At 32.1% G+C, this 144179-nt stretch overlaps 12 protein-coding genes across 14 annotated transcripts in view; 8 read left to right on the top strand and 4 right to left on the bottom strand.

Moving 5' to 3' along the window:
* LOC25487436 (uncharacterized) overlaps window positions 1-2892 on the bottom strand; it is a 5271-nt gene extending 2379 nt beyond the window's left edge. Inside the window, exons 1-4 of one of the 2 annotated variants that reach the window (XM_024777460.2) lie at window positions 2495-2892; window positions 1264-1670; window positions 236-312; window positions 61-97 (exon numbers count right to left, since the gene is read on the bottom strand). In XM_024777460.2, the coding sequence (XP_024633228.1) occupies window positions 61-97; window positions 236-312; window positions 1264-1627 (478 nt within the window). In that variant the 5' untranslated portion in view covers window positions 1628-1670; window positions 2495-2892. The remainder of the gene's footprint in view (window positions 1-60; window positions 98-235; window positions 313-1263; window positions 1671-2494) is intronic. The other variant, XM_013609378.3, reaches the window with a different exon arrangement.
* A 7304-nt stretch (window positions 2893-10196) lies between these two features.
* On the bottom strand, window positions 10197-18176 carry LOC25487435 (plant cysteine oxidase 4). Of its 2 annotated transcripts, none has more exons than XM_039830729.1 (6): window positions 18033-18172; window positions 17086-17284; window positions 16286-16428; window positions 15913-16060; window positions 10889-11092; window positions 10197-10576 (listed from the first exon to the last, which is right to left on the bottom strand). In XM_039830729.1, exons 2-6 carry the CDS (start codon window positions 17186-17188, stop codon window positions 10455-10457), a joined length of 720 nt encoding a protein of 239 aa, XP_039686663.1. In that variant the 5' UTR covers window positions 17189-17284; window positions 18033-18172; the 3' UTR covers window positions 10197-10454. The 2 variants fall into 2 exon arrangements, with proteins under 2 accessions (XP_039686663.1, XP_013464831.1); XM_013609377.3 differs by having other exon boundaries at window positions 10208-10576; window positions 17086-17391; window positions 18033-18176.
* Window positions 18177-21950: 3774 nt separating this feature from the next.
* LOC25487434 (multiprotein-bridging factor 1b) lies at window positions 21951-25859 on the top strand. The gene is made up of 4 exons (XM_013609376.3): window positions 21951-22218; window positions 23668-23751; window positions 25287-25369; window positions 25462-25859. Exons 1-4 carry the CDS (start codon window positions 22083-22085, stop codon window positions 25579-25581), a joined length of 423 nt encoding a protein of 140 aa, XP_013464830.1. The 5' UTR covers window positions 21951-22082; the 3' UTR covers window positions 25582-25859.
* A 43402-nt stretch (window positions 25860-69261) lies between these two features.
* LOC11410710 (probable serine/threonine-protein kinase PBL23) lies at window positions 69262-72728 on the top strand. Its single transcript, XM_003596674.4, has 6 exons — window positions 69262-69572; window positions 70666-70916; window positions 71086-71227; window positions 71346-71604; window positions 71727-71859; window positions 72288-72728. Exons 1-6 carry the CDS (start codon window positions 69416-69418, stop codon window positions 72567-72569), a joined length of 1224 nt encoding a protein of 407 aa, XP_003596722.2. The 5' UTR covers window positions 69262-69415; the 3' UTR covers window positions 72570-72728.
* Window positions 72729-78575: 5847 nt separating this feature from the next.
* LOC25487428 (peroxidase P7) lies at window positions 78576-79971 on the top strand. The gene is made up of 3 exons (XM_013609370.3): window positions 78576-78840; window positions 78947-79138; window positions 79274-79971. Exons 1-3 carry the CDS (start codon window positions 78631-78633, stop codon window positions 79823-79825), a joined length of 954 nt encoding a protein of 317 aa, XP_013464824.1. The 5' UTR covers window positions 78576-78630; the 3' UTR covers window positions 79826-79971.
* Window positions 79972-88320: 8349 nt separating this feature from the next.
* Window positions 88321-90481, top strand: LOC11416629 (peroxidase P7). The gene is made up of 3 exons (XM_003596672.2): window positions 88321-88530; window positions 89158-89349; window positions 89927-90481. Exons 1-3 carry the CDS (start codon window positions 88321-88323, stop codon window positions 90479-90481), a joined length of 957 nt encoding a protein of 318 aa, XP_003596720.1.
* Window positions 90482-93576: 3095 nt separating this feature from the next.
* LOC11415635 (peroxidase P7) lies at window positions 93577-95064 on the top strand. Its single transcript, XM_003596671.4, has 3 exons — window positions 93577-93847; window positions 93946-94137; window positions 94273-95064. Exons 1-3 carry the CDS (start codon window positions 93638-93640, stop codon window positions 94822-94824), a joined length of 954 nt encoding a protein of 317 aa, XP_003596719.1. The 5' UTR covers window positions 93577-93637; the 3' UTR covers window positions 94825-95064.
* Window positions 95065-104629: 9565 nt separating this feature from the next.
* LOC112419445 (uncharacterized) lies at window positions 104630-105235 on the bottom strand. The gene has a single exon (XM_024777136.1). The coding sequence runs from the start codon at window positions 105233-105235 to the stop codon at window positions 104630-104632; it is 606 nt and encodes a 201-aa protein (XP_024632904.1).
* A 762-nt stretch (window positions 105236-105997) lies between these two features.
* LOC112419444 (uncharacterized) lies at window positions 105998-107239 on the bottom strand. The gene has a single exon (XM_024777135.1). It carries the CDS (start codon window positions 107237-107239, stop codon window positions 105998-106000), a length of 1242 nt encoding a protein of 413 aa, XP_024632903.1.
* Window positions 107240-110590: 3351 nt separating this feature from the next.
* LOC11407145 (peroxidase P7) lies at window positions 110591-112691 on the top strand. The gene is made up of 3 exons (XM_003596669.4): window positions 110591-110866; window positions 110953-111144; window positions 111956-112691. Exons 1-3 carry the CDS (start codon window positions 110657-110659, stop codon window positions 112508-112510), a joined length of 957 nt encoding a protein of 318 aa, XP_003596717.1. The 5' UTR covers window positions 110591-110656; the 3' UTR covers window positions 112511-112691.
* A 6717-nt stretch (window positions 112692-119408) lies between these two features.
* On the top strand, window positions 119409-122019 carry LOC11411032 (peroxidase P7). Its single transcript, XM_003596668.4, has 3 exons — window positions 119409-119701; window positions 119794-119985; window positions 121297-122019. The coding sequence occupies exons 1-3, from the start codon at window positions 119492-119494 to the stop codon at window positions 121849-121851; spliced, it is 957 nt and encodes a 318-aa protein (XP_003596716.1). The 5' UTR covers window positions 119409-119491; the 3' UTR covers window positions 121852-122019.
* Window positions 122020-124617: 2598 nt separating this feature from the next.
* Window positions 124618-126875, top strand: LOC11409509 (peroxidase P7). Its single transcript, XM_003596667.3, has 3 exons — window positions 124618-124890; window positions 125704-125895; window positions 126064-126875. The coding sequence occupies exons 1-3, from the start codon at window positions 124678-124680 to the stop codon at window positions 126616-126618; spliced, it is 960 nt and encodes a 319-aa protein (XP_003596715.1). The 5' UTR covers window positions 124618-124677; the 3' UTR covers window positions 126619-126875.
* The last annotated feature ends 17304 nt before the right edge of the window (window positions 126876-144179 follow it).

Genomic DNA, 144179 nt, shown 5'->3' with positions numbered 1-144179 from the left:
AATAGGCAAGCTTCGTGTAAAACATGATTTTGTTAATAATATTAAGGTTCTGAAATATACCTTGGCCAGACTCATCAAGCTTTTTACTCCGGTACATCTGAACCTCCAAAAAAAACCATAATTAAAACGTTACAAGAAAGTGAATTAAAAATAAAAAGAATGAAAGATTTACTCTAAATTAAGTAACACTAGTGTTGTCCATAAATCAACTTCTATACATGCATAGCTATATTACCTGCAAATGACTCTTCACATGTGCAATTCTAAGTCCTCTCACATTCATCAACTGGAGAACCAACTTGGGTGTTGCTCCTATAAGTATCCAATATTATTAAATAAAAACTCTCAATCAAGATAGGTATAAAGAGTACTTCAACTCATATCAAATGAAAACACAAAAAGGAAAAACAGTTGAGGTAGCTAGGGATCCAAAAATGGTCTGAAGATGTAGTTCATATTATTATAGGTATGATTTGGGATGTTGAAGGAGTATCAAGAATAGGTCAGGGGATCAATTATGTTGCTAACAAATTTTCTCTCCTATTAAGAAATTATCCACCAACATTTTTTGATAAAAAATACATGCATACAAACTACGACATCAAAAAGAACTACTTCCTAATTACGATAGAATACAGAGATCAATATTGTTGGGGAGTATAGTATAGCATCGTGAACACCAAATGATCAATGTCTCTAATACACTCTACTTATCTTAGAGTGAAGAAAAGGGCACACTCTTCGAGTGAGTGTCAACTCCTACTGAGACAAGAGATGAAGAAAATGGCACTCTTCGAGTGAGTGTAATCTCCTAGAGAGAAAATAGATGAGAAATTATGGAAGAAAGTGAAACCTTGATATTATTCAACATATTTGAATTGATCCCCTATTACATCATAAATTTAGGAAAGGAAATAAATTGAACCATAAAATTAGAAAAAGGAAGTAACCGAATGTAATCAAGTATAACTCTACTGCTCACAAATTCTTCATCTAACGAGGTCGTATTAGTCTCAGGATTACAAGACAAAGAGATACGCACCATCTCCACTCAAAATCTAAAGATATTAGGTATATGAGTTCTCTCTATATCCAACATTTAGCATATTCATGATTGATGTTTGACTAGTCACTCACACTTGAGCCCAACAAGTACACAACTCATGACTTGTTTCATTGGTTGCCAAAGGTAATGAAATTAGATAAAATCCACATTACATTATGCAAATTTATATTCATAAGATTGAAATGAGTCACACTTACTTTCTTGCCCTCCAAGCCTCTCAACAGCATGCACAAAAGATAAATGAAGATCAGGAGTCCAACGAAGCCTAGGCATTTTCGACCTCACATATTGTCTAACCGTACTTCCACGCCCTTTTCCTTCTTCACTAGAATTATTATTGCTACTCAAATTCCCTTCTTGTGATGATATCTCATTGTTACTTATTTCACCACAAGGACCTTCACTTATCACTATCACATGATCATCTCCATCATCCACGGCATCTTCGTTTAAATCGAAGAACGAACGTTTTCTTCGAATCGGCAAAGAGGCATGTTTAGCTCTGATTCCGCTACTACTTTCACTCTTGACATCTTTGCTAGGTATGTGAATCTCCGCCATTAATTTATGTTCAAATTTCTTCTTCTAATTACTCCGTTGTTTCCTAGTAGACAAAAAAATTGAGCCAATATAAGTTTGTAATTCTTCAATATAATTATCGTAATAGATGGAACCAAGATATGTTAGTTAAATATTTGGGCAAAGATTATAAATGCATTTTTTTATAGAGACACGATGTTGTGTTTTAGAAGGATTCATGTTTTGTTACATTTGTACCAAAATTTATTAAACCTTGTGCTTGTTCCTAGGTCTTGGAATTCCACACCTATGTAAACCTACAATTTGAAAATTGTTACGTTGAAGAGTGCATCAAACCTAGAAGATACTTGTTTATAAAAGTAAGGGAAATAGTACTTGAGATATACAAATGTTAAATTATGTGTGCTTAAAGACCATTTTTGTTATATTTAAAAAAAAAATATATGATCATTATTCTTTAAAAATAAAAATTTCAAAATTAAGGGATAGTTTAACTCTCACATCACATATGAGCTTCAATTATTAATTAGATAAAATTTTCATTGTTTGATTTGTGTGATTTGTATACGGGTTGAAGTATTGGTTTTATTCTCTTAATTAATTTTTCTTATCTAAAAAGAAAATTCTATAAAGCAAATTATATCCTCAATTTATTTCTAATTGATGGGAGTGTAAGAAGAATAAATCCAAAACTAGTAGAAGTAGAAATCAAGAAATGAAACAAGATGCAAAAAAGGTTTTTCCTAAAAAGTCAATATATATGGTGTGTGTGTGTGTGTGTGTGAGAGAGAGAGAGAGAGAGAGAGAGAGAGAGAGAGAGAGAGAGAGAGAGAGAGAGAGAGAGAGAGAGAGAGATTGAGAGAGAGAGATATGTAGATATGTGCAAACCATTGATGAGGGAGGGTGAAGCTTAACAACTCACTTCCAAGATAACTTCTACAGATGATTGGAAGAAGGTGCTATATAGCCAAATTTTGTTTCCAAGATCCAATAAAGCGATTATATCTTTGAAGAATCCTGGATCAACTTTGCAACTGACTCATATTTGTTGATCCAAATGTATCTGTTAATGATGAGGGGGAAAACCCTACGTGGTAAGGTTTCTTTTAATTTGTGTTTTGAGCAATGGAAGTAGCTAGCTGGTTGGAATGTAAGGAAAATAAATAAAGCATATAATACCATAGGCACATCAAATATTCTTACAAATATTCAAATATCATAAAATAGTATATATATGTAGAAGACAATGGTCGGACAATAACCACTTGTATATATACGTGTATTTCTGATTTAATTAATTTTCATTATTTTTTAGATCTTACTCCCTCTCTCCCTAAATAGAATAGAGAGAATAATACTATTGCTAAATTATTTATGAATTTTTTATCAATTATTAATAGGATGGATAATTAAAAAACTAATGAATATAATTACATTGAAAATTAAAAGTGTAACTTATTTTAGAACAATTTCTTTAAGAATTAGGTTGTTGAAGCAATGGAGCAATTTTTGAAACATTTTAGGAGTTAACAAGTAGCTACATAGGTAGCTAAGAATTAACAATAAAAGAGATCAAGGCACACGTATGACCCTTATCTTGGACTATTAAGAATCATGTGATTTTCTTACCTTTTTATTATCTTTCCAACTTTTCTTTGACTACTTTTCTATTTTCTCTTTCTCCGTGATAATCTTTATTATTCACTAGTAGTATTAGTTGACCTCTGTTGCTGATAGCTCCCATTTGTTTTTATTTAAAAAATAAAAAATAAATTTTTTTTTTAAATTGTACCATATATAGGCATATATTGACCAAGACTTATATAAATTTGAGCTCTAACTAGTGGTTCACAAATACACATCACTCTCATAAGTTTTACTTTTACCTATTTGAATCTTAAATAATGCATGCGGGGAAGTTCTTTTCATGCGGGGAATATGAAGTTGCATAAGTTTGTTTGGACATATGAGAATAATCAATGTAACTTCCTTCACACTAGTTCATTCACAGTACTATAGAACAAGCTTGTAGTGATTGACATCTTTGGGGGAGGATGTTAATTAATTGTAAGAGTGGAAAAGAAAAGGTACATGCTGCTAAGGCCAAAGTCAGTTAGATTCCAAACTTCTATCTGGCCACACACAATTAGGAACTGTGTAACAACCATTCTAGCTGGATTTGTTGATAGCATAAATATTTGTGTTGAAAATTGACTAAAAATTTTGATGATTGAAGTATTGGAAAAATCGTGGCAAGATTTTGGATGCTTCTGGGAGGTTGTAACTGGAAAAATCGTGGCATGATGCAGAGGCAACATAGCACGATGCAGGAGATAAGTTCAAGTATTGTATTCTTACGTACCAACTCCTTAGTGGCACGATAGGTGGCAACGTGGCATGATGCCTCGCTGCCAGGTCACTATATAAGGTTTTATTCTTCATGTTTTGTGTGTGGTTTAGAGAGAGAAACTTGAAAAATACAAAGGAGGTCACTTTAGGGTTGATTGTCTTTGTAGTGAGGTTCTTCTGGGTTGGAAAACATTGTAATTACCTTGGGTAGTGAGATTTCACCATTGGAAGGATCAATAACTTCAAATTGTATTTTCTCTTAGGATTCATTGAGATTGTGGGTGACTTGAAAAATGGATAGAAATTAGGTTTGTTCTTTATGACCTTTTAAGCTAATTTTCGTAACCTCTTTATATCACTTTCATCTTAGTGGATTGAAGAGCTGCTATCTCCTCCAGATGTAGGTTAGATTGAACCGAACTGGGTAAACAATATTGGTGTGTTTGTTTCCTTCTTTCATTGCTTATATTGATTGCTTTGATTATGCTTGTGGTTTTGCTCTGCACATAGATTTAGGTATATTTTGTTGTTGTTGCTTGAGGTCATTTCACTCATTGATTACTACTTCCTCTGCTCCGCACATCTTTGTTTCATTGGTGTGTTTTTGTCCGAATTCACAACAATTTGAGTTCTTGTATTGTAGACTTCGTAAGAATTAATCAACAATAATTTTGTGGATTTGGACAAACTAGCACAAATACAATGATGTTGGAAGATATTAAAATCAAGTGATTGAGAATCTAAACTATCATGTACTTATACCAAAGTTAGATAGGAATTTCTTTGTACATTCGTTTTAGAACTAACTTCTTTGTTTATTGTATTTAGAAAGTAAACTATCATATACTTGGTCAAAATTAGCAATAAAATTGAAATTTAGTTGTTTATTCGTTTTTTTCCTTTTTCTTTCAACAATGCGTAAAAATTAGTAATCAGTTATTTCGGTTAGTTTTATCCAATTGTCTTTAAAGGTGCATCGACATTTTCAAGTTTTAAACCCTAATTAAGATGATACAATCCATGCATGCATGGTAAATACGACAGAGTTATATCAAATTTGATATTCCCTCAAAATGTCTCATTTAGTGGATGGTTTTCCCTATTGTCCAAGAATTTACTTTCTCGAGCATCTTAGAGAGAATTCAAGCCATTTGTCATGACTATGAGATCGATAATGAATATTATTATAATTATAAAATAAAATATTACTATTCAACAATCCTTGCAGCTAGAGTGTAGGTCCCAATAAGGAATCATTTTCAAGATTAGGTTTTAGCTACAAGACACCTAAATTTGACTAGAAATGTATGCAAGCTTGCATTGGGAGAGAGAAACTAAGTAAAGACAAATATTCGAAGATTAAACAAATCAATTTGGATTAGAAAGATTACACAAGGAAGAAGAAATCGATTCTCGTGTGGATTTACAAGAAAAAAGAGAATTCTCTTTTTCAATAGAAAGGAAATAAGAGAATTCTATTGCTCTACGTACCGACTTATACATAAATATTTCTTATTTGTCATTTTCTTTGCATGGGAGTTGACATGTTATTTAATTTAGGAACACTTGCAGAGTACCAAAGAATCTTTTTCAGAATTATGGGTTTAATTTATTATTATATCATGATTAATAATATTAATATCTTTTGCCCGTTGGCAAAGGACCACTACGTAACACCATATATTTTTTTAATTGAATTTTGTTTACATAATTTACATTCAATTTGCATGGTGGTCTTCCATACATTTTATGCATAGGGACACTATTTTATTTTATTTTTAATTTAGTAGTGAAGTCATTTTCTTCCCCTTTTCAACTAATTTTAATATTTTTTTAATTTGCTAATTTCTTAAAATATAGTCACAAAAATATAACTACATGGCATAGCAGGGTTCAAAGCTTTGTAGATGAAAAATAAAATAGTTCAAAAGAGAGACTTCATTAAAGGTGATCACTTCGGCCAAGTTTTTAGAGCAGAAATTAATCATCATAAAATTTGGTGGATATTTCGCAAAGAATAACATAATTATCAAACAATTCTACATAATATAGTATCTAATGTAAGAATGTCATCTCTATATTGTATCATAATGTTATTTGTTCATTGTATTTTCAGCCTTCTAAGTATCACAATTTTACAATTTTGACCTTCCAATTTTTTGTAGCGATTTTGGCAACTTACATTTTTCTTTTAGTGATTTGATAGCCACCCTCTCAATTTTTCCTCAAAGTTATGCTAAGGTGCCATTATTTATTGATGTGGCATTCGATTCTCATCGTGTGACTTTTCTATAAAAATAATATTTAAAAACACCAAAAAATGTCAACAAAAAAAAATTTAAACCCTAATTAGAGATTTGATTTGCATTCAATTGTACGGGTTGCTTTTTGGCTTTTTTTTTTAATTAATTTTAAACAAAAGCCACCCGAGCTAAGAAAGTTGGGTGTCACATCAATAAATAATCTTATGAGAGAACAAAATTCGGAGGGAACTACTAAATCACAAAGGTAGAAAATATAAGGGTCAAAATTGCTTTAAAAAATAGTGTTAAAATGGCACAAGCACAATATTTAGCAAGATCAAATGTGCAATAAACCTAATAAAATATTCCATATAAAATTAGATGATTAAATATACTTTTTTTTTTTTTTTTTTATGAAATGATTGTATAAAATAGAATTATATGAACAATGTTGCTCTTATTCAGTCAAACTATTTATAATTTAAGGCCTTTACCGTACTATATATAGGCTATTGGTTCCCATTTTTCTGTCAAGCAAAAAAAAAAATGGTTTTCATTCTAAAATTCCGTTTGTTTACTCACATTTTAATATTCCTTAACAATAGACTTCTGGAAAATTAATCAAGGTCCTTTTCTCTATCAATATAAAATACAATAAGGTGCTTTCATACTATTCAATATCAAATCATAAAAACCATTACAAGAATTTTGTAAAATTTCAACGGAAAGGAAATTTCATCATATTAATTTATTCAATCGATAGATTATATATGTAAGCAAATATATAACTTAAGACTTAAGAATATATTAAAAACAATAACCAAATGGGAGTTGAGTATAGTGAAAGACACTATTCTCTTGCAACGTGGTGATTCAAAGTTCAAATAGACTGTGTTTGAATATGATTATTTTTAGTGGAGAGAACTTGTTAGAAATAATGAAAAATGAAACAGATATTATATTTGAACGAGTTCTCTCTAGCGTAAATAATGAATGGGTTTGAGCTAAGAGATTTAAGAGTTGAGAAGTTAAAAATCTAGGGTTTATGTCTTGACAAGGAGAAAACTAACATCATAATTAACCTACTAGCATTTATCATTAAGAAAAAAAATCACTTGCGCAAATAATTAAAAACCTCAAATATTCCTCTATACAACATGAAGAGACTTAATCAAAGATGTATACACCAAGTAAGAATAATCAAGAAAATATTCCAATTAATAGACCTTGTGGAGACTTGATCCCTTCCCTCTATCTAGATAATTAATTTTTTTTGCAATCTTTCCCACGTTCTCGATCAAGTATATCAGATTACACAGTCTCAAGAATTTTGGCTGTTACTAATCTTTGAGATTGGAATTTTTATTAAATAATTATGCAAAAGATTCTATAGGTCGTATCAAGGTCCAAATGCTATATATCTATCTCGCGTGGGTGAGTTTGCATATATAATGCCTACCTTTGCGGCGATTCTTTCGCCAATGCAAATAGAAAAAAACCTTCAATGAAATGGAGAATAATGCCATGCTGTGTAGTTGTACTATAGCCTTCATAATTTTCATCACATGCCCATGTTTTGCGGAGAGTTTTTTTTGTTAAACTTTGCAAAGCATTTTGGCTACTAGTTGATTTGGCAAGGGAAACAAACTCGTGGTAGATTGTGTTTTTTTTAATCGGGTATTTCTGTGTGTATCGGTAGAGATTAATCTCTCGAGTCAGATAGGACTGCAATGAGTGATATAGTTCTAACATTGTTGGATTTTCAAAACTGGATTCAAACTTGCTCGGAACAATCTGGTTAAGCTGCAATCACTTTCAAGTGCTATTAGGATTCTAGATGGTAGGTTGTGTTATTTGTTGAAGTTTAAAGTGTAATTTCTGTCAAAATTACAATAATACTATAATTTTTTACTCATGGATATGCCAACCGAGTTGGAAAACGAATTTCTTATAGTGACCTAAACAAGACACTGTCACGTCGACATTGACAACTATTTAAGGAAATTATATCATTAAATGTAGTTGCGTGTGTTGGTGTCTGATATTGCCATATGTCAAACACGTTTTCGATTAAAAATGTAGTCGTAATATTATAGATATAGACCGTTCGATTAGAATCGTGAGGTTTGCCCTTTTGCATGTATCTTGCTACATTTTTTATTAGTAGTTAGAATCTCAAGAAATTCTGTCATCTTGAGAAAATAATTATATAATAACTGATGTATAGTAATTTTGATTATGTTAATCAAGAGGACAAAATTTACTTGGAACAGTCCAAGTACTATTTTTACAGTTTCGGTTGGATATAAAACTTCAGATCTACACAGATTGCATGTTACTTTATCCGACATTGGTGATTTTGATACATTTCTTGGAAGTTTACTTTTAGTCAATGCTATTTACATTTTGTTTTCATTGTTCACACCATATTAACTTTTTGTTTTATCTGTTCATAGCTTCTTAACTTTTACTTGCATCATCAATTCTTTTTTAATTCTACTTTGGATCATTTGGGTGTGGGCTACATATATGTTTCCTTGCAATGAAAACAAAAAATTTCCAATATGAAATTCCTAACGTTAATGCAATCAACAACATGTATGACGGTTTAGCTCACTAAATTGAATTTTAAACAAGATATAAAAAGCTTGTTTGAATTTTAAGCCTATACTACTAATATGTGAACATAGAGGATCCCTTACTGCAAAAAAAAAAATATAGATTCTCTAACAATGATATGATAGCATACCAATAAGAAAATGTACACAATAGATTAGATAAACAAAAATCGGAAACTACAAAAAAATAATTTATTTTATTTAAAAAATGTACATAGATATTCAGATGAACTTGACATGTATACTCCTACTAGAAGTAATCATGTTTGAGGCTAATGCGGAAAATGGAGAGTAAAACCTCTTTCTAAGAGATTTATTTTTCATGTGAGATCAAATCAAATATCTACGCACGCGTTCTATCCACTTGGGAACAGAAAATGCTATCACTTACCACTATAGTGTAGCATAAGTGATAAATACTTAGTTTTTTTTTAACCATTTGATTCAGGTTTGATCTCTGATCAGTACGTATGAAAAACATTTGTTGAGAAAGGACAACCCCATAAATGGATCACATTTACATCAATGGATTTGTGCCTGCAATTGTTCGCGAAAAAATACATTTGTTTTAAAACAAAAATGCTATCACTTGACAACCTCATTTAGTTTCATTATATTTACTTGGTTGGATAAAAAAAAAAAGTAAGATCGTGTTTAATGGACTATACCAAGTGGATGTTTGAATAAGCAAATCACTTCATAATCAATTTGATCTGCATGTTTTTCAGCTTTAATAGATTCTCTCCCTCTACGCTACCTCCATGAATATGGCCTTTGCTCTCTCAAATTGTGGCAACTTTGGTTGGTGTAAACAACCATTCTTTAAGGAGTGATATCGTCTTCAATAACTTCCAATATTTATTTATATATAGTAATACTTGTCCATGGAGCTTTAAAGCAGATGAACCTCTTTTTCCACCCCAAAAATTCACTTTGGTAGTATACTTACAAAAAAAAAAGTTTTTTGTCATCCGAAAATATACTCAAACAAAACGTAGTTTTTTTTTTAGAAATACAAAGGATTCTATGATGTGACATCGAAGATGATTGCTCTTTAGGCCTCCATGTAGCTCAAAACTGACAAAATAGCATATCGGAAGAAAGCTTCCGATCGGCTACTTTCAGAAGAAGAAAAAAAGGAGTAAAAAAATACAGTATCAAAAGGTATCTTCCAATAAAAACTTCAAAGCAAATGGGGGGCATATAAAGCAATTATCGCCATCGAAATCCATGTCTCAATCTTATGGATTTTATGGATTGTTTGCTTCACGGCATGAACACACATGCAAATAAAGAAAAGAAACAAAAATGATATTATGTGATATAGTTTCTTATTCTCAACAATAAGCAAACAAAATTTAATAACCCAACTCATCATGATTGAAGTCTACTTTAAAGAAAAATCCCAGAAACTACTCTAAATGGATTAATCTGAGATCAATGACTTAAAGAGAGAGATTGCAATAGGCATTGTTATGTACAACCCAAATGCTAATAATAGCTAACATGACCAAAAGAATAAAAATTATTGCATTGGCTTTTTGATGACTTCTTCCACAATTCTCTTTTTTGTTGTAACCTAATTATAAGAAGCCAAATTCTTATCAAAATGTAATATATAGAAAAACTAGAAAATTCTTAATATTTTTTAATAACTGGACCCTTGTATAGCCCTCTCCTTATTGCAAACTCATCAGAAGGTTGAAATTCTTCCAACCAGGTCACATCAGAAAAAGTAACTCCATCCAGTTCAAGATTGCCTGCAATTTTAATGTTTGCAATTATAATATTAGGTCCTATTTGGTTCAAGATTACCTATAAAAAAAATATCCTAATTATTGAGTATCAATTTCTTTTTTATATCTGTAACAAACGGACTCAAATAAAGTCAAACTGTTATCATAAGCTATCTTGGAGAGCTTAGAAATAAGCTGTATCCATAAGCTCTCTCAAACAATCTCGCAAGTGCATGCATCAGTGTACAGGCCCTTAATATAGTTAGGGTAAAGTAGAAGACAACATTCACAAGTGAAACAATCAAACACTTGTGCAAAAGATAAAAATCAGATTACCTGGAAGATCGTCCCTTTGGGATTGCTGGAAGTAACTGCAATGTCTATCATGTTCTGAAGAATAAGGTGGAGATAATATGTCAAAGATTGCACAAGGAGTTACGGCCTTAAAACAATGTATGTTTCCTCCAACGGTAGGATAAAGAACAGTTGTTGAAGTCGGTGCTGTCATATCTTTATCTTTGACAAGCTTTGCAGCTCTAGCTGTTATTGTCAATAACAAAACCAATAATTATTAATCATAATCAACTCCCAAATGAGGAAGAAAAAAGAGATAAGGAGTTGAACGTGGACAAAAATAAGACAGCGTATAGATGTAACACCAAAACTTCAGATTGAAGGTGTGTCTGGTGTCCAACACGTGTTGGTGTCAAACACCAAACATGACACCGACACAAGTCACTTCTATTTTTTTTCAAATATTATTGGTGTTTACATGACAGTGTAGTGTCAGTGGTTCATGTAGCATTTACAAAAGGAGAACTGTCATAAAAGAAAAAGATGACAAACAAGTATTCTATTCTGTGAGGTAATAAAAATTATCCTCAGATATAAACAACTAAATAAATTTTAAAACAATTAAATACAAAAGGTTGAAAAATAACAAACCCGTTTTAGCCTCATTATATAGGTTTTTATGCACAATGATGCCTAGCAAGGAACAAAAGTAATGGTATATTAGGTTGAATAAGAATAGCTGTTAGATGATCCGTTGGTTGGGTTAGTTTGTTTGTAGAATTTGTAGTGATGAATAGAGGTAGCCTTAGAGGGAAAAGGCACTGTCAGAATTCTGATGTAAATTGAACTCTCGGTTGTAAGGGATTTGACCTTAAAAGTTTTTTTTTATTTTTTTTTTTAACCAAAGCGCTTGAAAGTTTACGACTCAGAATAATGACAGTTCATATTTCTTTCTGATTTCTTCCTGCACTATTTCCCTGTTTTTCTTTCTCCTATATAAATATTTCCCGAGGATCCCATCTCAAGAGTCTAAACAATTGGTCCAACCTATCTGTGTATCGCCAATTCCATTTTTTCATCAGAGATATGGAGGCTAGGGCAGAGTTTATGGCGGCTTCTGTTGAGTTCTTGAAGATAGTAGCTAGCAACCACGTCGCCTAACTCGCTCAACTTTGTGAGAACATTGCAATATCCGATAGCAGCATCAAGCAGTTGTTATCCAGATCAAAGCATAAGCGAGGGTTAGATTGGGATGATGATAGCAACAAGTATCCAGCAAAGATGTAAGATGAAAAAATTTCAACTGAGCGGCAACAACTGGCTCTGGACTCTGTCGAAGGTCGAGGGTAGAATGGAGATTCAGGATATTCTTGGTGGTGGACAAAAAGGGTAGAAATTCCTGTGTTTGAGGGTGTTGACAGATTGGGGGTGGATAGCAAGAGCTTGGAAGTTATTTGAGGTGCAACAAGTTCAGGATGCAAAGGTCCAGATGAAGTTTTGGAGGATGAAGACTATGAATCGATATTGGTCAATTTCAAGATGTTCGGATTCAGTTTTATCAACTTCAGGGCGATGTCAATTAGGAGGGTTGTCGACCATGTGGAGGGAAGTGCGTATAAGCTGTTTGCAACTCTCCGGAAGCATCGATGGTGGAGGAGTGCAGACTTGAAATCTTGGTGGCTCAAGCCACTGGAATCAAATAAGAGCAACTTAGATATTTCATAGGGGTAAGAAAAAAGAGGTTAAATGCAGTTATTTGTATCCATGACCCAAAGGACTTTAACAAGGCCATTGGCATGGCTAAAGATATTGAAGTAGAGAATTGTAGTTTTGCCGGGGGGAGGCTTGGTGGCAAAAACAGAAAGTTGGTAAGCACTGGCACCCTCCTCCTTAACCAAAAGTCAGTCACAAGGGGCAGGTTGAAGAGTCGATAGGAAGTAGCAATACTACTGCCACAAGGATTCTCTAACTTTCAAATTTCTACTTATCTCTCTATCTCTCTATTTGTTATCTCCCTCATCATTCTCCACTATAAACATCATTCTATCTCCTATTTTATTATCTAGGTAGAATAAGGATGGCTGTTGGTCGACAAGTTGATTATTTAGTTGACATTGGTGAACTCAATAGAGGTAGCCATAGGGAAAAGACACTCTTGAGATTCTTGGTGTAAAATTGATCTCTCTGTTGTCATGGATTTGCCCTCATAAGGTTGCAATAAACCTTGAGGCTCAAACTAATAATTCGGATTTATTCTTCTTGCTTTCTCGCTGTACCAATTCTCTGATTTCTTTCTTCCTCATACATTTTCCTAAGCTCCTATCTCAGAATCTAGCACTGCAAATGAGTAAGCCGGACAGCTGTGTTTGGGGGTAAAGTAGGGGAGAATTAGTTTCTCCTAAGCATGTCTACTGACAAACTATTTAAACCAAAATTCTTTTTAATGGTTTGGCAAATAATTTTTCTTGATCTCTCCTTGGCAACAAAAATGATGCTAGCAAAAGGGAACATCCAAACAAAAATCAAAGATACTCAAAATAATACAATAAGAAAGCTCTAACACCTATATAATAACTATATCAAGTGCTAGTAATACTTTGCTAGTACAAGCCCAGCACCGTAAAACTGCAGTCTGCAAACCTTACAAGAGAAAAATTCCTAATATAATATAATAATGCTAATAATATAATAAATATTTTAGGGTTTTATGAGTTTATAAGGAACGTAAATGTAATAGTCATAGAATTGAATTCCTATAAGATACAATGTGAAATACAAAAGTTCTAGTCAAATTCTAATATCCCATTTGGCCTGCTATATCTGAAACAAAATATAACTCATTTAATATTCTCACTTTTGGATATTATACAAAGGAGTATCCTAGCGTATTGGTAATCTACTACGTCAATAGCTAGCTTCCTTTCTTATTCCTGATCACTCTATCATATGTCAATTGGTAAGGTTGATGAATGTAATCGAAATAGCTAGGATAAAGAGTGAAGAATTGGATTAACCATGATGTATTTTTTAGTATTTGTAATACATGCTTTGAATTTCAAAGAGATTTGGATTTAAATTATTTATCCTTAAACATGATTCATTATAAGATATTATGGTATCATTTAATCCTGATAGGAACCCCAAATTAAAGAAAATAAGAAATTGTATTATTGATTGAAAAGGATATGTATTATAAAAATGAAAAATCCCTGTAACCCTAAATCACAGCTCCTGAGAGAAGAGATAATTCTCTCTCTGCCCAAAGCTCCTAGGTTCTAACTGAAAATGATTATCAACACCCTTCACTTATCATCCCCTCTCCCTATATATATGGTTCCTCCCCTGATAAACTGACCAGATCAACAAATCTATCCAGCTCATTTGTTGGGCTTAGGCCCAAACAGGGTATCTAAGAGATCCATGTTGCTGACACCACCTAGCAGAAAAATCTTTTGTCGCTGTACGCTTTTAAGCAGCAACAAGAACTTAGTGCGTGTGTTGGTAGAATATGGAAAGCAATCATAATTCCGCAAGCATTTCTGGAAAATATAGTCTAGCAGATAAAACCTTTGTATGGTGAAATTTCTCCAATCCATGATATCTATCTTAAATCTTAATGATAACAGTATGGACAATCAAGTTCAGATAGTGGAGAATCAAGGAATCATTATTAACAAGGTATTGACTTTATTGGGATAGGAGACAAGGTGAGCCATACAGTTGGTCGAACTTATTCCATTGAGCCTATAGTGGCCCATTTTTAGATCTGTTCTACTCAAGCCCGTTTAATAATCGATTAGTCCAATTCAAGATAATCAAAACATCCTTTCAAGATCTATTCAAAACCTACAGGATAAGTTTTGTTTCCGAGTGGATAAGAACTAATCAGGAGAAAGGGGGTGCTGAGTTGTATTTTACTTTTTATTTTTTATGATTAAAATGGAATTTCCTTAGAGAGTATTTTTTGGGATTTTAGCAGGTTATGATGCTTTGTAGGTAATTTAATGCGATTAAAATAGAATTAGGAAATTTCTACAAATGTTTACTTTTTTTTTATCAATTTCTTATATACCTCAAAAAGGACCCGGATATAAGTAGAACGAGAAACCAATTAAATTTCCTCGATTAGCATATGAAGGATTTTTTTTCCTAACTTTATTGTAGAAAAGACCCTGACACATAGCAATGTAGTTCTAGCATATACATATTGAGACCAATCCCAACCCAAAAATGCACAATTACCCCAATCTAAAGTTGGATATCATGTTATTCGGCTCCTTATTACAGGTGTAAGGTTCCACCTAACCCATTTATATAGCGATAACTAACTAAAGTTGGGTGCATGAGTAAATAAGACAAAGACAGTCCAAAACTATTGCAAAGTTTATATGTAAATGACCTAAAGTGGGTGTTACACTAGCATATCGAGAAAACCTAGAGGCCACGCTTCTTGATCGCAAAAATTTAGGCGAAGTTTGACGACAAAAGAACTAAATCGTATAATTAAAACCTAAAAATCATGCCTGTGACGTGGACGTTCTAGTCTTTCATGTTTAACTAATTAGCTTTAACATTTAAAAGGAGAAAAGCCATTCTTTAAGGCTTTTACCAAAGAGGACTAGAGCAAGAATCCAACAATTAACTAAGAATTATTCATTTTAACTCCCCTGAGATCTAAGGTTATCAATGGCGGATTATGGTCAGTCAGCCAAAAATCCATCACATAAACATGGTGCTGCAGCCTATGGCAGCTGGCACAAAATCCGCTGTGTTATAATGCCAAGGCGGAAATTTGACAACACTGACGAGATCATGCACTAACATCCATAAAAAGCCAAATACCATCCATTGACTTTTAAATATGGCTCCTAGATTTTTGTTTTTAGTTGGATGTTAGCACAAACTGTTTTGGAGAGTGATTATACTAAAACGGTCCTTTTCTCTGACAAAACAAAGATAAGCATGAGACACCACATTCAACACTTGATGTAGTCTGATTCAGATATAGAGGATCAAAAATTGGATAAAGCGTCATAAAAGTATGAAAAATCTATGAAGATACAAACCTTCAGTTGGATCAGCTGGGCCAGGGAAATCGATCCAGTCATAGGATTTAACATGCACTGTTCCATATATGAGCTTGCTTAGAACTGTCATTCCAGGATGATTGTGGAGAGGAATGACAGATGAGGGAGGCATGCAAAAAATTCCAATCTGATAAAGTTAAAAATAAATACTAAATATCAGCAGTTGTTCCCAGCATGGATTTAATATGCGGTCCACAGCCGTAATATAAAGAGTTTTAAGGTTTGTGCAACAGCAACACAATCACAATTTAAAAGTAAAACCATGGTTCCCGGTATTAAAAAAATAACAGAATTTATGAAAACTGCTGACACTGAATAAAAATTATGAGGAGTTTTGAAAATTGATACTTACAGAGAAGCTGTCACATTCATGTAAATGTAAGTATTTGATCGGTGGTGGTTGATGGTTCCCATTGGATTCAGGCATTTGACCGTTCCAAGTGCGAACCACTTGTGCCTCCTGTTCAAGACCTACATCTGATGGCTTCATTTTCTCTGGAACATTATGTTAAAGGTTATTACAGAAATCTCGGTTGGACATAAAACGAGCAATTAATATGTATCAAAATGTTGTAGATAGCAAACAATTTGATTTGTGACAGAACTTGCAATTCATATTAAATTTTAAACAGAAAATGGTGACCCTTATTTCACTTTAGAAAAGAATAGAATTAGATTGTACAGAATTTTGGAGAGAAAATTGTGATTTGCTCAATTCTTAAGAAGTGTAGAACCAAGCTTAATGACAAAAATTTCATTACTGAGCCTTGAAATTTAACCTTTAGCCTTTAATTTATTCAACAAGACAAAACCCTAAAAAATGAGAAAAACCAACGGCTTTAAGTTTTTCAGATATAGTACAGAACAATGAGACAGTTTTTCAGATTTGTACCACACCTCATGAAACAATTCTATCAGTTACAAAACAAACTAGATTGGACAAATATTAAGCAAACAATACTCGGTCAATGAGATCACAAGGAATAAGTCAATATGCACTTTAAACACGTGATTATCGAAATCAAATGTTTAAAACACTCAAAAAAACATAACTACAGCATTGAAGATAAAAATATGCACGTATAACTAAACGACAAAAATAATTTATCCAAAAAAACGACAAAAAATAATTAAGTAAAACAATTAATATACCTAACTTCTCGCAAACTTTTGATATGGCTTCTTCCGACACGGGTCCATTGGGTGAAAAAGATGACTTGCATAGCCTATACAGTCTCTGTACATAATATGGCATCTTGTAAAGGAGTGATAAACTTATCTACTCAGAACAATGCCGCAGATTCAGAACACCGATAACACCTCGTAAGCAGCTTATCAATTGCGATCGGGACTGGATATACAATTGGATAACAACAGTATTTTAGTCTCAGAATCAAACCAACGGTAATGAATCTGAATACTTGATGTTGTTCCCTCACAGCTAATTTATTTATGGGCCTATTAAACAAGAAAAAAGCGATAACAAAGCCAAAAAATAAATGAGTCTCACTTCACACATTGATATCACAATTCACAAGTCTATAATAACAAATCACTACATGATCAAATTTGTTTATGTAAATACATCAAGAAACCAAAACACTACAAAACACTGAGATTCAATTACATTTTGCCCTATAGTTTCTCTAAATACACATCACAAAAACCAAAACAAACAAAAAAAAACAAATTTTACATACAAATCAACAAACCCTGCAAGTTTTTCACAACCAAAAACCAAATCCCTTCATTATTTTCTCACATACACTAAACAAAACATACCCTACAAAATCTAACAAAAGTTACAAAACATCATTTGTTTTCACAAAAAACAAAACAACCATAGAATATAATCATTAACCAATACACTGTTAAAACATGAAAAGATTCACAAAAACAAGAATAACCTTACAAAAATCAAAAATTGAGATTGACCCACTTAAAGTTTTGAGCTGAAAAACCTTGCAAACACATAAAAATAAAAAATTTAACAAAAATAAATAATGGGCTATGAGATTCCAAAAAAATAAAAATATACATAAAAAAATGATCAAAAAGGTTTGAAAAAATGGATGTGAAGAGAGAAAAAAAAAAAGTACCTGTGAAACCCATTACTGAGAAGGAGAAGAAGGGTAGATGAAGATTGAAGAATTTGAAGTAAGTAAGGGATCGAAAGAAGGTAATAAAAACGAATGAATAGAAATGAGAAACAGTAGAAGAAGGTGAAAAACATTAAAGATTATGGGCCCATATAGTATACAAAATCTTTAACACGTCATCATAAAGTGTTTAATTTTTTTGATTTGGTTCTTAAATTATTTATTTACCTTCTTCTATAAAGTTTATGTGATTTGTAACCAAAAAAATGTTTATGTGATTTCATAAGATTTTTCATCTAAGAAGTTTTTTTTAACTACAGCTGTATCTTAGTTAGCTTAACTTCACTTTTGATCACTTTTTTGTTTTTCTTGTTAGCTGGATCTTACAAGTGCTTATTTTAGTTTAGTTGAAATAATGAAATTGAATACAATAAGAGAAAAATATATTATGTTTGATTCTACTTGCATGATTTTGAAATTGATATGAATACATTGATTAACGGATTGGATTCTCTGGTGCGACTTGCTTTAAACGGTCTTTTATATATGTTTTTCGCTTTCCATTATTCTTGTGTTTCTATTTATTTTAACGCGGTATCTTTTATTACCTTTAAAAAAATTGGTGTAGTTGTCTAAAGTCAGGTCTTCGTTGTGTGGTTCCCTATGCTATATATGTTATTCTCGTTCTATTTTTCTCAAGTTTCCATTTAGTTTAACGTGATATCTTTTATAATTCTTAACTTTTTTGGTGTAGTAGTCTAAAGTCATATCTTTGTTTTATGGTTCCATCTTCTACATATGTTGTTCTCTTTCTATTTTTCTCGTGTTTCCATTTTAACGTGGTATATTTCATTACACTGACTGTTTTGGTGTAGTTGTCCAAAGGCATATCTTTGTTGTATGGTTCCATCTTCTGTATATGTGATTCTTTTTCTATTTTTCTCATGTTATCTATTTTAACGCGGTATCTTTTATTGTCCTTGACTTTTTTTGGTATAGTTGTCTAAAGTCATAACTTTGTTGCATGGTTCAACAACAATAAATACATTTACCAAATGCAACACATAAGACCACAATCATCGATATATGTTATTCTCTTTCTTAGTTTATTTTTAGCTTAAACGCACTTTTAACCCCCTGACTTTTAAAGTGTAGCAATTTTGGTCCCTTATTAAAAAAAAATAGTAAAATTCACCCCTATATTTAGCCCCTGTTACAATCGAGCCACACAAACCCTGGCTCACTCACACTTTTTTCATTGGTCTTGAGCCACTTAATATCACATCACATCACATTTCTAAATAGTGACAAATTGATGCAAAACCATATGGCGTCATATGCACCATACTTTCAACTACTTCATTAAAAACAACTTTTGATGTCTGCATTTTGATAGTTAGATAACAATCATTCTTTTTTCAAACTTTGTAAAATAAGGGTCTAGATGTCGAGTTTGGAAAACTTTCTCATGTTTAATGGCCAAGGTTCTGATGATGCGTTAATCCACTTGAAAGGTTCTTGATTTTAAACTTTGTTTCGTTTCCGTATTCTTAAACTATTCTGCACATTTTTTTTTTGCTATTGTTGTTATACACTTTTTTTTTCCGCATCTATTTTGTAAAACTCTACTTACCTTGGTCATCTTATACTACCAGTTTAGAATAATTCAAATGGGGTTGTGTGCAAGCTAGACTGTTAGAGGTGATTTGTTGAAATTGAGGACATTCCATATGAAATTTGACATCAGCACTGTATGTATATTTCAAGCATTCAAATTTATATCTTCATATAATGGAACATTATTCGTTATTGTATGAATACTAGACTTTTGATACATTCTGTTTTGATATTTTGATATGATATAGAGTCAGGGACGGAGCCAGAAAAAAATATCGAGGGGGGCAAAAAATAACAATAAGCAATAAATACAATAACTAACTTTGATTACTAATAATTACAGAAAATTTAGTTTAATATAAATAAAATATACTATATATCCCACAGAAGAAAATACACATAGAAATACAGTCACAAAAATTATATAATTATTCGATTATTTATTTGCTAAAACTCTTTTCTATCTTTTTATGAAATGTCTTCACAATATCATTTTTGATATAAATAGTAAAAAATTTCAGCAGAAAAATCATATTTTTAGTTTTATGAAACCTTATTCTCACTTAACATTGTGCTCATTTTATTATGAAACGATAATAATGGTCGACATTGAGCTTGTGTTGTTTTGAATGTTGAAATTAGAATTTTTTTACTATTTTTTTATGGAACTTAATGCTTAATGAAGCTATTCTATATTAGTTATGTGCTTCAAATTTTAAATACAATCAACAAGTGACACCTTTTAAATTAGAAAAAAAAAAAGCGACACCTTTTAAAGAATAGCAGTTTGAGTAAAACAAAAACAAAAGATCGTATTTATTTAATTTGTGTGTGTTAAAATTTGGTGAAAAGTCATAATATTATTACTCCTATTATCCAATTCTAGTTTAGTTATTAAGGTTGGTTGCATTGATTACTCATATATTAGGGGGGCGAGTACTAGTATTTTTGTTTTGTTACATGGGAGTACTACATGTTAATATGGAGGATAACTAGTAGTACATGTATCTTGGGGTGGCGACATCCCATTTTGCTATATACTTCCCTCCATTACTGTATAGAGTTTCGAAAGTAGTACATGCCTTATTCTTTTGTTGTTTTTTACTTGCATATCTTGATTCTTTTGAAAAAAATAGCATATTTTATTCTTTAGCGAGCAAATCTATTTGTTTTTCATGCAACTATACTGTTAAGCATTTATAACTTATACACTGCACAGATAAAAGAGTATTGTAATAGGACTTTAGTGGCAATTTTTAAGACTATATACAGCAAAAGCAACTATTCATAGCAATGTTTTCTAATTATATTTCACCCTGTTAGTAACAATTTAGTAAAGTATATTGCACCCTAACTTGATAATATTTAGATTTATTTTCCATTGATGACTATGCTTTGCAATCATTTTTAAGCAAAAACTAAATGTGCATTTTAGTGTTCCGTCAAATCTTGGTTGTTATACAACACTAAATACGAATACTTATACGAATATTTATACCTTTAATGGATTTCCTATATATGTTATAATAAGAAATTGTTCTGTCTTCCAAACAATGACTACTAAAATTATTAAAAAAGTGTGATCTACAAAACTAAAAGACACTCTATGACTATTCGCTGTGCTGCATATATTTCTCCTTTACTTGAGCGGTCTTGAGATTAGTGAAAATTAAAATTCTTTGACCTATTTTTGTGCTCATTGGAGTTTTTGTTCATTTACATTATTTTATTTGAGCTATTGAGCCAAATCTAGTTGTTCACGAGTTTGAATTGAGTCGAGTTCGAGACAGAATAAAAGTTCGTTACGAACTTTAGCCGAGTTTCGAGCCGATCTAATTCTTATCGAGTCGAGCCGAGCTAAGTCAACTTCGACTCAACTCCACTCATTTCCAAACCTACCCACTTGTATATGTGATTTTTCACATGGTTAGTGTCATTTTGTCTATCTTCAAAAGAAAAGTTAACAAAAGACATGTTTACAAACACAACTATGAGATCTCAATTTCAAATCCATGTAAATATATCTGATATTATGATATAATAATATCACTATCGACAATCGAGTTAAACCATACATTTAGAGGCGATTAAAAACATTCATTACACGTCAATTTTTCTCCTAATCAAGTTGTAACTTCCAAGCAAATATTTTTGTGTGTAAAATTTGATCAGATCATAATTCATAACCGACTTTTTCCGGTCAAGCGAGCAAGTGGCTCGTGAAGAATGGGCCATTAACAAAGGCCCAAGAAAAAGCCCAAACAGAAAAAATCTAACAAAGCAAGAATCTCTCCACTTTATCATCATCATCATCTATTCACCTTCTTCTTCATTCATCATCATTTCATTTCTAACAAAAACCCTATACCGACTCAACGCAACGCCATTTCACAACAACGAACAACCCCATAACCAAATTCAAACCATTCAACCATGGCAGGACCCGTTTCACAAGATTGGGAACCCGTCGTCCTCCGCAAAAAAGCTCCTACCGCCGCTGCCAGAAAGGATGACAAAGCTGTCAACGCCGCTCGCCGTGCCGGAGCCGATATCGAAACCATGAAGAAACGTTGAGCTTCTTTCCTTCCCTTTCATTTCTTTAATCCTTCATTTTCTAAATATCGCTAACCCTAGGATTTTCTAATTCGTTCCTTCGTTTATTAAAATAAATTTCATGTTATCTTTGTGCTTTCGATTGAAGCGTTTAATTCGTTAAATCACCGTTTGGATTCTTCATATTTCTTCTTAGGGTTCCTGTTGTTATTTTTTTTTTCAATTCCATTTTTTTAATTTGTTGTATCTTTTTGTATGTTAAATGTGAATTAATGAATGTTTTTTCTTGGTGATAATCTTTCATGGTTTTTCATTTCTGTTGTTGATTTTGTTTATCTATCAATATGATGTGGTTAAGGCCTTGTTTGGATAAACGACTTAATTGTAGCTTATAGCACAAACACGTTTCATGATAAGTGCTTATGTATAAACAATGACAAGACAGACACCGATAATAATTTGAAAAAAAATGAGATAATTGAATGTAATCACATATGTCGGCATGTGATTCTACACGCCTTCAATCAGAGGTGTCGGTGCTATGTAGTGTATAGTATAGGCTATTGCTATTTCTATAACACGAGATAAAATAAAGTCATGTTGTTTTTCTATAAGCTTATGTTTTCATAAGCTATCTTGGAGAGCTTATGAAAATAAGCTGAAAACAACTTATGAACAAGTCATCAGCTGTTTTCATAAGCTCTCCTTAAGAGTCAGACAAATGCTTATGCTATTATATAAGCTCAAATAAGCCAATCCAATCATGCCCTAAATTTGGCGTTGGACTCTGGATTATTGAAATAAAAAAAGAGATAATTGAATGCAACCACATGTGTTGGCGCGTGTCAGTGCCAGAAAATGTCGGACCCCTGACATGCCTTTAATCATAAGTGTTGGTGCTACATATTGTATAAGCTAGTTCTATAACACGAGATAAAAGAAAGGCCCATTGTTTTAGTATAAGCTATAAGCTGTTTTTGTAACTATCTTGGAGAGTTTATGAAAATAAACGCCTTTGATCAAAAGTGTTGGAGCTACATAGTGTATGCTATTTCTATAATGAGATAAAGTAAATTCACATTGATTTCGTATAATCTATTAGCTGTTTTCGTAAGCAATCTTGGATAGCTTATGAAAATAAGCTGAAAATAACTTATGAACAAGTCATCAGCTGTTTTCATAAGTTCTCCTTCATAGCCATACAAGTGCTTATGCTATTATATAAGCTCAAATAAGCCAATCCAAACATGCCCTAAATTTGACGCAGGACTTTGGATTATTGGATTTTCAAGACTCTAAATAGTTTATGAGCAGCTTTTCTGAAAGTTGTTTTTGTAATTTATGAGCAGTTTTTACATTGATTGATCTTTTACTTGTATAATTGAATGTTTCTCATTTTTTTCATTGATTCTCTCCATTTTCTTGTCAGAGTGCTGATTGTGTTGGGTTGTTCTATACATTACAGATAATGCTGCGACAAACAAAGCTGCCTCTAGCAGCACTTCATTGAACACTAAGAGGCTTGATGAGGATACAGAGAATTTAGCTCGTGAGTCTCCGGTTACTCTATTATTTTTTTCCTTCCCATTTTATAATATTGAAATAACATTTTTGCATCTCTTTGGGGGGTTTAACTTTTATAAGGTATTGTATGTATTCCTAATTTCCTGGTGTTTCCCTGTGTATATATCTTGTTGGTTGAAGCATGCGAGGTTAGTGTTGTCAAATAAGGGTATAGTAGTGCCATGGCACTATAGTATAGCAGAATTTAACTTACTGTTGTCGTTTTGCGATACATGGTTTAGTTCTAAGTGCTGTCAAATCGTGGCTATAGCTGTGACATAGCATTGAAGCATAACATAATTCGAACAAACTACTATTTTCTGCAATCCTTGGTTGAAGTAAAACTTTATCACCGTAGAAGTTACCTATAGATGTATCACTAGGTGCTAACTTTTGGAATTTGGAATATCATAAGACTGTTTGGAAGTGTTGTATCGTATGTATATATCTTGCACAATTAATTGTGGAATTTCCATTCTTTTACTAGCTTGGACTTACTGTAGATATAACATGTGGTTTTTTACAATATTCTTTTATTAGCCTGGATTTACTTTGCTAAATTTTGGATAATCGTACGAAAGTTCATGGTATATGCAATTATTACATAATTACTGAGAAAACTCACATTCTTTTTTTGGCTTGGGATTACTGATGACATATGTACTTCTTTTTGTTTGATTTCATATCTCAGATTTCTGTCATATTAATATTATAGATATTTATGATAATTCATTTTATCACAATGCCGAAAATGTCTACATAGTTTGGACATGAGAATTTGTGACTGTACTGTGTTCTAGTGTAGTTTAATGTCCCCTTTGATCGGTGGACATGAGTCTAGACTCTAGACTGTGTTATAGTGTAGTTTAATGTCCCCTTTGATAATTGGTGGACATGAGTCTAGATTAAGAGCAGTGTTGGCAATGGTTGAGGGCCAAAACTCCTCCATATAAACACGCCATGGCGGCCTATTGTGCCGCCATGGCAGGCATTCCTTCTCAAATTGCCGGAGGCTGTAAAAAAATGTGCAACACCATTGCCCCATGCCTTCCCTTTAACAACACTGATTCAGAGCTCACGAGGCTGATTCATATCTGATTTAGAGCTCTATAATAGTAGTACCCATCCTAGCAAATTATTTTTCTACAAATTGATATCCCATCTTTTCGCCTGATAATTTTATTATAAATTATGAAGAGTAGCGTGGTCTTACCACAGCAATTATTAAAAAAATGGATCTCAGTTTACATTGTAGAATCTGTTGTGGTTTATTTCTGTTTGAGGAATGATGAGATAGAATTGTCTAGTGTTCAGCGATTCAAACTTTTTTTATTTACAGAGGGGCTTTTTTTAATGGAGCAGTGTAGCATTCTAGCATTGCTGTTATACCAGTTTTAGGTTTTGATTCATTTTCTCCATCTTGACTAGTATTTTCAGTGGAACATCAACTCCCTTTAATATATGAGCCATACCTCTTTCTACTTGAATGCTTATACTTAGTAACTGGACTTGTGTGCACAGATGATCGAGTCCCAACTGAACTCAAGAAAGCTATAATGCAAGCCAGGACGGAAAAGAAGCTTACTCAGGCACAACTTGCTCAAGTATGCTGACTTCACCCACTGCATATGTTTTATGTCTTAATTAATTTCCTTATTTGAAGTTTGATATTAAGAACGAGCATGTTTTCTTGCAGATTATCAATGAGAAGCCTCAAGTTATCCAGGAGTATGAGTCGGGGAAAGCCATTCCAAATCAGCAGATAATTGGCAAGTTGGAGAGAGCTCTTGGTGCCAAGCTGCGTGGGAAGAAATGAGAAAAGCTAATTTGATGGCTGTGTATGTAGTTGGATCTATTTTACACTGTTGAAGCTAATCTGACGGCTGTTATGTAGTTGAATTTATATATTTCACTGTCCTTGGTTGGTTGCTTTTGCATGCATGCCTGAAGCTTTCACCTGTTCTAACTTAATGCTGCAGTGACGTAAATAAAGTTGTATTTTCAGCATAAACTTAACTTTTAACCGTGACAAGGGATTGGACATCAAAATATAGTGTTCATAAATTAGTAATTTTCATCTGTGGATATGTTTTAGCTGATTGTTTCTGATATAATCTTGAAATCTGGTACAATTAAATCTTAACTGAAATTACATCCAAATATATATTTTGATTTATAAAGTATTCTGCAATTCTGCATCGCATATATAATTATAGAAGTATATAGGTTTTTGAAATTACCATATGATTTTTTCTTCTTTATGCTTTTACTACATTAGTAGCGTTATTTTTATGCTTTGAGCACATAATTAGCATAGTTTTCAAACTCAATTTATCTTTGAAAAGCCAGTGCTAACAGATGCACAAATGAGGCATGTAGCGTATGGTGGACAAGTTATTTTAACCTTTTATTTATTTACACACTCATTCATGGTAAACATTCTAACGCATTATTGTTCTCTTCAACTTTTGATGTCTTTTTTTAAATGATAAAAATGAACTACACCAGCATAGGTGGTCTACTGGAAGGGCTAGAATTCCAGTTTGAATCTTGGGAGAGGTTTCTTCATTTAACTTTTGAAATGCCTCAAATGGAATTATCTTCAATAGAGGAAGCCTATGGAGGAAACAAAAGCAAAATTTCCTTTATTTTTGTTAAAAAAAAAGAAAAAACAACTTTTCCTTTTTTTTTTTTTTTTGGGATTAAGTAGTTTAGTGACTAGAAAATGAATAGTGTCTAGGTTCGAACGCTGCATGTTACAAAGCTATGGATTCGTTAAGTTATTGGAGTTTCCTTTATCGGAGAGTGGGGATATGTGGTAATTAGATAACTTGTTTTTCTCAATTTTATCATTTGTATCGTCATGGGAAAAATAAAATATTAACTTCAAATATATTTTTATGTCATTTCCGTTTTCTTTCCTGCTAATTTAACCGTTAAATTTACTAAACAATACAAATTTAATCAGTTAGTTGCTATGCTATTATTTGAAGTTATATGCTTATATGTTATCACGTAGCTTAATGCTCTGTTTGAGAGTTTATGTCCCTTGGGAAATTCGAAAAGCTAGAACCCAAGTAGCAAGGGTCCCGTACCTTTAGAATGAAGGAATTAAATCAAAATACTAAAAAGTAAATACTAAACAAAAGCATCCCACGGATATCATGTTTGATCAAGTTGTACTATCCCAACGAAACACTTTGGCTTCAAAATTAAATATGATCAAGATTCAAGAGAATCATCAAATGACAACATTTCGAAAAAGGCCATTGACTAACAAGTCTTAGCTAAATGAATCGATCAACTTGTTCCACTATCTACATCCAACACTTTATATGTCCCAACCATTGTGCATCCACTCAAACATTCTATTTTGTCAATATTCTTGATTCTTAGCTGCTATTTCCAACGTGTATGCTGAATGTAAAGACAATTGCCAATGTGGCTGCACAAGATTCTATTACACATGCAGGCACTGAGGTATGCTCACACCTTAAGCAAACATACACACTTCTTGTGTGGTTTGCTTGTGTTAGAACAACTCCAACAACAACTCTTTTTGTTATATATAACACACAAACTCTCCAATCCTAACTCAAACACAGCTCAACTCACACAATTACATTAGCATCTCATATAACTAAAATGGCATCCATTTCCATGGTCATTGCTCTAAACTGCAAGCAACATGCATATGGTGAAGGTAATTGGTTTGATTATACAAGTGTATCTTGCATTGAAGAAGATTATCATAACGGAGACCGAGATTCTTACCAGGAAGGTGATGATGACGATGACGGTGGTTATGACTATGCTCCCGCTGCATAAAACTCTAATGTCACACTAGCTAGTTAGTTTTAATGGTTTTAAAGGTCTTGCAATGACATTGTAACTGTAATTGTAGCCGTATCAGCTGTATTTGTTTGCATTTTTTTACAATATCATTGTATCAAGATTTGAGTTATATCAATATCGTGATTAGTATTAAAAGAAATTAAACGGAGATGATATATAAATGAAAAAAGAGTGCGGGTCCTTTTGCTGTAAAGCAGAACAAGAGCGTGGTATATTTTTGTTTCATTCTTTGGCATACATATGGATTACTTATTTGTATTAAAGGGTATCCCACTATCAAATTACTCTATTATACATGTATGATGATTGTTATTTTAAAAATTCAACATATGATACGGGCCAAATACATTAAGAAAGTTTTTAAATAAAAATCATGTACTCCATATTACTTGTGAAGAAGATCCATCGATGATTCTTCAATAATATATAATTATAATGATCACAATTTAAAAATAAATAAATTTGCATGAGTTGATCACATGAAACAAAAGAGACAGTGATCACATGTTGAATGAAGGTAAAGAAGAAGTTTGACGTTCTTGAGATGAAAATAAATGGTAATTGATTGTAAAAAAAAACTTTATCGGTGACGCCTACATTACTCCTTAATGAATTGAGAGTAATTTACGACTTTCTTTAAAAAAAACCATCTGAGATACATATTAAAATATGTATCCACAACTTTCTTTGAAGTATCAGATATATGTATCTAGTAGAATATATTTTAAAAAATAATTATACTTTTTTCTGAATAAAAATAATTACGATACTTGTAGAGCATGTATCCGCGATTATCCACGATGTATTGACATTTGATACGTATATAAATTTAAATATAAATATTTTGTTAGTATCACAAACAATCAAACCAACTTATGAATAAACAAGTCGAACATTCATAGCTCACGTTTATTTCATTTAGTTAATTATAGACTTAGTTTTCAACTTGTGTTTAGGTTATTTAGTTCACGAACGTTCAACAAATTAATTACCGAACGCTTCTCAAATTATATTAGAGCCAATTACATTAGAGCCAACACACTGAAAAATGGTAAAAAAATATGTGTGGATTTCCACCACATGTCATTTGCAGATTTTTTTAATAATTAAAATAGACTAATAAAAGAAAATGAATTAAAAAGGGGGAAAACGCATAAATATTGCAAAGGATGCTTCACCTGGAAAATTATAATAAATTTAAGGGCCCAAAGTGCAAAGAAAAAAATATGAGTGAGAAGAGAAAGTAGTGAACGTTAATTAAGATGTCATCTTCGTTCTCGTGAGCATAGCTCAGTTGGTAAGGACAATATATAATATATGCAAGGTCTGGGGTTTAAATCCCGTCCACCACCGAAAAAAAAAAAAAGATGTCTCAGAATTGTTAGGTCGAATGTCATGAATGAGGCTTGAACACCAACTTCTTCACTTTTGTGTATATTGTGTGAAAGATTAAGATTATAGAAGAAAGGTCAAGATTGCAGTTGTAGCCATTGTTCTACTTGCTTCTCTTGCCATCTTTGTTTATCCGGCCACTATCAGCTCTAAACTCACATATTATCAATTAGTTTATCAAATATTTGTTGTTTAAAAGAGGTTTAATGTGTTGTTTGTATTGTGGCAAATGCGAGGTCAATTAAAAGTCTCACATGAGATAAAAAAGAAAGTGTTGACCAATATATAAACGAGAGGATCTATAATTTAATAACTTAAGATTTTAGGATAAGATATGAGTGTCTCATTTATTCAATTACTTTTGGTTCAATTGCCTAAACTCTTCTCATTGATCCAACACCAATTTCAATGTCTAGGGTTCGACAAACTCTGACAAACTCCTTCTATCGAAACTCTTCTTGATAATAACGATGAGAAGTGATGTCTCATTGATATAGTGGAAACGACCATGCAAGAGTACATGAATAAAAAAAGAAAATCGATAATAAAATGATTTGACTCGAAGTCATCCGAACTTACATTATGGTCCAATATTTTGATAAATATTGCGACTTGGATGAATTAATAAGCTAGGACACAAGGGTTGGCACCTTCAAAATGAAGGAACAAAAATACTACTGTATAAAACTGGGACCCACAATATAGTGTTTCAACAAGTTGTAATATCCCAAAAAGTTCAACATGATCCAAGCAAAATTATTACTCTCGCCGCCGCGTGATTGGCTTCCAAAGAATTCATCAAATGACAACATTTCCAAATAACAAAACAAAACATATGCAAACTAACCAATAAAAATTCATAGCAAAATGAATCAATCAACTTGTCCTTCCACTTTCTACATCCAACATTCTATTTAGTCATTCTTGATTCTTTGTTGCTTTTATCAACGTGTAAGCTGAATTGTAAAGAGAAATGCCAATGATGCTGCACAAGATCCCATTACACATGGAAGCAAGGAGCCATGCTCACACCTTAAGCAAACATACACACTTCTTGTGTGGTTTACTTGTGGCACAATAACTCAACACTTTTCTCATGTTATATATAACACACAAACTCTCCAATTCTAACTCAAACACAACTCAACTCACACAATTACGTTAGCATCTCATATAACTAAAATGGCATCCATTTTGATGGTCATTGCTCTAAAGTGCAAGCAACATGTATATGGTGAAGGTAATTGGTTTGATTATACAAGTGTATCTTGCATTGAAGAAGATTACCGCAATGGAGATCGAGACTCATGCAAGGAAGGCGACGACGATGACGACGACGACGACGGTGGTTATGACTATGCTCCCGCTGCCTAAAACTCTAATGTGTTAACTTACATTAGTCTTCTAGTTAGCTTTATAGCATATTAAAGATATAGTTGGTAGTCGATTAATATAGTTCGAAATTAGTACTTAACTATTAGTTTGTTATTGCTTATAAATAGGCTAGATGTCATTAACGGTACTACTTTTTTTTTTTTTTTTTTTTTTTCCTTTTCCCTTTCATTTGTAACATTTTACTTTTATCAAATATAAAAGAGTTTTAAGTTTTTATCTCTTCATCCATGAATTTCTATGCCATGTTTCTTAGCATAGCATGATATAGTTTTAAAGGTAAGATTCAATTATCAAACAAAGGAGATGGAAATCACATGTTAAATGAAGGTAACAAAGAAGTTTGATGTTCTTGATATGAAAATGGTAAATGATTGTAAAAAAAAATCTATTCGTGACACCAAAGATGGAGCTAGAAGGGGGACCAACAGAGGCCACGGTCCCCCTGAACTTTAAAAAAAATAAAATTATACTAGTATACAAATATTGTTGGTCTATATATATTTTTGTTGAGCTATATATGATATTGTATAATGGTACTTCCTTTTGCTCAATATATTGATTTTAAACACCTAAGTTTCTAGTCTTAATTGCCACTTAACTAGAATTTTTAGCGAAAAAGAAAGGGAGGTTCTGTCCGAAATTTACAGAAGAACCCTAATTAATCATTAACTAGAATCCCAATATATGATTCCTCATTGCAATTTTGGTTGCGCACTACCAACGATTCGTTGGTCGCGATTTCATTTCATTCTCAGACAAGCCTAAAGACACTCTCATCTTTCTTATATCCTTGAATTTCTTATAATTTTGAATATATCTAATAATTTCTTAAATATCTTGTAAATATTGTACATTTAAACATTCATTTTATTTTCTTCACTAAATCACAGTTTCAACTTAGTCCCCCCCAAGCTTAATTCTTGGCTCCGTCCCTGGGTGACGCCTACATTACCCGTTGATGAATTGAGGGTAATTTGCTCCTAATGACAAGTATGTTTCGATCTGGAATAAATGAGATGGGTATTACATGTTGAATGAAGGAGACGAAGAAGTTTGGTATTCTTGAGATTAAAATGGTAACTGATTGTAAGATCGTAAAGATGAAGAAAAGATTTTTCTTTGATAGTGGTCAATTACTACTAATTCATCAAGGGGTAATGTAGAAAAAAACTATCCTAGATACATATTCAAATATGTATCCGCAACTTTCTTTGAAGTATCATATATAAATATATGGCAGAATATATTTTAAAAAATAATTATGATACTTGTAGAGTATGTATTCACGGTGTATTGATATTTGATACGTATATAAATTTTACTTAAAATAAATATTTTTAAATATCACAAACAATCAAACCAACTTCTGAATAAACAAGTCGAACATTCATTGCTCATATTCATCTAGTTAATAGACTTAATTTTTAACTTGTGTTTAGGTCATTTAGTTCACGAACTAACTTCAACGAATCAATTACCGAACGAGTCTAAAACTATATTGGAGCCAACACACCGATAAATGGCAATAAAAATATGTGTGAAATTCCACCACATGCCATTTGCAGAATTTTTTACAATTAAAATAGACTAATATAATTTTGGGAAGGGTGCTTCACCTGGAAAATTATAATAAAGTTAAGGGCCAAGGTGAAAGGAAAAATGTCACTACCATCATTGTTTTTGAAGAAAAAATATGAGTGAGAAAAGAAAGCAGTGAGTGTCAGTTAAAGTGCCGTCTTCCAACTTCAAAGCTACAAAAAGCAACTTCTCCTACGTTCTCTCATTACCGTTTAGCCATTTTCTAGTCTTTAGTTTTGGTTTGTCAAAAATGATGAAAGTCCACAAATTATAGTTCAATTGGTAAAAAAAGTCAAAATTGTTAGGTCGAACGTCGTAACCGAGGTTCAAATTCCAACTTCTTTATTTTTATGTGTATTGAGTTTCCAATGGCTATTTCAATTTGTTTGTCTACCCAAGAAAATGGTGAAAGATTAGGCTAAGATTGCAGTTGTAGGCTGTAGCCATTGTTCTACTTGCTTCTCTCCGTCTTTGTTTATCCACTGTCAACTATAAACTCACATGTTATAAATTATTTGTTGTTTAAAAGAGGTTAATGTGTTGTTTGGATTGTGGCAAGTGCGTGATCAGTTTAAAGTCTCACATGAGATGAAAAATAATTGTTGATCAATATATAAATGAGAAGATCTATAATTCAATAACTTAAGATTTTGAAATAAGATGTGAGTGTCTCATTTGTGCGGTTGCTTTTGGTCCAATCTTCTAGACTCTTCTCATTAATCCAACCATAATATCAGAGTCGATGGTTTGACAAAGAGTTCGACCAACTCTTTGTATCAAAACTCTTCTTGATAAGAATGATCAGATGGTATGTCCTACTGATACGGTGGAAACAGACTAACGGCCATGCAAGAGTACATGAATAAAAAAAGAAAACCGATTAAGGTAGAATATAATCAGATGAATAAAATAATTTGACTAAAAATGAATAATCATCCGAATTTCTATTATGGTCCAATATTTTTTGATAAAAGTCATAATAAGGGTCCCGTACCTTTAAAATGAAGGAACAAAAATACTACTGTATAAAACTTGGACCCACAATATAGTGTTTCAACAAGTTGTAATATGCCCAAAAAATTAAATATGATCCAGAAAAAATTATTACTCTCGTCGCCGCGTCCAAAGAATATCATGAAATGACAACATTTACAAACCAAAAACAGAAGAAACAACAAAACATATATAAAGGCCTTTGAATAACCAATAAATATTCATAGCAAAAATGAATCGAATCAACTTGTCGCGTGTTCCACTTTATATGTTCTATACATCCATTATATGCATCCACTCAAACATTCTATTTTGTCAATATTCTTGATTCTTTGCTGCTATTTCCAACATTTAAGCTGAATTGTAAAGACAATTGCCAATGTGGCTGCCCAATATGCCATTACACATGCAGGCACGTAGCCATGCTCATTCCTTTAAGCAAACATACACACTTCTTGTGTGGTTTGCTTGTGTTAGAACAACTCCAACAACTTATCTTCTAGTTATATATATAACACACAAACTCTCCAATGGTAACTCAAATAAACACAACTCAACTCACACAACTACCTTAGCATATAATATAACTAATGGTATTCATTTCCATGGTCATTGCTCTAAACTGCAAGCAGCATGCATATGGTGAAGGTGAAGTTGATTGGTTTGGTTGTACATCTGTATCTTGTATTGAAGAAGATTATCATAACACGGATCATGATTCTTATTGGGAAGGCGATGACGACGATGACGGTGGTTATGACTATGCTCCCGCTGCATAAAACTCTAATGTGTTAACTTACATTAGTCACTAACTAGTTACTATTAGGCATCATGGTAGTTTTATTGTTTTAAAGGTCTTGCAATGATATTGTAATTGTGGTGCAATGATATTGTAATTGTGTTTACATTTCATAAAAGGATCATGCTAACGTGTACCATTAGGGCACAAGTAAAGGAGCTATAAAAAGAAATAAGCAATAAATTTTGTATTGATAGAATAAATGTTTAAACTTTTATAATGTTGAATACACAATTTTCAAAAAAGTAATTATATCTTTAACTTTTTAACCTGTGAAGTTAGCATTTCTCTTCATAAAAAATGACCATTTCTTCTTATCCGTTAAGAAACTGTATCTCACACATACAAACAAAAATAATCTAAAAGATAAATACTTTAACCACATCACTTAATATCATTTCTCTTTTAATTATTATCATTTGTGTGTCCAAATATATTTTATTTGGGGTTTTTCCTATGCAAGAGTTGCTCGTACTCCTATTGGGGGCTCAGTGTCAATGGTACATAACCATTTGAAGGGGCTTACACAAGTTCCGATTCACATTCTCTATGGTGAACTGAGCATCATCTCTTCCAAAAAGATATAAATGTGCTTATAGTGATAGTTTCAACCTTTACTATAGATGTTGTGGATAAGTGGGGTGTCCGGGGTTCGAACCTCGGCCCTTGTATATAATATGCAATATCATTATCAACTGAGCTAAGCTCATGGGGATAATTATAAAATATTTTAATCTCTATTTTAGAATATCAACACAAACATCATTAAAAAAACTCAAAACTAGTTATTATATATCTAACCCTATTGATTCGTCTTTTTTCTCTTATTACCATACTTTGTATACATCTTCATTGTCTATCCTAGATACATATTAAAATAGATTAATGTAATTTTGGGATGATTAAGTGTTTAGTAAAACAATAAAAGAAAATGAATTATGAAGGAGGAAATAGCATAAATAAATATTGCAATAAGTGCTAGTGCTTCACTTGAAATATTATAACAAATTTGAGGTCCAAAGTGCAAAGAAAAAAATGTCATCATTACAATCATCGTTTTGTTCTTATTTTACGCGCTACAAAGAAAAACCTTAGAGAAAAGAAACCTGTGAGAGTGAGTTAAAGTGCCGTTTTCCAACTTTGAAGCTCCAAAATGCAGCTTATTCTTGGTTCTCTCATTTTACCCTTTAGCCATTTTTTAGTGTTGAGTTTTGCTTCTTAAAAAATGGTGGGAGATTATAAGTCTTAACTCAATTGTTAAAACCGTTAAAATTGTTAGGTTAGATACTTTATCCAGGAATTTAAACTTTGACTCATTCACTTATATGTGTGGGATTTTAACGACATTTTCATTCTATCCTACTCAAATAAAAGACGGAAGATGAAGACTATAGACTTAATGCTCAAAATTTGAGATTTATTGATATAATTAAACTCAAATTTGTAAATTAATAATATTTAAATTCTTAAATATTTCTACTTAATGTTTTTTTTGGAAATTTTAGGCCCCAAAATTTGGAGGCCCTGTGCAATAGTTTATTAGTTATTTGTCGTTTAAAAGAGTTTTAATGTCCTGCTTGTGTTGTGGTGAGTGCAAGACGAGTTAGAAGTCGCACATGAGATAGAAAAGTGAATTTTACCAATATATAAATGAGAGGATCTAAAAATTTAAGGATTAATATATGTTTATCCTCTGTCATTTGAGTTGATTTTAATTTACGCCCCTTGTAAAATAAAAAGTTTGAGATTTCCTTTACCATTTAAAGATTCTTTAGTTTTAGACCCTAATGACATCTTAAATTTATGTGGCATGCTGACTGTGCATTAATTAATGAGGTGGCACGCTGACTTGTTTTTTGTTTTTTTTTTTTTGTGAGGATAGGGCATTATTAAATAAATTGTGACTCATAAAATGCCAATAAGAAAATAAAAATGCCCATAAGAAAATTAAAAATTAAATTAAAAAGAGAATACGGGACTTATTTCTTTTATGTGGCTTCATCTTCTTCAATTTTTTTTTCTCTGTGTTTGGAATTCAACACATTTAATTGAGATGTTATGAGATGAGATGAGATTTGATTACAACAGTGAAATATTTATATTCTCCGGTGAACCGCCACTCTACTTGGTCTTCGTCTTTCTCTCAATGAATAGATAAAAATGGATGAATTTTTCAAATCTGCAAGTTTTGATTTTTTTTTTTTTGGATTTAAGTTTAGATATAAAAAAACAAGAAAGTTAAAGGGATTTTGAAACTAATCTGATTCTTCAATTCCAGAGAGAGTGATTTTCAAAGTGAATGAATATTAAGAGATTTTTTTTGTTGCTTGATGATGATGTAAAGAATTTTAGAAATTTTGGGATGAGAAATTTTGACGAAGATGATGAAGAAAATTTCACGTTTACTTCTTTTCATTTTTACATATGATTTAATTTATCTAAAAATAATTAATAATGTTTTTGTTTTTATAATATGAATTTTAATAATTTTAGTGATTTAAATTAGTTTTAGTTAAAAGAAAAGCAACATAATATTGAAAAAAATCAAAAAAATAAATAAATTACCAATCAGCATGCCACGTAATCCATTTTCCACAATCACAAGCCATCGGGATCCAAAATCAAAGAACCTTTGATATGACAAGGGGGAATCTCAAACCTCAACTGACGGGGTAAACATTTATTAACCTTAAATTTAGTGACTTAATATTTTAAGTTTTTTTTTTTTTAACAAGCAACTTAATATTTTAGGTTAAAATACAGATGTCTCACTTGTGTGGTTGTTTTTAATCTTATTTTATGAGCTCCCCTCATAACCACAAAGTGGTAGAGAGTCAATGGTTCGACAAAGGCTTCAACTAGCTCCATTTAAGGAAGTGTATAATCAAATGAATGAAATGACATGACTCAATGTGAATGATCCTCCTAACTTCTCTCATAACCTAACAATTAGACAATTTTTGCCCCTTGGGCGATTCAACAAGCTAGGACACAAGGGTCCCGTACTTCTAAAATGAAGGAATCAAAATACTACTGTAGTATCTTCTATTCTATTCCTAAAAACAAATCTTCTATATTCTAGTGTTTGAACAAGTTGTAAAATATCCCCAAAAAGCTAAATATGATCCAAGCAAATTTATTAACACCCGTCGCCGCATCGCTGGCTTACAGAGAATATAATCAAAAGACAAAAGTTAAAGGTCATTGGCATTGACTAACCAAAAGAAATTCCAAGCAAAATGAGTCAATCAACTTGTTCCACTTTCTACATCTAACACTTTATATGTCCCAACCATTATATGCATCCACTAAAAAAATTATATTTTCCCATTATTCTTGATTCTTTTCTTCTTTTCCCAACATGTACGCTGAATTGTAAAGACAAATGCCAATGTGGCTGCACAAGATCCCATTACACATGCAAGCAAGGAGCCATGCTCACACCTTAAGCAAACATACACACTTCTTGTGTGGTTTACTTGTGGAAGAAAAATCCAACAAATCCTTCATGTTATATAATAGTCATAAACTCTCCAATTAATATCTCAACTCAACTCACATAACTACCTTAGCATCTCATATAACAAAATTTCCATTTTCATCTTTTCAACGCCCACTCAAGACACACAATTCCCATATAGCCAGCCAGCCACATAACCAAAATGACATTCATTTCCACGGTCATTGCTCCAAAGTGCAAGCAATATGCATATAATGGTGAAGGTGACGGTGATTGGTTCGGTTATACGTGTGTATCTTGCATTGAAGAAGATTATACCAACGGGGATCGAAATTTATACAGGGAAGGCGATGACGACGATGACGGTGGTTATGACTATGCTCCCGCTGCATAAAACTCTAATGTGTGTTAACTTTAATTATAGCTAGTTAGTAGTATTAGGCATGATAGTTTATATAGTTTTAAATGTTTTTGCAATGACATTGCAACTATAAATGTAGCCATATGTCGGTTGCATTTGTTTGCATTTCTCTAAAATTATTAAGACTTGCATTGTATCACAACTGCAATTTAGAACATGATTTAGTATAAAGAACATGAAAAGTAGAACTATCAAATTACTCTATTATTCATTGATGATGTTTGTTAATATTTAGTCCCCTAAGAAATAAAGTCTTGATAACAAATTAAGTTTTTTTCTTTTCTGAAAAGGTTATTCAAATTAAGTTATTTACTGTTTTTTTTTATTACATTCCTAATTTTTTCTATCAATAATATATCTCTATTAACAAAAATTAAACGTCAAATAATATCAAAATCGAATCAATTTTATATGTAAAATAGATAGATTGGTGAAAAAATTGGTATATAGGGCTGATATTATATCCTCTCATCTCTCATTTAAGTTACTCCTTTCACTTGATATATATATATATATATATATATATATATATATATGGTTTTTATCACATGTCGTATTGGCTTAGGAAAACAATAAAGAAAATGAAGGGGACATATAAGGTTTTTATATTTGGCGTAACTCATTCTTATAAAACTAGTTTGTAAGATGATGCATGTCTCGCTTATAAACTCATATATTTTATATGAAGAATTTGAGTTTTCCCAATATATATACACTCTTTCATGCCAAATACTATTGGGTTTAGCTCATAGATATAAGTAGCGTGGGTGATCTGATCATATTTTTACAAAGAGATACACAAACACCAGTTAAATAGATACACCTATTTGACACTCCTATCCATTGAACACTCATCCTCTATATTGGTGGTGATTGATAGTGGACGGTCGACGACCAATGCGGAGGAACTCCGACTATACTCTACCTCCCACCACCACCACTATTATAAATAATAAATATATTTTGTTTCAAAAAAAATTACTTACTTTTAAAAGAATGAAAAAAATAGTATTTTAATGATAAAGAAAGTTATTTTTATATATTAAATAATATTCAATGAGTGTCAAATAGGTGTGGAAGGATTATGAGGGTGTCTATGAAATATTTTCCTTTTAAGAAAATGGTTTGAGAGAGAAAAAAAGTGATGTGATAATAAATTGGTGATATGATATGAAAAAAAAAAAAAAAAGAGAAAGAATATATGTTGAATGGGTGTTTGAAAAATTGGAATGCCGATGTATCATTGTTGAAAATAATGTGTGAAATTCGATCACGTATCATTTACTGATTTTTTTTTAATAGTTAAAATAGATAATGTAATGTCCATAAAATCTATCTTAGTTGGTAATGTCAAAATTGTTACGTTGTACACATTTATCTGAGTTCAAACTCGAGAATTCATAGTTGTGTGGTTGAATTTCAGTGGTGCTTACCACCGACCAAAAAAATTATAATGTGATTTAGGGCTAGTTAAGTGTTAAGGTATGCAATAAAAGAAAATGAAGTGAGAAAGAACATAACTAAATATTGCAAAGAGAGTCTTTAATTTGGAAATTATAATATTTTTCAGGAGTAAAATGCAAAAGAAAAATATTACTACCATCATTCATTGTTTTGCTCTTATTATATGCGACATCTATATACTCTTAAAATTGATGCCATATGAAATTCCCATTTTGTCCCTGGAATGGGCATTTAAGTAATTTTCTAATTGGTGGGTTTGGTTTGTTGCCACCTCATCTTTTTTATGCCAAATTTCCCATTTTGCCCCTCACCAATTTTTTAAATTATTTTCTAATTTTTAATAACTTTTAACTATTTTCCAATTTTTATGTTTTTAACTATTTTTCAATTTTTTCTCCCAAATTCAGTTGCTTCTACATTGCCGTTGTGGGAGATTAAGATATCGTTTGACCCGGCTTTTTTCCAAATTCTCTAAATTTTTAAGGAGAAGTTAGGTCAAACACAATATCAATTATTTTAATTTCAATATTGTTTAATCATCACAACCTCACAGATATTTTTATTCACGTTGTCATTTAATGATATCAAATATTTTTATTTCCTTTCTTCAACCTCGCGAATATACACACACATTAATGTTTAGAGTAATATTTTATGTCCGTTTGTCTATTTTTTTTGTTACGATAATGCATATAATTTTTTTTTGGTGTTGTTTGGTTGGATGCTACCTCACCGATTTTTTTTATTTTTTAGTTTTAACTATTTTCCAATTTTTTCTCCCAAATTCAGTGGCTTCTACCTTACCGTTGTGGGAGATTAAGGTATCGCTTGACCCGAGTTTTTTCCAACTTCTCTAAATTTTTAAGGAGAAGTTGGGTCAAACACAATATTAATTATTTTAATTTCAATATTGTTTAATCATCACAACCTCACAAATATTTTTATTCACGCTGTCATTTAATGATACCAAATATTTTTATTTCCTTTCTTCAACCTCGCGAATATATACACACACATTAACGTTTAGAGTAATATTTTATGTCCGTCTGTCTGTTTTTTTGTTATGCTGATGCATATATTGTTTTTAGTGTTGTTTGGTTAGGTGCTACCTTTTTTTTAGTGTTGTTTGGTTAGGTGCTACCTCACCGATTTTTTTTAACTATTTTTCAATATTTTTTATTTTTAACTATTTTCCAATTTTTTTCTCCCAAATTCAGTTGTTTCTACACTGCCGTTGTGGGAAATTAAGATACCGTTTGACCCGGTTTTTTTTTTCAACTTCCCTATATTTTTAAGGAGAAGTTAGGTCAAATACAATATCAATTAAGTACTTTCTAAAAAATGTACCTTTTTTAATGCATAAAATTGAATGCAATGAACTTTGACCAAAAGTTGTTGAATGCTTCTTCAAAAAACTACTTCTCGACAATTTATTTCACAAGCATCTCTCTTCAATTCACGTTGGGAACCTTTTTTTTTATTTTTTAATATTATACTTCAATATATTTTTTTCTTCCATTTAATTTGAAGCGTTCAATTTAATTTTTTTTAAGGAGGTTCCATTTAATTTTATTACCTTTTTTTCAAAGGAATTTTATTATCTTTTTATCACTTATAATTTCAATATCGTTTAATCATCACAACTTCACAAATATTTTTATTCACGCTGTCATTTAATGATATCAAATATTTGTATTTTCTTTCTTCAACCTCGCAAATATATACGCACATACACATTAACGTTTAGAGTAATTCTTTATGTGTGTCTGTTTTTTTGTTACGCTAATGTGTATAATTTTTTTTAGCGTTGCATAATGCGTATGATTATTTTTATAAAATTTAAATTTTAATTAAAAGTAAAATTGTAGATGTCTTTTCTTCAAAAAAAGGTATAGATGCCTAAAAAGGTATATATATATATATATTGCACCTTTATATCGTAACAAACTATGCATATCATTTTCATGTTCAAAAAAATTAAACATATCTGTTTCCATGACACCAACAATGTAACAAATATAATATAAATTCTTATCTTTTTGAAAGACACAAAAAATATGGTATTCTTATAACGAAATTTGTTATAGAGTATAATTGAAATAGAAAAAATCAAATATTTTGATATTATTTATATTATTATTCCAGACTCCTTAAATTGTTTCTCCTATTCAAATATTTAACAAGTTATTTATATGATGATATTAATTTGTATTCATGTTACACAAAATAAACGTTATTGAGTAAATATCGTATTTGTAAAAAAAATATCTTTTATTTTTTTAACATTTTTAGCCTTCATAAATTATTCTAAACATTTTATTTATTTATTATGTTAATTAATAATAAATTCAAAGTTTTGTTCTCATGAGTTTAGCTCAGTTGATAGGAACAATGCATAAATACATGCCAAGTCCGGAGTTCGAACCCCAGACACCATATAAAAAATAATAAATTCAAAGTTTGTACAATATTTTGCCAAACAACATTAAACTTAAATAGCTTTAAAACTAACAAAACAAAAAAACCAAATAACTTTAGTTTCTTTCTTAAAGGCCTTTATTTTTACTTTGTTTTGAAGTAACTTTTAGACTGTAAAAAACCTTGACCAAACGGTATCTAAGTTCAGTCGGGAACACTGTTTCACTTTCTTCTTCATAAGAGGTCATTTTATTCGTCCTCGTGAGCTTAGCTTAGTTGGTAGGACAATGCATAAAATATGCAAGGTCCGGAGTTCAAACCCCGACCACCACAAAAAAAAAAAAAGGTCATTTTCTATCTTTTTTCATGGTTCTGAGACCATGCATGACTTGAGTTGACTGATTTTTATGGCTTAAGGGCTTCATTTTTCGACACCGTTTTAGTTTTTGCTTCATCATAGATGGTTTTCTTCCTTTTTTCATGATTATGCATTTTAAGGGGGTTTTTTTTTTTTTTTTTTTTTCCAATTGTTATTGGATTATATACCAAAATTTGTTATGTTGCATGGCTGTAGAAAAATCGTCTTTTGTTATGTGGAGTATAATAGAGGTCATGATGACTGAATTTTAACTGATGGTAAGGTTTTGACACAATTGTTATTTTAGCTTCTGGTACAGGAGTTGAAAATAATTGATGCATTTCAATTATTTTAGTTTTTGTGAGTAATCCTAAAGCTGTAACAGTTTTCATATTTTATTTATTCTTTCGTATATCATTGAGCCGTGCAAAAAGTTGATTGGTGTAAATTTGTTTTGATCATATCATTGGGGTCCAGAAAGTTGATGATAGAAATTTGTACATTTAAGATCAGGTTAATTTGATGATACAAAAATTGATCACATAGAAATATGTTAGCTTCTTTCGATATCAGAATGAACAAAGGGAATAAAATTAAATGATGTATTATTGTATTTCTATATATGAATTTCAATGTCAAGGGATTATGACTACATTAAGTATCTCAAAAATGATTTAGACGTTTGGAAAATAGGATTTGGAGTACTGGATTCTTGAATTGTGACTGGTAGTAATGAGAATCAACATATGAAGCTCATTATTTGTGATGCAAAGGTTAGATAAGTTAGTTAAGATTTGTAGTAATTTCTTTTATGATTTATCAATGTTACTTATTAGTATACATTTTGATTTATTTATATTTTTTGGTTTCTTTCTCGGATTTAGGGTGATCGAGTTCATGTAATAACTCGATATAGAGATTTAGAGCATTGGGAATATAGTTGATGTAACCTTATGGGTAAAATACTTTGTAGCTTTATCATTTACCATTTATTTACCTTGAATTCTTTGCTTCTATTTTGTAGTCAATGACAACGCAAATAGATGTAACAATTGGTCAGGTTCGAGGCTGCTCATCAACCTACATCATCCGGTTGTTGAAAAGTTTAAGACTTAGTAAGTTTGCATTATGATTTCACAATACAGTGTTAGAGTAACTTATTATTTCACAATCTGATTTGATTGTTTATTGACCATGTTTCTTGAATTGTTGTCGTGAACTTAACACTTCTCAAGCTCAGATAGATTAAAAAGTAAAGTTTAAAAAGTACTTCGTAGAACGATTTTTCCAATCTGTCTCAAGTTAGGCCAATTGATGAATCTATAAACTTAGTCAAGGTCTGCTTTTTTTTTTTATGCACAAACATGCTTTGAGTTTTTTTACGCACAAATTAAAAATGCATATTGCACTATTCTTTATTTCACGTGCATAATTTGTGTTAGGATACATACTCCATCACTATTTGGAAAAACAACTAAATTCAATCCTAACCAGTTTGGATGGTATTATGAGAGTTGCACCAAATGTTCGAAGACATCAATGTCAAATGGTGTTAGCTATAGATGCACATGCGGGAGTGATGCTTAATTTTCATTTGTTTCAAAAATGTTAATTGGTCAACGGGGTACATATAATGCACATGCATGCATTTCTCTAGACTTTCTAGGAAGATAATAGAAAGATAAATTAGAAGTCATGGTACATTTTCTTTAGCTTAAAATCAGTTATGTTACCTTCATTTCATAAGTTATATATAACTATATTCGCATACATCTTATCCATGTTAATATGCATTAGATTAATATTACAGTTATTTCCCTGTTTAGCATTTCCCAAACTAGGTGTCAAGAACAATTCTGAAAGGAAAGCGCAAAATAATCACTCTCATTGATGAACAAACATAGAGAAAGTATAAGTGTCGCCTCTATGCAATTAGAATCCATTGATTATAGGTATTTAATATGCTTCTTTTTTTTTTGTTTGCTTGATCACTATAGCCAAATATGATTTCATTTTTGACGATGCCGTTTATTTGTTTATAGTGTTTCTTCAATAATTTTTGTAAATTTTGCGGTTTTCAAACTCAGAGTCATAACTTCAAGCCTGATAAAAAAATTATAGAGAAACTCAATGAAGTCCAATATTTTTTTTGGTCTAAATTGTAACAAAAATAAGTTTAAACAAATTGTTAATTCTTTAATAAATTTATTTCTATACCCTTTACTCTTTTTAATTCTTTTATCAATCATCACAAATATTAATGTGTATTAAAGACTTGATAAAGCTTTCATAAATATTTTGATAAAGATTTATAATGTTTGTACAATATTCATTAATTTGCTCATTTTTTTTTTAAAAGATTTTTTTTTATAAAATACGTTATTAAACCCGTGCAACGCACGGGTTTGTAACTAGTATTGAAAGAAAACAAAGTTGTGATCGAGTGAGTCATGCCATCTTCAAACTTTGAAGCTACAAAATGCAACTTCTTGTCGGTTCTCTCATAACCCTTAAGCCATTTTCTAGTATTGATTTTTGCTTCTTAAAAAAGGTGCAAGATGAAGATTATAGAAGGAAGGCAAAGATTCCAGTTGTTGCCAATGTTCTAATTGCTTCCGACGTCGTTGTCTTTGTTTATCTGCTATCAACTGTATATAAAGTTATGTTATCAACTCTAAGCTATTTGCTATTTAATAGAGTTTTAATGTGTTGTTGGTGTTATTGCTAAGTGCGAGGTAAGTTTGAAGCCATAAATTGGATTAAAAAATGAATGTTGGACATAGTGGTGAGAGAACTCATAAATCGAATGCCTAAATATTTTGAGTTAAATCATAGTGTCTCTGAATTATATGATTCGACAAAGAATCCAAGTGAATGAAATAATTTGGTCCAAATGCGGATTATCCTCAGAACTCTACTCTTGATAGAAAAGTTTGAGAGTTTTTACCCCCTTGAGTTGAGTGCATAGTCTTTTAAAAAGTTATAATATCCCAAAATTAAATATGATCGAAGCAAAATTATTTGGTTGCCGCGTCATTGGCTTCCAAAGAATATCATTAAATGACAATATTCCAAACCAAAAACAAAAGAAACAACAAAACATATAAAAAAAAAACAAAACATATATAAAAAGGCCATTGAATAACCAATAAAAATTTATAGCAAAACGAATCAATCAACTTGTCGTTTCACTTTATATGTTTCTATTTTGGAGCATTAAGGGTGTTGCATTTTCGACTGAGGATGTTATGGTTTGGGTAAATTCAATGAATGAAGAAATTCCTTTGTTTTTAAGAGACGTATTGTTTTACGGATCACCTATAATTGTGTAATTGCCAATTTCTTTAACTCGTTCTTTATCTTTTTTAATAAATTTTAAGTATGCTTGAAAGGGATGCGTGGTTCTAGGGATGCAAACCTAGTTGAGATGTCTATTACTACTTTAGTTTAAGTTCATACTCTTGCTTTATCTATATAAAAATGAGGGATCCATTTAAGTACTAAGAAATGGATATCTCCTTTGTGGATGTTCTAATCTCATATATTATCAACCAGTTTATCAAATGTTCCTTACTATTTTACCAAACAAATTCTTAATGGGCTATTGTGAGAGTTTTTGCCCCTTGAGTGATTGGAAAAGTTAGAACACAAGGGTCCCGTGCCTTTAAAATGAAGGAATCAAAATGAAAAAAAAAAAGCATCACACGTGTTTGAACAAGTTGTAATACTGCAAACAGTCCAAAGAATCATCAAGCCAAAAACAGAAGAAATGACAAAATATAAAGGGCCATTGACTAACCAATAAAAATTCCTAGCTAAAAAAATCCACTTTCTACATCCAACACTTTATATGTTCTACATCCATTAAGCATCCACTCAAACATTCTATTTTGTCAATATTCTTGATTCTTAGCTGCTATTTCCAACGTGTAAGCTGAATGTGTAAAGACAATTGCCAATGTGGCTGCACAAGATTCTATTACACATGCAGGCACTGAGGTATGCTCACACCTTAAGCAAACATACACACTTCTTGTGTGGTTTACTTGTGTTAGAACAACTCCAACAACACTCTTTTTGTTATATATAACACACAAACTCTCCAATCCTAACTCAAACACAACTCAACTCACACAACTACCTTAGTGTATATCATATAACTAATTCCATTTTCTTCTTTTCCAACATACACTTTTTACATAGCAAGCGTCAAAACCAAAATGGCATCAATTTCTATGGCCATTACTCCAAAGTGCAAGGAGCATGGATATGATGAAGGTAATGGTGATTGGTTTGGTTATACATATGTATCTTGCATTGAAGAAGATTATCGCAATGGAGATCGAGACTCTTACATGGAAGGCGATGATGACGATGACGGTGGTTATGACTATGCTCCTGCTGCCTAAAACTCTAATGTGTTAACTTACATAAGTCACTAGTTAGTATTATAGCATATTGAAGATATAGTTAATAGTCGTTTAATATAGTTCGAAATTACATTCAAATTGCAATGAAATGTAAATCTACTAAAATGTAACTTGTGGCGCAAGCTAAGTATCTTGTGTCTCTTCTTTTGTTTATGCTAATAGTCTGTTGGTTAGTACTTAACTATTAGTTTGTTAGTGCCTATTTAATAGGCTCGATGTCATTATAATTGTACTACTTTTTTCCATTTCTAACATTTTACTTTTATGAATACAAAAAAGTGTTAAGTTTTGATGTTTTAAAGGTTATTGTGGCCTGTATCGGTTGCATTTGTTTGCATTTTTCTACAATGTCAAAATTTACATTGTATACAAACCGTATTTTAGAACATGATGATCAGTATCAAAAGAAACGGAGATAGTTATTAAAGAGAAAAGAGTGTGTCTTTATTCTGACAAGCAGAACAAGAACACAACCTTTTATTTCATTCTTTTGGGTTTGGCATTTTTAATAAAAGGTATCCACTATCAAATTACTCTATTATATATGATGATTTTTAATGTATTTAAATATTTAAAAGCACTCTGCGCTCATCTATAATACTCCAAATCAAATACAAGCATACTCAAAATAAAATATTACTAATAAAAAAAGAAATAGAAAGAGTCGGGGGTTGTGCCGAACGCAAAACAAACGAAATAAAAGACTAGAAGAACATAAAAAAAGAGTTAAGGGAATAAAAAATTGGGCAATCCTAGACGATCCCTAAAAAGTACATCTCTTAAAAACAAAGGAATTTTCTCATCTGTTGAATTTCAAGAATATTATAACAAGATTGAATTTGAAGAATTCATGCAAACATTCAAATACAATTTTTCAATTCCCCTAAAATAGGAAGATTTTGTATTATGAAGAAAATGAACCCCTCAAACCACTACCATTCTAAAGTAATATATTTCTTCCATTTTCTCCTTAACTTTTTTTCTTCTAAAGTCCTCTCCCCCCTCCCTTCAAACTCGCAAACAAAACCTGTCAAACGTCTGTTAGAGGGTCAATGTTAATGTTACTTTACCATTTGAAGGGAATGGCGAGCCTAAACACATATACTGATAGTTTCAACCATTGTCCTGTGTAATGGCTCATACCCATTTAAACTTTTTTGCAAGTTTTTGGATTGGATGAATAAGGATCTATTTATTATCTATATTACACTAAAAGTGATTTTGATGTACAATAATTTTAAAATTTAATTTGCGTTTGTTTGTCAAAACGAAAATCACTCTGTTTTTTTTTTTTTTAATTAATCAATCATAGAAAAGGTTTTTTAAGAGAAGCTATTTAAAACATCTTCTATTTCAAAACAATTTTTAGATTATTTATTTTCTAAGAATCCATAACAAATAAATTAAAAGTTTCAAAAATAGTTTTTTATTTTTATTTTAAATGTGATATTTTTAAACAGGGATACATAAACACCCGTTAAATAGATACACATACTTCTTTTTTTGACAAAAAACAAACGACATCATTCATTCAAATTGATAGAGTACATCGATGCAATACAAATTCGCTAAAAACAAAAAGGATGAACATGTGAACAAACTCACAACATCCATGTTAATAGCATAAAACAACAAAGTACATAAGCCTATAAATATGACTATATTAAAATCTCCGAAATAGTCATGCCTCCGGATCTGCAACGTTGATGACGCCAAAGTCATTGGTTGGATCTGCACTGGATCGAAGATGATCTGACAATCTAATCTGAACAAACACCTGAACAAGAGGGAAAAGACAAACGTCGCACAAAGACGACAAACAAAACAACGTCGCACTAAGACGACGAAATCACGAAAGAAAAACCTAATTCGATGTAAAAATCACTTATTTAAATAAAAGGGAAGGAGAAAAACGGGTGATTTGGGGTCAAAAATTGACCCTAAACCACCCCTCTTTGATGGTTAATAGCGGACGGTCGACGACTAATACAAAGGAACTCCGACTATCAACAACCTCCCACCACCACCGCTATTATAAATAATAAATTTATTTTATTTAAAAAAATGACTTATTTTTAAAAGAATGAAAAAAAAGTATTTTAATGATAATGAAAATTATTATTATTTATTAAATAATTTTCGGTGAGTGTCAAATAGGTGGAAGGAATTATGAGGATATGAAGAAAATAAAAGAGAAAGAGAGAAAATATATGTTTAATGGGCGTTAAAAAAATTGGAGTGCTGATGTATCATTGTTGGAAATTATACGTGTGAAATTCTATCGAATGTCATTTAATATTTTTTTTATTTTTTATAAGTGAAATAGATAATGTAATGTCCATAGAGTAGAGCCTATCTTAACCGACAATGTCAAAATTGTTACGTTGGACACAATCCTCCAAGTTCAAACACAAGAATTCATAGTTGTTTGGTTGAATTTCAGTGATGCTTACCACCAACGAAAAAAATAATTATAATGTGATTTTGGGATAGTTAAGTGTTAAGGTATGTGAGAAAAGAAAATGAAGGGGTAAAAAACATAACTAAATATTGCAAAGTGAGTCTTTAATTTGGAAATAATAATAAATTTCAGGGGTAAAATGCAAAAGAAAAATATTACTACCATCATTAATTGTTTTGTTCTTATTGTACGTGCCATATTGAAAAAAGTGAGTGAGAAAACAAAATTGTGATTGAGTGAGTCGTGCCACTGCCATCTTCCAATTTCGAAGCTACAAAATGCAACTTCTTGTCGGTTCTCTCATAACCCTAGGCCATTTTTTCTAGTGTTTGATTTTTGCTTTTTATAAAAGGTACAAGATGAAGAACAAAGAAGGAAGGTAAAGATTGCAATTGTTGTGAATGTTCTATTCAGAGCCGTTCCTATGAAATTTGTGGTCCGATTCTCAAAATAAAGAGAGCCCCCTAAAAAAAAAAATCAATTTTTTATAAAGAGAAAAAAATGTTTATAACATTTGTTTTATTTTATTTTTTACGAAAATAATTATAATTTTGTTGTTAGAGCTTTGCTATTTTATACTATAAGAAGAACAAAAAAAGGTTCTAATGTGTTTGTTAATAAAGTTCCCGTGAACATAGCTCAGTTGGCAGGGACATGCATAATTATATGCGGGGGCTGGGGTTCGAACCCGAACCCCAGACACCCCACTTATTCACCTTGAAAAATGTGAATTCTAGTCACTAGACTACTTGACAAAAAAAAAAAAACCCAAAAACAAAAGAACAAAAAAAAAAGAATTAAAAGAAAAAATAATTAGTCCTAGATGAGAGTTGAACCCAAGAACCATGGAAGGATCAACACAAATTGCAACAGCTAAAGTATATCTGCAAGCTTAGAAATCTTTAAACATTAATACTATACACTTACTTCAACCTACATTATAAAAATAAAAAAATATTTGATCCCCAAATTTTGGAGGTCTGATTTTGTAGTGCTGCTTGCAAACATGTTATCAACTCTAAGCTATTTACTATTTAATAGAGTTTTAATGTGTTGTTGGCGGTATTGCTAATAGCGAGGTGAGTTTAAAGCAATAAATTTGAACAAAAAAAATGAATGTTGAACAATTGAGGTGAGAGAATCCATAAATGAAATACCTAACGATTTTGAGTTAAGTTCTAGTGTCTTTGAATTATATGGTTCGATAAAGGCAAATGAATGAAATACTTTTGTCCAAATACGGATATAATCCTCCGAACTCCACTCTTGACCCAGAAGTTTGAGAGTTTTTGTCCCTTGAATATGTATAGTGTTTTAAAAAGATATAATATCTACAAAAATAAAATATGATCCAAGCAAAATTATTACTCTCGTGCATGGTTGGCTTCCAAAGAATATCATGAAATGACAACATTTCCAAACCAAAAACAGAAGAAACAACAAAATATATATAAAGCACATTGACTAACTGAATCAATTAACTTGTTGTTCCACTTTCTACTTCCAACACTTTAAATGTTCCCAACTATTATATGCATCCACTCAAACATTCGATTTTTTCAATATTCTTGATTCTTTAATTTGCTGCTTCTTCCAACGTGCATGCTGACTTATAAAAACAATTGCCAATGTGGCTGCACAAGATTCCATTACACATGCTAGCACGTAGCCATGCTCACACCTTTAGCAAAGATACACACTTCCTGCATGGTTTGCTTGTGTTAGGACAACTCCAATAACAACTCTTCTTGTTATATAACACACAAACTCTCTAATCTAACTCAATTTCAAAACTCAACTCACACAGCTAGTACCCTAGTATATCATATATTGCTAATTCCATTTTCTTCTTTTAAATACAAACTTTTCACATAATCAGCGTCAAAACCAAAATGGCATCCATTTCCATTGTCAATACTGCTCCAAAGTGCAATCATGCTGCATATGGTGAATGTGATGTTGATTCGTTTGGCTATGCATCTACAGTATGCATTAAAGGAAATTATTACATTAGGAATGAAGATTCAGGTTCTGCTGATCTAGTTACATACATGGAAGGTGATGATGACGATGATGGTGGTTATGACTACGCTCCCGCTGCATAAGACTCTAATGTGCTAACTTACATTTTAGTCACTGCTTGTTAGTATTAGCCATGGTAGTTTTAATGGTTTTAGTTTAAAGGTCTTTGCAATGACATTGCAACTGTAATTGTGGCTGTATAGGCTGCGTTTGTTTTGCATTTCTCTACAATATTTTAGTATTAGGCATGATATAGTATTAGGTATGATATTTTAGTCACTTGTTTGTTTGCATTGTATATCACAACCACAATTTAGAACATGATTGGTATTCAAAGAAACGAAGATAATATAAAATAGAAAATACGTCCTTTTGCTGAATTGCAGACAAAATTCATTGTATTTTATTTCACTCTCTCGCTACTTTTTTTTTTCTTTTTTTTTCTTCTGTGGTGGCCGAGGTTTGCACCCCAGACCTTGCATATATAAGCTCACAAGGACCACTCTTTAGCTACTGGCATAACTTTCAAAAACTTAAACGCCAATTAATATTAATATTAAAACTAAGTCAATAATAAATGTAAAATAGATATTTAAAAAAAATAAAATAATAAGTATGTTGAGGAAAAATGGTTGGCTTGAAAGTGAGTCGAATCGAACTTGATTAAACTTGATAGAAATTATTTCAGCTTAAAACTCAACTCAAGTTCTATATAGGGCTTTCTTTTAGTTCATACTCGGCTCGTATTAAATTCACGACCAATTCAACTAAGTTCGTTAGCTTAAATCACAGAGCTTAAAAAATAAAAAAAAGATCTTTAACATTTTAAATTAATAATTTAACGGGTTGATACACAAAATGGCCATCAACAATATACATAAAAACATATAAAATAAAAATCTATCAATCACAAACATATTCAACTAACATAAAGTATTTTATCACTACTAGAAACTCTCATTTTCCTGCGGATTTCCATGCGAAAAATTATCCGCAGGAATGCTGCACTTTCCCTTAGTCAGACAACATATATGTCAAATCAATTATATTTTTATTTTTTATTTTTTTAAGTATAACACACTATGGAACAAACTCATGAATAAAATTGATTGAATTATAAATAAATCAAGTTTATCAAATTTTGTCACGAACTTAATTTTTATCTCAAATACAATTCATTTGCACTACTTGAAACTCTCGATTTTCCTACGTATTTTTATGCGGAAAACAATCCACAGGAATACCTGAGGATTTTGCTGCGGATAATGTTAGTCATACGAAGTATCCTGCGAATCCGGATCCCACAGGAAAATCCGCAGGTAACTTTAAAATTGCTGAGGATTTTCCTGCGGAACTATTGAGGAATATTATTTGGACGTTTCCTTAGGTAATTCCGCAGGTATTACAGGTTAGCATTTTCCTTATAAGAAACATGATTTTGATGTTCAATAATTTATAAGAGAATAACTTTCAGAGATTTTTTTTAAATAAAATTAGAATTTATTTTGTTTTCAATCACAAAAATTACTCCTTCTGGAATTTATAATTAAGAGCATAGCAATATTTTTTCAACGGGAAAATAACTGATATTTATGAGGTTGAAGACCGGATAAAGCTATAGTTATGGTCTTGGTTTATTTATAGAGAAGGTAGAAATCCAAATATATATTATTTTAAAGTTGTGTACACACGAACCGACCGATAGCCTAAAAACCCAAACCCTAGTACACAGAGCGGCGACACAAATCGAATCAAAGGAGGCACACTGATGTATATATTTTTCTCAATTTTATCCTTGTATCCTAATTGAAAAAGGGAAATGATAAAGTGTACGACAAGTTTTTTGTGCAAATTGCACGACTTAGTTTGTGTGCTTATTATTTGTGGAGTGCTAAATGGTGCGAATATATTTTTCGCACAAAATGTACGAACGGTGGATGACGCGCTGAAAGAAGCTTCAGCGCTTACAGACTTATAAACCCACAAGTTGTGGGCCATTTTAGCCACCACAGCAAGTTACACCTAGTCACTTTTGAAATTTGGCATGTGCAACCTGTGTCATTATTAACACCTCACCTCTGCAACGTAAGGACGTAATTGCAGCCACCAATCTTAATCCCAACACCTTGACAAATAAAAACGAGAAATCAACTAACCATTGAAGTGAAATTGATGACACAGTCCAAAGAAAAAATATATAGGGAAACTTTTATGCTAGCTCTTATGCATTAATTGTTCAAGCTTGAAACCATTTTATGCTAGCTCTTATGCATTAATTGTTCAAGCTTGAAACCAAATAAGTCTATTAATTTTACAGAATTTATGACTGAGAATAATGGAATGTGGTTTGGATTCTTTTATGCAGATTTACAAATTTCTACCTCGGTTACAAACTGATAATCGTGCCTGACGTTAAAATAAACTCTGTCTAGTCATGGTGATTAAGGAATTTCCTCCACAGTCAGAAGCACCACAGATATCGCAAATCCTATTATTGCTTGAGGCGAGTTATTTTGAGTTAGAATTAAAATGGAACCTAAGTGTGCTACATACTAACTCGTGTGTTTTGTGCGAGATTCTTGTCGTGCCAAGTATCATTGTTCAAAACTTAACACTCTTTTGACATCGAGCCTATTTACAGGCACTAACAAACAAATAGTTAAGTACTAAATTCGAACAATAAACGACTATATATATCTTCAATATGCTATAATCCTAACTAGAAGACTAATGTAAGTTAACACATTAGAGTTTTAGGCAGTGGGAGCATAGTCGTAACCACCATCATCGTCATCATCACCTTCCTTGCATGAGTCTCGATCTCCATTGCGATTATCTTCTTTAATGCAAGATACACTTGTATAACCAAACCAATCACCGTTACCTTCACTGTATCCATGATGCTTGCACTTTGGAGTAATAGCCAAAGAAATGGATGCCATTTTTGTTTTTACGCTGGCTATGTTAAAAAATGTATGTTATAAAGAAGAAAATGGAATTAGTTATATGATATGCTAAGGTAGTTGTGTGAGTTGAGCTGTGTTTGAGTTAGGATTGGAGAGTTTGTGTGTTATATATAACAAGAAGAGAAGTTGTTGAGTAGTTCTAACACAAGCAAACCACACAAGAAGTGTGTAAGTTTGCTTAAGGTATGAGCATGGCTACGTGCCTGCATGTGTAATATGGGGTCTTGTGCAGCCACATTGGCAATTGTCTCTACAATTCAGCATATATACACGTATGGAAAAGAAGCAAAGACTCAAGAATATTGACAAAATAGAATGTTTGAGTGGATGCATATAATTGTTGGGAACATACAGCATAAAGTGTTGGATGTGGAAAGTGGAATGACAAGTTAATCGATTCATTTAGCTAGGAATTTTTATTGGTTAGTCCAAGGCCTTTATGTTTTGTCAATTTTCACGTGTGATGCTTTTGTTTTTCTTTTTTCGTCTTTTGATTCCTTCATTTTAAGGTACGGGACCCTTACTTGTGTTCTAGCTTTTCCAATCACCCAAGGGGCAAAAACTCTCACAATATCCCATTGAGACTTTGTTTGGTAAAAAAGTAAGAATGGTCGACCCTTCATTTTAAGTTTTTTTTTTTTTTTTTTTTGTTATAAATTGGTCATTTAAATCATAAAATATTGAAATTATTACCATGTTTTCCGTCAACTTGATTAAAAAGTGTTTACGGATCATTTAACATGGAGGTGGTAAGTCTTTCTTAAAAAAAATGGAGGTGGTAAGTCTAAAAATGCTTATGACATCAAACATGATTACTTAATTACCAACATTTTCATTTTCTTGTTTTTGAATTCAAGCCTAAATTTAAAGATAAATATTTCATTAGCAATGTTATAAATCGAGCAATCTATCATTTTTCTTTCAAATCAAGACTGAAAATATACATATGAATACTAATTTTGAGAACGGTGAATTTGGACCTACCAACCTAACATTAAACTTCCATGAAAACACTATTTAACCGAGTTTGATGAAAAAAAAAAAGATAATAATGCATATATTTTCTAAATTAAAGGATCAATTTGCATACCAACCTAATTAATGTTTAATTTTTTCAAGAGTTGTGCTATATGGAACGACACCATCTTTTGACGAATTTGTACAACCTGCATGGCTACACCAATTTATTCATTTTTATTTTATCGTTTTCACCGGTAAAAGATTAAATTAAAGACTAAAACAAAAAGTAAACATTTTTTAAACATTGTTGCTAGAGGCATCGTCACGTCATTATTGTTGCGGATAATCCTCTGAATTGAGGGAATTCATAAGTCGAATGTCTAAAGATTAAGTTAAGTTGTATTGTCTTTGAATTTATTACTCGACAACGAATTCAAGTGAATAAAATGATTTGGTCCAAATGCGGATAATCCTCCGAACTCCGCTCTTAACCCAATAGTTTGAGAGTCTTTGCCCCTTGGGTGTATAGTGTTTATCAAGTTGTAATATCACCAAAATTAAATATGATCCAAGCAAAATTATTACTCTCGTCGCTGGATTGTTGACTTCCAAAGAACATCATGAAATGACAACATTTTATATGTTCCCAACTATTATATGCATCCACTCAAACATTCTATTTGGTTATTCTTGATTCTATGCTGCATTTTCCAACGTGTAAGCTGAATTGTAAAGACAATTGCCAATGTGGCTGCACAAGATCCCATTGCACATGCAGGCATCGAGCCATGCTCACACCTTAAGCAAACACACACACACTTCTTGTGTGGTTTACTTGTGATAGAACAAACAACTCCAACAACAGCTCTTCTTGTTAGTTATATATATAACACACAAACTCTCCAATCCTAACTCAGCTCACACAACTAACTTAGCATCCAATATAGCTAATTCATTTTCTTCCCATAGCCAGCTTCAAAACTAAAATGGCATCCATTTTCACGGTCATTGCTCCATTGTGCAAGCAGAATGCATGTGGTGAAGGCAACGGTGATTGGTTTGGTTATACATCTGTATCTTGTATTGTAGAAGATTATCGCAATGGGGATCAAGATTCTTACAAGGAAGGCGATGATGACGATGATGGTGGTTATGACTATGCTCCCGCTGCGTAAAACTCTAATGTGTTAACTTACATAAGTATAGTAGTTAATATCAAAGCCTATTGAAGATATAGTTAGTAGTCGTTTAATATAGTTAAAAATTAGTACTTAACTATTAATTGTAGTACTACTTTTCTTTTTCTTTTTCATATGTAACATTTTACTTTTTATCAATGCAAGAGTGTTAGGTTTTTATCTCTTCTTAATTCATCCATGTTTCTTCGCATATCATGATAGTTTTTTAGTTTTGAAGGTGATTGTGGCCTGTATCTGTTTAATTTGTTTGCATTGTATACGAACCGCAGTTTAAAACATGATGATCAGTTTAAGAAAAGGGATTGAGAGAGAAAGGTATAAAAAAGTGGCATGATCAATTGGTGATATGATAGGAAAAGAGATAGAGAGAAATAGATGTGAATGAGTGCTCAGGAAATTGGAGTGTCGATGTATCATTGTTGAAAATCATAAGTGCGAAATTCTATCACATGTCATTTGATGATTTTTTTTATATATTAAAATAGCTGATGTATATAATGTTAAAATTGCTAAGTTGGACACATTCTTCCAAATTCAAATTCAGGAACCAACAATTGTGTGCATGAATTTCAGTGTGCTTACCGCAGCGACAAAAAAAATTATAATGCGATTTTAGGATAGTAGTGTTCAGGTATACTATAAAGGAAACTGAAGGGGAAAATAACATAAACAAACATTGCAAAGAGAATCTTTAATTTGGAAAGAAAAATACTTTTACCATCATTCGTTATTTTGTTCTTATTAATTGTACACGCCATATAGAAAAAGCTGAGTGAGAAAACAAAGTAATGAGAGTGAGTCGTGTCATCTTCCAACTTCAATGCTACAAAATGCAACTTCTTCCGGTTCTCTCATTACCCTTTAGTGTTGATTTTTCTTCTTAAAAATGGTGGAAGATGAAGATTAAAGAAGGAAGAAAAAGATTTTGAACTAGGAACAGGTGAAAGAGGAAACAGTAACTATTTGGTAAAGATTTCGAACTGTGATCGAACTGGAAACAAATTAACCATAGTGAGACGGTGAGGATTTGTGTTTCAAGTGAGATGGTGAGGATTTTTGTTTTCGTCGGTGAGGAATCCGAATTCGTTTTGTTTTCAAAAACAAAAATGACTCCTTTTTGAATTTTATAATTGAGAGCGTAACAAATTTTTTAAACTGGAAAATAGCTAATATTTCTAAGGTTGAAGACCGGATAAATTTATAGAGAAGGTAAAAATCCAAATATTGTTTAAAGCACTGTACACACGAAACAACATAAAGCATAGAAACCTAAACCCTAGTACACATAGTGGCGACGCAAATCGAGTCAAAGGAGACGCAATGATGTATATATTTTTCTTAATTTTATCCTTTTATCCTAATTGAAAAACAGGAAATGATAAAGTGGACGACAAGTTTTTTCGTGCAAATTGCACGACTTAGTTTGTGTGTTTATTATTTGAGGAGGGGTGTATGTTGCGAATATATTTTTCGCACAAAAGGCATGAACGGTGGATGACACACTGAAAGAAGCTCACAGACTTATAAACGTACAAGTTATGGGCCCTTTTAGCCACCACAACATGTCGCACGTAGTCACTTTTGAAATTTGGCATGTGTAACCTGTGTCATGACCACCTCTGCAACATAAGTACATAATTTCATCCACCAACCTTAATCCCAACACCTTGACGAATAAAACATTTCAAGTAAAAACGAGAAATCAAATAACCATTGAAGTGAAATTGATGACACAGTCCCAAAAAAAACTATATAGAGAAACTTTTTTGCTAGCGCTTATGCATTGTTCAAGTTTGAAACCAAATAAGTCTATTAATTTTACATAATTTATGACTGAGAACAAGGGAATGAGATGAGATGGGAAATGTGGTTTGGATTCTTTTATGCAGATTTACAAATTTCTTCCTCAGTTACAAACTGATAATCACGCCTGACGTTAAAATAAACTCTTTTTAGTCACGGTGATTAAGGAATTTTCTCCACTGGAGGCACCACAACTGTCGCGAATCCTATTAATGCATGAAGCGAGTTGGAATTAAAATGGAACATGTGTGAGCTACATACTAACTCGTGTGTTTTACGCGAAATTATTTTTGTGCCAAGTATCATTATTCAAAACTTAACACTCTTTTGTATTGATAAAAGTAAAATGTTAGAAACGGAAAAAAGCAGTACAATTATAATGACATCAAACCTATTTATAGGCACTAAACTTGTTAAGTTCTAATTTCGAACTTTATTAAACGACTACTAACTATATCTTCAATATGCTGTAAATATCCTAACTAGAAGACTAATGTAAGTTAACACATTAGTGTTTTAGGCGGCTGGAGCATAGTCGTAACCACCATCATCGTCATCATCGCCTTCTTTGCATGAGTCTCGATCTCCATTGTGATAATTTTCTTCAATGCAAGATACACATGTATAACTAATCCAATCACCGTTACCTTCACCATATCCATGCTGCTCGCACTTTGGAATAATGGCCAAAGAAATGGATGCCATTTTGGTTTTTACGCTGGCTATGTGAAAAGTGTATGTTAAAAAGAAGAAAATGGAATTAGTTATATGATATGCTAAGATAGTTGTGTGAGTTGAGTTAGGATTAGAGAGTTTTGTGTTATATATAACTAGAAGAGAACTTGTTGAGTTATTCCACCACAATTAAACCACACAAGAAGTGTGTATGTTTACTTAAGGTGTGAGCTTTGCTACGTGCCTGCATGTGTAATGGCATATTGGGCAGCCACATTGGCAATTGTCTTTACAATTCAGCTTAAATGTTGGAAATAGCAGCAAAGAATCAAGAATATTGACAAAATAGAATGTTTGAGTGGATGCATATAATGTTTGAGTGAATTCATTTAGCTAGGAATTTTTATTGGTTAGTCTATGTCCTTTATGTTTTGTCATTTTTGCTGTTTTTGGTTTTAATGATTCTTTGGACTGTTTGGTGTAATTATTACAACTTGTTCAAACACGTGTGATGCTTTTGTTTTTCTTTTATTTACGTTATCGTATTTTGATTCGTTCTTATGAAGTCCGGATACGAGATACGATACAGATATGATACTGCACCTGCACCGATACGCCGATACGGAAAAATTTCAAAAATCAAGATACGATACGGTTGAGATACGTTAATAAAAAAAATTATATATATAAATGTACAATATAATTATACCATTTTTTTAATATGAAAATATATTAACAAACAACATAAATCAGTCATCGGCTTGTAGCACATCAAAATAAATATAAATAATATTGACGATTAAGAGATTGATTATTAGCCAATTACATACACAATATATCCTAAAAAGAGCATCATCAGTGTTATATTATATCCAAAAGGAACATTGTTAGTGTTATACTATATCGATCTAAAAAAGAAACACTATATTAAAAAAGAACACATCAGTAATCAAGAGTTAAGTTATTTTAGTTAACATTAATTGGGAAGTATCAGGGCAGATACCTGTGTAGGATAATGATCGGATACTCTCCTGATACGTATCGGGAAGTATCAGATAATTATTTTTTTTTAAAAATAAAATTTAATCTTCGGATACTCTTTTGATACGTATCGGGAAGTATCAGGTAGGTATCGGTGCAGGATACGCAAGGGATACGGTACGTCATCCATTTTGAAGTATCGGGACTTCATAGATTCCTCATTTTAGGGTAGCCTTACTTGTGCTCTAGCTTTTCCAATCACCCAAGGGGAAAAAACTCTCGCAATAGCCCATTGAAACTTGTTTGGTAAAAAAGTAAGAATGGTTGATAAACTAGTTGGTAGTTGGTAGTATATGAATAGGAGACAAGTGGATTAAATTTGTAGCCTTTAATAAAATTAGCTGTTAAAATAACTTGAAAAAAATGAAGAAAAAAATTGTGGTCAAATATCTCTTATGGTCCTTTAAATTAGATGTTTATAATAAGTTAATTTTTTGAAGTTTTTCTGTTACAAATTGATCCTTTAAATCATAGAATATTTGCACTATTACCCTTTTTTCTTCCAACTTCTTTAAAAAATATTTATGGATCATTTAACAAGAAGGTGATAGGTCTAAAAATGCTTATGACATCAAACATGATTACTTATCCATATTTTCATGTTATTGTTTTTGAACTCAAACATAATTTTAAAAATATTGAATAACACACTTATAAATCTTAAATTTGAGAACGGTGAATTTAGACCTACCAACCTATTATTAAAAGTCCACACAAACACTATTTAAATCGAGTTTGATGAAAGAAAGATAATGATGCATATAGAGTTGTGCTATATGGCATGACACACTCTTTTGACGAATTTGCACAACCTGCACCAATTTATTCATTTTTATTTTATATTTTTACCAGTAAAAGAATAAACTAAAAGACTAAAACAAAAAGTAAACATTTTCTAAACATTGTTGCTAGAGGCATCATCACGTCATTATTGTGTTGGATAATCCTCTGAATTGAAAGAATTCATAAATTGAATGTCTAAAGGTTTTGAGTTAAGTTGTAGTGTCTAACAAAGAATCCAAATGTATGAAATATTTTGGTTCAAATGTGGATAATCCTTTGAATTTCACTCTTGACCCAAAAGTTTGAGAGTTTTTCGCCCTTGACTTCTTGAGTGTATAGTGTTATAAGAATTTATAATATCCCCAAAATTCAATATGATCCAAGCAAAATTATTACTCTCGTAGCCGCGTCATTGGCTTGCAAAGAATATCATCAAATGACAACATGTCGTTCCACTTTCTACATTCAACACTTTATATGTTCTACAACCATTAAGCATCCACTCAAACATTCTATTTTGTCAATATTAATTCTTGAATCTATGCTGCTTCTTCCAACGTGTATGCTGAATTGTAAAGACAATTTTGCCAATGTGGCTGCACAAGATCCCATTATATTACACAAGCAAGCAATGAGCGATGCACACACCTGAAGCAATATTACACACTTCCTGTGTGGTTTGCTTGTTGGAGGAGGGAGAACAACTCCAACAAGTTCTCTTCTTGTTATATATATCACACAAACTCTCCAATACTAACTCAACTCACACAACTTCTTGTGTACCCTAGCATATCATATATTGCTAATTAATTCCATTTTCTTCTTTTAATCACACACTTTTAACATAGCCAACCTCACAACCAAAATGACATCCATTTCCATGGTCAATATTTCTCCAAAATGCAATCATGCTGCATATGGTGAATGTGACGGTGATTGGTTTGGTTATGCATCTACAATATGTATTAAAGGAAATTATTACTTTAGGAATGAAGATTCAGGTTCTGCTCATCTAATTGCATACATAGAAGGTGATGATGACGACGATGGTGGTTATGACTATGCTCCAGCTGCATAAAAACTCTAATGTGTGAACTTATATTAGTCAGCTAGCTAGTTAGTATTATAGCATATATATTGAAGATATGTCATTAATTGTACTGTTTTATTTTTCTTTCCATTGTACTAACATTTTACTTTTATCAATACAAAAGAGTTTTTGTAACCAAAAAATACGAAAGAGTTTCAAGTTTTTATCTCTTCTTCATCGATGAATGCTATGTTACTTAGCATAGCATGATATTTTTAATGGTTTTTAAGGTAATTAAGGCCTGTACCGGTTGCATTTTTCTACAATGTCAAAATTTGCATTCTATACAAACCAAAAATTTAGAACATAGTTAGTATTAAAAGAAACGAAATAAAAGACACTTGGCGGCCTGATGGTTTTGGACCTTGAAAGGTACTACTCTTGAAAGTTTTATGTTCAATTTCAATTTTCATCCAATGTCAACTTTAAATCGACGGTGAGATTGAACCTCTCGAATTAATCGGTCATGAGCCATGTACCGAGTTAAAATAAACGAAGATTATAATTAAAGAAAAAAGAGTGCGTCATTTTTCTTACAAGTATAACAAGAACACAATATTTTTTTATTTCATTCTTTGGTATATATGGATTACTTATTTGTATTAAAAAGTATCCACTATCAAATTACTCTATTATAAATGATGATTGTTGATGTTTACATGGAACTAGATATGAAAGTTGAAGATCCCAACAAATGTCCAATTCTTCTTATGCCAGGTTTCTAACGGTATTGACCCAACTTGTCCTATTTGTGATATTGAGCATGAAATTATAGTGCATTGTCTATTTCTCTTCTTCAATGGACTTGTGAACCTATTAACAAGCTTGGCATAATCATTTAGCCATATGGATGTTCTTTGTGCTTATAGTTTCCCTGCTCAGTTCGGTCCCTCCAAGGCACCTCAAGATGTTGAATGTGGATGAGAGTGCCTTAACAAACCCGGCTGAAGCTAGATTTGGAGGGTTAACAAGGGATCATAATGACAAATTCAGTAAGGGTTATTATTGTAGAATTGGTTACGCTAACATTTTTGTTGGGAAGTAGGGCTAATTGTTACTTAGGTTCCCTTCAAACCATTCGCTTGGTCCAAACGGCAGATATTGGTTATCACCATATTAGAAATGAGATTGAGATAATTCGTCAATTCTTGCCCAAGGATTGGACCATGCGATTTCAGCATACTTTTCGCAATAATCCTCCAATTGAGCTTCAGTTATTTCTTCTCGCAGATGTCATTGGATTTCATACTCTTTTGCTTAGGAGGCGTTTGTTTCATGGTATCAAAATTTAATCTTAGGAATGACTTTTCCGGGCATAACTTTCGAAGGAATATTTTTAAACAAAAAGTGTTTGGATAGTATTTTTAGTTCCCAGGAATCTTTTATTTTAAAAATTTACAATTCCCAAAATACCCATATGGTGTAACTTGATTTTGTTTCATTCGGTCCAGTAAGATAATCCATGAGTATATCATTATCATTATTATTTGTGATTTTATGAATCGTGAAATAGGCTAAAGATTGGAATAATGCAGAAATAGAGCTTTTGTTATACTGCATGTGTGAAATTATTATACAATATATAATCTATGAAATCCAATCATTATTTTATTATAAGAAACAATGACAATAAGTTGTAGCAATCTAGAATGCAGGTATTGCCAATATTGTAAGAAAAAAAATTATATGATAGATTTTAGAGGAAAAAACAACATGATAGAGAAGGGGACAACAATTATATTTACTGGAAATATTACTTGGGAAAAAACAAGACGATAGGGAAATAATTAATTGTAATCGTGTGTAAGTAGTGGGGCAAGCCAGTACTTTTACACATAATTGCTTATATTACCTGGGAATATAAGTTTCCCATCTCTATTTGCTGGGAATAGAAAGCCAGACAATGTGGGGAAAAATCTTTCCCGGGCATAATTATTTCCTGGGAATAATTGTTCGTTCCACCGTAACAAACACTGGAATCTTAATTCCCATCCAAGAATTCCTGGGAATATGTTTTGTATCCATGAACAAAAATCATTCTTTTTTAAATTAATCAATTATAAAAAGAATGATTTTTAAGAGAAACTATTAAAAACAACTTCTCATATACACAACTATTCATTGAACATCCATTCTTTCAATTGTCATTTGATGATTTTTAAAAAAAAATTAAATTAGATATCATAAAGTCTATATCAACTAGCAATGCCCAAATTTTCAGGTTAGACACCTTCATTCAAAGTGTAACATGAATCTTGTGTGCATGAATTTTCAGTGGTGCTTACCACTAAAAACTATAATGTGATTTTTGGATAGTTAAGCGTTTAGGTAATAAAAAACCAAGGGGGATAGTACATAAATAAATATTGCAAAGTCAGTCTTCAATTTGGAAAATTATATAAATCATGAGAGGTAAAATGCAAATAAAAATATTGCCATCATTCATTGGTTTGTTCCTTTTGTATATGTGTCACAAGAAAAAGCTAAGTGAGAAAAGAAAGTAATTAAAGTGAGCATTAGAGTCATATTCGACAAAAAGACAAAAAAAATCTTTTTGATCTAATGCGGATGATCCTCAAACTCAACAAAACGGTTTGAGAGCTTTGCCACTTTTGTGTACATTACGTGTTTGAACAAGTTGTAATATCTAGGCATGGCAGAAAAACACATATTCGCGGTTACTCATTCAAACCAACTCTGATTTGATGGATTTTTTCCGTTTTGATTGGGTTTGAGTTTTTCCTGATTTCAAAACATATGTACAAGATGAGTTACGAAGATACAAGTATCAACCCTGAACCCTACCCAAACTCGTCTCGTATGTAGAAAATTATTTTATTACTCATTAATATTTGTCATGTTATAAAATTTGCAATTGATATTTAAAGGAACAACCAAATCATTTAGTTGAAATAATGTTAAAATGAACTTATTGTTGGATAATCACTACAAGAAATACTGGATTTTCCTAGGGAAATATTCCTCGGAAATTAAACACACCTTTTTCGTAGGAAATTTTAGATCTATTCCTACGAGATTTCCGAGGAAATATTTTTTCCGCCACTGACACACGCTTTCTGACGAAATTTTTCCTAGAAAACAATTATAATTAAAAACTGCAGACTGTCACCACTGACACACGCTTTCCTACGAAACTTTCCTAGGAAACAATTATATTAAAAAAATAAAAATTAGATCCAAATTTTGATTTTGAAAAAGGTGCCAAATAATTCAAATGAGGTGCCAAAATATTTGGCGCCAAAATTTCATAAAAAATCAAATTTTAAAAAAAAAAACGAAAATAAAAAAAGTGAGTCAAAATTTCAAAATAACCCAAATTTTTTGATAATTTGTTTCCTACAAAACTTATCATGTTGATAAATAATTATATAAAACAAAAGGACTAATGGTGCTTTACCCCCCTGTAATATAGGTCATTTTTGGTTTTTCCCCTGTAAAATAATTTTTTTGATTTACCCCCTGTAATTTTTTATTTTTTTGGAATACCCTCCTAATAGGTCATAAAAAAACGACTTTATTTTTTTTTTTTTGCAGAATTTTTTCGTTTTTTTATGACCTATTAGGGGGGTATTCCAAAAAAAAAAAAATTTACAGGGGGAAAACCAAAAATGACCTATATTACAGAGGGGTAAAGCACCACTAACCCAAAACAAAATTCATAAATGCAAGTTAAATTTTCTTTGACAGTGGAACATCAATGCAAACCACCTAAAACACCCCAAAAGTGCCCCAAACCAGTCCCTAACCAAAAAACAGCAACTGAAACTTGCTAAATCCAACACTGAAATACACCATAAGAATATAAATTACTCGTTATGATCATCATCCCTCTCCTCGTCCTCGTCCTCATCATCATTGTCGTCATCGTCATGTGTTCGGTCTTCTTGAACCGACGGTGATGATTGACTTGATGGCGACGATGATTCGGACGTCTTCCTACTCTTCATGCCACCCATCCTTTCACAAACTGCCACGCCCCACCTTTTTGTGTATAAGGGTCCCCTTTGACTGACATGTGTTTTCCGACGAATATTTCGTCGCTAATTCGTAGGAAACAAACTCCTAGGAAATTTCCTCGGAAAGTTTAGTAGAAAAATCCAATATTTCTTGTAGTGAATGCATTACAGGATTGTCCTCGAGAGTGAAAAAACTTCTTTTTTGTTAAAAAAAATGATTCATTGTAGGGGTGGGATACCCAAATCCGTTGGGGGCGGGGATGAGATTCAATTTCTCATCTCCATTGGATATGGGTAGGGTAACATGTAAGTATATGAGAATCGAGGGAGACGGAAAAGGTAAAACCCGTCTTTACCCCACCCCATATTCTTACCTAGTAATATCCCCAAATTAAATAGCATCCAAGCAAAATTATTAGTCTTCTTGCCGCAGCCTTGGCTTCCAAAGAATATCATATATCACAGGACAGCGTTGTATAAACAGAAGAAATGACAAAACTTAAAGCCATTGACTAACCAATAAAAGTTCCTAGCTAAATGAATCGATCAACTTGTCGTTCCACTTTCTACATCAAACACTTTATATGTTCCCAACCATTATATGCATCCACTCAAACATTTTATTTTGTCAATATTCTTGATTCTTTGCTTCTTTTCCAACGTGTAAGTTGAATTGTAAAGACAATTGCCAATGTGGCTACACAAGATGCCATTACACATGCAGGCACCGAGCCATGCTCACACCTTAAGCAAACACACACACTTCCTGCGTGGTTTGCTTGTGCTAGAACAGCTCAACAGCTTTTCTTCTAGTTATATATAACTCTCCAATCCTAACTCAAACACAACTCAAATCAACTCACACAGCAGCTACCTTAGCATCTCATTGATAATTCCATTTTCTTATTTTCAAAACAAAATGGCATCCATTTCCATGGTCATTGCTCCAAAGTGCAAGCAACATGCATTTAACGGTGAAGGCGACTGTGATTGGTTTGGTTACACAAATATATCTTGCATTGAAGAAGATTATTACAATGGGGAAGGTGATGATGATGATGACGACGGTGGTTATGACTATGCTCCCGCTGCATAAAGTAGTAATGTGTTAACTTACATTAGTCACTAACTAGTTAGTATTAGCATGATAGTTTTAATGGTTTTAAAGATCTTTGCAATGACATTGCAACTGTAATTGTAGCTGTTCTGCATTTGTTCACATTTTCCTACTATATATCAAGATTTGCATTGTATCACAATGATTAGTATTTCAAGAAACGGATATTACATACAAAAAGAAAAAATGTGTGCGTTCTTTTGTTGAAAAAATATTATCAAGAGTCATGCGAACAAATGGTCTAAATAAATTGTTTAAGGATCATATAAAAAATATTATCTTAAAAATACAATTTAGTCACTTGTTAAAGTTTAAATACATTAATTCCTATATAAAGGTTTAAATTGTTAGCATTTTTATTGAAAAATGTTTAATTACACCCTATTGATATATACACTTTCAGAGATTAATAAATAAAGAAAAAAATGATATAATAAATGAGATAGGTTGGTGATTGGATAAGAATATAGATATAGTGAAAATGATATGTTGAATGCATACTAGGGAGTTATGGTTTCCTAAGATAGTATCATTGTTGTAAAACAAATAGAATGAGGAAAAATGGTAGAAAAAATTGTGTTAAATTCAATCACATGTCATTTTTTGTTAGGAAAACAATAAACGAAAATGGAGGTAAATGTTATATTTTTATATTTACAACATATGAGTTGAGTTGAGAAGTTTAAGTTATAGAGTTCGAAAAGGAGAAACTATACTAACATTTTGTCATTCATTAAAAAATTCTTACAAAATCAATTTATAAAGTGATGAATGTCTATCTTTATAAAGATTAAGAGGTATGTTATTTGAATAATCATTTGATTAACATCTCATTGAACAACCATAAATTTATAAAGAAAACGTAGGTTTTGAAACGAAAATCAAAGTAAAAGAGAGATAAAGTAAAAACATAAGTGAGTATGAGAGAAAGAATTGTTACAAAAGTTATTATAAAATGGTTGTACAAATATCATTTCTCAAAAACTAATATAATTCCTATGTGGGACGTGAATTTTTTTCGAATACACCCTCTTAATAATTAATCTTGAGTGTGGTGCATTGATATAAACGATAAGTGATCTCATCAATAGACTTTGTTTGAATGTTAAAATTAAATTTATTTTAAAGTGAATAAATAGAGAATCTGAAGTCAAATCCCAACAATGTCGATGTTCCTACCAACTAAAGTCACATAAAACAACATTAATGCTTTTAATCATAGTTTTAAAAATCGTTTCGGACTGGCTGATTGAACCGGTCCGACCGAGAATTGGTGGGTATGCCGGTTCAAGCAAAACGTCAGATCAACCATGTAATTCAACCGTGTAAACATGTGACTCGGCTGGTTTTTGGATCAATCCGGTTTAATATTATTTTTTTAATATTTAAAGTCAAAATTAGTCATCAATTAAATCATTATGGACGATTAATGCTTATTAATCACACCAAAGTAAATCAATGATTTTACCACTACAACAACCACATGCTTGTAACACCAAGTGAAGTGTATTATATATATTTTTTACAAAAATAAACGATATTCATTCATTCAAATTGATAGAGTACATCGATACAATACAAATCCAAATTCGTTAAAAACAAAAAAGATGAATCTGTGAACAAACTCACATCATCCATGTTAATAGCATAAAACGGCAAAGTACCTATGCCTACAAATATGACTAATATGACTATATTTATGTCTTCGGAATACTCATGTCTCCGGATCTGCAACGTTGATGACGTCAAAGTCATTGTCATTGATCGGATCTACACTTGCTCAAAGCTAATCTTTCAACCTGAATCAAATAAACACCGCACTAAGACGGAAAATAAAAAACACACTGCACAAAGACGGGAAATCAAAACAAACAGAGTCGTTCAGAAACGACGAAATCACAAAAATAAACGAAAGAAAACAGAAAATATGTGAAATCACTTATTCAATTAGGATAGCAGGAAAAACAATTCTTAGGGGTGATTTTTGGGTCAAAATTGATCCTAAATCATCTTTGAAAGAAAAAGAAGAAGAAAGTGGTGACGGTTAGGATTTGAGAAGGAGAGAAGAGAGAGGAAGAAAAAAGAGTTCTCTTGTTTAAAAAAAGTAAATATTGTAGTGTATTATATATGTAAGTATATTACATCATCATTTGTACAAGAAAAAATCACATCGTTTTTCTTTGTTAAAAAACAACACATTATTATTATTAAATATAATATTTACACAATATAATAATATACATATTCCTTAAAAAAATATACATATCTTCTTTAAAAAAGATTAATATATATATATATATATATATATATATATATATATATATATATATATCATCTCTCCCTAAAAAAAATATCCTTATCATATATTTTTTTTTAGAAAATCTACATATTATAGTAATATTAATAGATATGCAAAACAAAATATAGCTATACTCTTTTTAAAAAAAATATATAGTGATACAAGTATTAATATAAAAATCACTATTTTTTTAGGTTCGATTGAATCCAATTTAATTTAATTAAATACCTAAATAAATTAATCCTAAGTCGAGTTATTTAGGTTAATCTGGTTCAATCATGTGGTTCAACTAATGACTCAGTGAATGATACGACCATTAACCCAATCACTTAGTATCTCTGTCGAGTCGATGACTATGTCAAGTTTTAAAACTATGTATTTAATTTATAATATTTTCTACTAGAACTTGGGACCCAATAAATAAGAAACAACATAAATAAATATTGCAAAAAGAGTCTTTCATTTGGAAAATTATAACAAACTTGAGGGGTTAAACTGCAAAGAAAAGAATGTCACTATCATCATTGTTTTTGTTCTTATTGTACGCGCCAGAAACAAAAACCTGAGTGAGAAAAACAGTAAGAGTGAGTCAAAGTGCCGTCTTCAAACCTACAAAATGCAAACATATGTTCTTCTCAGTTTTCACATCACCCTTTAGCCATTTCTAGTTTTCAGAGTTTTTGCTTCTTCAAAAATGGTGGAAGATGAAGATTACAGAAGAAAGGCCAAGATTGCAGTTGTTGCTATTGTTGTACTTGCTTCTCTTGCTGTTTTTGCTACTTTTGTTGCCTTTTCTTACTATTGCTACATCAGTCACAAAGTTTCCAAGCGTAGGCGTAAAAGCCATAAAGGTTTGTTCTGTTGTTTCTGTTTCTGTTTCTGTTTGGGTTATGAGAAAATATGAGAAAATGGGGTGTTGTGTTTTGGGGGGTGTGAGGAGAAAAAGTTTGATTTTTCACATTTGAATGAAAGAGTGATATAAGGGTTATTTAGATTCAGCTTCACTGAAAAATGGCTAATGTGTTTTTTGTAGTTTTCTATTTTTGTTTTGCTTTGAGGTTATTTTTGTTTTGTTGCATTTTTGCCAACCCTTGATTTGGATCTTGTGGAGTATCTGCAAAAATTAGTGAATAATGGAGTCTATTTTGGGATAAAGATTCGGTGACTTTGTGGTGAGAAAATCACTATGACTTTAATGTATTTACAAGAGAGAGAAATGAAAAAGAAATAATAAATATGATTAGAGATATCAATATCAATATAGGAGAATGACACAAAATCATCGTGTCTTTCCCGCCTTAAAGATAGTAGATCGGGCCCCATTTTTTGGGGGAGATTTCGATTTAGCATCGACACATTAGATTGAAAATGTGTGACTATCTTTAAGGAAGTTAATCATGTTTATTTTCTCAAATTATTATCAGTTTCAACCTGTAAGTGGAGTGGTTCATAGGGAGGTTTTAGTTTACTTTAATTTTATGCAGCTTATTTAACCATAAGAACTGGAACATTTAGCTGACAAAAGGCATTGGAACATTTGTTATGTTGGTTTATGTTGCAATGTTTGTCAGTTGTGCTATTTGCATGTGCTTGTTTTTTGTCTGAAAATTTGGAGTGTTTCATATGTGAAGTGAAAATTGTTTTGCCATCCTGCTCTTTTCAACCTTGGATATCAAATTCCACTTGCTAATTGTTATACTTTTTCAACCAAAATAATTGTATATTTTCTTTTTGTACGGTATGAATAATAATGATAGTCACATATGGATCTTTATATTGGAATGTGATGTATCTTGAAAAGTGGAATGATGCTTTTTATGAACTCATTGGTTTTAAAGTAACTTTTGGTTATTTATTTTTGAGAGTTCAGTTTTTCTTTTTTTACCTTTTTATGAGCAAATTGATAGTCCACTTACTGATAGACTTTGTTTGGTTTTATATTAGTTGAAGAAGCTATTGATAACCTCAACGAGAAAAGTGATTTTGCAAACCTACAAGTTGTTGCTGAGAAAGGACTTAAGGTGTTCACTTTCAAGCAGCTGCATTCTGCTACTGGAGGTTTCAGCAAGTCAAATATAGTCGGTCATGGTGGATTTGGACTTGTTTACCGTGGAGTGCTCAACGATGGAAGGAAGGTTGCGATTAAATTAATGGATCAGGCAGGAAAGCAAGGAGAAGAAGAGTTTAAAGTTGAGGTTTGTACATTTTCATATGCACTTCATTTGCCTTGTTATAAAATCTGTAGAATATGGATCATAATGATTTTTTTTTTTTTGGCATTAAGTCAATGAATTCGATAGAGATCATTGACCTTGGAAGACATTTTATTTTGCGAATTGGTTGATTAATTGCATCTCATTGTAGGTGGAATTGCTAAGTCGGTTGCATTCTCCGTATTTGCTTGCATTGCTTGGATACTGCTCTGATCATAATCATAAGCTGCTGGTGTATGAATTTATGGCGAATGGTGGTCTGCAGGAACATCTTTATCCTGTCAGCAATAGCAGTAAGTAATAAAATGCGCTCAAGTTGTGTTTGCACTCTTTGAAGATGGTGCAATTTTTTGTCCAATATTTTGTTATTTGTAATGTTGGAGTTGATTTTGATGAATTGTTTTCTTGTAGATTCCAGTGTCATGTCTGTTAATCTAGATTGGGAAACTCGATTAAGAATAGCACTTGAAGCTGCCAAGGGTTTGGAATATCTTCATGAACATGTCAGTCCTCCAGTGATTCACAGAGATTTCAAGAGCAGCAACATCCTCTTGGACAAAAAATTTCATGCTAAAGTTTCTGATTTTGGATTGGCAAAGCTTGGACCTGATAGAATCGGTGGACATGTTTCAACTCGTGTTTTAGGCACTCAGGGATATGTTGCCCCCGAGTATGACTCATAACTCATAATCCGTTATTACATTATTTTGTTTACTCTCTTAGTGTATCTTCATTTTTTTATATGCGCTACTTTGAGTAGTTTCCTCTTATGAAAAATGATTGATTATGCAGATATGCACTGACAGGGCATTTAACAACAAAATCAGATGTGTATAGTTATGGTGTTGTACTTTTGGAGCTTCTCACTGGTCGAGTGCCGGTTGATATGAAGAGACCTCCTGGCGAAGGTGTACTCGTTACTTGGGTATGTTAATTCTTTTCACCCATCTTGACTCTTTATTAATCGGTGAAAGTTATTATGGCCCTGCTTGGATAAACAATTTAATTAAATTAAGTGTTTATCATATAAGTGTTTATGCATAAACTATTTCCATAACATAAGATAAAATAAAGTCAAGCTGCTTTCACATAAGCTATAAGCTGTCTACATAAAGCTATCTTGGAGAGCTTATGGAAATAAGCTGGAAACAACTTAGGGGCATGTCATTAACTGTTTCCATAAGATCTCACAAGTAATCTCACTAGTGTTTATGGTAGTAGATAAGCTCACATAAGTCAATCCAAACACACCCTTAATTAGTTGGCATTCTAGTATGTGTACTTACAAGAAGCTTATTACCTATATATCACTTGCACTTCTTTACCAAACTCGCATGCACTGTTTGTGTTTAGGCTTTGCCACTTTTGACTGATAGAGAAAAGGTTGTAAAGATTATGGATCCAGCATTGGAGGGACAGTACTCAATGAAAGATGTTATCCAGGTAGCGGCGATTGCGACAATGTGTGTGCAACCAGAAGCAGATTATAGGCCTCTCATGGCAGATGTAGTGCAGTCTTTGGTGCCATTGGTGAAGACTCACAGATCTCCCTCAAAAGTAGGCAGCTTCTCTAGTTTCCAATCCCCCAAGTTGTCCCCTGGCCCTGCCCAATATCCAGTTGATGCAAATGTGTAATGTATAATCAGCATTTAAATTAAGGATTAACACCAGACTTGGGACTTAGATTTGTGTGCTTGGTAGTCTATGGTTAATTTGTAATCTTAAACCTTATGGTGCTCTTTTGTAGCGGAAATATTTATGGTTTTAGATGGCTCATGTTTTTTTGGGTGTAAATTGAGTAACTTCCGCGCGGAACTGCATAAACGTATCTCGAGTTGGGGTAGGACCAAATTTATAATGGTAGGTTCTACCTTTTTTTAGGGAAATGGTAGGTTCTACCTTAAATATCTTTATGCAAGTGTTCTGTAAGATAAGGTGAATAGTTGGTGGCTTCGTGTTTTACTAATTGTTTGTTAGCTTAAGAAAGTGGAGGAAAACGGAAGTTTGAGAACTTGGAAGAGAGAAGAAAAGTGGAATCATATATTGAAATTGATTTTTTTTTAATAAGAAAATATTTAATGTGTGGTTCATAATAGATTTAACTCAAGTGACAATGTCGATATTGTTAAGCTAGACACAATCACCCAAGTTCAAATTTGAGACCTCGCATTTATGTAAATTTTAGGTGGTGTTTATCACTTATTTTCTAGATAAAAAAATGTTTGTTAATATGTTATGTCAATAGTTATGACTTGAATCCTAAATCTCCTTAAACTCATTTGGAGTCCTAGTTCAACTATTTGAGCTACACCTTAGGAGATGTTGAAATTGATATGAAATGCACAAATACAATAAGTATTTAATTTATCGGCATCATTAGACGCTAAGAATATCTTCAATGATAAGTTTGTAAGGAGCTCGACCTTGACCCATAACAAATATTAAATGGCTCTCACAATGTCATATCACACTTATGCAACTCAAGCATATTTTGTTTCAATGATTAAAAAATTATGCAAATTTTATGAAATTCGCACAGTTGCACTTTTAATGATTTTTCTTACACAACTTTGTTGACACGGTAGCTTATTTAAGTTATTTTTTACTACCCCCGTTTATTTAAGCATTTTTTTTTCATAATATGATTTAACCAGGAGAAGAAAAAAAAAAGACTAATCATTTTATGAAACCTTGCTTAAATACTTTCATTGGAGATGATCTAACAACCGGTAACTGAAATTTAATAACTGCTAAACATTATCTAACTAACCACAACTCCCCAGAAGCTGGAAAGAGGTAATCATATTGTCAACGTTGTCAGTTTTGGATTCTACATAGTAACTGCGTCAAACTGTAATCGAACTCAATTGTCGTAATGTGACACACAACCCCCCCACCAATCTCAAATTAATTTTTGAGATCAATTACCATGTGTTACTGCAGTTCAGTGGAGAGAAGAATCCTCCTATACCAATACCTTTTCCACCATAAAGGTTGGGGGTGTAATATTTTTTTAGAAGGTATGAAAAAATCACCTAAACGATAAAATAAATAAGGGAAATGTTAACTTGTGCCCTTAAGACACATGTAAGAATTCCACTAATAGTAATTGTGTATTGAAAACTGTGTTAATTTATTACTCAAGTTGTTTAATACTAATTTTTTTCCATTAAATTCTTAATATTAATGAAATGAAATTAATGTTTAACATGTACCCTGAGGGCACATGTTAACATGACCCAATAAATAATTGGAATAATTTAGCAAGTATCTATTTTCCATCATCGTTATCCTTAGGTAGGTATGGTCCTCAATCTTAAAATATTGTGAGGATGGTGCAAGTTATAAGAAACTGGTGATTTGATTGTGATAATATTTTTGTTGAATCATGCATGCATGATAATATTTTCCATCCCCGTATTTCTCTTTCCGGTGACATTAAAGGACGGATCCAGAATTTACAAATGGGGTTAAAATTATATATCCTATTATAAATATTGTATATAGTTATTCAAAAAAAAGTATCATATATAAAAATAAAGTTAAATTCTATTTTTATTCTTTTAATGGTTCGAACCTTAGACCTAACATATTTTATACATTGTTCATATCAACTGAGTTAAACTCACGAGAACGTAATACATTCCTTTATAGTGAAGGTATTGGGTGTGCATGCCCCCAATATGTTATGCATTGATCGGTGTTTGTGTATATTTATCTAGGTATGTGTTGGCCACTAAATTAATAGCAAAATGGAAAGAAAAAAAAAAAGTCTATGTGATTCAAACTCTATTTTCTATATTGAACCAAACTTAAAGGTAATGGGTGTAGGTGTTTTTTATTTTTTGTGAATATTGACTTTGGCCCTTTTTTTCTAAAAAAGAAAAGAAGTCTATATGAATATTAATGTAGTATAAAGAAATTAAATTTATTTATTGTCTTAATTTTTAATTCAAAAGTATCAATATATAATGCATAAGTACACCTACTTTTTCGTATAGGCAAAATAAAATAAAATAAAATCCATGATCAAACCACCTTTGACCATCGATTGATTCCATTCATATTTGATTGGTCCCAGACCCCTAGTACTATCATGGCATTATATAGAAAAGCTCAAATTAATAAATAATAAATAAAGATGCACACACAAAAAAAAAAAAACTTTTAAAAAAAGCAAAAGAAAATTAAGGAAAAATAAAACATTTTGAATTCGTTATTACTCCTTCATACGTCGCTTTTGCGCAACGTGCAATACCACACACGAAGCTTAGTTTTCAAAGGTCTTAATTGCATATGGCCATGCCGTGACAGGAGTTAGGATTTATATCCAATTTAGACACATTCCTATAATAATATACCCACTAAATTTGTCAAATCAAATCATACTTCTTCTAGAAATATACTTGGTTACATTGTACCAAAAAAAATATATATATACTTGATTACAGTAATTTATAAATAATGATTCACTAAGAAATATAATCGGTCACAATTATTCAATAAATGTAGAAAGTGATTTTTTATTATATTAGTGATCGTAAAGTATATGTTAAGACTCGTTCCTTTATTATGAGAGATTCATGTAAACACTCTATATATTAAGAGTTGATTCCATGAAGCCACTTGAGTTGGCCTTGTGATAGCTTGGAATTTAGAAGTGTGCTCCTCCTCAAGGTTTTGGGTTCGAATTTTTTTGATGTCAATTTAGGTGTAATATGATGAGAATCGTATGAATTTCATCTAATAAAGAATTGAATGTCAAAGAGATTGTTAGAAGAAAATTGTACATAACATTTTTCTTTTACTTATCTATTCAAAATACAAACCTCCTTTGAGAATACTATCATGGCATTATATTTGAAATGATTTGAAACTATCACATGGTCAAATGTTTATTTCTGTAGAGATTAAAAATTTAAGTGACCCATATTTAAATGACCATTTGTATAACTAATTAGCCAATAACCAAAATATGAAATCGTGTGAAAAAGCCATTTAAAAGACATGGGTTGGTATAGAATTAGAAAGAAAAAACAAATGAGCAATGTGAATTTGTCCCCTCAGAAAATAACAGAACGATGAAGTTGTGTTTGACTAATAAACCCAACTCTAATCAAGTTGCTGTCTATGCATGCAACTAGAGTGAAATATTGGTCAAACTAATAACTGTCATATTAGTGTTAATGATTAGTACTTATGCCGAATGGATGATTGGAGTTTTTGCATGCCACGCTATTTCCTTTTTGGGTAAGAACATGCCACGCAGCTTGATCTTTTCGTTCAACAATAAACAAATAAATAATAATTTAATAATTAAATATATAGTTTATGTACATACAATGATAAAGACCCAAGAAATTTTCGAAATTTCGTAGTGCAGATTTTTTATTTTTTTTTAAGGATAGTAGTGCATATTAAAACATGCAATTTTCAATGTATTTAGTGTGTAAATTTCGTCATAAAACTCTTAAGGTGTGTTTCGATGAATGGTTTATGAGGGAAGAGATGGGAAGTTTGCTTTTCCTTTTTAAATTAACGACATTATAAAATAATTTTTAAAAAATTGAATTAATAACATGATAAATGATCATATAATACTTCAAAAATACTTAATTTATTTTAAAAAAATATATTTTACATTGTTCGTAATTAAAAAAATAAAAGTAAGTCATTCCCTTCATTTCTCTCCTAAACCCTCAATTTAAACACAAATTTAAAATAGTGTACATACTCAGACCGATGTAAGTGTAACGTAACACAAAACAATCTCATCACATTACAAATAAGAGGCCTCTTATATGAACTCGATCTAGAGGTGGATATTAGCATTTTTTAATAAATTCGAATAAAATATTATATCTGTTCTAGTCAGTATATCAAGTGTGTGTGTGTGAATAGTAATATCCCACATTAGATGGAAAAGTGAATGTTGAACACTTTATAAGTTAGATGACTCATGATGTTTTAAGATTTTGGGTTAAAATTCGGTGTTTCTCACTTGTATGATTGTTTAAGGCCCAATGTGATGATCTCTCGAACCTCCTCATAACCCAACAAAGGTATCAGAGTCAGGGATCATTAAATGGTTCGACACAAAGAGCTGGTAAAACCATTTTTCGAACCTAAACTCTTATTGAGAAGTTCGGGGAGTTTCGGGAGAAACAATTGGGTCAATTCAAGACCACAAAAGAAGGAGACAACGCATCTCCACTCAAAACCTTAAGGCATTATGTATTAGATCACATTTCTTATACATCCAATATTTTATCCGCACTCACACTTGAAATCTAACAATCTACCCCACTAGTAAGAGTTTCCACATCCTGTAACAGAGTTACGGTGTTCATGGTGCATCTAAACTGAACCACATTAATAGTTTAGTTCAGTTTTTAAAAACCACTTTAAAAAAACTGGTTTATTTTCGAAAACAAACAAGTTCATTTTAGAACCGATTTGAAATTGGGTTAATATTCTGAACAATTTTTTTTGTTAAATATGTTTTTGTCCCTATAAATATGTCAACTTTTCATTTTAGTACCTCTAAAAATTATCTTCAATTTTTAGTCTCACGAAAAAATTTCACCATCACATTTGGTCTCTCATTTAAAATAAACTCATGTCAACTTAAATTTGTATTTTTTTTTTTTCATAAAAGAATTATATTGGTTAAGCACTTGTAAAGGAAAATGTTAGAGTTAAAAAGAAGTTCAAATCGGTTCAGTTCTTAAACTTTTTTTAACTCACACTTTCTACACAACATTCTCCATCTCAAGTTTGAACTCATCAATTTATCATACTCACCCTTCAAATGGAAGTTCTTTCATCTGCACACAATTGCTTCTACTTGTACAACCGTTGACACCAGCCACATCATCGGAATCCTCCGCCTAAACACTTTTCGTCAAAAGTCTTTGTGATCAATTCTCGGGTTGAATTAATTGGCCAAATATATATCCAGAATTTTGAACATTGCTAATACGTTTGTTTTATGGAAAAAAAAAAAAAAAAAAACTATTCTACTATGAAATACTTTTGTCCAATTTAAACAATCATGTCGACCCAGCAACGACTACTTCATATTTTGAGATTTTTCCCACTTTTGTGAATATCTCACAATCTTCCATTTTTTTGTAGCTTTTTCCTTTGTTTTATTATGGCGCCTTTTATTATTGCTCAAGTCAACTACTCTTGGGTAACCATCGTACTCTTATCTCACAATTTTTCTCCACCAGTTGTTCCCAAAAATTAAACCGCGTATTGAGCAGACAAATTTGAAAATTGGGACAAATTATTATCTTCATAAATAAGAGCAGTGCTATATTTATAGAAAAATAACATCAAAAATTCTTCAAGAATAAAGAACAGTCAATCACAATACACTATTTGCCACAATTCAATGAGGTGTGGCTGAAAAATAAAAACTGAACATATAAATCATGTAATTAAAACTTGTCAACTGTGTCTGAAAAAATTCTTAATACTATTTTTCTAGAGAAATAACATTTTCCCATAAATAATATCTTCTCATTAATTCTGACTCGTAGACCAATCTCCATGTATGCATGCATGCAACGACCCTCACAATTCTTCTATATATATTACTTAATCTTTCACATGTTTCTTCACAATTCACTCACCTTGTTTAGCTTCTCCATTGGTAGCTTAAAACTCTAAAATTTAGAGATTTATTAATATGGCTACCTTTACAAAATTATTTGTTACACTCTCCATTTTTTCTCTCCTAGCTTGTTCTACCAACGCACAACTTGTTAATAACTTCTATGGAAGAACTTGCCCTAGCCTCCAAACCATAGTGCGCAGGGAAATGGCCAATGCTATCAAAACTGAAGCCCGGATTGGGGCTTCTATACTTCGCTTGTTCTTCCATGATTGTTTTGTAAATGTAAGATAATGTTCAAAAATAATTTATTTATGCATTATATATATGGGGTATATTTTTAAAAAATTGTATAATCACATTTTTATTTATTTCTATGTTTATTTTGTAGGGATGTGATGGATCAATTTTATTGGATGACACTGCCACCTTTACCGGTGAGAAAAATGCCGCACCTAACAAAAACTCAGCTAGGGGTTTCGAAGTGATTGATACCATTAAAACTAGTGTTGAAGCTTCATGCAATGCCACTGTATCTTGTGCTGATATTCTAGCACTTGCAGCAAGAGATGGAGTATTTCTGGTGAGTGGTCCATTACTCCATGCCAATTACTTTCTTCTGATGCAAAACATATTAGAAAAAATTATACTCCGTCTAGCTGAGAGAAACTTGAGTTACACTTTCTCCCATATTAATAGTTTTATTTTTTATTTGTAGCTTGGAGGACCAACATGGGTAGTACCACTTGGAAGAAGAGATGCAAGAACAGCAAGCCAAAGTGCAGCAAATAGTCAAATCCCTTCACCATTTTCTGACCTTTCCACTCTCACCAAAATGTTTACAGACAAGGGTCTAACTGCAAGTGACCTCACAGTACTTTCTGGTGCACACACCATAGGCCAAGGAGAGTGCCAATTTTTCAGAAATCGCATATACAATGAAACCAACATTGACACAAACTTTGCAACCTTAAGGAAATTAAATTGTCCTCTTTCTGGTGGTGACACCAATTTAGCACCTCTTGACACTCTCACTCCAACAAATTTTGACAACAATTACTATAAAAATCTTGTTGCAAGCAAAGGTCTTTTCCATTCTGATCAAGCTCTTTTCAATAATGGGTCTCAAGATAATTTGGTTAGGAGTTATAGTACCAATGGTGCTACTTTTAGAAGAGACTTTGCTGTTGCTATGGTGAAACTGAGTAAAATTAATCCTCTAACTGGGACTAATGGGGAGATTAGAAAGAATTGTAGGCTTGTGAATTGATCTTGAATTGGAGGGCTTATAAGCAATTGAATAAAGATTTTTGTGGGATTGATTAATTATAAGGTCTAAGTCATAAAGGTTGACTAGATCTTGAACACATTGGCAATTGTAGTATTGTTGTTGCTCTTACATTTTTTATAAGTTGAATGTTTGTAGTTCCACAAATACATGAAAGTTGTTATATATATGTTATTTGTTTAATTTCCTTCAGGTAATGAATGGACCAAAGTAATTTTATATTGGAGTCAAATCTTGCATTTTTTTTTTCCATTGTAAGGAAAGTGTGTAGAGCTAGGTAGATGGTTCATGTTGTCTTTATATGTTGGAACTTCCTAAGTTTTTGTTATGATTGTGGAAATGGAAGTTAATGGAATGATGGTTGTGCAATGGATTTTTTGGTTGGTAGGAGCTTGATGCCAGAGATAACAAGGTGTTGTAGCCGGGGGATGAAATGTGTTAGATATTTTTTAATCATACAAACAATCATTATGAGAAATATTTTTTTTTAAGGAAATTCTTTATGAGAAATCTATTAACATAACAAGCCAAGAAGTAGAAAAACTCCTCATTCTTATTTATTTTAATGAAAAAAAATTAGAGTTTAATTGTGGCTAATTTCATACTTGAACATGTTATAATATGCACTCTTTTCTCATAAAATGAAAATATACATTTGAGAAAATGCACCTTTTAAGTAAAGTCACAATGAATATTATTATTTTAAAATAAAATATATTTTTTCATCTTAAAAATACAAGTTTTATTACGTGAAGACTCATTTTATTCTCTGATAAATTTTACTACTTTTTTCAACTACTATGAAGTATTCTCTCCAATAGCTAGGCGTCAGGGCCGTCCTTGAGGGGGGTGCAAACAGCTCTACTGAACTGGGCCTCCAATTTTTGAGGCCCAAATATTTTATTTTTGTGTTTACTGCATACAAAAACATAATATATAAATAGCGCGACAAACATTTCACAATTGTGTTCAACAGCCACTAGGATTCCCTTTTTATTTTTATTAATATTTCGTTTCCTTTTCTTCTTCTTTCTTCTTTGATTGATTTTTCTTTAGCTTTTCTTCTTCTTTCTTCTTTGATTGATTTTTCTTTTCCTTTACTTAGTTTTTCTTCTTTGATTAATTTTTCTATCCCTTTTTTCTCTTTCCTTTTTTTCTTTTATTAATTTTTATAATTTGAGTCTCGTCTATCCTCAATACTCTATTTTTTTTGGGTAAAAATTAGATTATATATTTACAAATAAAAACACAATATAATTTTTTTAGAGCATTATTTGTAATTTTTCGTCCATACTTATCCTATAAAATAGCAAAGCTTTAATTCTCTAACAACAATCATCATAATTTTTTTTAAAGAACAAACATTATAATTATTCTATCAAATAAAACATTATAAACCTTTTATTTTTACATGTGTGCAAATTAACTAGGAAAATTAACAACCTAGATGATTGATAAAGATTTTTTTTTACAAGTAGAAGATTGATAAAGATTTTTTTTGAAGAAAGAAGATTGATAAAGATATTAGCTTGAAGTTGTATGTTTATTTTTACGGATCTTATTTTCAATATAAATAGATGATTGCTTTTTTAAAAAAATTATATTTTTATTTTATTAGGAGCCTATTTTTGATTGAGAACCGAGGCTCCAAATATATAGGGACGGCCCTGCTAGGCGTAACACTATAATGTTAGTTATTGCGTTAACTTGTACTAGGAAATGGCCTCTATTTCACTTGGATGTGAAATCAGCTTTCTTGAATGGTCCATTAGAAGAAATTGTATGTGAAGCTATCTCCAGGATTTGAGATAAAAGGCAAAGAAGAAAATGTGTATAAACTGCATAAAGCTTTTTATGGCTTGAAACAAGCATCAAGAGTTTGGACCAAAAGGCTTGACAAATTCTTCGTTCAACAAGGATTTAATGAATGTAGTGTTGACCATGGTGTATATAAAACTAGCCTAATTTCTATGGATAGAATTTATGGAAACATCAAAGCGTCTAGTTATGCACCAAGTGAAGTATGCTACTGAAATATTAAGGAAATTTGAAACGATTGAATACAACCCAGCAGTTACACAAGCTGAAACAAGGATCAAAACAGAAGAAGCAAGTGATGAAGAACCAGTTGAGCCAACTATGTTCAAAGGTTATTGGTTCTCTAAAATAATTCTGCCAAAAGAAGCCAAATACTTGTTTCGCAGTAGGATTGGCTAGTAGGTTCATGAGAAGTCCTATGAAATCTCGCATGCCTGCAGCAAAACTTATCCTGATAAAATTAATGGTACAATAATACATTATGGAATTTAATTTCATATTTCTCAAATGAATGGAAAGCTGGAATTTCATTTGAGAAGTCAAATGGATACTTCTTCAATCTTCAGGGTGCACCAATATCTTGGTATTCCAATAAATAATTGGTGATTGCTCTATCTGACTGTGAGGTAGAATATGTTGCAGGGTTATTGGCTGCTTGTCAGCGAACTGGCTGCAATCATTGATGAATGAACTAAGTTCGATTCAGCTCGATCCATTATCAACCAAATTATTGAGAAGAAAATACATTTATAGTGATAAATAAATTAAATATTTTAATTTTAGTATGCCTTTACTAGAATTGTTTTGATGATTATATTTAAAATATTAAATATCAAAGGGTCATGCTAACTTGTGTCATTATGGCATATGTTAAGGATTCTATAAATAGTAAATATTTATTACAAAACATTAATTTTTAATCTCTAGAAGAATAAATTGACACAATTTCCTAAACAAAATTTCCATTTTAATTTCCTTAACATGTGCCTTAAGGGCACAAATTAACATTTTCGGAAATGAAATGATTTTGATCCTTGGAAAAAATGGAATGAGTTTGACCATATGCCAAAAAAACCATTTACAAGACAAATCCCCTAAAAGTCCAAAGGATGCACTTCATGCTTGGTCCTTAAGGCGAACACTAGTCTTCTTATATTTAGTTGAAATTCTGACAGAGTTTTTACCATCTAAGATTTTAGCAGCTTTCTTCCGGCCTTTCCTGCCTAGTTTAATAAAACCAGCTTCATGAGAATGTTGCAGGTCTGTATCAACCTCATGGTCAGTATCAGGTTCCAATGTGCCATCAGTAGTATCAGTGTCCTCTTCCCCCCAATACTTACTCAATATTTTACCATCTTTCAAACAGGCAGCAGACAAATTCTTAGGACCAGAAGTGAAGTGAACCTTTCTTTTATCTGGCCCTAAAATCTCATCATTAGTAGTGATAGGGGAAATGATAGGCTGCATGGTCAAAGATATATATTGTTATATGTAATAGTCAACTAAATCATTTATTTTAAAATGGAGGGAGTATATGAAATGATTTTGATCCTTGGAAAAAATGAATGAGTTTGACCATATGCCAAAAAAACCATTTACAAGACATAAGTCGGCGACCGATTAGAGAAAAATTCAGCAATATTAATTTGTCAGCTCCAAAAAATAACAAAACGACGAAGATGTGTTTGACTAATTAATTAACTCAACTCTAATCAAGTTGCTTTCCATGCATACAGCTACTACTAGTGAATAACTTTGTCAAACTAACAACTGGTCCAATATAAAATGTTATTATAGTGTTAATGATTATTAGTATAGAACTTATATATGCTGAATGGATAATGGGAGTTTTTGCATGGCACGCTATCTTTTTATTATATGGGTAAGAACATGCTACGTCGTTTTAATTATATTATTTCTTAATAAAATAAGAAGTATCATCTTCAAGTACATTATTTTTACATTTTTGAAATTCAAATTTTTTACACTACTTATTAGTTAGAGCCTAAATTATAAGTTTATCATGAACCCAGCAAAATCTCATAAACATAGGATCAATATGTGATGAGCACTCTAAGCTTGGACAAGATCAGTGACCACCTAGAGTCGATTATTTTAGAGGCATCAGTGGTTTTACATGATAGTTCTAAAAAGATTAAAATTGAATAAAAAAATGGTACTACATCCTCTTCCTCTTGTCTTATCTTAATATAAATGAAATGCAGTCTGGTGGTACCATTAGAAACTCTAACCCGCCAAAATCAATCAATCTCTTTATTCATCTTAAAAACAATAGGGAAATGTTAACGAGTGCACCCGAGACACTCTTTAAGAGTCTAAAGTAATAACTTTTTTATGAAAATTTGTGTATTTAATGCATGCAAAATGAACTGTTTGACTTTTTTCAAGAATAACTTTCTAATTTAGAACGTTTAAAAAGTGTCATGAAAGCATTCGTTAACAAGACTTAGGGGGGTGTATTGGATTAGGATTTTAAAGGACAATTTTTGTTTAAAAAAGTATTGAGGATTTTAAAAGACTTTGTAAGATTTTGATTACTTTGATGATTTTAAAAAACTATTAAGGATTTCAATGGATTTAATTAATAAGATTTTAAAGGATTTGAAATGATTTTATGGATTTCAACAGATTTCAACAGATTTTATGAATTTTAAGAAATAATTGAAAAAAAATATCATAACACACTCTCTTTCACAAAATCTCAATAAAGACTCTTTTATTTATTTTATTTTATTTTTTACGGGAGAGCTAGAGCTACAAAATCTCAATAAAGACTCTTTTATTTATTTTATTTTATTTTTTACGGGAGAGTTAGAGCTAGAGAGAGAGAGTGAAGGAATCAGAGAGAGAGATATTTTTTACGGGAGAGCTAGAGAAAGGTTTTTTACGGGAGAGCTAGAGAGAGAGAGAGAGTAAGAGAGAAGGGAGGAGAGAGTGAGAGATAGTAAAATCTTAAAAGAAAAAAACAATGTTAAGAAATCTTATGTTTTCATGAAAGACTTTTTCATGCTAAAATTTCACTAGAAAATTCCACAAAATCCATCAAAATCTGATTTATTAAACAATCCTTCGAAATTTGAATGATTTTGAATACCACTAGACTTTTTTTAAGTGATTAAGAGTCTTGATTGAATATTACAAGACTTTTTTTAAATGACAAAGAATCTTGATTGAATAACACAAAACTTTTTTTAAATTGGAAAGAGTCTTGATTGAATACCACAAGACTTTTTCATGATAAAAAAGTTTTTTAAAATCCCTTAGAATCATGATTCAATACACCCCTTAAAACGGGTGAAGATCCTCTCCATTTGGCAAAATAAATGGAGTTTTGCAAGTTGGAGAGAGATAGACACAAAAAATAGATGGTGGATCCTACCACTAAGTGGGTCCCACCATCATTAATTATATTTTACTTTTTTCAAGATTTTATATGTCTTTATCTCTCCAAATTGAAGAAATGGAGAAACACGTAAATGGAGAGGATCCTAACCCTCTTAAAACATATTAAAAGGCTACCTGTGCAATTATGATTCTGCCGCACCACTTTTCTTTGGCACATGTTTCATGAAAAATTACATTAACTATTAAATCCTAATTGGTGCACAAAGAAATTTTATATTTATTGCTCTCCATCATTCCATATAAAAAAGTGAGAAATGCTATGAACACTTATTTTTCAACATTCTCTATTACTCACTCTTTTATTAGATAAAATTAATGTATGTCCCACCATTTTATGTTGATTCAATTTTTAAATTGTAGACCCACAATGATTTAAATCAATAAGAGAGTGAGTATCATAAAGAGTGCTCAAAAGAGAGTGTTACTAGCATTACTGATACAAAAGTAGACACCTAGGCTATTGCTTTTGTTGTAAATTTTATGACAAAGGATTTTGGCGGGGTATGTTTACAAGTAATGTTTATATAACTAATGTCATAGGGTCTTGCTAACAGGCGTTCTAAGGATGCTTGTTAAAGATTCAAAAATAAAAACAATTGCTAAATTTTATGTAGAAAGAATTTCTTTTGAATATTTCAATAGGTTGGATACACAATTTCTATGATAAAATTTCTACCTTAAACTTATTAATAAGTGCCTAATGTCATATAGTATGTCCTGCCATTTTTTTTATATAGTTAAATTAGTCTTTTTATATCTATTTAATTATCATTTTCCTTAAGAAATAACCAGATAATTGGGGTCAATTAGTTAATAAACTCCATCAAAAATGAATTGTTTAAAAGAACTTAAATTCGACTCCTAAAAAAACAATTTTAGGTTAGAATTTACTTTCCTTTCAACCGAGCTCCGGAATACCAAGGACCCTTTTCCATGTGAACCAAAGGGTTAATACCAAAAACATTATCTTTAACAAATGTTTGTAAGAGTTATTGTTAGTGTCAAATTCTATTTAATTTAATATCAATCCTCCAATATTTAAAAAAATGTTGATAATATATTTTTCTTTAGCAACTATATTTGGTTTCACCGCTCTTAGTAGCAACAACAATGCATGCAATATCGGTGCTAACAAAATTTCAAAGTCGAACAAGCATTGTTATAAGAAACCCTAACCCTCCAAAATGAATCTCCCTATTTATCTTAAAAACGGGTTAAGATCCTCTCCATTTATAAAAATAAATGGAAGATGCAATTTGGAGAGAGATAAACACAAACAATAGGTGGTGGGTCCTATCATTAAGTGAGTCCTTCCATCGTTAACTATTTTTTACTTTTTATGTGTTTTTACCTCTCTAAATGGAGGAAAATAAATGGAGAAGATCTTAACTCCTTAAAAAAGAGTTAAAATCCTCTCAATTTATTATTCTTGGAGAGATATAGACACAAATTTTTTTTGAAAAATTAAAAAGTAATTAATAATGGTGGGACTCAATTAATAGTAAGATCCATTATCTATTTTATGTGTCTATCTCTCTTCAAATTGCATAGTCCACTTATTATGCCAAATGGAGACATCATTACCCCTTAAAAACATGATTAAAAGGCTACAAAGTGCAATTATGATTCTGCTACCCCGTTCTTTATTGGCACATGCTTCATGAAAAATTACATTAATTGATAAATTCTAATTGGAGCACGAAAAATGACATTTATTGCTCTCAATCATTCTCTAGACAAAAGTAGGCACCTGGGCTATTGTTTTTGTTGTGATTTTTATGACAAAAATACTTGGTTGGCCATGTTTACCAGTAATGTTATAACTAATGTTATACATATAGTATACCCTTCCATTTTTTTATAGATTAAATTAGCCTTTTTATATCTATGTAAATATCATTCTCCTTAATAAATGTTTGTTAGATTTATCGCCAATGTAAAATTCTATTTAATTTAATATCAATTCTCTAATATTTAAAAAATGTTGATAATATAATTTTCTTTGAATTTTTCTTTAGCAGCTGTATTTAGTTTCATCACTCTATGTGGCAACAATAATGCATACAATACACTACTATCAAAATTTCAAAGCCGAACAAGCATTGTTATAAGATGAATGTGATGCATTTGTTTTATTTACCATTTTTATTAGTTTATATGGTTGTCAAAATGGATTTTCATATAAGATATAATAGTTCTTTTAGATGTTTTATTATAGGATAGGATATACTTCTTCTCTTTTTGTTGGCATGGCAAGCGAATAAGTAGAATAAAACCTTCCTGAAAAAAAGTTGAATAAAATCTCTTTCTCAATTCGTTGAAACTAAAATGGAAGCTTTAGTATGACTTAAATGTCTTTGAAGTGTATATTAGACGATTTTGAGATGAAAATTATATCTTTTCTTAAGGGATGAATGATGTCTTTGAAGTGTATATTAGACTATTTTGAGATGAAAATTATATCTTTTCTTAAGGGATGAATATTATTTTCATTAGCGTACAAAGTTTGTATGTCCGCTCTTTTTACTGCGTTAATGCGTTAAAATTATGAACTATAGTTTTTGTTAAATTTTGATTTGGATTAAAATTTTATGTATATATATTTTGCACTTTCATATTGTAACAAACTATACTTATTTTTTTTAATGACACCGACAATATAACAAATATAATATAATTTTTTTAATGACAATATGAATATAACACTCTTATAGAAAAATTTGTTTAATGATATAATTAAAAGTGAAAATCCACCAAAAAAATCATATATTCTTTTATAAATACTTTATCCGTCTCACAATATTAGTCGTTTAAATATTGATGCACGATTATTAAGGAAATGATTAATTGTGTTGATTTCAATGGTAAAATTAGTAGTATTTATTAAAGCAACCTTATTAATTGTAGTTAGTGGAGTAGTTAAGTTTGATGAAATTCAATAAATAAGAGTATAATAGTGGAAAAAAGTAATAAATGTTGCATTATTATTGTAAAGTGACAATTATTTTGAGAAAAAGAAAAAATGTTAAAGAGACAATAATTGTGAGACGGAGTACAAATATCTTCTCGTTCCGACTCTTACCAATCTCCATGTATGCATGCATGCGTGCATGGACCCTCACAATTCTTCTATATATATTGGTTAGTCTTTCATATGTTTCCTCACAATTCACTCACTTTGTTTGGTTTCTCCATTGGTAGCTTAAAGCTATAAAACTTATAGATTTAATAATATGGCTACCTTTACCAAATTATTTTTTACACTCTCGATTTTTCATCTCTTAGCTTGTTCTACCAATGCACAACTTATTGATAACTTCTATGACCAAACTTGTCCTTGCCTTCAAACCATTGTGCGCAATACAATGACCAGTGCTATCAAAAAAGAAGCCCGTATTGGGGCTTCTATACTCCGCTTGTTCTTCCATGATTGTTTTGTAAATGTAAGATATTGTTAAAAAAATAATTTATTAATGCATTATATATATATATATATATATATATATATATATATATATATATATATATATATATATATATATATATAATTTCAGTTTATATCTTATTCTTACAATATAGGATATATTTATTAGTAAAAGTCTTGAATAGTTCTATTACATTATATACATATCTATAGTCAACAGTTTTTATCCCTTTCAAAGTTGTCAAAATGTGTATAATTATACTCCCCAATATGTAGTACTCTATTTGGTAAAATAGTTTTTGCGATTTGAGTCTTATAAAGAGAGATACTCTTCATCTTACAAATAGATTTTATAACAATGAATTATGCCAAATATATAAAAATCGAACACTTTTTTTAACTACAAAAACCGAACATTTAGATTTCCACCCTCTACCCTCTAACACATGAAAAAACTATTTATTTTTTAGAATTAAAAAATATGGAAAACTATATTTCAAAACATGAAAAAACAAGCATGATAAAGTTGCATTCTGAATTCCATAATCCGTTAAATAACATTATAAATATGAAACAAAATATATTGGCTCTATTTTTAAATAAAGATATAATCACATGTCTATTTATTTCTTTGTTTATTTTGTAGGGATGCGATGGATCAATTTTATTGGATGATACTGACACCTTTATCGGTGAGAAAAAAGCCCAACCTAATAACAACTCAGTCAAGGGTTTCGAAGTGATTGATAACATTAAAAACAGTGTTGAAGCTTCATGCAATGCCACTGTCTCTTGTGCCGATATTCTAGCACTTGCAGCAAGAGATGGAGTAGTTCTGGTGAGTGATCCATTTCTTTCTTTCTTAATTTCGTTTTTGTTAGAACAATAATTTGATTTGGAAAAGAAGATAATATAACTGGCAACGATTTGGCCAAAAATTAGTTCATTTTTTAATAGGAAAATGTTTATTATGTGTGTTATGTTCCATGTATGTAAGTACCATTCAAATGTGTGTAAGTACTATTCATATTTATGTGTATGATTTTTATTTAATTAATTAATGCCGGTATAAGAGAGACATCACTTCTCATATATTTAGGTAAAGGAAGAATTATGTCAATCACTCTATCAAGGAAATAACAAACAAGTACCAATATATATAAAATAGGGAAATATTTACGAGTAGGACATTTCTTAAGGACCATAAATAGTAAATATTTATAAAAATGTATGTAATGAATACATTGTAAATTAAAATATTTAATTTTTTTAAAGAAAATTTGTTTATTTTAGAATGCTTAAAAAATATCTCGGGAGCATTTGTCAAATAAAACACTGTCTTACGATGTTTTCTACTTTTAGTTTTGGTTCATCATCACTGTCTGGACACAATGTTTCAATTAATTAATTTGTAGCTTGGAGGACCCTCATGGACAGTACCACTTGGAAGAAGAGATGCAAGAACAGCAAATCAAAGTGCAGCAAATAGCCAAATCCCTAGACCATCCTTTAACCTAACCAGACTCACTACAATGTTTTTAGCCAAGGGTCTAACTGCAAGTGATCTCACAGTACTTTCTGGTGCACACACCATAGGCCAAGGAGAGTGTCGATTGTTCAGAACTCGCATATACAATGAAACCAACATTGACACAAACTTCGCAACCTTAAGAAAATCCAACTGTTCTTTTTCTAGTGACAATGACACCAATTTAGCACCACTTGATACTCTCACTCCAACAAGTTTTGACAACAATTATTATAAAAACCTTGTTGCAAGCAAAGGTCTATTCCATTCTGATCAAGTCCTTTTCAATAATGGGTCTCAAGATAATTTGGTTAGGAGTTATAGTACCAATGAGGCTGCTTTTTCTACAGACTTTGCTGCTGCTATGGTGAAACTGAGTAAAATCAGTCCTCTCACTGGGACTAATGGGGAGATCAGAAAGAATTGTAGGCTTGTGAATTGATATTGAATATTGGAGGGCTTATAAGCAATTAAATAAACAATGTGGTGACTTGATCTTAGACACATTGATAATAGTAGTATTGTTTGTTGCGTTATCATTTTGGATAATTTGAATGTTTGTATTTTCACAAATACTCCCTCCTTCACAAAATGTAAGAAAAAATTTAGTCAACAAAAGTTAATGTATTTGGTTCAAAATTTGTACAAGATATATAACTTATGTTGACCCATTTTTGCTTACATTTTGAAACGAAGGGAATACATGTATTTGTTTTACTTCAAGTAATGAATGATAAAAGTCATTTTATGTTGGAATCAAAATTTGATTGTGTATAGTTCCCCAAAAATTAAAAACTTAATTTTTATTCTCCGTAAATTTCTAAAGAATTCAATTTAATGGTGATGTATCCATGAAGGACTGTATAGATGATACACAAATAAACATCAAAACCAAGACAATAATAAATTGTTACAACTTTTTAATGATTTTACAAATATACACTCATAGATATCTCTACATTATTAAATATACCTATTACTAATATTTAAAGGACAAACATTAAATAAGGGCTAAAAAACCTTTTAAACAATAAATATATCTTAAAAGTAGTGGATTTTTTCTTATAAATAGAACCAATTTGTTTTTTTAAAAAGTCTTATAAATAAAACAGGAGGGAGTATTTTTATTATTTCAATTTAATCTAGTCATGATGTTGAATATTTATTTAACTAATTCTCGAGTTTATTGAAAATATTCACAACAAGGGGTATGAGATGAATTGTTTGTTAAACATATAGCATATATAATTTTTTAAATTGTTTCAATGTATGCTTCATGAAATTTTCGTTCATGAAATTTGTGATGATTATCCTTCATGAAATTTTCGTTCAAAACAAATTAATACATTCCTAGAATTTGTTCCGTAATATATGTTCCTAAAATTTGTTTCGTAATTTTTTTTAACGGATCTTGCACAGTACAATTTGTATTGTATTGATTCGAGGCAAATTATATGATACATTTGAAAATTTAAGTGTATTAGTACACCAAATCTTTAAAAGGTCATGTTAACTTGTGTCCTTAGGGCACATGTGAAGCATTAATTTCATGTCACTAATGGTAAAAATTAATGAAAAAAAATTAATATTAAACATTTTGAACAATAAATTAACATAATTTCCAATGCATAATTTTCATTATTGGAATTCTTATCATGTGCCCTAAGGGCACAAGTTAACATTATACATCTTTAAATTAATAGTTAAATGAGTTATTTTTTGAAGAAAAAATGATTTTATATTGCTTATAATTTATAATTACTAAATCTTGTATTCCAAAAACTTCAACGAAATAAAATTTATTTATTTTTTAATTTTTATTACTCGTAATAGAGAATATTGATTATTTTTTTATAATAAAATGTAAAAAATTTAGTATGATTCTTATAAACAATGAAATGATATATTTTCATATAAAATGATACCATTTGTATAATTAAGACAATGATATGAAATGATTTTGACCAAAAAGTCATTTACAAGACATAATCGGTATCCAATTATATATATATATAAGGTCGGTGTTTGAATCTAAATTTTTTTATTTATTCACTTAAGAGATGAAATTATAGTCGATAGGTTATTTTAAAAATAATAAATAATTAATCAGCAATATGAATTTGTCATCACCAAAAATCAAAGAACGATGTAGATGTGTTTGACTAATTAGCCCAAACTCTTTGCGTTTTCTCGTGTTAGCTAGAATTCTTTACGTTTTGAATAAAAACTCTAATCAAGTTGATGTCCATGCATACAACTATGAGTGAAATATTGGTCAAACTAATAACTGTCATATAATGTTAATGATTAGTACTTGTGCTGAATGGATGATTGGAGTTTTTGCATGCCACGCTATTTCTTTTTTGAATAAGAACATATGCCACGCTGGATTTTTTTGGTTCACCAATACATAAATAATAATTAATTATTGTTGGTCAAAAAAAAATTAATTATTGATAAATTCTTAAATACCTTCTTAAATTACAATGTCACACAAAGCAATCTCAATCTCATCTCATTATATATTAATTAATAAAATAAAAGTTTTTTGACCGTTAGTAAAATAAAAGTTGAACAAACATTGTAAATCATATAATTGGGGGACTAATTTCGTGAGTAATTAAACATAGGGGACAAAAAACTTAAATTAATCCTATTATACTTGACAATTAAATAGGCATACCTTGATTGAATGAAAAAATGCAAGGAGATAAAGTTGAAGTTATTACAAGAGCACCGGTCTATTTGTTCTTCCATGACATTCAAAATCTCATGACCAGCCAAACTCTTGATAATAATGTGGTTCAAGCACGGTTGATTTGGATGACAAATACCGAAATAAGTAAAAAATATTAAAATTTAAAATTCAGAAGCGCTACAAATGAAAGATGATAGTTTTCGCTTGTCAACTTAGTTGAGATATCATTTCTTTTATAAGATATTTTCACATTCAGTTTTTACTTAAAAAAGTTAAAATTAAAAACAAGAAGGAAAAAAACGGTTAAACATATTGTGGTATGCATTTCAATCGGTTCAACCACGTTACAATATAATCGGAATGAAATCAACCGACAAACTGACCAATTCTCGGTTTAATCGGTCGAATTAATCGGCCGAGTATATTAGAGGATTTTAATCATTGATTAATACCTTTGTTTTATGAAAAAACTATTGTACAATGAAATGCTTTTGTCCACGTTAAACATGCATGTCGAACCTGCAACGACGACTTCATACTTTGAGCTTTTCCTCACAAACTTCCATTATTTGCAGCTTTTTCCTTTGTTTTATTATTATAGCTTAAGTCAACTACTCTTGGGTAACCATCATACTCTTATCTCACAAAATTTCTCCACCAGTTGCTCCCAAAAATTAAACCGCGTATTGAGCAGACAAATTTGAAAATTGGGACAAATTATTATTTTCATAAATAATATCTTCTCAATCTGACTCTTATACCAATCTCCATGCATGCATGGACCCTCACAATTCTTCTATATATATTGCTTAATCTTTAACATGTCTCTTCAGAATTCACTCACTTTGTTTAGCTACTCCATTGGCAGCTTAAAGCTCTAAAATTTAGAGATTTATTAATATGGCTACCTTTATGAAATTATTTGTTATACTCTCCATTTTTTCTCTCTTAGCTTGTTCTACAAATGCACAACTTGTTAATAACTTCTATGGTACAACCTGCCCTAGCCTTCAAACCATTGTGCGCAATAAAATGACTAGTGCTATCAAAACAGAACCTCGGATCGGGGCTTCTATACTTCGCTTGTTCTTCCATGATTGCTTTGTTAATGTAAGATAATGTTCAAAAATAATTTATTTATGCATTATATATATATGGGCCATATTTTTAAAAAATTGCATAATCACGTTTCTATGTTTATTTTGTAGGGATGTGATGGATCAATCTTATTGGATGACACTGCCACCTTTACCGGTGAGAAAAATGCCGCACCTAACAAAAATTCAGCTAGGGGTTTCGAAGTGATTGACACCATTAAAACCAGTGTTGAAGCTTCTTGCAATGCCACTGTATCTTGTGCTGATATTCTAGCACTTGCAGCAAGAGATGGAGTATTTCTGGTGAGTGGTCCATTACTCCATTCCAATTTCTTTCTTCTGATGCAAAACATATTAGAAAAAATTATACTCCATCTCGCTGAGAGAAACTTGAGTTACACTTTCACCCATATTAATAGTTTTATTTTTTATTTGTAGCTTGGAGGACCAACATGGGTAGTACCACTTGGAAGAAGAGATGCAAGAACAGCAAGCCAAAGTGCAGCAAATAGTCAAATCCCTTCACCATTTTCTGACCTTTCCACTCTCACTACAATGTTTTCAGCCAAGGGTCTAACTGCAAGTGACCTCACAGTACTTTCTGGTGCACACACCATAGGCCAAGGAGAGTGCCAATTTTTCAGAAATCGCATATACAATGAAACCAACATTGACACAAACTTTGCAACCTTAAGGAAATCAAATTGTCCTCTTTCTGGTGGTGACACCAATTTAGCACCACTTGATACTCTCACTCCAACAAGTTTTGATAACAATTACTATAAAAACCTTGTTGCAAGCAAAGGTCTTTTCCATTCTGATCAAGCTCTTTTCAATAATGGGTCTCAAGATAATTTGGTTAGGAGTTATAGTACCAATGGTGCTACTTTTTCTAGAGACTTTGCCGTTGCTATGGTGAAACTGAGTAAAATTAGTCCTCTAACTGGGACTAATGGGGAGATTAGAAAGAATTGCAGGCTTGTGAATTGATCTTGAATTGGAGGGCTTATAAGCAATTAAATAAAGATTTTTGTGGGATTGATTAATTACAAGGTCTAAGTCATAAAGGTTGACTAGATCTTGGACACATTGGCAATTGTAGTATTGTTGTTACTTTTTCATTTTTGATAATTTGAATGTTTGTAGTTCCACAAATACATGAAAGTTGTTATATGTATGTTATTTGTTTTGCTTTAAGTAATGAACGGATCAAAGTAATTTTATGTTGGATTCAAATCTTGCATTTTTTTTTTTCATTGTAAGGAAAGTGTGTAGAGGTAGATGGTTCATGTTGTCTTTATATATTGGAACTTCCTAAGTTTTTGTTTATGGTCGTGCAAATGGAAGTTAATGCAGTGATGCTTGTGCAATTCATTATGAGAAATCTATTAACATAACAAGCCAAGAAGTAGGAAAACTCTTCCTCCTTATTTATTTTTAATGAAAAAATTATAGTTTAATTGAGGCTAATTTAGTACTTGTACATGTTATAAGCTATGAAGCTTGGATATGGATACGGGTGCAGGTACGATACGAGACGGGTACGTGGATACGCAAATTTTATTAAATTTAGGATATGATACGGTTAGGATACGTTAACAAAAAAATAATACTAAAATTTATATGCATGTAAAATACTTGAAGAAAATAAACATTGATTACTTTTCATTATTATATTATTATAAAAGTGACAATTTTTAAATAATAATATATGTCATCAAAATAAAAAAAAAATGTAAAGTTTTCTTATAAACCATATTATATTTTCATATGTAGGGATATCGAGAGAAATATCGTTAAAGAACTCCACACAAATTTTATCTAATGTTGATTAACTAAATCATCTCTCTCTCTCTCTCTCTCTCTCTCTCTCTCTCTCTCGTTACCTTCATACACAAGAAGTATAATTTTAGAGTAAACCCTCATTTAGGTCCCTGAAAGTGTACCTCGCTATCAAACATGTCCCTGAATCAAGAAAACGAAAAAAAAACTCCCCGAAAGTCTCTTCTGTTAGTCATTCTCATCCAAAACGTTAACTGAGCGTTAACATTGCTGATCTGGACGCTGATCTTGCCATATCACCTGCAAAGGATGCTTTCCACGCTGGCAGGGACGAATATGAAGGGTTAGTGGATAGTTTGCAACGGTAATTTTTCGTCCCTCCTTTATCATCACCCATTTCATCTTCATCTTTCCCTCATCTCCATTTCTCCTTTTGTTCTCAATTTCAAACTCTAAAACCATCTTCTCACTCAATTTCTTTCATTATTTTTCGAATTTCCTTACCCAAATTGAGATTGAACATGATGGGAGGTGGGGGGATGCACAAGACGCACAAGAACAACAACATTAGTAACAAATCACCATCTGGTTCATGGAGTATGTCATCTTCCTCAATAATAGATTCAAATCGATCCACAATTCCAGTACCTGATTGTAACTGTGGCTTGAGGACAGCCATGTTTAAGGTAAACACGACAAAGAACCTTGGGAGACCATTCTACACATGTCCATTTCACAAGGTATATTTGAAAGAAAAATTGTCCTCTAAAATTGCATCTATACATTATACACCTTATATTCCATTGTTGTTTCTGATTTCTCCATTTATGCAATTGCAGAATGATCCCCGAAATTGTGGGTATTTTATTTGGTTTGATGAATGGGAAGAAATCCTTGGGGCCATAGTTTTAAAACTCGGCTCGGTCATCGACTCGGCAGGGGTACTGGGTCACTGGGTCAATGGTCGAACCACTGAGTCATTGGTCGAACCGCATGACTGAACCGGATCAACTCGGATGACTCGGTTAGATAACTCGGTCTTGAGATTAAATTTATATAGCTATCTAACCGAATTAAATCGGATTTAATCGGTGACACGTTCACTCAAAAACTAAAAAAAATGACATATAATATCTATATTAATATTTGTACAGCTATATTTTATTGACAGGAAATATATCAATATTAATATAATATGTAGATTTTCTCCGAGTCAAATTTAATCTATTGACTATAATACAATTACCAATCAAATACAAAAATTAATTTTAAGCACAAAATTGATTTTTATACAAAAAAGAAAAAAACTCCACTATTTTTATTTTTGACAAAAGAAATATGCTATTTGTGCTCGTGATTTTCGGATATCAAACCATTAATTGATTTTGAATCGTCAATCTTTGAACTCGATTTTTATTTGTGGGAAGGGAAAAAATGAGTAAAAACCCCTAAGTCTTTGGATTCGGGGGTTGGTTACGCGAAGGGAAGGTGCTAGCACCCTAAGCGTCTACGGTATTCCGTAGGAACCTCTTACCTAGATTATCTTGTGCTAAATTCATTTGCTTACTTGAAAATTTATTACCTAAAAATTTAAGTGAAAGAATGGAGGGAGAAGAAGTATGTTTTTGGTTATTTTTATTTGATTTGGAAGGACATGTGTCCTCTGCCTACGTACCCGTGAGGGATCAAAACCTCGTAGTTCGGGGTAGAAATTGACAGTTTGGTTCGTTGCCGGATTCGGATTTTGTTTGAGAATAACGTACGTGTGTGATTGTGTTAATTTATGGTTGTTTTGCGGTTTGTACGGGTGTGTATGATGTTTGGTTTTTTGAATGGTGATTGTTAGGTGAAAACACAATTCTGATGAGTTTGTGTGGTGTTTGGATCGGATGTTGTTTATGACTGCTTGAAGTGTGTTGTTTGAAGGTTGTCGATAGTTTTGGTTGGATTGAGTTGGTGCTGGAAAATTGTTCTCTGTTAACTGGATTTTATTTAACTCTTTTTGCAGGTTTGGATTGCAAGAAAAAATGGAATGAAAATTGTTGTCTGTTTTTGTTGTGAACTTCGGCCCCCCTTTTGCTGGTGGTTGTTGGTTGTATTTATAGAGCTGAATTGAGCAGAATTTTGTTGCTTGGAGAGGAACATGACAGCCTGTTTTTGAGCTGTTTGTGAGCTGTGTTTTTTGGATATTATCGGACAAAATTTTGACAATAATAATAAGAAAATACTTAAGGACTAAAATTTAAAACAATTGAAATGTTAAAGAAAAAGAAAACATGTCACGTGAGTGACAAAAGGGAAGTAAAGAGATCATAAGAAAAAAAGAAACGTGACTAATAAAAAGGAAACATGAATTAACTAATAAAAGGAAATAACAATAATTACTAGAGGTGTAATGAATAATAATAAACATAATTAAAATTGTTCCTTTCGGAACCAAATGAGGTACTTCAAATTAACCTCTCTGCCGAAATTTCGTCTGAAACGACGAAATTTCTTGGCTTTTAAAATAAGAATAAAAGGGGTAAAATCAGAGAAAAATAGTCAAAATTTGGGGTATGACACTATTAATCACAACAATATTTACAAGGTAGTGTAATGTTTTGGTGTTAAAAATAATTGTATATAAGTTTAAATATAAATTGCAATATATCATTAAGCTAAAATTAAGAAAAATATCATTGAAACATTAAAAATAAGAAGCAAAACAGTAACAAAATTATGAAATATATCATTAAAAATAATTGTGAATTTCAATGTTTTATAAAAAAGAAATATGAATTATTGTGCCATTTTGCAATTGAATTTAATATAATAAATAAGAATCATAATAGTAACAAAATTGAAGGCATGGTGTGGTGGTTAATGCATTCCATATTTAACCTTGATTTTGCCAGTTCGATTCCCACTCAAAAGTAGAAATGATGGAAGAGAGCCTGTAAATGAAAGACTGCTTGATGGGAGAGAGGTTGGCAAGGGAAATGCAATTGATGCAAAATGGAAGACAAGACTCAACTCTAAATTGGAACTTCTGGCCATTGATTTAAGGATGCTGAAGTACTTGGTCTTTGCATCTATTATCATGCAATTCTTCAACATAATAATGCAAAAGAAGTGAAATAAGAGGAACAATGTATTTTGCTTTAGTTTATGTAGTTTCATTAGTATGTAAAACCTTGTATAAAGAATGAAGGTTTGCAATGGTTCTTGGAATAAATTGTGTAATGAAATGAAGGTTTAGAAACCAAATTATGTAACACTATATTATGAAATGAAGGTTTGTTTATTTTTGGAATCAATTGTGCATGACCTTGTCAAAATGAATGATTATCAATATACTGGGAATGAATTCAACAACATAAATCAATTGCACAAAAGAAGCTAGTCATAGTCATAATATTAGAAGTTATATTTTAATATGATAGTGAAATAAGAGGAACAATACATGATCAAAGTAGAAGTGCTAGCCATTGTCATAGACATTACATAACCAAAAAGAAGATAGCTGACATAACCAGCATTGCCTAATATCTTGTTTTGAAAGCTATCTCATTGTAGATTCATCAAAAAACTAATTTAAGATTCATCAAAGTAAACTACATGTTCATCATGCCAAAATACATAAGGAGCAATAATCATTGAATGCACATAATATCTCCTTTCAAAACATAGAAAGCTTCATTTCTTCAAGGGTGCCTAGGAGGTTGATAGTTTCCATTCCTTGGTGGCACAAACATGGGCACATTAGGTCCATTCTGCCTCTGTCTCAGCCTAAGCCCAGGTGTTGGGATGAAAGTCATATTTGATGTTGAACTCGAACCTCTAATTGGTGGAGCCCTAACTCCAGTTGGTCCAGCAAATGGCCACACATTGCCAGCTACAAATGGTACAGCTTGTGGTCCTTCAGGGATATGCATATCCTATATAAGTGAAATAAACACTATCAATCATTTGAAACACTATAAGATGGAACACCAAAACACTATAAATCAAGCAAATGCCATTCCTAATTCCTAAAACCAGAACTGTCATGCACAAAATTAAGCAAATGCATTAACATAATTGCCTATTTGGGAGAGTTAATACCTGAGAATCAGCTTCTAGTTGTGAGCCAGTGTATTCCATCTCACTTGCACCATCATTTGATTTCCAACCTCTAGGCCTAATTGGGACACCATAGTTGCTACACCCTTTGCTATTGTGACCTTGGATACCACACCTTGCACAAGTTATTGCAGGGTACTTTCTCTTGAGCTTGCTTGAACTAGCACCATCTTCATTCCCATCTTTCCTTCTTTGCTTCTTAGGTCTCCCTATGCGCCTTCTTATTGGTGGGGGGACTGGCTTGATAAACTAAGTTACTTCCCAAAACTCTTGTCCTTGTAATGGCTGAATGAAATAGTTATAAGATGCTTTATAAGCTCCTATAGTTAACCATCCATGACAGTAATCTTCAGGTTTTTGATTTTTATATGCTATGGCAGCAATAGCATGGGCACATGACATACCTAACACAGTAAAGATTGCTTAAGTTAAAATATTAATTAACATAATAAGAAATCTACAATTTCCAAATCAGAAACATATAAGTGTGTGTTCAGAAACATACCTGTCTATTGCCAAAACCTACAAGTGCAAGTATGAGTGCTTAAATTAACATCCATATTTTCTTGCCAATTTTGGACCTCAAACCTATAACCATCACTGTCCCCACACCAGATTGGTGTCCATTTGTTACTTTCAAGCTTCTCCTTATCCAATCTTGACTGTTGCATTGGACACAATGGGTCAAGACGACTTTCAAGTTTCAACTTGTTTGTGGTCATTGTCTTCATGATGTAGCACCTAATCTCTTCAGCCATTGTAAGAATATGATGAGCTCTAAACTTCAAGATCTTAGCATTAAACACTTCACATGTGTTGTTTGTTATGTTGTCAACTTTGGGCCATTCACTAAAGTGAGATTTTGTCCATGATGTCACAGGCCATTTGTTCAAATACTCCCATGCCTTAACAGACTTTCTCTTAACCCTCTCCATATGTAAGTTGAACTGTGCAGGTGTAGTTGCTTTTACACATGCCCACACAGCTCCCCTAAGCTCTTTGTCCTTCCATTGTTTTGTGAAATTTCTCCAAAGATGCATAACACAATACCTATGATGAACACCAGGCATAACCTCTTGCATAGCTGGTATTAAACCCTACCATGAAAACACACAGTCAGAAATTATAAATTTTCACTCGTGGTCCCCTAAAGTAGTCACTTACTTTCAATTACATCCCTGTAAGTTATTTAAAATATTCAAAACAGTATATAATAGGATAAGTACGTACCTTTTGCATGTCACTCATAAAATTTCATCCATGCTCTTGAAATTACCCAAGTCATCATGCAGCAATGTGAGAAACCACTTCCAATTGTCCTTGTTTTCAACATCAACTATTGCATATGGAATAACAGAAATTTGGTTGTTAGCATCTTGTCCAACTGCTGCAAGCAACTGCCCACCATAATATCCTTTCAAAAAACACCCATCAAGCCCAATAAAGGGCCTACACCCAGCCTTGAAACCTTTTTTACAAGCATCCAAGCATATATAAATCCTTTGAAATTGAGGAGGGGCATTAGGGATAGGTATTGTGTTTATGAAGCATGACGAACTTGGATTGCTCCTCTTTATTTCATGAGAATAATTCCATACTTTACCATATTGTACCCTCAGACTGCCTTCCACCAATTCTCTAGCCTCTTTAATTTCCCTAAACAACTTTGAGTCATTGACATGTATACCAAACTCCCTCTTCAAGTAATCAAAACACTCACTATATGTAATGCTTGGTTGAATCTTAATTTGATGTTGGAGCTTGCTTACAACCCACTTTCTAGTTGCTTGCTTGTTCTTAAAACCTCTGCAACATGTATGCTCAAAATAATAAGTCTTCACTTGAAAGCTTTGATTAACTTTGCTCCATGAACAATAGATTTCCCATTTGCATTCATCTTGGGCACACTTAGCTCTTGCTCTGTCTTTGTCATTCTTAGCCCACTTTATGTTCCTTCCATAAAAGATGTTGTAATCTTTCACAGCATCCTTGAATGTCATCAACGTATCAAACTCCATGCCTACTTCAAATTGTATTTGACCAAACTGTGCAGCTGGATTAAACTGAGGGAATACTTCTCTCTCATTCCCCTCTTCATCATTACTAATTGGACTATTTAATTCTTCAGACTTGTATGAGTTGATATCATCATTCTCACTTGCATCATCAACATTCACATTAGTATAATTTTCTGTCATAGGAACATTAGCATTCTCAGCAGAAACATTACCATCATCCATAGGCACATTAACATCATTTTCTGCCACATCCTCAAGCTCATCACCAGAATTTTCATCTTCCACAGCAGCATCATAATAATCAAACTCAACATCATATCCTTCCTCAGCTTCATAATCATCATCAAACTCATCATCCTCAGTGTGTGTTTTAGAAGGAAAATACATTGAATCCTCAGTGTCATCACCAAACATAACATCAGTTGTAGCAGCATTTAAATCAGGTATCTCTTTAACATTAGGTTGGTCTTGAATATCTTCTTTCTCAGTCTCACCAACAACATCTTCACCATTAGATTGGTCCTCACCACCATTTTCTTCAGGCACAACATGTTGGTCTTGAATATCTTCAGTCTCAGCCTCACCAACAACTTCTTCACCACCAGTTAGTAATGCTACTAGAGCTTCATCAACAATGATAGGATCATCTACATCATGATCATAATACAAGTGAACTTCATTGTTGGATCTAATAGCAATGTTCACCATCCCAATAACATTAGTGTCACTCACCACTTCAAACAATCCTTTTCTGAACCCTAACTCAGAATCCAAACACCAAATGTTTGATACCTTAAAATAGCGAGCACAACTCTTCACAAGATCAACAAGCATAAAACGGTTGATGTAATCGGTACATATGTCATCCCACACACAAAACTGCCCTCCAACATAATCCAAATCATCATCATCAGTAGCAATGAAATGTCCACCATGATGCAAAATCAAAGTTGCCTTTGCTTCCATCTGATCAAAACATAACCATAAACACCATTAAACACCATTAGACACTCACGGTTATACACAAATCAAACCCTAAGTGTTTTTTATGAAAAATGTCAAGATTATATAATTGTTTTGTACAATAAACTACAATAAATAATGTTCAAAGCTAATCATCTTCATATTACCACTTTATTTTACATATTAATCATATCTTACAAGTTTACACACAAAACAACCACAACAACAGCATGCAAAGAGCTTAAAGATTATATTTTTATTACCTTAAACAAGTTGAAGCAAGATTCATGAGAAGAAGCACAACGACGGTTCCAGCTGAAGCTCAAAGACAAGGTTCACTTTGTTTACTTTTAGAGAAGCTGAAGAAACAAACATAAACTTTTGAGGGGGGAAATGACGTTATTTCCCTTTTATATGAGCTTGTAAGTGATGTTTTCCAATACTTTCATTCCAGTCATGTCTCTTTATATCCTCTTTTGCCACGTAAGCCCATGAAGTGGAGAAAAAATGGCCAGATCAGCAATGTTAACGCTCAGTTAACGTTTTGGATGGGAATGACTAACGAAAGAGACTTTCGGGGAGTTTTTTTTGCGTTTTCTTGATTCAGGGACGTGGTTGATAGCGAGGTACACTTTCAGGAACCCAAATGAGGGTTTACTCATAATTTTAAGTGGTTCATCGAGAAATAATTCTATTGATGCATTTCTAAAATTGAATTATATACATCTCTACTGAATTTTTACAACATTGTCTCACTTTTTTACCTTTTATCTTTTTTCTAGAATACGTATATGTGAAGTATCTTATAAATATCTTTGTGTATCTGTGGAGTATCATATAAGTATCCGAAAAATAATTCTTTTAAATTAAAATAATTAATTCTGATACTTCGTGGGTACGTATCTGTGGAGTATCGGTATCCGATACGTATCCGATACAGGTACGTCTTTGTTTTGGAGTATCCGGACTTCATAAGTTATAAGCTATTTCATGATTGGTGCCAGAACTCATTTTTATGTTTAGGTAATGGTTAATCGTTAGTTTGTCAGTTAAACATTGTTGTAATTATTGACTATCCTCTCTCGCACACCTTGTGCTAGAGGGATAGTATGTAGGTATTAATATATTCCATTTTTTTACCGAATAAAATGTGTTTTTATTTTTTTACTGATTGTGTTTTTATTTTTTAAGAAAAGATAGATCATTGAAAATAATGATATGCATTCTTTTCTCATAAAATTAAAATATACGTTTGAGCAAATGTACCGTTTCAGTTAAGTGACAATGCATATTATTATTTTAAAATAAAATAAGAGTTTTATTGTATGAAGACTTGTTTTAGTCCCTTATAAAATTTGCGAGGATCAATTTAGTTTGAGAACAATAAAACAGATTTTAGACATTGAGAAAAATAAATCAAAACAACTTAAAAAATACGAGAAAAATATTTGTGTATAATGAATATATAAAAAACACAAGACTAATATTTATCATTAATAAATATAAAATTAGTTAATCAGTTAGAGCTTAACTTCATAGGATTTACTTTGCGGTCAAATAAACATGATTAGTTAACATAACCAATTCTATATAAAGGGTTAAGAGTAGTCCCATATTGAAAATGTTAATGGCATTTAGCATACAAACTTTCAAACCAACAGGTAAATCTAATGAGTCCCACATATTATCGTGAGCTTAAATCAGTTGGTTTAAATAATGCATTAAATATGTAAGGTCTGAAGTTAAAAAAAAAAATAGTCCCACATCAAAAATTTAATATTCACTAGGGAGCAAGATTTAATAAAATAGTAGAGTGAAGCTGCAATCATGTACACTGGGAATATATTTATTTGGCTATAACTAACTTTTAACGTGGCATATTTTTTTTTGGTTACAAGGCTAAAACAAAGCAGAAAAAAGGAAAGAGGCTAGCGCTTCATAAAGAGAACTCCTAATTCATCCGTCCTAAGCAGAGGCAGCAGGTCCTCTGAAGGAGAAGAGTGGAGAGTCAATTCAACATCGCTCGATGCTCCAAGTTTAGCCATAAAGTCTGCACACTGATTTCCCTCTCTGAGTGAGTGATGAAGGTTGAAATTACGAGAAACCATGATGTCTTTGATATTTTGAATGAGAACAGCATAGACATGAAAATGATTTAAATCATCATTGATCAGGTTGACTGCAAGAAGGGAGTCTGAATAGCACGCCAATTCCTCACAATTTAAGTTGACCGCCAACCTTAACCCTTGATAAAGAGCTGTGAGCTCTGCAAACAGAGTGTCCTGAGAATGACTGATGTAGCCCGAATAACCTGCTATGTATGTTCCTGTGTTGTCGCGAAAGACACCTCCAAACCCTGCGCGAATGGGAACACCGAGACAGCTGCCATCAACATTCAAAATAGTGCACCGACAGTTGTTATTGTTCCAACGGATCAGCCTAGGTGAAGGGGCAGCGCCTTCAGCTTTACAGAAAGCATTAGTGATAGAATCTGCCAAATTGAAGATGTTATTACTGAGCTGGAATTCTGACATGGTTGTATTGCCTAGACACATGTTGTTACGGTGCCGCCAAATCCACCATAAACCAGCTAGAAAAACCGTTGAACGCGTGCATCTAGATCCTTCCCTCAACCAATCTGACATCGAAATGGAGGAGAAGAAAGGTTGGTAGGAGAAACCGATTTTGTTCCAAATTGCAGCAGAAAAATTAAGTCCCTTAAACAGTGAAATAAAGTTTCTTCATGGACACCGCATCTAGAGCAAATTGCTGAATTTACCATGTTCCGGTGATGGCGTGGCATATACCCATTCATGTTATTTTGAGACCGATTATAGGAGGTTTGGGAAACGTTAATAAAATAAAATAAAAAAACAGAGATTTTGGAGCAATTATCTTCCCCACTTAAATCGGATAAGTTGGCTTTGTCTCTCGAGTTACAATGGTGTTTTCTTTTTTTAATTTGATTCGAGGTATCTTTTTTTTTATAAGGTTGTTGATGCAAAAGGCATCAACTGTATATTAAAAAAGAAACCAAAAAGAAAGGGGGACATAAAGCCTTAACCTTTCAACCATTTACAAACCTGTAACAGGGTAAGTTTAACCTATCCTTCATGTAATCAGCTCTAACTTGTAAGTAAATCCCATTCATCCATAAGATAGAATTACATAACATACCAATATTTGCTAATCTATCAACACAACAATTATCTTCCTTAAAAATATGTGTGATCAAAAAGTTCATCTGCCTTGATAGAGAAAGACAATTGTCCATCTAGTTCTGATTCTCCAAGGAACTAAAGAGATAGATTTAACCAAAAATTAGTCTCTAACCAAAAATTAAACCAGCCTTTACTATGAGCAATCTCAATAGCCTGCATGGCTCCTGATAATTCAGCAAATAAAGAGGATCCTAAACCCAAGTTTTGAGCAAAACAACCCATACATTCAGCTTCGTTGTTTCTGAAGATACAACCGGTTGCACCATCTGTGTTACATTTAATCCAGTCAAAAATAGGTGGAAGCCATAAGACTTCAATGATCTTTGGGGCCTTAGGTGGATGAATAGCAATATTAAAAGTTTTAAGAATACTAAACTCAATTATAGAATTACAAGCAGCTTTGCTTGTATTGTTACCAGACATAGAAACATTAGCAATAATCAAATTAATAGCAACTCTCCAGTGAATTTTCTTGTGTGAGAATCTTGATTGACTCCTCACAAACCAAATAAGATGAAAGATATTGACAAGAATGGCTTGAATAACAACTTTGCACTGCGGGGACCATCTTCCATTCGTCAATTGCCAAACATCCTCAAAAGTGTTGAATTGAAGCCTCATATTGAGAATAGAAGCTAGCCAACTCCATAAATTAAAGGCAAAACTGCAATGAAAGAAAAGATGGGTGGCAATTTCATGAGCCTTATAGTAACAACTACACATAGAGGCTAAAGACACTCCCCTCAAAGCAAGTTGATCATCGGTGGGAGTCTTTCCATGCATAAATCTCCAAGCTACCAAAGATTTAGAGGGAGGAATGTCATAAGACCAAATAGCTTTTGACCACTTAACCTTCTGAGAATGATAGGCTTTGAACACATAAGCTTCTTTAAGAGATAATTCGCCATTGTTAGAGTGTTTCCATATCCATCTATCAGAAGTCGGATGCATTGGAAGAGTTACTTGAGACACAAGATTAGCCAAAGTGGGAAAGTAAGCTAGTAGAAACTGTGGAACCTCCCATTTACCATTATGGATGAAATCACAAACCTTGGCAAAAAGGTGACCAGAGATATGCGGATTAAGATGAAGTTGATGGGATAAAGGTTCCCCACACCAAGAGTCATTCCAAAAATTAATAAAAGTTCCATCACCAATTAACCAAGTGGAATTAGCACTAGAAATAAAGAGTTCAGACTTCATACTCCTCCACAAAGAGGAATATATATGGTAAGAAATAAACTTACCATTCTTCAAAATTCTAGCTCTAAGAAAGTTGGCCCATTCCTTATCTGAAATCAACAACTCCCAACACATTCTAAGGTTACTAGCTTCATTGAGATGAACAAGAGATCTAAGACCTAGACCCCCCCCCCCCCCCCCCCCCCCCTCATCAAAAGGTCTGCAAACTATCTTCCAAGAAACAGTCACAAGCTTTCTTTTATCAATGTCTCCACTCCAAATAAAGTTCCTGATGCATTTCTCTAAGTCATTGAGAAGGGAAACAGACCAAGCATAAATTGAGATTGTATGAATGAGCATGCCCTGAATGACTGATTTAACTAATTGGACTCTTCCTGCCATAGAAAGAAGAGAGGCTTTCTAAGATGACAGTTTTAGCTTTATTCAGTTGAGTTGAGTTGTATATAAGTTTTAGCTGTATATAAGTTTGAATAAGTTTAAATTGAGTTGAGTTCGAGCTGAAAAGAAAATTCGTAATAAATACGAGTTGAGTTTTGAATTGATCTAACTTTTATCATATAGATCCAAGTTGAACTAAGTTCGACTCAACTCAACTCATTTTCAACTAAATTATTGATAGAAAAATCAATCTATAGTGATAAATATTAAATCTTTAATTTTATTATGCTTCAATTAGAATTGTTTCGATGAATATATTTACAATATTAAATTCATATATTTTTTTGTTAATACCTGATTAATGATATTAGAGGTCAAAGATATATATTGTTATATGTAATAGTCAACTAAATCATTTATTTTAAAATGGAGGGAGTATATGAAATGATTTTGATCCTTGGAAAAAATGGAATGAGTTTGACCATATGCCAAAAAAACCATTTACAAGACATAAGTCGGCGACCGATTAGAGAAAAATTCAGCAATATTAATTTGTCAGCTCCAAAAAATAACAAAACGACGAAGATGTGTTTGACTAATTAATTAACTCAACTCTAATCAAGTTGCTTTCCATGCATACAGCTACTACTAGTGAATAACTTTGTCAAACTAACAACTGGTCCAATATAAAATGTTATTATAGTGTTAATGATTATTAGTATAGAACTTATATATGCTGAATGGATAATGGAAGTTTTTGCATGGCACGCTATCTTTTTATTATATGGGTAAACATGCTACGTTATTTTCTTTTTCTTTTTTTTTTTTTAGAAAAAATTAGAAAGAGGGTACAGGTGTAAAGGAAAGATCCTTGGATTCAAAAAAACACTTACAAATATATTTATATTTAAATTTTATTAAAGACATACTCAAACCTGAAATTTCTCAAATTTAATAAGAGTCTTTTTACCACTAAATCAAATATTTGGAGTTTTTTTTTATAAGAAATATTTGGAGTTACTTGTTCAACAATACATAAATATTCCCTAAAAAAAAAAAACAATACATAAATATATACATAATATATACGTGCACGTGTAATGTTCCATGAATACATTTGAGAAGATAAAGTTGAAGAGATATTAATTTAATATGTAGAGTGATAATTCAAACTTACAATTTTTTACTTTTGTATATCTAGTGTGTATGAGTTTTGCCCTTATACTTTTTAAAATAAAAATGTACATAAAAAACACATTTAGGTAATATATATTTTGAGCATTGCTATTGATAGCGAGAGAATTTTCCCGAAAGCATCACGCCATGCTTATAGCCAAGTAACAGTGTTTTTGGCGGAAAACATGGTAGGGTAATGATGTAGGGAACTTCTATGGTACACTCACAATTTTAAGTGTACCGGTACTCTTGTTTCATAAAATATATAAATTAAATATCACTTTAATGAAATAAAAAGGTATTTGTCAATATTTATATTTTAGAAAACATCATTTCATAAAAAAAAACCATCATTTCATTGGTTATAAGGATCATATTACAAAATTTACATTTTGTCATAAAAAATAATCAATATTCATTGTTATGAGTAATAAAAAATTCTTAAAAATTAAATTTTATTTCGTCGAAACTTTTGGTATATAAAATTTAATTATCTTAGTTGTCAATGATAGAAATAATTATTTTTCTTCAAAAAAACAACTCATTTATTATTAATTTTACGACTTGGTGTACCGATACATCCAAATTTATTGGGTGTACCATAGAATTTGCCAATAATGTAACTAAGATAATTATATTTAGTGTAAAAAAAATCATTCGTTTTTCTATCAGGAGAACTGGCATTTTCCATATATTTTTGTAATTTTAATACAATCACATGTTAGAGTGACAACCTCTCACACATTCTGAAATCAAAATAACTTTTTATTTATTAAAAATGACTAACTATTTCTAATGCAGTTTTATATATACCGACGTTAACTAAAAACATTCATAGAAAACAACTTCAAAATAATTGAGAAGGACAATAATAAAGCAAAGGACAATAGAAGAAAGAAACACTGACAATTAACATGCAATATGTATAATTGATTTTGTATATATAGTCACGAGAGGAGTCTTGAGTATCATCAATATTGAATCCAGAACAATCAAACAAGTAAGTTGAACATCACATCTTTAACCAAAAACTTTAAGATATTGTGTTTATAAGTTTTCTCATTTATAAAATGATAAACCTCTATATTTCTAAACAATGTAAAATTTCGAACTCATATTTGTTTTACAATAATTTGTTGCTTTAAGTAAACTCAATTTTAAAGATTTAACTTTATTCAGTTAAAAACAACTTTGCAGCGTGATTAACCCACACTTGGGCCATGGGAAAGCAATTTTGCGTTTGTAGAAGTTGAAGCAATCGAGAAAATAGTTTGGTTCAACCAACTTAAATACGCGTGATTTCGATAAAATAAATTAGGAAGAAAAATATAAAAAGGTAAAAAATTTAAAATGTAAAAAATAAAAATCGGTTAAACCAATCAAAATCCGCATCTGAATCATTTCAACCATCTTACAATCTAACTGAAATTAAACCAACCGATAAACTACTCGATTCTCATATGAATCGATCCATTCGCAGTTTAATCAACCAACTCAAACGAGAATTTTAACCATTGCTTAATACATTGGTTTTTTCCATTTTCTACCCAGCAACGACTACTTCATACTTTAATCTTTTCCCCCTTTTGTTACTACACTATCTTCCATTATTTGCAGCTTTTTTCCTTTGTTTAATTTTTTAGGGTAAGTCAAGTAATGGGTAACCATTGTATTCTCTTTATCTCACAAGTTTCCTCCACTAGTTCCTCCCAAAAAGTAAACATAAAAAGAAAACATAAAGCGCGTATTGAGCAGACAAATTTGAAACTTTGGGACAAATTATCATTTTCATATCTTTTCTTTCTGACTATTATCAATCTCTTTTGTATGCATGCACCGTCACAATAATGACCTATACAATTTCCTCTCTCTATATATTATTGCTTAGTCTTTCATTTGCTTCTTCACAATTAATCCTAACATTTCCATAACTTCTCTCATTCGTAGCTTAAATCAAAATAGATAATTTTATATTGAATGGCGACCTTAAACAAACTATTTGTTACACTCTCTATTTTTTCTCTCTTAGCTTGTTCTACCAATGCACAACTTGTTAATAACTTCTATGGTACAACTTGCCCTAGCCTTCAAACCATTGTGCGCAGGGAAATGACCAAAGCTATCAATAATGAAGCTCGAATTGGTGCTTCTATACTTCGTTTGTTCTTCCATGATTGCTTTGTAAATGTAAGTCCACTTTAAGATAATGTTGAAAAATAATTTGTTTATTTGCATTAGACATTAACATGTCAATTTATTTGCTAATTTTGTAGGGATGTGATGGATCAATCTTATTGGATGACACTTCCACATTTACCGGTGAGAAAAATGCTGGACCTAACAAAAATTCAGCTAGGGGTTTTGAAGTGATTGATGCAATTAAAACTAGTGTTGAAGCTGCTTGCAGTGCCACTGTCTCTTGTGCTGATATTCTTGCACTTGCAACTAGAGATGGAATTGCTCTGGTTAGTCACCCATTTCTTTCTTCATTTTTCTTTAAGAGTTTTGTTTTATTTTTTATTTCTATAAGTGTTTGGTATGGGACTTGTTTTCAAACCATGTCCCCCAAACCTCTTTTAACCTTTTCTCACATATTTTAGATCGTCATCGTGTCAACTCTTGTTATTTTATGGGACCCTCAAGATAAAATAGATATTTTGGACAATGATGCATCACATAATACAACATGATCAAATTATATATGAAAAAAAAAAAAAAAACAGAAGTATCACAATATACAACCAGTCTTTTGTCAACCATGTCTCTTTATCAAAGATCGCAGTCAAATCACTCATTATACTAAAAAGGAAATTATCTAAACGGTTTTATTATTATAAGATGAAAGGTGACACTTATTTAAACTTTAGTCCGATCTTATTTTATTTGACTTGACTTTTTTTTTCTCAATACAATTAATGCCTCATGTTTAACACTATTATATTGAGTTTAATTCATTTGTGTAAAAGCAGTTTATAAGATGATGGACGTCACTGTTTATAACTCTAATCAAATTTTATCTTTATTATATGCAAGACTTGAGTGTTTTTAATAAATTTCTCTAATTATATGATTAAATTTAATGATGAGAGAATTAGATGAATTTTATTTATTTTCTCTAAATTTAATTGCTAATTCTATTTTTTAGTTATATATATCCATTCCAAAAAAGCAAGTACAAAATACAAATACCAAATATAAACTATAGTCTTATGGTGCTTTATACTAGTTTTGATTCATCATGACTTTCTTAATCTCAATAATTAATTTATTTTGTAGCTTGGAGGTCCTTCATGGGTAGTACCACTTGGAAGAAGAGATGCAAGAACAGCAAGTCAAAGTGCAGCAAATAGCCAAATTCCAGGACCATCTTCTGACCTATCCACACTCACTACCATGTTTAGAAACAAAGGTCTAACATTAAATGACCTTACTGTCCTTTCTGGTGCACACACCATAGGTCAAGCAGAATGTCAATTTTTCAGAACTCGTATATACAACGAAACCAACATTGACACAAACTTTGCAACCTTAAGAAAATCAAATTGTCCTACTTCTGGTGGTGACATAAATTTGGCACCTCTTGATTCTGTCTCTCCAGTTACTTTTGACAACAATTACTATAATGACCTTGTTGCTAATAAAGGACTTCTTCATTCTGATCAAGCTCTTTTCAATGGTGTTGGTTCTCAAGTTTCTTTGGTTAGGACTTATAGTAGAAATAATATTGCTTTTAAAAGAGACTTTGCAGCTGCTATGGTGAAGATGAGTAGAATTAGTCCTCTAACTGGGACTAATGGGGAGATTAGAAAGAATTGCAGGCTTGTGAACTAATTGATTAATTAGATAATCAAAGTCATAAAGGTTGACTAGATCTTGGACACATTGGCAATTGTAGTATTGTTGATGCTACTTTAATTTGATAGTTTCAATGTTTGTAGTTCCACAAATATATATGTTGTTTGTCTTACTTAAATCAATGAATGGAAAATGCTAGTTTTGTGTTGGATTCAAATGTTGTTGCATTGTTTTTTCTTATTTCTCAATTGTGCCTCTGTTTGGATAAACATTTATTAAAATATGAGTGTTTAATTTGTATTAAAGTTATTTTTATAGTAAAAGATAAAAAAAAATGTTAATATCTACTTACTATATATAAAAATTAATTCCCTATAATTTTACCATTTTGCCCCTAAGAGGGGCATTTTTGTAATTTCATATTTGGTGGGATGTGGTTGTTGCCACCTCACCTTTTTATGGGTGCATTTTACCATTTTGTCCCTTATCAATTTTTTAAAATTATTTTATAATTTTATATTTTTAATAACTTTTAACTATTTTCCAATTTTTATGTTTTTAACTATTTTTCAATTTTTTCTCCTGAATTCAGTTGCTTCTACATTGTCGTTGTGGAAGATTAAAATATCGTTTGACCCGGCTTTTTTCCAACTTCTCTACATCTTTAAGGAGAAGTTAGGTCAAACACAGTATCAATTAAATACTTACTAAAAAAAATATATATATATTTTTGAATGCATAAAATTGAATAGAATGAGCTTTGGCCAAAATTTCTTGAATGTTACTTTAAAAACCTACTTCTCAATAATTTATTTCACAAGCACCTCTCTTCAACTCACGCTAGAACCTTTTTTTTATTTTTTAATATTATATTTCAATTTTTTTCCATTTAACTTTATTTTTTTTGAACCGTTCCATTTAATTTTATTATCTTTTTTCAAAGGAATTTTATTATCTTTTTACCACTTATATATTTAATTTTAATATAGTTTAATCATCACAAATATTTTTATTCACACTGTCATCTAATGATACCAAATATTTTTATTTTCCTTTTCAAACTCGCAAATACACACACACACACACATTAGTGTTTAGAGTAATACCTTATGTTTGTATGTTTTTTTGTTACCCTAATGCGTATAATATTTTTTGGTGTTGCATAATGCGTATGATTATTTTTATAAAATTTTGATTTTAATTAAAAGTAAAATTGTAGATGTCTTTTCTTCAAAAAAAGTCTAGATGCCTAAAAAAATTATACTTTTATATATATATATATATATATATATATATATATATATATATATATATATATATTTTGCACCTTTATATTGTAATTAACAAACTATGCATATATTTTTCTTATTCAAAAAAACAAACATATGTTTCCATGACACCAACAATGTAACAAATATAATATCATATAATATAAATTCTTATCTTTTTGAAAGACACAAAAAAATATGATATTCTTATAATGAAATTAGTTATAGAGTATAATTGAAATAGAAAAAACCAACTATTTTGATATTATTTATGTTATTATTTCAGACTCCTTAAATTGTTTCTCCTATTCAAATATTTAACAAGTATCCTCGTGAGTTTGGCTCAGTTGATAGGGACAATGCATAATAGATGCAAGGTCCGGGGTTTAAACTCTGGCCACCACAAAAAAAAAATATATTTAACAAGTCATTTATATGATGATACAGATTTGTATTCATGTTACACAAAATAAACGTTATTGCGTAAATGTAGTCTTTGTAAAAAAAAATATCTTTTATTTTTTAACATTTTTAGCCTTCAGAAAGTATTTTAAACATTTTATTTATTTATTATTTTCATTCATAATAAATTCAAAGTTTTGCCCTCGTGAGTTTAGCTCAGATGATAAGAACAATTCATAAATATATGCCAAGTCCGGGGTTCGAACCCCGGACACCATAAAAAAAAAAAAATTCAAAGTTTGTACAATATTTTTCCAAACAACATTTAACTTAAAAGTAGCTTTAAAACTAAAAAAATAAAGAAAACAAACAACTTTAGTTTCTTTCTTAAAGGCCTTTATTTTAACTTTGTTTTAAAGTAACTTTTAGATCGTAAAAAACATTTGCCGTATCTAAGTTCAGCTGGGAACAATGTTTCACTTTCTTCTTCATAAGAGGTCATTTTCTTTATTTTTTCATGGTTCTTAGACCATGCATGACTTGAGTTGACTGATTTTTATGGTTTGAGGGGTTCACTTTTCGACACTGTTTTAGTTTTTACTTCATCATATATACTTTTATTCCTTTTTTCACGATTCTGCATTTTAAGGGTTTTTTTTTTCTTTTTTTTTTTCAATTGTTAGTGAATTATGTACCAGAAATTATTGTGTTGCATGACTGTAGAAAAATCTTTCTTTGTTATGGTAAGGTTTTGACACAATTGTTATTTTAGGTTCTGGTAGTGTAGTTGATTTTTTTTTATGCATGTGGGTTATTTTAGTTTTTGTGAGTAATCCTAAAGTTGTAATAGTTTTTATATTTGGTTCATTCTTTCCTATATCATTGAGCCGTACGAAAGTTGATTGGTGTGATGGAAGAAGGTGGTAAGCTCATCTTTGATCTCGAAAAGTCACGGAAGAACTTGCACGTTCGAGTTGTTCAAAAGTAGATCTTTGGTGCTTAACTATTTGAACATCTTTTATTTTGACGTATCGCTTTGGACTGTAATCGTAAACTATATTGACTTTGGGATGCCATTTGTTCTTTTCATTTTGTCTGATGTAAATATTGACAAAAATCCCTTTTTGGTTAGTCTATGACACTTGCATTCTCTTTTATAAATCTAACTATTATGTAACGTTAATCTGCACATTGTTGGTTCCTTCATTGGTTCCAATTAGTATCATGTTAATTATAATGTTGTTTTCCCAATCTCTTGAATAAAATAGAACATGCTCTTTTCCTCCAGCAAATCTTTATAATGCTTTGGTAAATGTTTTAGAAATGTACATATATATATATATATATATATATATATATATATATATATATATATATATATATATATATATATATATATATATATAATTAACACTGCAATTTGTTTTGTACCTAGCACTTTCCAAATGAGATATCAAGGACATTTCTAAAAGGAACACGAAAAACAATCACACTCATCGACAAACAAGCTCAAAAAAGGTATAAGTGTCGGCAAAGAGAGCAAGTTACGAAAAATACTTAGGCGGCCAATGGTTCAACTTTTGCCGAGAACATATGAGGTAGGTGATAAGCTAATTTTTGACCTAGAGAAGCCACCCAAAAATATGCACGTTCAAGTCATTCCCAAATAAAGATTTGGTATTCATGATCCGCACGTTCAACATATCACCTTAATTCTAATCATATACTAGATTATCTTCACTCACTGATGCTACTTATTTGCTTGATTTCATCTGTTTTAAATATGGGTATCAATCATTTTTTGGTAACTTTATAACAACAACACTCTTTTTTATAATTTTGAATAATATGTAATCATAATTCCCACATCATTGTTTCCTTTATTGGTTCCAATTGTTTTCATCATAAATATTATGTCAAATTCCAATCACATAAACTAACTCTCTTAATCAGCTCATACATATTTTATGATGAATCACAATGTTCCGTCGTTTTAACATCTCTTCTTTCGAAGAATTTTTTTATCGAATATATTATTGAACCCGTGCGAAGCACGGGTTTGTAACTAGTTGTTAACGAAAATGTTAACTAGTGTCTTGAGGCACAAGTTTATAAACTAAACTTGGAAGTTTTTTTTTAAAATTTGTGGATTTAATATCTTAAAAGTTTAATATTTTAGCTTTTCAATACAAAAGTTGACTTTAATTTTAATTCCTTTTTTAGTTTCTTAACTTGGACATAAGGGCGCAAGTTAGCATGACTTTTTTTTTTATTATAAGATATAAGTTGTCTTGATTAATAAACTACCCTAGAGGGAGCTTAATGAAATAATTTTAAAACAATACACATACGTGTCATGTCATAAATTTAGGATCGGCCCAAGGGCCAAATAGCTCAAGTTAAGGCTTTAGATCTCAAAACTTTAGGCTAAGGTTAAAAAAAATTAACTTCAGTTATAAATATATAATATGACAGATTAATTATAAATGTTTGTTCAACTCAGTTAACCAAGAACGTCTTTTATCTTCTCTAATCCAAATTCAAACTTTGCACTTGACAAAACTTTTTTTAATTTATTTTTATTTTACTTTGAAACCTAGCTATAAAATTTGTTTTAAACATCTAAACATGTTACCTCCACTCTCCATAAATTGTTTATGATAGTAGATAAACTCAAATAAGTGGTGAAGAAAAGCATACTTAGATAATAGAATTGAGGGTGCAACATTTGTTTCCTTAATTTTAGCTACCATCTAAACATATGTTTTTTTTGTAAATGTAGTCCTGCTTGAAGAGTTGGTGGAGGAATTGAATGGGAGTTTGGAGGCTTCGAGACAAGCCTCAGAAACGTATGGCTTTCGCTTGAGTGGAAGTAAGACAGAGTGTGTGAAATGTAGTTCTATCTAAAAGGCGAAGTAGTTCTACTTTAGAGGTGAAAGTTGAAGATAATTTTAGACCGGAAGTTACATAATTTGAATATCTAAGGTGTGTAGTACAAAATGACGAAGAGATGGAAGCATATGTAAATAATTGAATCCAAATCTGATGGTTGAAATTGAGAATAGTCTCTGACGTTTTATGTGATATGAAAGTATCACTCAAGTTGAAGAGAAAATTTTAACGAACAATTGTAAAATTGGTGATGTTGTATGGAAATCGACTATGTCCTTCAAAAAAGTTAGGCCAAACTTTAGAGAGGGGATTTGGCTTCATACTAGTCGAAAGAAAATCGACTATATTTTTTAAAGAATATAGTCTTAAAAGTCTCGAGTAATGATTAACCAAAAACCTCAAGACATTAATTGAACTTATAAATCCTTCATATTCAACTCACACTTGTTGTACAATATTTCTAAATGTTTGATAACACATTTAACTATCGATACTATAGGAATTACTTCTTAGAAATGCAATTCATCAAATCATCTTACCTACACACTATTTGAAATGATTTTGACTATGCGAAGTGCCATTTACCAGTACCAGACATAAGTCGGTATCCGATATGAGAAAAATTCACCAATTAATATTAATTGTCAGATCCGAAAATAACTAACACAAAGATGTGTTTGACTGATTAACTCAACTCTAATTAAGTTGCTTTACATGCATATATACAGCTACGTACTAGTGTGAATAGCTAGTCAAACTAATAACTGACTGGGTCCAACAAAAATGTTATTATAGTGTTAATGATTAGTATAGCAGTTATACTGAATGGATGATTGGAGTTTTTGCATGGCACGTTATTAATTTTTTATTTGGTAAGAACATGCTACGTTCTTTTGTTTAGCACTACCTAAATATGCGTAGGAGAAGGATTGATGTAGCAAAATAAAATAAGAGGTTTTTTTGACTGATAGCAAAATAAAATTTGAACAAACAATAAAGTTGCAAATAATATTTATGCAAAAAATTAAATGTTTATCTAATCTTTATTTAACACTTTAAACATTCAAATTGGATCCGCAATCCACGAAAGAATGAAATGCACATGCCAGATCTTTGAGAAGTAGATTTTTCTTGACTGTTGTTATTATGACATGTATCTAACATTTCATTATCTAATAACACTAACAAGGAAAAAGTTGTTCACCTCGTATTTTCAACAACGGTGTGGTATATTTGGATGGAGCGTTATAATATTCTTTTTAAAAGTAAAGTTGTAAATATTTTTAAGGGATGGTCGATCGTATAAAACGTCTACTGGGATCTTGGTTCATTTGTGAGGAGGGACGTAATAAAAAATTTGTTTTCTCATAATGGTGGTTGGACCCAATTGGATGTCTTCGAAGCATGTAATTTCTTGACTTATTTGTATTGGATTTCAAGTATCTCATATCCTTGTTTTAATAAAATTTTGCTTATAAAAAATGTGCCCTACTCCTAAAAAAAAAACTAAGAATAACAACTGCTCTTAATTAAAGATCCTCTCAAAAAAAAAAGTAAGTTTTCAAAATAAATTGTTTAAGAAATCAATAAGTGTAACTTTTGTAAATTTATGTACTTTGTTGTTTTATGATATCAATTTTGATGTTATGAGTTTGTTCACAAATTCAACATTTTTATTTTTAATGAATTTTTACTGTATTGATATAATCTAACAATTTGAATAAATGAATATTATTTATTTTTAGTAAATAAAATAAATAAAGAACTTGCATACAGTAATGTAAGTTCAATCACTTGATCAAAATAACAGATATAAAAATAAAATAAAAATGTTATACTTAGCCACTATTGAACCAAATTTCAACTTGTTCAACAACTCTACAATATAATTGGAAGAAGAAGAAGAAGAAAAAATCAACCCAAACCGATTCTCAATTGAATTGGTCATTCGATCCAAAACTTAAACATTGCTTAATATTTTGGTTTTATTTAAAAACTATTGTATCATGAAATGCCTTTTTCCACTTTATTAACACATGTATATGTCGACCCAGCAACGACTACTTCATACTTTATGCTTTTTTCACACTTAGTTTCACAATCTTCCATTATTTGCAGCTTTTTTCTTTTGTTTTATTATTAGGTAAGTCAACTAATGGGTAACCATCGTATTCATCTTTATTTCACAAGTTTTATCCATAAAATTAAAAGGAGTATATACAAAGCGCGTATTGAGGAGATATCTTTGAAAATTTGGGACAAGTTATACTATTATTTGCATGCACCGTCGTAATAATGGCCTATACAAATCCCTCTGTATCCTCTCGAGAGAAAAAAAAAAAATCCTCTATATATATTGGTTAATATTTCATATGCTTCTTCACAATTAATCCTCACATTTCCTTAGCTTCTCTCATTGGTAGCTTAAAGCATAATAGATATTTTTATATTGAATATGGCGACCTTAAACAAATTATTTGTTACACTCTCTATTCTTTCTCTCTTTGCTTGTTCTACCAATGCACAACTTTTTCCTAACTTCTATGGAAGAACTTGCCCTAGCCTTCAAACCATAGTGCGCAGGGAAATGACCAAAGCTATCAATAATGAAGCTCGGATTGGTGCTTCTATACTTCGTTTGTTCTTCCACGATTGCTTTGTAAATGTAAGCTCACATTAAGATACTATTAATGTTGAAAAATAATTTGTTTATTTGCATTAGACATTAACATGTCAATTTATTTGCTAATTTTGTAGGGATGTGATGGATCAATCTTATTGGATGACACTTCCACATTTACCGGTGAGAAAAATGCTGGACCTAACAAAAATTCAGCTAGGGGTTTTGAAGTGATTGATGCAATTAAAACTAGTGTTGAAGCTGCTTGCAGTGCCACTGTCTCTTGTGCTGATATTCTTGCACTTGCAACTAGAGATGGAATTGCTCTGGTTCGTCACCCATCATTTCTTTCTTTCTTTCCTTTTATTAGACATATATTTTTATTTTGTGATAAAAGAAAGGCAAATAAATAATTATGCTTGAGAATGTTTAATTTTTTCCTATTACATTGTTTTTGGCATGAGCTTGTTTTCAAACCATGTCTGCCACTTTCTCTTAACTTTTTCTCACATATAATTGAGGGTAATCATGTTAACTCTTGTCGTTGTATATGGGGTCCTCCAGATAAGATAGATATCTTTCACAAAAAGATATAACTTAATACAACAAGATCAAATTATAAAAATGAAAAGAAACAAACAAACAAACAAAATAGCCAAGTACCATTTAAAACGACCAGTTTTTTATTTTTTTTTTAGAGAAAAACGACCAGTTTTTGTCAACCATCTCTCTTTATCAAGATGACAAGATCAGATCAAATCACTCATTATACTAGAAAAGGAAATTAGCAACAAAAAATTTGAGACCACAGTGCACTTTTATAAACTTTAGTCAAACATTATGTTTTATTAAATGCGCGACTTGTCCTTGTGTGTTTAGCTCAGTTGAAATGGATAATGTATAATATATGCAAGGTTCGAGGTTCAAACCCCGACCATCACAAAAAAAATACGAGACTTGAATCTTTTTTCTCTCTCTCTAGCTCAGGACATTATTTTTGGTGCCTAAATATAAATGGTGGAGTAAGGGGGTGGCCCTGATCATGGGTTGGAGAGGCATACATCAATTTTTCAAGGCTCCAGAATGATTATTTTTACTTAATAGTTAGTATTGTATAGATACATATTATTTTTTTAACTTGATTTGATTAATTCTATTGAAAATATATTTTTAAATAATTATCATTATGAATGAATCTTTTTCATAAAAAATGCAAGAAGAAACATAAAATAATTAAAAGGACATAATTATATTGTTATGCCCAAGACACAAAATCTTAAGACCGGCTCTGGGTATAGCAATAGCACCATAAATCCTTCCTTTATATGTTGAATTTAATTTGTTCTTACAAGAACTTTTAAGATAAAAGTGTCACTTTTTATAAACTCAAATCAAACCTTATTTCTATTTCAATGTGAAACATGAGTTTTCTTTAAAATTTCCCTAACTATGTCATCAAATTTAATGATTAAAGAGAAAAAATATAGATTTTTTTTATTTCTCTAACTTTAATTGCTAATTCTATTTTCTTGTTTTATATTAATTATTGTTATGGTGTTTTATGCATATAGTTTTGAATTTTGATTCATCATTACTTTCTGAATCACAATAATTAACCTTGTTTCAATTAATCTATATAGCTTGGAGGTCCTTCATGGATAGTACCACTTGGAAGAAGAGATGCAAGAACAGCAAGTCAAAGTGCAGCAAACACCCAAATCCCTTCACCAGCTTCTGACCTATCCACACTCACTAAAATGTTTCAAAACAAAGGTCTAACATTAAGAGACCTTACAGTCCTTTCTGGTGCACACACCATAGGCCAAGCAGAATGTCAATTTTTCCGAAATCGCATATACAATGAAACCAACATCGACACAAACTTTGCAACCTTAAGAAAAGCAAACTGTCCTCTTTCTGGCGGTGACACAAATTTGGCTCCTCTTGATTCTGTCTCTCCTGTTACTTTTGACAACAATTATTATAGGGATCTAGTTGCTAATAAAGGACTTCTTAATTCTGATCAAGCACTTTTCAATGGTGTTGGTTCTCCAGTTTCTTTGGTTAGGGCTTATAGTATAAATGGTTTTGCTTTTAGAAGAGACTTTGCTTTTGCTATGGTGAAGATGAGCAGAATTAGTCCTCTCACAGGGACTAATGGGGAAATTAGAAAGAATTGCAGACTTGTGAATTAATTGATCATGAATTGGAGGGCATATTAGCAATTGAATAAATATTGTGTTGGAGAATTTGGATAATTGATTAAGTAGAGGGTCAAAGTCATAAAGGCTGACTAGATCTTTATATATTGTTTGTCTTACATAAATCAATGAATGGATAATGCTAGTTTTATGTTGGATTAATCAAATGTTGCATTGTTTTTTCTTCTTTCTCAATTGTGTACTGCTCAAACAAAAATCATAAGTGTTATAATCAAGATTAGAATTTCTTCATACCTATTTAAGGACCTACAACGTCACTCCATATTAAAGATAGGATGAGCAGTTAAGCACGTTGTCAACAAGTGACCTTGCTCATCCCATATAGAAGCTGTAGAAACTGATCGGACTACTAGAGTGTGAACAATCCCAATTTCATGGAGGAGATGGGAAGCTGAGGTGCAGAAAGATGTGAAAACTCGATTGACTAAAGAAACATGTTCAAACTATTGTGAAAACTCAATTGACTAAAGAAGCCTTGAAAATGTCTAGGTTTGTGAAAAACCAAGTTAACTTGAATGATTAAAGCCAATTTGTTCAAATGTTTCTTTCAAGGCAAAATTTTGTGTTTGTCCTTTGTGACCATGAAGATAAACCAAATCGTTTTATCAAAGTGAGATTTTTTTCAATCTCAAGAAAATTGATTATTTCAAAAAAAAAAAAAGAATTTCAACATCACATTTAGTGCCTATAATGTACAAATGGAAATATTTGTTTCTTCGGAGCCAGGATACAACAAGAAATTGGAACAAATAGCAATGGCAACCAAACTAACCATCTCAATCAATGCTAACTTCAACCAAGAACAAATCTACAACCTATGTCTAGAGAAATCAAACAATGAATTGTTTACTTAGTTCGGCCTAAATTGACCTATGTTTGAAGAAAGACAGCATCTCTCCATTCCAATATCAACGTGTCTATACTAGAGATACAAAAGAGTAAGAAGAAATTAGTTTCAAGGTCTCAACAAGAGCAAACCCTATTTTTGTCTCTTTCGTTTTCTTTCAACCCTCGATGATAATCACACAAGAAAACAAGCGAGAAACATTAGATCTTCCTCCAATAAATTCTCATTACCATGGTGTTTAAAATGTATTCCTAACCCTAAAGCCTCACACAAAAATACTCAACTCTTAACATGTGAGTTTCCTGGGAATTCCCTCATATGGTAAAAAATTGGCCTCTTTCCAAATCTGCTAAAAAATTACTTTTTATATTGTTATTTCAAACTTTTTTAATAAGGATTTTAACCATGCAAAAAAAAAAAAAAAAACATTTACAGGACTTTAGATGTGTTGACTAATTAACTCGCTGTGGGGTAACTTTCCTATTTCCCACAGATAATTTTCATCAATTAATTATCACAAGCTATTTTTATTGTATTTTATTTTAATTTTTTGAAGGATTTTCATTGTATTTTATTATAAGTGGTTTTCACAACTTCATATAAATTACGTAAGTGCCCATTCTAATCACGTTGCTTTACGTGAATTAATACAACTAGGGAAAAACAGGTCAAAATAGTAGGTGACTGGGTCCAATAAAAAATGGTTTTATAGTGTTAATGATTAGATAGCATTTATGCTGAATGATTGGAATTTTTGCATGGCACGCAATTGTTTTTTTAATTGGTAAGAACATGATTCTCACTTTGCATTCATTAAATTTTTTTTTAATGGACGTTCAATAATATATGAACAATCATCTCCTCATATTACAAATCATTAATTATATATTAAGTAATAAAAGAAAATTTCAACAGTTTAATAAAATAAAATATGAACAATATACTGTTATTACTATTAGCTTCATAGATTTTATACTTTGTAATAAATTATAAATTTGATAATCTTTTTAAGAGGTTAAGAATATATATATATATATATATATATATAAAGAGACAATATTTTTTCAAAATCTTAAATCAATTTTTTTATTTATTAAAAGAAGTATATGAATGTATGTGCACTTGAGAGTTTGTTATCTATTTAGGTCTCACAAGTTTCAAAAGATTAGTCTTCGTAGTTACGCGCAATGATATTATGTTTAAAAAAAAATGCTATAAATTTGATATGTAACCACTTGCTATTGAGATCATGTCTACACCCAACTAAAAGTTAGGCTACATTGTGTTCGCCAAAACTTAATTACTTAATTATTTACTTCTAATCTTTTATTTAATTTAACACGTTTGAACATTCAAAATGGATCCGCGAGCCATAAAAGATAGAAATGCACATGACAGATCTGTGACATGTAGTTTTTTCTTGACTGTTGCAATATAAGTACAGATAACAATTTATTAATTCCTCTAAAAAACAATTATGGAATAACAATTCATTACTTTTTTTTTCTGACAAAAACAAATATAAATTACTTAACAAACACGTTCCTTTTATGAAAAAAATTGGATATTGAAATATTTCATACACTTTATGCTTTTTCTCCCTTTTGTTAATGCTTCACAGTCTTCAATTATTTCCAGCTTTTTCTTTGTTTTATTATTGGGAGTGCTTCAACTACTCTGATGAGTAACATATTATATACTCATCTTTATCTCACAAATTTTCTCTCACTGAGATTCCCTAATTTTTTTTTAAAAGTACTATAAATTATAACCTATATTGCGCAGACAAATTTGAAAATTGGGACAAATTATTATATTCCAAATATGCATGCACCATCACAGTCAGCCCAACAATTCCTCTATATATTGCATAATCTTTCATATGTATCTTCATTCACAATTCACACACTTCCTTTGCTTCCCTCCATTGGTAGCTTCAAGCTAGATAATTAATGGCCACCTTGATTAAATTCTTTGTTACACTCTCTATATTTTCTCTCTTAGCTTGTTCAACCATTAATGCACAACTTTCTCCGAACTTTTATGCAAAAACTTGCTCTAATCTCCAAACCATTGTGCGCAATGAAATGATCAAAGTTATCCAAAAGGAAGCCCGGATGGGGGCTTCTATACTTCGATTGTTCTTCCATGATTGCTTTGTAAATGTAAGTCTTATTACCATGTTCAAAATATGATTTAATTTTACTTTATCTCACATTCTATCAATCATCTTTATCACTCCATAACTTATATAATTTAGATGAGATGAGTTTCTTGAGATTTAATGTAGAAGAGAAATGTTTTTTTTTACGTCAAAACTTTGATAGAATTGGTGTTGTTTGATTAGAGTTATGTTTAAAGGTTTGGTGGATAAAATTGGTGTAGTCGTGAATCGTGTTAAAATATTGTCTTGGGGTGTGGTTTATTCGTAGATAAGAGAGAAATGTAAGGATTGATTTCTTTGGGTTTCTTAAGTTTGTAACTCGTTTTGTTGTATGAAGGGTTAGAGCAATCCTTGTCCTCTTATTATAAATCTTCTTGCGGTGCTCTCGTTTAGATCATATTGACATATCATATATCATCTTTGATTCATTGCATATTCAATTAATGACTCTGACGTCAATGTTACAGATTAGGAGACAAGATTATCTCAATCATTTTAATTTTTCAATATTTTTTGTTGACATCTTATCGTTTTATGTTATTAGCTTGTATGTTGTAAGTTTGATCACAATTTTTTGTAGTAAACAAATTCAAAAAGCAATGAATATTACTATCATGCATGTGTTTTTAACATCACATAATAAACTACTCCTGCTCCATAGTGAAGTTACAGTAATAAATATTATATTCTTTTTTCAAAACAAAAAAAAATCACGGGCTAGACTTCAGTTACTATTTTAGTCACGGGTTATCTTTATTTTCTGTAAAAAAAATTACATTAACATGTGTGAGTTTTATTTTTGTTTATTTGGTAGGGATGCGATGCATCAATCTTATTGGATGACAAAGGAACATTTGTCGGTGAGAAAAATTCTGGACCTAACCAAGGTTCAGCTAGGGGTTTTGAAGTGATTGATACAATTAAAACCAGTGTTGAAACTGCTTGCAAAGCCACCGTCTCTTGTGCTGATATTCTTGCACTTGCAACTAGAGATGGAATTGCATTGGTAAGTCATATATGTGTGTCCTATAAGACATGAAATATAAACTAGGGTTAATATATGTTTAACCTCTATAATATTAATGGTTTCTGGTTTACCCCTATGTAAAAAATATTAACCCTATATATAAACAATATGTGTATCCTATAACCATGTTTCAATTAATTTATATAGCTTGGAGGACCCTCATGGGCAGTACCACTTGGAAGAAGAGATGCAAGAACAGCAAGTCAAAGTGCAGCAAATAGCCAAATCCCTGGACCATCTTCTGACCTATCGACACTCACTAGAATGTTTCAAAACAAAAGTCTAACATTAAATGACCTTACAGTCCTATCTGGTGCACACACCATAGGGCAAACTGAGTGTCAATTTTTCAGAAATCGCATACACAATGAAGCCAACATTGACAGAAACTTGGCTACCTTAAGAAAAAGAAATTGCCCTACCTCTGGTGGTGACACCAATTTAGCACCCTTTGATTCTGTCACTCCAACTAAATTTGACAACAATTATTATAAGGACCTTATTGCTAATAAAGGTCTTCTACATTCTGATCAAGTTCTTTTCAATGGTGGTGGTTCTCAAATTTCTTTGGTTAGGAAGTATAGTAGAGATGGTGCTGCTTTTTCTAGAGACTTTGCTGCTGCTATGGTGAAGATGAGTAAAATTAGTCCTCTTACTGGGACTAATGGTGAGATCAGAAAGAATTGCAGGATTGTGAATTGATTTTGGTTTTTTGTTTATTATTATTTTGTTGTTTATGTAATTTTGTGAGACTAATAATTTGAGGGCATATCAGCAATTTAATAAATATTGTGTGGAGATTTTTGAGAGATTGTTTAATTACAGGGTCTAGGTCATAAAGGTTGACTAGATCTTGGACACATTGATAATTTGTAGTATTGTTGGTGCTTCTTCAATTTGATATTGTAATGTTCTAAGTTTTATGATGGATTCAAATTTGACATTGTTTTACTTCTAAATTTATGTTCCTCGTACCATTTCCATTTGTTTCACATATTGTTGGAACAAAATGTGTTTCACAATGAACCTTATTAAGTTTTGATGATAACAAGGTATTAAAAATTGTCAATTGGTTATTACTAATAATTGTTCAAGTGTACAGGACCAAAGGCTACTCAAGTTATTTCAATAGGTCTTGGAAGAACAATGGAAAGAAAAAGAAATTCTGAGCATCTGAAGAAAACTGCTCCTGAAGCTAAACTGCTCCTGAAGAGATGACGTCATCAGAAGCAGAAAGTCATCAGAAGCAATATTTTCATCAGAAGCAAAAGTTTTCATCAGAAGCAATATTTTCACCAGAAGCTACATTTGATCCTTTAATCAAACTGAAGATTCAAAGTTGCTGATTCTCAATTCAGTCTTATCAAAGAAGAACGAAGAACTGAAAGGGAGGTATCAACGGATATATGGATAACACTGAGCACTTGTCTCTCATTAATAGAGTTGACAAAGTACAAGTGTACAACCACTACCTCCACTACTCTGTTTTCTGTCTACGCTACAAGACAAAACAACAGCCATGCCTGCAGAATTTGTACAACTCAAGATGGGAATGAATTTGAAGTTTATTCTTCAAAGGACTACACCCAAATCAGGCAAAGGATCACTGGTGGATAATCAAAGGATTTCAAACGACTCTTTAGACGTGCTGATTATCTCAACGTCTCTTTCACGCCTCTATATAAAGGAGTGAAGACTTGAAGATAAAATAGAGATATACATAAGTTCAAAAGCGCCAAAACTCTGTCAATTTGATACTACAAAGCACACTGAATTTCTGCACTGATTTGATACATCTTAGAAATTCATAGTCTAGAGTCTTTTCTGTATTGTATTGTGAACACCACTGATTGTATATCAAGTGTTCAATTCAAACTCAATTCTCTGTATTTTTGTTTGATTAGAAGTCTCTTGCCTGCGTGCTTGAGCATTAGAAGTCTCTTGCTTAGTGCTTGAGCATTGGAAGACTCTTGCGTGTGTGCTTGAGCATAGTTTTGTGAAGTCTCATACTTAGAAAGTATTGAGCAGTTGTAATCTTGTGATTATAGTGAAATCTCCTTGGAAGTGCAAGGGGGACTGGACTACTTCCGTGTTGTGGAAGGAACCAGGATAACTGCTTGTGTCTTTGTCTTTCTTTTCTCTGCTCTGTTCTTTCCGCTGCATATCTGATTCTGATCATTTCATCAGAAGCACTCTCAAACTGCTTCTGAAGTTTTATCAGAAGAAGAATTTTTTTAGACAGAAAAAGAAAACACAATTCAACCCCCCCTTCTTGTGTTTTTCTCACCTTCAATTGGTATCAGAGCTTGCTCTGTTATCACAGCACTTAACCGTGTTACAGTTCAAGATCTATTAGAAAAACATGTCTGGCGATGAGGAATCAGTTACTCCAAAATACACAAGCGTCAAGCATGACTATGATACTGCTGACAAGAAAACAGACTCTGGAAAAGCTCCAAGGTTTAATGGAGATCCAGAAGAGTTTTCTTGGTGGAAAACTAATATGTACAGCTTTATCATGGGATTAGATGAAGAGTTATGGGACATACTGGAAGATGGAGTTGATGACCTGGATTTAGATGAAGAAGGAGCTGCTATAGATAGAAAAATACATACTCCTGCTCAGAAGAAGCTTTATAAGAAACACCACAAGATAAGAGGAATCATTGTGGCTTCTATACCTCGCACCGAATACATGAAAATGAGTGACAAATCTACTGCGAAAGCTATGTTTGCTTCTCTTTGTGCAAACTTTGAAGGCAGCAAGAAAGTAAAAGAGGCTAAAGCTTTGATGCTAGTTCATCAGTATGAACTTTTCAGAATGAAGGATGATGAGAGTATAGAAGAAATGTACTCAAGATTTCAAACTTTAGTTTCTGGATTGCAAATACTGAAGAAAAGCTATGTTTCTTCTGATCATGTTAGTAAGATTTTGAGAAGCCTACCTTCAAGATGGAGACCCAAAGTAACTGCTATTGAGGAAGCTAAGGATCTAAATACTTTAAGTGTTGAAGATCTTGTTAGCTCACTCAAAGTGCATGAAATGAGTCTAAATGAGCATGAAACCTCTAAGAAGAGTAAATCCATTGCTTTACCATCTAAAGGAAAGACCTCAAAGTCTTCCAAAGCCTACAAAGCCAGTGAATCTGAAGAAGAATCACCTGATGGAGATTCTGATGAAGATCAATCTGTAAAGATGGCTATGCTGTCCAACAAGCTTGAGTATCTGGCAAGGAAGCAGAAGAAATTTTTGAGCAAGAAAGGTAGCTACAAGAACTTCAAGAAAGAAGATCAGAAGGGATGCTTCAATTGTAAGAAGCCTGGTCATTTCATTGCTGATTGCCCTGATCTTCAGAAGGAGAAGTTTAAAGGCAAATCCAAGAAATCAAGCTTCAACTCCAGTAAATTCAGAAAGCAAATCAAAAAGAGTTTGATGGCAACCTGGGAAGATTTGGATAGTGAATCTGGTTCTGATAAAGAAGAAGCTGATGATGATGCTAAGGCAGCCGTTGGGTTGGTAGCAACAGTATCATCAGAAGCAGTATCAGAAGCTGAATCAGATTCAGAAGATGAAAATGAGGTATATTCTAAAATCCCTAGACAAGAACTTGTTGATTCTCTAAAAGAACTTTTATCACTGTTTGAACACAGAACCAATGAGTTGACAGATTTAAAAGAAAAATATGTTGATTTGATGAAACAACAAAAGTCAACTCTATTGGAACTAAAAGCTTCTGAAGAAGAACTCAAAGGGTTTAACCTCATATCAGCAACATATGAAGATAAACTCAAGAGTCTTTGTCAGAAGCTACAAGAAAAATGTGATAAAGGTTCAGGCAATAAACATGAGATTGCCTTGGATGATTTTATTATGGCTGGAATAGACAGAAGCAAAGTTGCTTCTATGATCTACAGCACATACAAGAACAAAGGCAAAGGGATTGGATATTCTGAGGAGAAATCCAAAGAATACAGTCTCAAGAGCTACTGTGATTGTATCAAGGATGGATTGAAATCCACCTTTGTGCCTGAAGGTACAAATGCTAAAACTGCTGTTCAGTCAAAACCTGAAGCTTCAGGTTCACAGGCTAAGATCACATCAAAGCAGAGAATCTTAAGATCAAGGTAATGACAAAATCTGATCCTAAGAGTCAAAAGATTAAAATTCTGAAAAGATCAGAACCTGTTCATCAGAATCTGATTAAACCAGAATCTAAAATTCCAAAACAAAAGGATCAGAAGAACAAAGCAGCTACTGCTTCTGAGAAAACAATACCAAAAGGTGTCAAACCTAAAGTATTGAATGATCAGAAGCCACTCAGCATTCACCCTAAGGTACAAGGGAGGAAAAGTAAAACCTCCAAAGCTAACCCAAAAGGACCCATGAAGATATGGGTACCTAAATCTGAATTGGCCAAAAATGCAGGTGTGCTTAAGGGCAAGAGAGAAACAAAGGTCATGGTACCTAGACAGCGGATGTTCAAGGCACATGACTGGAGAGAAAGCTTTGTTCCTTACCCTTACAATGAAAGATGGAGGAGAAGTGAAGTTTGGTGGCAACCAAACTGGAAAGATCATTGGTACAGGTACTATTGGTAATTCCTCCATCTCAATTAATAATGTGTGGCTAGTAGATGGTCTGAAGCATAACCTATTGAGCATAAGTCAATTTTGTGACAATGGGTATGATGTAACGTTCAGTAAGACCAACTGCACACTAGTTAACAAGGATGACAAATCCATTACATTCAAGGGAAAGAGAGTTGAGAATGTCTATAAAATAAATTTCTCTGATCTGGCTGATCAGAAGGTAGTTTGCCTTCTGTCAATGAATGATAAAAAATGGGTATGGCATAAAAGGTTGGGACATGCTAATTGGAGATTAATTTCTAAAATTAGCAAGTTACAACTGGTCAAAGGATTGCCTAACATTGATTATCATTCAGATGCACTTTGTGGTGCATGTCAGAAAGGGAAAATTGTGAAAAGTTCGTTCAAATCTAAAGACATTGTATCAACCTCCAGACCCTTAGAATTACTCCATATTGATCTTTTTGGTCCAGTTAACACTGCATCCTTATATGGAAGTAAATATGGATTAGTCATTGTTGATGATTACAGCAGATGGACTTGGGTAAAATTCATTAAAAGTAAAGACTATGCATGTGAAGTGTTTAGCAGCTTCTGCACTCAAATACAATCTGAAAAAGAATTGAAAATTTTGAAAGTCAGAAGTGATCATGGTGGAGAATTTGAAAATGAGCCATTTGAACTTTTTTGTGAAAAACATGGGATTCTCCATGAGTTTTCTTCTCCTAGAACTCCACAACAAAATGGGGTTGTAGAGAGAAAGAACAGAACCTTACAAGAAATGGCCAGAACCATGATCCATGAAAACAACTTAGCTAAACATTTTTGGGCAGAAGCAGTCAATACTTCATGTTATATTCAAAATAGGATCTATATCAGACCTATGTTGGAGAAAACAGCATATGAACTCTTTAAAGGAAGAAGACCCAATATCTCTTACTTTCATCAGTTTGGATGTACTTGTTACATCTTAAACACTAAAGACTATCTGAAGAAATTTGATGCCAAGGCTCAAAGAGGAATCTTTTTAGGTTACTCTGAAAGGTCAAAGGCATACAGAGTGTATAATTCAGAAACACAATGTGTTGAAGAATCTATGCATGTAAAATTTGATGATAGAGAGCCTGGAAGTAAAACTTCAGAGCAAAGTGAAAGTAATGCAGGTACAACTGATTCTGAAGATGCATCAGAATCTGATCAACCTTCTGATTCTGAAAAGTATACAGAAGTTGAATCTAGTCCAGAAACTGAAATCACTCCAGAAGCTGAGTCTAATTCAGAAGCAGAACCTAGCCCAAAAGCACAGAATGAAATTGCTTCTGAGGACTTTCAAGATAACACTCAGCAGGTTATTCAACCTAAATTCAAGCACAAATCTTCACATCCTGAGGAGTTAATCATTGGAAGCAAAGATAGTCCTAGAAGAACAAGATCACATTTTAGACAAGAAGAGTCTTTAATAGGACTGCTTTCAATAATTGAGCCCAAAACTGTTGAAGAAGCTCTCTCAGATGATGGATGGATATTAGCTATGCAAGAAGAGCTAAATCAATTCCAAAGGAATGATGTGTGGGATCTGGTACCCAAACCTTCTCAGAAGAACATTATTGGAACAAAATGGGTATTCAGAAACAAGCTGAATGAACAAGGAGAAGTAACCAGAAACAAAGCCAGACTTGTTGCTCAAGGCTACAGTCAACAAGAAGGCATTGATTACACTGAAACATTTGCTCCAGTTGCAAGATTGGAAGCAATCAGGTTACTTCTATCCTACGCAATTAATCATGGCATAATATTATATCAAATGGATGTCAAAAGTGCCTTTCTTAATGGTATCATTGAAGAAGAAGTGTATGTTAAACAACCTCCTGGGTTTGAGGATCTTAAGCATCCTGACCATGTTTATAAACTTAAGAAATCACTATATGGCTTGAAACAAGCTCCCAGAGCTTGGTATGATAGACTAAGTAATTTCTTAATTAAAAATGATTTTGAAAGAGGACAAGTTGACACAACACTCTTCAGAAAGACTCTTAAGAAAGATATTTTGATTGTGCAAATATATGTTGATGATATAATATTTGGTTCTACTAATGCATCTCTTTGCAAAGAATTTTCTAAGTTAATGCAGGATGAATTTGAAATGAGTATGATGGGAGAATTGAAATTCTTTCTGGGAATTCAAATCAACCAAAGTAAAGAAGGAGTATATGTTCATCAAACAAAATATACAAAGGAGCTTCTGAAGAAGTTCAAGCTAGAAGACTGTAAAATGATGAACACTCCAATGCATCCAACCTGCACCTTAAGCAAAGAAGATACTGGAACAGTAGTAGACCAGAAGCTTTACAGAGGTATGATTGGTTCTCTGTTATACCTCACTGCATCTAGACCTGATATTTTATTCAGTGTATGCTTGTGTGCAAGATTTCAATCAGATCCTAGAGAATCTCATTTAACTGCAGTTAAGAGAATCTTCAGGTATCTGAAAGGAACAACTAATCTTGGACTCCTGTATAGGAAATCCCTAGATTATAAGTTGATTGGATTCTGTGATGCTGATTATGCTGGTGATAGGATTGAAAGAAAATCAACCAGTGGAAATTGTCAATTCCTGGGAGAGAATCTGATATCCTGGGCAAGCAAAAGACAAGCAACTATTGCTATGTCTACAGCAGAAGCAGAGTACATTTCAGCTGCAAGTTGTTGCACACAACTACTTTGGATGAAACATCAGTTGGAAGACTATCAGATCAATGCTAACAGTATTCCCATTTATTGTGATAATACTGCTGCTATTTGTTTGTCAAAGAATCCAATTCTACATTCAAGAGCCAAGCATATTGAAATCAAACACCATTTTATCAGAGACTATGTTCAAAAAGGAATTTTAGATATACAATTCATTGATACTGAACATCAATGGGCTGACATATTTACAAAACCTTTGTCTGTTGAAAGATTTGATTTTATTAAGAAAAATTTGAACATGCATTTTGTGTCTGATTGAAAAATTGCTTGCCTCTGAATAAGAAGTTTGGTTCTGAAGTTTATTCAGAAGCATTTTGGTTCATCAGAAGCTCTTAATTGAGGTTCTGAGGAAAATGTGCTTCTGAAGATGACGTCAGCACTAAAACTTCAGAAGTGTTATTCTTTGCTTCTGAATAGCTTGGTTAGTGGGAACGGTGGAAGTTACTTTATGTAACAGCTGTCTCATTACCCAAAAGGTAGTTTTCTGAAGAGTCTCTGACGTGGTTTATTTGTATTGGAGTATAACAAAAAGGGCAATGATGTTTTTATTCGCTTTTTGACGTACTTACACGCGCCCCCAATTTGTCATTAATGCTGTGTTTGTTTGTCCCCTCTGAATTACAAACGTTTTAATAAAAAAAAAAAAACACTAAGTCATTTCACACACTTCTCACTTCACAACAAACACTTTCTATTTTTCTTCTCAACCCTCTGCGAACGTAAGCGCATTCTCTCATCCTCTCAAAAACTCCTTAGAACCCTAAAACCACTTCATATCAATGGCTTCTTCAAGTTCTGCATCTGGTTCATCATCAAACGAACAACAAGGAGAAGCTCCTGCTTATGAGATAAAGGGAAGAACCATGTCCTTGGAGGAATGGGAATTAAATATTCAATCAGAAAGTCCGGTGGATTTTGATTCTTTGGCCGCTCACGACTGTGACATTGGCAAGTACTACGAGAAACAAGGTCTGGGAAGGTACTTCAATCTTCTAAATGGACCAACTTATCAAACACTGGTTCGTCATTTCTGGGTTAGAGCCAGCATCTACGACAGGGAAGCCGCCAAGATTGAAGAAGATGAAAAAGTTCTTCTCAATCCTGAACTCAAAGGGAAGTCTAGAGCGGAAATGGGCTTGGAAACTTTCTCCAAAACCCAGATAAGATCAAGCATCATGGGAATCCGTGTCTGGATCACTGAGGACACTATTGCCTTTGTCATCAGAAGACCAGCAGAAGGAGAACATGAGGCTGGGATTTCAAAGCCAAAGGACAGCCCCTGGAATGCTATTGTTAACAGAACTCTCTACAACAAGGTAAAGGACTTTGCCTATTCTGACATGAACACCAAGACAAAGGTTATGTTGAAGATTCAGAATGAAAACCTACTACCAAAAGGTGGTGGTGGTGATCAGCCCTCTCTGGAACATAAAATCCTCTTACACTTTGTCATAAAGGGTGTAGAGGCAAATATTCCCAGATACATATTCAGACATATGGTTCATCAACTCAGAGAGAGTCAACTGAATAAAAGGTCTTGGGTACCTTATGGAAGACTACTCTCTGAGATTTTCTATCAGGGAGGAATTATTGAGATGCTGAAAGAAGCTCAGATCTTCACAGATGAACAGTTGGGAACTGTTAGAGGGAAGATTATCAATGGGGAGACTCTAAGGGCTATGCATCTGATTAAAGCAAAAGATGTGAAGAAGAGTCCTACTGACTTGAAACCTTCTGATGCCAAATCAGATCTTATCCCAGACTTTCCTCCCATCTGTAAACAAGATCCCTTGGAGGTTCAAAGGGCATATATCATGGATCACTACAAAACCTATAATCAGAAAATCAGCTTGAAGGATGTTCCTGACCAAATGTATGGTGGTGAGCTGCCTGTGGCCAAAAGCAGAAAATCTAAAAAGAAGCAGATCACCAAGGAAGAATACCTTGCTGAAGATGCTACTGAGGTGGGTGCTCAGAAGCATAAGAAAGCTAAGAAGGAAAAATCTGCTATGTCCACCATTCTTGAGGAAGTGGAGGATTTGGATGATGTCCCTCTTATCAAGAAAAGGACAAGGAGTACTCAAGAAACAGCAGAACAGCCTGCTTCTGAACAAACTGGTTCTGAACAAGCTGCTTCTGATCAAGCTGCTTCTGAAAAGCCTCCAAGTCCCAAAAATAAAAGAGAAGCTGCTCTTCAGACCATCAAAAGGAAGAGGTCTAATTTAACAAGAAATCTGAAGACAGGTGAAGGAAGAAGGGCACAAATGTTGGAAGAACTGGAAGAGAACTGGGATGAAGACTCAAGCCCTAAGAAAGCAAAAAGGACTGCAACTTCTGAGCCCATAGTCATGCCCAGCTTCGAAATGACTGCAGAAATGGAGCAGTATACTAGGGAGGTTGCTGCATCCAAGATAGCAGAGAAGAAAAGGATGAAGATTTTGTATGAAGAAGAAAGGGATGAACGTCTCAAGGCTGCAGGGTATGTGCCTACTCCTGACATTGCTGCTTTAGCATCGGAGTTAGAAACTGTTAAGTATGGAGCAACTCTGCTTTCTCAAGCCTTGAAGAATAAGCAAGCTTCAGGAGCAACTTCATCAGAACCAGCTTCAGAAGCTCCAGAAGCAGTTCATCCAGAAGCTCAGTCTTCAGGTAATCCATCTAATGCTCCAACTAATACTCAGATTCCATCTCTACCCTCTTCACCCTCTTCATCATCAACAGAATCAGATGACAAACCCCTTAGCCAACACATAGACAAGCTTCTAAAAACCAAACCTACCAAACTAACAGATTTAGGAACACTTGACTGGGAGCAAACTCAAATAGAATTTTCTAAGAATAGAATTAAACTTTGTGAGAAATTCAATTTGCCTCCTACTCATCCACTCTATCCAGATAATCCTGAACCTGTTAGTGTACAACAACCTCAACCCAACCCAGAACCTACAACAAACTCACCACATAACTCAACCACACAAAAAGCCTCTGAAGTAGCTTCAGATGCAACTACTTCAGAAACTCCCCAACACCAAGAATCCTCAACCCTTCACAACTTAGAAAAACATCTAGGTGGTGAAATGCAACCAACACCCACTAAGGCCTCGAAGACAGTTTCTGAAAAGACTGTCTTGGAAACCCAAACAGAAACCCAAACCATCCCTGAGCAAACTGTTCAGGAGCAAACTGCTTCTGAACAAGTTGCTCCTGACCAAACAACAGAACAACAACAACAACCAGACTCACCCACTATAATAGACTTAACCTCTGACCAACCAACCACATCAAATACAACTCAAACTGAACCTTCACCCATCCCTGACCATATCCTAGAGTCTGAGTATATAGAGGAACAGCTGATTAGACTTAGTGATGAGATTCAGGCACTGATTCTTCGCAGAACAGTTCCTGCACCTCCTATTCACTATTATGATCAGTGGATGGATCTACAGAAGAGCTTTGATGAGCTGCTGGATCAACTCAGAACCAAATGTGTGTCATCTCACTCTGCAATGCTGAAGAAGCTTTTGGATGATATGCATGAAGCAGCTAAGGACAAAGAGCTGAATTATGTACCTCTTCTGGACATCACTCCTTTCTATCCTGAAGAAGAGTATATCACAAGAGCTGCAAGAATTCATGCTGGGCATGTAAGAAGAATGAGGGAAAAGGATGAGCTACTTAAGAAGAAAGATGAACAGATCAAGTATCTCTTAGAACAGTTGTATAAGCAAGCCCAACCTTAGTTGCACACCCAACTCTAGCTTGTTTTTACTTTTGTTCTGTGTAGTCTTATCTTTGTACCTTAACCTTCATTTATAAATATTATCATTGTTTCTGAAATATTATGTTCTATTTTTTTTAACTCTAATGATATTTATTGATTTTAATGTCATATGCTCTGATACTTCTTGCTCTGATACTTATTATGTTTTTATTTGGTTATATGCTCTGCTACTCTGTCTTTTGTTCTTATTCTTTTTGTTGATGACAAAAGGGGGAGTAAATGTATAGTATTTTTAAGGCACTGAGCCCCACTACAACCACTTCTAAATTTCTTTTAAATACTTCTGATTTGATTTTATAAGTATTTTATTGAAATTTAATTAATAAGAATAGAACTTAGGGGGAGCTTACAAACCTCACCTTAAAGAACTATTAGACTCAGGGGGAGCTTACAAACCTCTGTCCCAGTAGTCAACTTATTAATTAGATCAACAACAATTGAACATTTTAAATACTATTAGATCATCAAAAGGGGGAGATTGTTGGAACAAAATGTGTTTCACAATGAACCTTATTAAGTTTTGATGATAACAAGGTATTAAAAATTGTCAATTGGTTATTACTAATAATTGTTCAAGTGTACAGGACCAAAGGCTACTCAAGTTATTTCAATAGGTCTTGGAAGAACAATGGAAAGAAAAAGAAATTCTGAGCATCTGAAGAAAACTGCTCCTGAAGCTAAACTGCTCCTGAAGCTAAACTGCTCCTGAAGAGATGACGTCATCAGAAGCAGAAAGTCATCAGAAGCAATATTTTCATCAGAAGCAAAAGTTTTCATCAGAAGCAATATTTTCACCAGAAGCTACATTTGATCCTTTAATCAAACTGAAGATTCAAAGTTGCTGATTCTCAATTCAGTCTTATCAAAGAAGAACGAAGAACTGAAAGGGAGGTATCAACGGATATATGGATAACACTGAGCACTTGTCTCTCATTAATAGAGTTGACAAAGTACAAGTGTACAACCACTACCTCCACTACTCTGTTTTCTGTCTACGCTACAAGACAAAACAACAGCCATGCCTGCAGAATTTGTACAACTCAAGATGGGAATGAATTTGAAGTTTATTCTTCAAAGGACTACACCCAAATCAGGCAAAGGATCACTGGTGGATAATCAAAGGATTTCAAACGACTCTTTAGACGTGCTGATTATCTCAACGTCTCTTTCACGCCTCTATATAAAGGAGTGAAGACTTGAAGATAAAATAGAGATATACATAAGTTCAAAAGCGCCAAAACTCTGTCAATTTGATACTACAAAGCACACTGAATTTCTGCACTGATTTGATACATCTTAGAAATTCATAGTCTAGAGTCTTTTCTGTATTGTATTGTGAACACCACTGATTGTATATCAAGTGTTCAATTCAAACTCAATTCTCTGTATTTTTGTTTGATTAGAAGTCTCTTGCCTGCGTGCTTGAGCATTAGAAGTCTCTTGCTTAGTGCTTGAGCATTGGAAGACTCTTGCGTGTGTGCTTGAGCATAGTTTTGTGAAGTCTCATACTTAGAAAGTATTGAGCAGTTGTAATCTTGTGATTATAGTGAAATCTCCTTGGAAGTGCAAGGGGGACTGGACTACTTCCGTGTTGTGGAAGGAACCAGGATAACTGCTTGTGTCTTTGTCTTTCTTTTCTCTGCTCTGTTCTTTCCGCTGCATATCTGATTCTGATCATTTCATCAGAAGCACTCTCAAACTGCTTCTGAAGTTTTATCAGAAGAAGAATTTTTTTAGACAGAAAAAGAAAACACAATTCAACCCCCCCTTCTTGTGTTTTTCTCACCTTCAATTGGTATCAGAGCTTGCTCTGTTATCACAGCACTTAACCGTGTTACAGTTCAAGATCTATTAGAAAAACATGTCTGGAGATGAGGAATCAGTTACTCCAAAATACACAAGCGTCAAGCATGACTATGATACTGCTGACAAGAAAACAGACTCTGGAAAAGCTCCAAGGTTTAATGGAGATCCAGAAGAGTTTTCTTGGTGGAAAACTAATATGTACAGCTTTATCATGGGATTAGATGAAGAGTTATGGGACATACTGGAAGATGGAGTTGATGACCTGGATTTAGATGAAGAAGGAGCTGCTATAGATAGAAAAATACATACTCCTGCTCAGAAGAAGCTTTATAAGAAACACCACAAGATAAGAGGAATCATTGTGGCTTCTATACCTCGCACCGAATACATGAAAATGAGTGACAAATCTACTGCGAAAGCTATGTTTGCTTCTCTTTGTGCAAACTTTGAAGGCAGCAAGAAAGTAAAAGAGGCTAAAGCTTTGATGCTAGTTCATCAGTATGAACTTTTCAGAATGAAGGATGATGAGAGTATAGAAGAAATGTACTCAAGATTTCAAACTTTAGTTTCTGGATTGCAAATACTGAAGAAAAGCTATGTTTCTTCTGATCATGTTAGTAAGATTTTGAGAAGCCTACCTTCAAGATGGAGACCCAAAGTAACTGCTATTGAGGAAGCTAAGGATCTAAATACTTTAAGTGTTGAAGATCTTGTTAGCTCACTCAAAGTGCATGAAATGAGTCTAAATGAGCATGAAACCTCTAAGAAGAGTAAATCCATTGCTTTACCATCTAAAGGAAAGACCTCAAAGTCTTCCAAAGCCTACAAAGCCAGTGAATCTGAAGAAGAATCACCTGATGGAGATTCTGATGAAGATCAATCTGTAAAGATGGCTATGCTGTCCAACAAGCTTGAGTATCTGGCAAGGAAGCAGAAGAAATTTTTGAGCAAGAAAGGTAGCTACAAGAACTTCAAGAAAGAAGATCAGAAGGGATGCTTCAATTGTAAGAAGCCTGGTCATTTCATTGCTGATTGCCCTGATCTTCAGAAGGAGAAGTTTAAAGGCAAATCCAAGAAATCAAGCTTCAACTCCAGTAAATTCAGAAAGCAAATCAAAAAGAGTTTGATGGCAACCTGGGAAGATTTGGATAGTGAATCTGGTTCTGATAAAGAAGAAGCTGATGATGATGCTAAGGCAGCCGTTGGGTTGGTAGCAACAGTATCATCAGAAGCAGTATCAGAAGCTGAATCAGATTCAGAAGATGAAAATGAGGTATATTCTAAAATCCCTAGACAAGAACTTGTTGATTCTCTAAAAGAACTTTTATCACTGTTTGAACACAGAACCAATGAGTTGACAGATTTAAAAGAAAAATATGTTGATTTGATGAAACAACAAAAGTCAACTCTATTGGAACTAAAAGCTTCTGAAGAAGAACTCAAAGGGTTTAACCTCATATCAGCAACATATGAAGATAAACTCAAGAGTCTTTGTCAGAAGCTACAAGAAAAATGTGATAAAGGTTCAGGCAATAAACATGAGATTGCCTTGGATGATTTTATTATGGCTGGAATAGACAGAAGCAAAGTTGCTTCTATGATCTACAGCACATACAAGAACAAAGGCAAAGGGATTGGATATTCTGAGGAGAAATCCAAAGAATACAGTCTCAAGAGCTACTGTGATTGTATCAAGGATGGATTGAAATCCACCTTTGTGCCTGAAGGTACAAATGCTAAAACTGCTGTTCAGTCAAAACCTGAAGCTTCAGGTTCACAGGCTAAGATCACATCAAAGCAGAGAATCTTAAGATCAAGGTAATGACAAAATCTGATCCTAAGAGTCAAAAGATTAAAATTCTGAAAAGATCAGAACCTGTTCATCAGAATCTGATTAAACCAGAATCTAAAATTCCAAAACAAAAGGATCAGAAGAACAAAGCAGCTACTGCTTCTGAGAAAACAATACCAAAAGGTGTCAAACCTAAAGTATTGAATGATCAGAAGCCACTCAGCATTCACCCTAAGGTACAAGGGAGGAAAAGTAAAACCTCCAAAGCTAACCCAAAAGGACCCATGAAGATATGGGTACCTAAATCTGAATTGGCCAAAAATGCAGGTGTGCTTAAGGGCAAGAGAGAAACAAAGGTCATGGTACCTAGACAGCGGATGTTCAAGGCACATGACTGGAGAGAAAGCTTTGTTCCTTACCCTTACAATGAAAGATGGAGGAGAAGTGAAGTTTGGTGGCAACCAAACTGGAAAGATCATTGGTACAGGTACTATTGGTAATTCCTCCATCTCAATTAATAATGTGTGGCTAGTAGATGGTCTGAAGCATAACCTATTGAGCATAAGTCAATTTTGTGACAATGGGTATGATGTAACGTTCAGTAAGACCAACTGCACACTAGTTAACAAGGATGACAAATCCATTACATTCAAGGGAAAGAGAGTTGAGAATGTCTATAAAATAAATTTCTCTGATCTGGCTGATCAGAAGGTAGTTTGCCTTCTGTCAATGAATGATAAAAAATGGGTATGGCATAAAAGGTTGGGACATGCTAATTGGAGATTAATTTCTAAAATTAGCAAGTTACAACTGGTCAAAGGATTGCCTAACATTGATTATCATTCAGATGCACTTTGTGGTGCATGTCAGAAAGGGAAAATTGTGAAAAGTTCGTTCAAATCTAAAGACATTGTATCAACCTCCAGACCCTTAGAATTACTCCATATTGATCTTTTTGGTCCAGTTAACACTGCATCCTTATATGGAAGTAAATATGGATTAGTCATTGTTGATGATTACAGCAGATGGACTTGGGTAAAATTCATTAAAAGTAAAGACTATGCATGTGAAGTGTTTAGCAGCTTCTGCACTCAAATACAATCTGAAAAAGAATTGAAAATTTTGAAAGTCAGAAGTGATCATGGTGGAGAATTTGAAAATGAGCCATTTGAACTTTTTTGTGAAAAACATGGGATTCTCCATGAGTTTTCTTCTCCTAGAACTCCACAACAAAATGGGGTTGTAGAGAGAAAGAACAGAACCTTACAAGAAATGGCCAGAACCATGATCCATGAAAACAACTTAGCTAAACATTTTTGGGCAGAAGCAGTCAATACTTCATGTTATATTCAAAATAGGATCTATATCAGACCTATGTTGGAGAAAACAGCATATGAACTCTTTAAAGGAAGAAGACCCAATATCTCTTACTTTCATCAGTTTGGATGTACTTGTTACATCTTAAACACTAAAGACTATCTGAAGAAATTTGATGCCAAGGCTCAAAGAGGAATCTTTTTAGGTTACTCTGAAAGGTCAAAGGCATACAGAGTGTATAATTCAGAAACACAATGTGTTGAAGAATCTATGCATGTAAAATTTGATGATAGAGAGCCTGGAAGTAAAACTTCAGAGCAAAGTGAAAGTAATGCAGGTACAACTGATTCTGAAGATGCATCAGAATCTGATCAACCTTCTGATTCTGAAAAGTATACAGAAGTTGAATCTAGTCCAGAAACTGAAATCACTCCAGAAGCTGAGTCTAATTCAGAAGCAGAACCTAGCCCAAAAGCACAGAATGAAATTGCTTCTGAGGACTTTCAAGATAACACTCAGCAGGTTATTCAACCTAAATTCAAGCACAAATCTTCACATCCTGAGGAGTTAATCATTGGAAGCAAAGATAGTCCTAGAAGAACAAGATCACATTTTAGACAAGAAGAGTCTTTAATAGGACTGCTTTCAATAATTGAGCCCAAAACTGTTGAAGAAGCTCTCTCAGATGATGGATGGATATTAGCTATGCAAGAAGAGCTAAATCAATTCCAAAGGAATGATGTGTGGGATCTGGTACCCAAACCTTCTCAGAAGAACATTATTGGAACAAAATGGGTATTCAGAAACAAGCTGAATGAACAAGGAGAAGTAACCAGAAACAAAGCCAGACTTGTTGCTCAAGGCTACAGTCAACAAGAAGGCATTGATTACACTGAAACATTTGCTCCAGTTGCAAGATTGGAAGCAATCAGGTTACTTCTATCCTACGCAATTAATCATGGCATAATATTATATCAAATGGATGTCAAAAGTGCCTTTCTTAATGGTATCATTGAAGAAGAAGTGTATGTTAAACAACCTCCTGGGTTTGAGGATCTTAAGCATCCTGACCATGTTTATAAACTTAAGAAATCACTATATGGCTTGAAACAAGCTCCCAGAGCTTGGTATGATAGACTAAGTAATTTCTTAATTAAAAATGATTTTGAAAGAGGACAAGTTGACACAACACTCTTCAGAAAGACTCTTAAGAAAGATATTTTGATTGTGCAAATATATGTTGATGATATAATATTTGGTTCTACTAATGCATCTCTTTGCAAAGAATTTTCTAAGTTAATGCAGGATGAATTTGAAATGAGTATGATGGGAGAATTGAAATTCTTTCTGGGAATTCAAATCAACCAAAGTAAAGAAGGAGTATATGTTCATCAAACAAAATATACAAAGGAGCTTCTGAAGAAGTTCAAGCTAGAAGACTGTAAAATGATGAACACTCCAATGCATCCAACCTGCACCTTAAGCAAAGAAGATACTGGAACAGTAGTAGACCAGAAGCTTTACAGAGGTATGATTGGTTCTCTGTTATACCTCACTGCATCTAGACCTGATATTTTATTCAGTGTATGCTTGTGTGCAAGATTTCAATCAGATCCTAGAGAATCTCATTTAACTGCAGTTAAGAGAATCTTCAGGTATCTGAAAGGAACAACTAATCTTGGACTCCTGTATAGGAAATCCCTAGATTATAAGTTGATTGGATTCTGTGATGCTGATTATGCTGGTGATAGGATTGAAAGAAAATCAACCAGTGGAAATTGTCAATTCCTGGGAGAGAATCTGATATCCTGGGCAAGCAAAAGACAAGCAACTATTGCTATGTCTACAGCAGAAGCAGAGTACATTTCAGCTGCAAGTTGTTGCACACAACTACTTTGGATGAAACATCAGTTGGAAGACTATCAGATCAATGCTAACAGTATTCCCATTTATTGTGATAATACTGCTGTTATTTGTTTGTCAAAGAATCCAATTCTACATTCAAGAGCCAAGCATATTGAAATCAAACACCATTTTATCAGAGACTATGTTCAAAAAGGAATTTTAGATATACAATTCATTGATACTGAACATCAATGGGCTGACATATTTACAAAACCTTTGTCTGTTGAAAGATTTGATTTTATTAAGAAAAATTTGAACATGCATTTTGTGTCTGATTGAAAAATTGCTTGCCTCTGAATAAGAAGTTTGGTTCTGAAG

This window comes from Medicago truncatula, chromosome 2 (assembly GCF_003473485.1).
Source record: "Medicago truncatula cultivar Jemalong A17 chromosome 2, MtrunA17r5.0-ANR, whole genome shotgun sequence".
NCBI classification, from domain to species: Eukaryota; Viridiplantae; Streptophyta; class Magnoliopsida; order Fabales; family Fabaceae; genus Medicago; species Medicago truncatula.
Note: the sequence above shows the minus strand (reverse complement) of the source record. Positions and strands in the feature narration are given on the sequence as shown.

Coding starts and splice junctions, on each gene's coding strand:
- LOC25487435 (XM_013609377.3), bottom strand. CDS start 17,188: ATGCCATATTATGTACAGAGACTGTATAGGCTATGCAAGTCATCTTTT. Junction 16,061..16,285: donor ATGAATGTGACAGCTTCTCT/GTAAGTATCAAT, acceptor TAACTTTATCAG/ATTGGAATTTTTTGCATGCC. Junction 11,093..15,912: donor CCCAGCTGATCCAACTGAAG/GTTTGTATCTTC, acceptor TGACAATAACAG/CTAGAGCTGCAAAGCTTGTC.
- LOC25487434 (XM_013609376.3), top strand. CDS start 22,083: ATGGCAGGACCCGTTTCACAAGATTGGGAACCCGTCGTCCTCCGCAAA. Junction 23,752..25,286: donor GGATACAGAGAATTTAGCTC/GTGAGTCTCCGG, acceptor TTGTGTGCACAG/ATGATCGAGTCCCAACTGAA. Junction 25,370..25,461: donor CTCAGGCACAACTTGCTCAA/GTATGCTGACTT, acceptor GTTTTCTTGCAG/ATTATCAATGAGAAGCCTCA.
- LOC11410710 (XM_003596674.4), top strand. CDS start 69,416: ATGGTGGAAGATGAAGATTACAGAAGAAAGGCCAAGATTGCAGTTGTT. Junction 69,573..70,665: donor TAGGCGTAAAAGCCATAAAG/GTTTGTTCTGTT, acceptor GTTTTATATTAG/TTGAAGAAGCTATTGATAAC. Junction 71,860..72,287: donor AAGGTGTACTCGTTACTTGG/GTATGTTAATTC, acceptor GTTTGTGTTTAG/GCTTTGCCACTTTTGACTGA.
- LOC25487428 (XM_013609370.3), top strand. CDS start 78,631: ATGGCTACCTTTACAAAATTATTTGTTACACTCTCCATTTTTTCTCTC. Junction 78,841..78,946: donor TCCATGATTGTTTTGTAAAT/GTAAGATAATGT, acceptor TTTATTTTGTAG/GGATGTGATGGATCAATTTT. Junction 79,139..79,273: donor CAAGAGATGGAGTATTTCTG/GTGAGTGGTCCA, acceptor TTTTATTTGTAG/CTTGGAGGACCAACATGGGT.
- LOC11416629 (XM_003596672.2), top strand. CDS start 88,321: ATGGCTACCTTTACCAAATTATTTTTTACACTCTCGATTTTTCATCTC. Junction 88,531..89,157: donor TCCATGATTGTTTTGTAAAT/GTAAGATATTGT, acceptor TTTATTTTGTAG/GGATGCGATGGATCAATTTT. Junction 89,350..89,926: donor CAAGAGATGGAGTAGTTCTG/GTGAGTGATCCA, acceptor ATTAATTTGTAG/CTTGGAGGACCCTCATGGAC.
- LOC11415635 (XM_003596671.4), top strand. CDS start 93,638: ATGGCTACCTTTATGAAATTATTTGTTATACTCTCCATTTTTTCTCTC. Junction 93,848..93,945: donor TCCATGATTGCTTTGTTAAT/GTAAGATAATGT, acceptor TTTATTTTGTAG/GGATGTGATGGATCAATCTT. Junction 94,138..94,272: donor CAAGAGATGGAGTATTTCTG/GTGAGTGGTCCA, acceptor TTTTATTTGTAG/CTTGGAGGACCAACATGGGT.
- LOC112419445 (XM_024777136.1), bottom strand. CDS start 105,235: ATGTCAGAATTCCAGCTCAGTAATAACATCTTCAATTTGGCAGATTCT.
- LOC112419444 (XM_024777135.1), bottom strand. CDS start 107,239: ATGTGTTGGGAGTTGTTGATTTCAGATAAGGAATGGGCCAACTTTCTT.
- LOC11407145 (XM_003596669.4), top strand. CDS start 110,657: ATGGCGACCTTAAACAAACTATTTGTTACACTCTCTATTTTTTCTCTC. Junction 110,867..110,952: donor TCCATGATTGCTTTGTAAAT/GTAAGTCCACTT, acceptor CTAATTTTGTAG/GGATGTGATGGATCAATCTT. Junction 111,145..111,955: donor CTAGAGATGGAATTGCTCTG/GTTAGTCACCCA, acceptor TTTATTTTGTAG/CTTGGAGGTCCTTCATGGGT.
- LOC11411032 (XM_003596668.4), top strand. CDS start 119,492: ATGGCGACCTTAAACAAATTATTTGTTACACTCTCTATTCTTTCTCTC. Junction 119,702..119,793: donor TCCACGATTGCTTTGTAAAT/GTAAGCTCACAT, acceptor CTAATTTTGTAG/GGATGTGATGGATCAATCTT. Junction 119,986..121,296: donor CTAGAGATGGAATTGCTCTG/GTTCGTCACCCA, acceptor TAATCTATATAG/CTTGGAGGTCCTTCATGGAT.
- LOC11409509 (XM_003596667.3), top strand. CDS start 124,678: ATGGCCACCTTGATTAAATTCTTTGTTACACTCTCTATATTTTCTCTC. Junction 124,891..125,703: donor TCCATGATTGCTTTGTAAAT/GTAAGTCTTATT, acceptor TTTATTTGGTAG/GGATGCGATGCATCAATCTT. Junction 125,896..126,063: donor CTAGAGATGGAATTGCATTG/GTAAGTCATATA, acceptor TAATTTATATAG/CTTGGAGGACCCTCATGGGC.